Genomic DNA, 144,179 nt, shown 5'->3' with positions numbered 1-144,179 from the left:
TTCTCTAGTATGACGGCTGATAAGTCGACCTGTAGCAAGGATGCAGTAACACTATATGAGAAGCTTAAACTCTACTGTGCTGCATTAAGTTGACCACCAGGTAAATGTTTATTGGTACACAGCCAGTGTCAAGTTTCTATAATCACCGAGATGTGATGTTTAATGACTCAGAGCATGGAAAGATTTTTGTGTCTTTACTTTATAGATATTTTTCTCGGTTCACTTCACTGTCTGTTGTGACGAATGCTTATTATAGTTCAAGTTCTTTATTGTCATATGCACAGCGATTACAGTTAAGCAGTCGTTTGCAATGAAATTCTTACAACTCAGGCTCTCTTCAGCAGTGCTCTTACAGATATGTAAAAAAAAAAAAACTATAAATAAATAAATATCTATAAAGAAAAATCACATAAGTGGAACAAAATCAAATTCGATTCTAAGGCATAGTGCAGCAGCCCATATGTAAGAATATAATATAAAATATAAAATGAAATTACATAAAAAGGAATATAATTCCAATAATATAAGATGAGGATAGAATCCTCACAAGGATGACACTGACGAGATAATACCAGATAAAAATAAAAATAAAAAATAAAGGAGTCTCTAAGTAAGTAAATAGATTATATTCCAAAAACATTTTTCAAAGGACCAGTTTTATTTATTTCATACTACTTTTCTTGTTATCACATTTATTCCCCAGCTCTTTTTATTTCCACCTGTTATATTCAATTATTACTCTGTGTTGTTAAAAACTCTAAGTGGTCAATTACAGCATATTAAGGTCTTTTAATCTTGAATAGCAGTCGGCTGGTATGAATAACAGACCGTTGCTATAGTCATTTAATTTTGTTAAAATTTTGCATCAAATTGTTTATTTTTTTTAGTAAGCAGCTGTGTAATAAATGGGATTATTGCAAAGCAGAGTCTGCGTCACCATGTTGGTGTTTATTTCACAATAATGACCCGTTCACCGTACATTATCCCTTATATGAACGAGGTGTGGTTATCTCAGACACTCAGGCCAAACAAAGGCTCTGAGACCAGCGGCGACCAGTTAAACGATGGAGAGCAGTCAGTGAGGAGTTAAAAAGTAATGATGTGGAGGAAGAGGAGTGTTTTCTGATCTCTCACTGGTTGCATGAGCATCATGGATGCATATTAACTTATTTTGATGGTGAATCCTTAATGATGCTTACAGCGAATACCTCACTTAAAACCTAACCTTGACTTTTGAATGTGTTCAAATATGGTCTACGTTTTTAATAACACCTTGTTTCACATTATGAACAGTGAAACTTTGAGGAAAAGGATGCTTTTCTTGCTGCTTATTGGCCCAGAACTGCATCATCGTGAGTTGTATTTGGGGAGGTGGAGGTCCTGCCAAGTGCACAGGTGCATTAAGGAATCTCTCTGTGACACAAACACCTCAGAGATAAGGCTGAAAATCACTGGAGTCATCCTTTAGGCAAGACAGCTTGTATCAGTCAAGCTGGTCGGTGCCAAACTGGAGGTTCTGGTTGTAGGCTACTGAGCAGCAGTGAGTGTAACTTTGTGAGCTGGTGCAGGGCTGCTGCTGAAGGGGAAAAAAGAGCAAGCGTGTTCACTCAACCTTTTCTGGGTCAATAACACTAAAAAAGCCACCAGTCTCCCTCCTCTCATCTCAATCAAAGCTACTGCGTTAGTAATTTAGAGCGGGCGTAAAAGGAAAATAACTTGCCTCATTTAAATGCTAATTTGTCTTCAGCTGAAGATTCAGTACAATGGCAACAGGTTGGCAGAATATGGAATATATTGTATGAGGGCTCATAGATCAGACACAAAGACAGATTCCCAACCTCGTTTCCCTATAAAAATCTTTTATTTCTTCATGCATCTTTTGTGGCCCAGCAGCGCTGCATAAATACACAGGAAGCAGTGGTCCGCACTGCTGCTATGACTGAAAATCATTACAGATTCTTCTTTTTTCAATCACAGCTTCTCTGTCAGTGGTGACAGTAACCCACGGCTGCTGCATTCTGGCAGGTGATACATGTTGTTTTTAAGCGTGTTACCAAAGAGCAATGGCTTCTTTGCAAATGATATAAGGAGCATAATTATATGCACATCACATGTAGGTGGAAGACTATTGGAAAACAGCATTGATGAAAAGAGTCACACCTGTATTCTGACTATGAACCACAATTTGAATGGACAGAATTTCAATGAGCTGGATGCTCTGTTACCACATTCATAGCTTTATTACTTTGTGTCAAATTATTGATTTTTTGTAAGGAACCATTTAATAAACATTATAATGTCCAGTGAGTAGGTCATTATAGTAAATTAAACCCCTTCCCTGTCAGGTTTATTTCACAATAATGCTCTGCTCACTCTACCCTTACATGTACACTAATATATACAATTACCATGACCAGTGGTGGACAGTAACGAAGCACATTTACTTGAGTACTGTACATTTTTTGAGTATCTATATCAGCTGTTGCTGTTTTTTCTTTTCTAAAATGCAATTGGTCACATGCTGTGTTCCTCACAGAAAGAAACCAATCACAGTAGCTCCTCTCAAACGGGACTGATGTAAAAGCAGAAATACGTCCAGGCGCACTAACAAGCACAAGCAAGGTCTGCCTCTTTCCTTCAAACAAAAAGCGGTAATGGTGACGGCAGGAGAAAGACAAAATTAAATCTCCAGATATTATTGTAATTATTCATTATTCCAGGTAGCTTTTGAAGTTGGATTGTTTTTATCGGTGTGAAAAATACAGCATAATTCATGTATATAAACTGCCTCTGAAGCCCGAAAGAAATCTCAGTTATTTAACAGACTTGGAGAACTCCTTACACTGGGCTTCAATCTGCTTTTATGCAGTGATTTTAATACAGTTACATCAGAAAATGACAATACAGGAGAAGCTTATAGACATATGGTAAGTCACATGATCTGAACTGTGACATCATCACGGAACTTTAGAAAAAAAAAAAATCAGATCAGTAACATCAGTCAACATGTGCAAATGTGATTTTGTGGACCTCAGACCACACAAACTCTTGAGGACCCCCTGTGATTTCTGGCGCCCCCCTAAGGTGGGCCTGGACCCCAGGCTGACAACCAATGACTTACATCATCAGTGAGGTAAAGCCACAGGTTTTATGGCAGTCCTATCTGAATTATATTGGACCTGACCTCTCCTCCACAACAAGTGAATAATTTTAAGATGTGACTGAATGTTATTTATGACCTTGTATCTAAAATCCCTACATATTTAGGACTTTTAAAATTTAAAATTTTAGGCCTTTAAATCACAGCAACAGAGGAGGGGAAAAATACGTAGATCACAGGGGGGGCCTCAAGACTTTGTGTGGTCTGAGGTCCACAAAATCACATTTGCACATGTCGTCCAATGTGGAAAAGGTCCACCTAAAAAAGTCAATATCACTTTAAGTGTGCACTGTATTTAGAATATTTTGACAGCTTATTTTGTCATCAAAGAGCCTATTTAACAGCAGTTTTCTGACAGACAATTGTGGTTAAATAAGCTCAGCATTGGTCGCTCTAAACCAGCCAATCTCCAGCTGCGAAATCAATCATTATACCTTGCAAAACACAGGAGTTGCTGGTCTACCATTTCCTTGATGTGTCGGTTTGATTGCGCTATTGTGTCACTTCAGTAAATCCAAACTATCTTTTTAAAACACAGAACTCACACAATGATACTAACTGACTAACAGACTGATGCAGCGGTACTCCAGCAACTCTTGTGTTCTGTGAGATAAAATGACTGATTTATCCTATAGTTTGTCTTCTGAAAAGGCTGTCTGATGGCAAAATAAGGCAGTAAAAATATTTTAAATACACTGTTGTCTCAAACTGATTTTTTTTTACATACATACATTTGCAATATTTTAATGATTTGTTTCATTTAGCTCACAATTTTTTTTATATTTTTGAGCCTTTTGTATATATTATTGTCTCTGCAGTCTCATTTGGAATTACTCACTCTCTAACGCTGCCACTCTCCCACACGCTTCTTTTTAATTTCTCCCGTCTCTCCCTGTTTGCGCCGCTCTCTCACCGTCTATCTGAATCTTTAACCTCTTTCAATCTGTCTCTCTGCGTCATCCTCCGTCTCTGTCACTATTCCTCTCTCTGTGTCACTCTCCGTCTGTCTGTCTCACTCCATCTTTCTCATTCTCTCTGTCGCTCTAAAGCCACCCTCGCTCTGTCTCTTTGTGATTGAGCGAGTGGAGAAGTTAGTTGGATACCCTTCTACTGTCCTCCAAGGTTAACCACAGACAGACACACACAGACACACGCACTGACCTCCCTGTGTACATCCTTTCATTGGCTCTTACAGGTCTTCCACTCTCGCTGCTATTTGACATGCTTGGCTTAATGTATGGTGCACATCTATTATCTCTACCTTTTGTGGGTGAGTGTGGAGGTGTGTGTTTGCATGCATTCATGTGTGCGTGTGTGTGTTTGTGTGTGGCTGGCTCATTTAGATTGTGGACCGTATGAATTTCCATTATGCAGGGTTGACAAGGAAATGGCCCAGTTTTTAATTGGTGGGGATTCGCCTGCGACACAAGGTCATTGGCTGATAATATGTCAATTATCTGTCGCACAGCTGAGAGAGTGAGTTGAGACAGAGACAGAGAGAGGGAAAGGGAGACAGAAAAAACAGAGACAGAGAGAAGGAGGGAAGTAGAAAAAGAAGAAAAGGAGAGGAGAGCAGAGGATGGACATGGCCTCATTTGACTTGTCAGCCATCTATCCCAACCACACACACGCACACACACACACGAGGCAAAGTCACCTCCAGGCGCAACAGCAGGAACTCTTCAAAGCACGAGTCAACTCTCTTTCTTTTGCTCTATTTTTCCCTCTATCTTGTCCACATGCTCTCAGGTTAAGAGGCTATTTTAATATGCTGAAGAGATGCAGCATGATGTGAGTTTTAATTTCATCGTCCTTTAGTGCAATCTATATTAACCAAAACCATTAAATTTTAAAAAATACTGTTAAGCAGGGATGTCACAATTCTTGATTTTCAATTTTCAGTTGAACCTGTGGTGAAGTGGGTTTGTGATATTGCCACAGCCACAGAATGATTACATCACGGGCTTAGCTGAAGGCAAAATGACAGACTGGAAGGTACACTACACAAGGTAGTAGGTCACATAATCTGTGTTTTCCCCTGTGTTTTTTGTGCTTTCTCTTTTCTTCCTTGTGTTTCTAGTCCTCTCCCTGCCTCTCTCTCTGGCTCAATCCCAAAGTTGCCCCTATCCCCTCGCACTATCCACTCCCACTCCTTTTGCACATTCACACGAAGGTTTGCCATATTAAAGGCCGTCCCAAACCAATTGGGGTGGGGTGATAGTGGACTGTTAAACCCACAAATAGCGAGTCTGAATTAGTGCAGGCTTACGATGGTCCTCACAGGAAGTGCGCCTCATAAGAATGAAGGAAACAACATACAAATGTACTGTCTCAAATAAAATCATAGGATGTGTTGAAACAAATAAGAGGAGAATAGCACGTTGTCCCTAAGGTTGCTTGACTTCTATCAAACCCACAAATGCCTGTATGTGTGCATAGCCTACATAAAAATAAATAACAATACGTCAAATTTACCTCAAATCTCATTCTCATGATTGTAGATATTAAGTGTTCAGAGGGAAAAAGGAAAAGACAAACCAGCGAACACATCAGAGAATGACAAATGATAGCCACTTTAACAAAAAACGAATGCTGCGTGGGAGTAAGAAGTTGCCTTGATTAATTAATGAAGTTCATCTGTCACTTTGTAAACCCTGCTTTTAGAAAATATTAACAACTTAATTCTTTTGATTAATTTCTTGCACTGCACTTTGACTCTTATCTGTCTGATTCTATTCAAGCTTACTTTTAATTGAAGTCTTTTTTTAAAATTCCTATTCCTAAAGTTTGCTTTTACATTTAGTCCTTGAGTTTGAAATGTGCCATGCAAATAAAGCTGCCTTGTCTTGCCTAGGTCATGGTATCCAAGACAAGCATTTTCCTCTCTTCCCCTCCTGGTTCTCGGACTGTGCTTCATTCAACTGACCTGCTCCCTGCTGCACACCTGAGACCCATCCACCAATCATTGGTACAGTATAAAACACCACCTCTTCTTTCCAGTCCTCTCCAGATCATTGTTTCCCATAGTTGTAAAGTGATGCTTCAGGCCCTTGAACTTTGGCCATAAGTTCACTTTGTGTTCTTGTGTTTTTTCCTTGGAAATTAATCCTGTTTTTCCCTGTGCCTCAGGACCACAGCGAGCCAACCCGCCTGCCCGCCTCCCGGCTGCGCTGCCTTCCAGCCATTACCCCTCAGCCTTGCCTTGCTTCCCTGTCACCAGCCACAAGGACCCCCCACACACACACGCCCTCACCCCTACCCCTCCATCATCTATCCTCATCGTTTTGCAACAAAACCCTTTTCTTAATCACCACATTTTATCTACATTTATAGTAAAACTGCAACAAAAATATTGCCAGGAGTGAGGGGACATCTTTTATGAATTGAACTTAAGTACACTGTCAGAAACGATCTTAAGACTAAGTTCATGTACAAATCTAGGAACATAATCTTCATCACCTGATCTCTCATTCTTGATATATCATCATTAGTAGGCCAACTGACTTTCTACAACCATTTCTTTCTTCAAAAAAATGTAAAGGTGTCTTATTTTTTAGCTTTAGAGTAAACTGAGGTCATTTAACCATAGTTGGAAGCGAAACACGAATGCTGTACTTTCACAGTCAGAAATTAAAGAGGCGGAAAAAATCAGCTTCTATTTTCTGCATCTGATCTTTGGCGATGACTTTACCTCTGAAAACTTAATTGCAAGTTGTAGGTGTTTTTTTCAGACATAGGTATAACTCCACATTAAAAATGTGCATTAAAAACAGTAGATGGAAACTCACTTCACATTCTCCTCCGTAACCCTCTTTCTTTCCTTCTAACTCTTTGTTTTTGGATGCGGCTGCTCTTTCGCTCCACTGAGGCTTCACTCAGATGTGACTCCGACTCTTTCACAGACCGTTGGCCTCCATACTGAGTCTATGTGTGTATGTGTAAAACTTCGATTTCTTCTCTCTTCATCACCCTCTTCTCCTTTCTCACCCTCTGTGTCTCCTCTGAGTCTTTTTACTCTTTTACTCCTCACCTTGCCTCTCCACACCTCCTCACCTTACTTTTTTCTCCACCCTCCTCTTTGCCCTAATCCCCTCTCCCTGCTCTCTCAATCTTTTCATCTCGACATGTGTGTCAGTTTGGATGGGGTGGCTCTCGTCCCCGTGGTGACGCCGAGGTGGGTGGATCATGGAGGGGAGGCTCGATGGAGGGCCGAAGGGACAGATGCACCAAGTGAGAGATAGGGGAGGAGAGATGGAGAGACATCTGATGTTCTCTCGCTGGGGCAGCCATGAGTGTAGTTACAATCTGTAAACACACACACACACACACACACACACACACACACACACACACACACACACACACACACACACACACACACACACACACACACACACAGAGTTGGGAGATGAACACGGGGGAAATCTGTGCCCTCTCAAACAGAGAAAATTAACACAACAGGAAATTGGTTTCTGCTTTCTGTGCAAATGTGACAGTATATCCCCTGATAAATGATATATAAATGATATGTGTAATTTATTTAGCAACAAAGAGAGAGAGAGAGAAGTAAACAAACTTCAATTCTTAAAGAATAGTTTGACATTTTATTTGTTATGTTGACCATATTTCCAACCCCAAAACCAGGACCCTTGTGTACCATATGTTTGTGCATGCACACGTGTATGCGCTTACACGCACCAGAGGCGTTTTCATCAGAATGGGGGGCGATTATCTCAGTGCTTAGCACACCTACTAAGTGCATTGTAACTATAAAAAAAACTACTTTGTCTAACTCAAGTGAATGGTCCACCTTCCACGTGAGTTAGAACATTTTTAGATATATTTTTCATAGTTATAGTTAAAGTCCTTGGTGTGGACGGACTTTGTGTTTTTATGCACTCTTTTCTTGGTTGGTGATGTTCCCCAGTTCTTCCGGGCTGTGGGTAATAAGTGGACTACAACATTTCTTTCATTCTCATTATTTAATGTTCACCAAAATGGCAAGGCAGTATAAACGCATTGAATTACTATTCTAATTGTAGTGAAAGCTGGAACAGTTTGTAGTGAACGTTGAAAACAAAATGTGGTCTATCAACATATGTCTTGTAGTGAAGAGATCTTGTAATGAAATATGTCTATTTAAGCAACCTGATGACTGACATCATTTATTTTATGCACAAAAGCAGATTTTTCCTCTCATTTAGTGAGTGACGGAGGCTAATTTTGGACCCTGGTGGGACCTTTTTTGTGCTGAGTGAAGTAACTTCCTGGAGACTCTGTTGGTTGCCTCACAACTAATCAATCACCTAATCCTTTCTCATTAACTTAACGGAAGTATATAAGTTTTATTTATTCTAGTTAGTCTACTATTTTTCTTCAGAACACTTCAGAACTTTAGTTCTTCTAACTTAAAGTCTTTGTACTCGAAATGACGAGTTTTTAAAAGAAAATGTAAAAGGAAATCAAAGTTGTTTGTTGTTATTTGTTTGTGTGACTGAGGAGTCCTTGGTTAACTGTAATATCTTAAGCTTATTGAGCATGTTTTGTCAAGCACAGCTGAAGTGGTATCAAGTTTGTTTGACTAGAAAAGTTTGTTTGCTCATATGTCACACACACACTTGTGTCTCCTTTTCTTTTTCCACTCTTATAAGACTCTGACAGACTGTTCAGGAAACCTTACCAACCGAGAAATCAAACGCCATGGCAGCGAGTGGCCCCTGTGATCACCGTGGATATGGCGAGACAGCTGACCACTTTGTAGTGCCTGTTTGCACTACAGTTACCAGGTTTGTTTAGTACAGTACAGAAGAGGAACTGGAGGGAAAACGTGTGTGGGAATCATGGTGTTTTCTCGTGTGTGTGTAGAAAGAGAAAGAAAATGATCCGTGTGTGTGTGTGTGTGTGTCTTTATTGGACTGTCTGTTAGTGTGTGAGTGTGTTTGTGTTTTTTGTGTGTCCACATGTGTGACTGTCTACGGCTGAGTGTCTCCCCAGGCCTTTTTTCTGATAGACCACTACTGGGTGTTGTGGAGATGAAAGGGATGCTGGGAACTCATCTCACGCTATGAATCCTGGGTAAGTAGCGTGTGATGTGAGTACATCCTCATCACTCAGTGAAAGAAGGCTTTCATCCCTTATCCATTCCTTCTATCAATATCCTCTCTTTCTGGCTCCTCTCCTTGTCCTCGCCCCCATTTCTTTCTTCTCTCCTCGTCGTCTTCAGTTTCTTCTTTTTTCTATTGTTGTATTTTTTTCTTGTCTTTTCTTGTCCCTGCTCATTTCTTCTCCTCACATTCATACCTATTTCCTTCTCTCCTTTTTATTCAGCCCTGCCCACTCTTCTCTCATCTTCTTTGCCCTGTTTTGCTCTCCTCTCCACTAAATTCTTTTCCTTTTCTTCACTTTCCTTTCCTGACCTTCCCTTTCCTTCTTTACTCTGCACTTCTTTTTTCATTTCAACTTAATTCTTCAATTTTCCTCTCTCCTTCTTTTCCTTTCCTTTCCCATTTTCTCCTCTCCTCTCCTTCTTCCTGTTCCCAATTCAGTTTTTCCATTCCTTCCATCTGTCTTTTCTCATCTCCTTCCCCCTCTCATTTTGTTTCCTTTCCTCCTGCAAAATCCTTTCCTTTTCTTCTCTGTAGCTCTTTACTGTCCCTCTCCTTCTTATAATTCCTTCTTATCAATATATTTTTTTCACATCTTTCTCTTCCTTTCCTTGCCCTCTATTTCCTTGTCTCATCCTTTCCTTTCCTTTCTTAGGTTTACTTTTATCTATTTTGCCCTCCTTTTCCTTCTTGCTTTCCTTTCCTTTTCTTTCCTCTCGTCTCCTCTCCTGTGAACATAAAATGATCAAAGTGTCCATTCTGGCCATGACAGTTCAATTTTACGAGGGCACAAACACACACTTACACACATACACATATTCCTGCACATACTTTTCAAAGAGTGTACATGCAGTAAGTGAGCCTGTGTGTCGAGATGGCAGACTTTGTGTGCTTCTGCTTGAACAAGTCAAAGATAAGTCAAATTTCAAATTGTCGTCCTATGATTATTCTTAGAAAGGTTGATTCGACTTTGACCTTCTATAATCTCAAACTTTTAGATTTTATAGACAAAACCAGGATGAAAACTAAGTTGACAAAATAGCCATAAAGTTTCTGCCTTCATGCCCTTTCTCATCCTCTTCAAACAGTGGAAACCTCTGATACAGAAAACTGTCTATAAGTAGCAGCTCTCTGGTAACCAAGAAAACACAATATGGAAAAGTTTTAGTGGACGCAGTCATGACTTTTCATAGCCTAAAGTTGCCACAAATCATGTGATTATTCTCTGTCTAGTCGAGATTTAAAGGTGCAGTTTTTCAGTGTATACAAACGAACACCAAATTCACACAATAACACAAACAAGAGAGACATTAGAGTGACAATTGGTTTACATAATGGGGGTTTCCTCTTGGAAAAAGCTGTCTGATGACAAGGTAAAATAGTGAAAATATTCTGACTAGAGTGTAACCTTAAACTGATATCGAATTATTTAGGTAGACCTTTTTCAGGTGGCTAAAATGTTTTGCTGCTGACTGTGTTCACAGTAGTACATTGCTTAACCTCCTACACTGATTCTCCTGCTGCTTCTCCAGACAGAAGGCATGCTGACCTCCATCTGCTGTAGCTAATACACTGATTATTGGTAAGCACCTCAACAACCAAAAAAGCATTTTGGGAAACATTTTTAGAGTTATCAGTCAGCACAGGGCACAACTATGACCATATAAATTCTGTATCACTGGTAAGAATAAGTACATTTTATACAATATATATATCCAACAAACCTAGGCTATATCTTTCCAAATTTTTAGGTATTGAAGACAAAATAATTTTGGAATGATGAACCAAAAGCTTTAACATTTATCATTGTATACATTTAAAACAAGGAAAAAGGAAAGTTTTAATATTTCAAAGACTAAAATGCGTAGCTTAGTCAACAGCTCTGCAGCTGTACTTTAGCCTCCCCGGATACCAAATCCAATAAAGTAAAAAATAAAAAGTAAAATAAAATAAAATAAATAGATAAATAGTATATTGAATTGTTGCAGCTCCAGAAAGACTTTTTTTTTTTAGTTAAGAGTAAAGGTTGCAGAGTAAAGGTCCCTGCCCTAGACCTACTCGTACATGGTGCACAATAAAAAAAATGACGCATACAAATCTCGCGCGAGTTCCGAAAATCGAAGGTTGACTTCCAGGTGAAGTTGGCAACTGTTGATTGCCAAGTAATGAGCTAGCAAGACCGGATTTCTAGTGACAACAACTGTGACACGACAAATGGACAGGAGGACGATGGGATTACCGGTAAATGGACGCTAATGAAACCACAGAAAGCTAGCAACCGTAACAACCTGCGAGTTAGCGAGTTTTAATATCGATATTATTGATAGCAGCTGATAGCAGCTAGCTTGCTTAACGCTAACCGCTTAATACCGTACTTTTGTAAGTGCGTAGTTAGCAGCAACTGAAGATGAATTTATGGACTTTTGTTGACTACTCAAAGTGGCTTTTTGGGAGTACAGACTTTGGAGGCCGACCTACTCTGGAGCTGGACTCAAGCCCGGATAGAAAAAACACAGGACTGAATCAGACTACGCGGACTTCAGGGAGTTGGACACTTAACGGAAATATCGACGGAGTCCATGAAGGGTGCATTCATTGTCTTCTTCAGATACCGGTAGGTGAGACAAACACACCCCATTCTCTGCTCTTCTGTGGCTGTCCTTGTGTTAAAATGGCCCGTCGTGACTGACTGTGGGAGTGAATACAACGCTGCTACGCATTGTTGATTTGATTGTACTGCTTGTAATGGGCTTGTTTGCCTTTGTCACTGGGTGATGTCCACATAGAGACACTCAGCACCATGGACAGAGCCTGTCAGGCGTTTCAATAAATAATATGTGTTGTTTTGTAGGCTGTGCTGAGCAAACTCAGCGGGTTTTGTGCTTATGCTCTGAATGAGAGACCAAAGTCTTAAGGAATCGTATGGAGGGAAAGTTTTGAAGTTTTGAAAACAGCCTAAACATGATTTCACCAAAAATGCCTTTTAAGTTCCAAGTATTTTGTGAGCAAAAAGGGGTGAAGCAGAAAATTTGAAAGTTTATTACTAATAAAAGTATCATCGATAACACATAAACCAAAAAAGTCTTAAGAAATCCAAGTTCTTGTTAAAAAAAAGTTATTTAACTATACCCTGATACCACTTTATTACTTCCTAAAACAGTAATATTTATATTAGTATACTTTGATGTAATAATTTTTATGGAAACAATTCCAAATCTTCTGATTTCTTTTTCTTAAACATGAATATACTTATTTTTTATATACTATTTTTTTTCAACTTTTCAGTGACAGTAAACTGAATGTCTTTGGGTTGTAGACAAAAAAGACATTTGGGGATGTCATCTTGGGCTGTGCGAAATTCTATTTTACCAAAAGAACTAACTGATTAATTGCGGCCCTACTTAATTACAAGGCAACTTACATTGGCAGTAATCTTATCTATATAAAAGCTGGCACTAATTAACATAAAATTAAAACAGAATTATTGACTCATCACTTAAAATAGCACTTATAATACTTTCAAAATATTCATGACTGTCGAACTGATGCAAAAAATGTTGGCAGTGATGAACTTTTTTGCATTACTAAGATATTGCAGGAAAATGAATCCACTTGCACATGCACTGTACGGTACCCAAATCCATGTCTCATGTAAAGCACAATTTCTGGTTGATTGTGGACCTGAGACAAAAAGATATGCATAAATCTGCTTAACATTTTCATTATTTTCCTCTCTGGGATTTCTTGAGACGTTTGATTGTTATATATTACATATTTATGAGATGAGAACAGTTGAAAGAGTTTCTGTTGCAGTTTGTGTGGGGTCATGTAATATAATGCTTGTACTACTTGCAAACATAATCTGTGACTGTGTGTTGTGTGGTTCTGTTCCACTACTGGTTTGTAATTTATTCTTTGGCTTTTATCTCAGTATGAGTATGGTTTTAATAGTTTTATTATGTTATTGTCCTCTTTTCTTTTAAATGGGTCTTTGTGTCTTCATCGGATTGTTTTATGTTTTCTGCAGTTTTTGATCATGCAGCGCTTTGGTCAACTGTCATTTTTCAATGCGCTTTATAAACACATTTGAATTGGATATGAACTTTTAGCTATTCGAGAAAGTGAGAAGCGTTATAATGCAGTCCGGAAGTTTTTATGTTAAAAAGATCATGTTTATAGGTTACTTACCTAGATTTGTGCATTGTGTCATTTTGATTTGAAGATAAATCTGTAATCAATGTGGCATCCTACAGTTGTAAAAATATGCAGATTCCAGTATTATTATTTTATTGTCCTATTATGTTAATTTTCCACATTCATAGTTTAAACATACCATAATACCAGTGTCATAATAAGGCATGTTAAATCTTACATTTAATACACACATACACACAGCTTTTCCCTTCCACAAAGTGACTGGTCCTCCAACCTTCCCCCACCCCAAAAGTGAAGACACAGGGATAAGCAATAAATAAAAAGATCAATTAGTTAGTACATTAAACCAATTCCATATAACTCATCACAAGTCTTATCAAACGCAGCATACACATTTTTAAACAACAGAGAAAGTCCAACAGTAGGGGAAAAAGCATCATTGAGCACAACAAAATTCATAAATCACTAACAAACATTTACTATGTAGATAAAAAAAAATTGAATACATAGTAATTAAACAATCTATCTTGCCTTCTTTTTCAGGCTTTTGAGACAAAGTTGGCAGACTAATACACATCACAATTAAACAGCTATTCCAATTTTTGCTCATCTTTACAACAGAATATTTCAGGGTTATGTCAGCCATTTCATGGAACATTAACGGTATAAAAGTTGATTTATACTCATATTCAAATTACACTTCTTGCATTATAAATTATTATATTAAGAAAATCAGGGTTTTTCCACCCCAATTTTGTCCCTGATGATGTGAGGAAGGCTTTGAAACACAGCATTTAGTTTTTAATGTTGGGGAAGTTAAATTTAATTTACAGACAGTGTAACTGTGTAGTTAATAAACAGGTAAAGAAGTATTTGAAAAACCTAAAATTAATACAAATTTTAGACTTCATTTTCAGTGTGTAATCACAATCTTTTGGTGTAGGGGAGGACTTGTATATAGGATCTTCCTAAATCCAAAAAGTGTAGTAGTTGGGTCACATGTCACATGTAGGTACCTACTGGTTATGGAGGTGTGGACTACATGCTACATGCCTTTTTATTTCTTTAATATTTTATTTAGAAATGTGTCTTTTTATGTGACTTAAGATAGTTAAGGGGTACTTTTCCATAGTCAGTCGGTATGTTACCTACAGTAGATGGCAATCGTCACACCCCCAGTTTGAAGAAGCAGCAGTAGTGCTGGTTAGGGGTGAATTGATTTTAATCAATGTATTGAATCAATGCTCAACGATCCAGTATGATCGATGCAAATTGGAAATATCAAATGATGTCATCATCTTTAAGATATGCTTTTATTTTGAAGTTGCCATGACATGTCTCTGTCACTAATGTCTGGAAGAGTTCAGTCATAAATTTGTCTTAGTTAGTCGTTAGTAGTTTAGTTTTTATAAATATAACATAAATAAGTAACTATGTTACAACATTGTCTGATATTGATTGCAGGCCCCTGAATTGAATCAAATCGAAATCATAGCAAATATTGTAACGTTGTCAAAAGAATCAATATAATATGGAATATGAAACTGTTTTTTCTTTTTACACCTCTAGTAGTGGTGTAGGAAGCAAGGAAGCAAGCATCATACTCGTGTGGACAGAGTCAGCAGCCAAAAATAAATAAATAAGCCAAATATTGCTCTCTGCAAAGCAACTAGACTCCTTTGGCAGAAACAGTAATTTTACCCCACAGAACATGGGAGTTGCTGGTCTACTGCTGCTTCAGATGGTTAGATTATTTGGGTCATTGTGTGACTTTGGTGAATCTGAAGTAACCACTGAAAAGTGACACCATAACACAAACACAACACAAACGGTGATCATGGTGGCAGTAGACCCTTGGTCTTTGAGGCAGAATGATTGTTTTTGTCAAAGGAGTCTGGTGGGTTTGGAGAGAACAGTATTTGGCTTGTGTAGGTTGACTCATACAACTCATCAGCTCTTCATAAAACCCAAACTATACCATAATGACCTGTTTTACTTAGCCTCTGCCTAGTTTTTCTGACACCACGTCACTTCTAATTGGTTGTCAGAATAGTAGCAACAAGTAATTCTACTTGACAGGATCTACTTGACTGAACCTGGTATTCACTACTGCTTGTGTTAAACTCACATTAAATGCATCTATTGCGAAGTGACTTAGAAGTACCGGTGACAAGGAAGTATTTTCCTGCTAGTATTCTCAGTCAAATTAGTGCCAGTAAAATTTTAACTGCAAGAACATGATGCCTTCTTCTATTTTCTTTTTTCCTTTTTTGCCTGTTCGTGCTCCTTTCATCCTCCAAATACAAAACACGCTTGCAAATCCACATGTCTGCTTCTTACAGGTTGTTATACAGGCTTCATACATTTACTCAGTGTCCTTCGAATAGACATCTAAAACACTGTTTTTATTAATATGCATGACCAGTTACACTTCATCACTTTAAACTCAGCAAGCACACACACACACACACACACACACACACACACACACACACACACACACACACACACAAACACACAAACACACACACACACATACACTTTCTTAAGGAAATACAGCCTCTCCAGGTTGTTTTTCTTTCCTCATCGGTCTCTGCCTCCTCTGCACTCACTTGGCTGTCTTTCTCCATCTTTCTCCTACCCTGCCATCCTTGTCTTCCTCCTCTGTTCCTCTGCGTCACTCTCTCAATACTGGTATATGATGCAATGAAACAAAACGTGACAGTCAACTTTTCTCCCTTTCCTCTATTCCCCTCAGACCTGTCACTCCCTTCCCTCTCCTTCTTATTCTTTAATTTTCTTTATTTTGACTACCTTTCTTTCTTCCTCTCCTTTACCATTCGCTTTCTCAGTTGTCTGTCTCCCCCTCCTCCCTCTTTCCCCCTTCTTCCCCTCATCTCTCTTCTTCTTGCTGCCTCTCTTCTTGCTCCTCCCTTCCCTCTCCAGAGTCCTCTTCTTTCCGTCTGTTTCATTAACAAGATTTATCTTCTCTAGTAATTACAGTACACACACATGCACACACACGCACACACACACGCACACACACACACACGCACGCACACACACACACACACACACACACACACACACACACACACACACACACACACACACACATACACACACACACACACAGACACACACACACAGACACACACTGTGTGCCAGTCACACGTCCCGGGGCTGCAGTACCACTTTTTTGCCAGTCAGGGTCACTGTGGCACTGTGATGAAAAGGGCAAGGGGAAGGGGGGGAGGAATGACTGAGAGTGGAATGGAAGAGATGTGTGTGTGTGCGTGTGTGTGTGTGTGTTCAAAAGAAGGCTATTAACATGTGTATTTGTGTGTATAACTATGTTTCCATGATGCTGCTGGACTGCAAACTGGCACCTTGATGCAATCACACAAACATAATTTGAAATTAACACCATCCACACTGAATAAATGGCATGCTGCTGTATCCTCCTCCTTGATTTTCCAATTCATTTATGTTTGAATTCATAATACACACTCATACTGCATTAATGCCTTCCTGAAGGCCACACCTCTGTCTCTGCGAGTGTGTGTTTGTGTGCAGATAAAAACCATCAAGGTCCCTGATATTCTTGATGCGTGCAAGTACTTTAGATTTAGAAACAACAGGCTTTATGACTGCAAATATTTGCACAGTTAGATGAGCTAGATGAGGCGTTAATGGAGGCACTTCTCAAAAGTTCAACATTTATTTGTCTCTCAGTCTGTTAGTCCACAGGCCTACGATCTTGACGATATCATAATCCCTCTAAAGTAATGGGCCCTGCTGCTGACAGAGCCTGATTGATGCCGGTTTCCCCACCATGCAGAGCTAGGTAGCTGGTTGACATTGACAGAGTGACTGACAGAAAGGTTGACAGAGTGACAAAAGCAAGTCTGGCGTTCATCATTGCAACGTTTCTGACTGACACAAAGACTTGCTGAGAATCAGTGGATAATGTTTTTTTTAAGTCAAACTTTCTTCTTTTAGCAATGTCTTGTTTTATTATTTTAGTTTAAGTTTTCAAGTGTGTTTAAAGTGGATTTTAAAAAAACCCAGTTAATTAAGCAAAATGAGAAAGTAACCTTCCTGACCTCGTCTCCAAATTGCCTCTTCTCTTACTGTAAAACTAACTGAAACTTTTAGAACATAGAAAAAATATTGAGTGCACTGTGTTGTGGCAAAAAAGTGCTTTGCAGGGTAGTTTTGAATTTTATTTTTTCACTATTAGATTATGCATACTAAAAAAACAAAAAAACAAAAACAAAACTATGAGCTATTTTCAAATCAGCATCTGCACACTTCCTCCTGTGTGCATCACACAGTGGTAGACTGACAGATGGATCGTCCACACACACACTGTGATCACAGCAGAGTTGGGCACCTTTGGGTATGGAGATGTGGGCAACATGTTGTTGTATATAAATAACATGTCGCATTTCACTGTGGTTTTACAGAGTAACTCAGTCTGTGTCAATGAACTACACTGTTTATTTCAGTTTTTATCTGAAAGAGATTCATTCGTATCTACTTGTTTAAACAGTATTAAATGTACACTGTTTCATCGGTGCACTGGTAAAGAATTTTAATGTTTTATTAATAATTCACACGTTTGCAATGAGTTATTCAGTATTTAGACTCTAAATACAGTATTTATGCTTGTTTTGTTTGAAAATTTTCAATATTGATGCTAATACAAGTCTTGAGTTTTGGCTGCAAGACCAACACAGTAACCTTAACTTAGTTTGAGCATATCAACATGGTTTAAATAGAGCTGAAACGATTAGTTGATTAATCAGTTAGTTTTCAACTATGAATCTAATTTCCAACTATTTTGATATAATTGTTTTGAGTCATTTCTTATAAAGAAAGGTCCAATTTCAGCTCCTCAAAAGTGAATATTTTCTGGTTTCTTTAGTCCTGAATATTTTTGGGGTGTCTTTGGAGAAGAGCGATCCACATTTTGAATAATTTTCAGACATTTTATGGACCAAAAAATGAACTGATTAATTGAAAAAATTATTGTCAGATTAATCAGTCCAGAAAATAATCGTTAGTTGCAGCCCTAATTTGAACCTTTTTTTTTTTATTTAAAGATAAAGACAATTGAAACTGCTGAATGCATCAGTGTTACCAACCCATTCTCATCCCAGCTTCTCAAAAACCAATGTCTTTGTCACACCTGTCTGCACCTCATACTGATATACAAGGCTGTATGAGACACTTCCAGAAAGCCTTTGTAACATGTGTGTAACACTGTGAAATGGTTGCGGTTTAGGTAGGTTTAGGCACAAAAATACTTGGTGAGATAAAAGATCATGTTTTGGATAAAAAAAAGTAGATTTTGTCATGTATGTCACATGATGTAAGTGAATCAAGTTGCAAGACAACAATCACAACACAGTTATGTGATATTTTGATTTAACAGGGGACATGTACCCCAGTGTCCTGGGTAAAAGTCCTGTGTTAGATTCATCCAGAAGAGTACAAAAACAGTATGCTGTGCCATGCTGTGGCAGATAGGTACAACAGAACATTAGTATTTGCTGCTCTGGGGTCATATTCACAAACATTCTGAAAATTCTCTGAGAGCTCTTAACTTAGTCTAAAAACTTCTAGCAAGGACTCCTAGCTTGTGAGTGATTTACAAAAACTCTCAGTGCAACTCTGAGCAAATAGGGGACAAAAACTTTTTTTTCTTTTTTCTCACTGAGGAGATTTGGTGGAACCTCATTGCTAGGTATGACACATGCTTTTAAGGAATGTAATTGGTTGAGCTAACAACGGAAAACATTATTTTAAAGCCCCCTGTATTTGAGGCAGTGTGTCACTTTAGCATAGCGTTTTTTAGTATAGCTAGCTAACTTTCAAGCTTAACACAACTAAGTTACTGACATGTGGTGTGGAGATGAAGATCCTTTTCAATCCAGCATGGGAATGTATATGGGATGCTTGCCTGGCAGGAATGTGAGAGTTAATCTGTCTACTCCTGATATTGATAGTAGGAAGCAGGCGTGACTATGGTGCCCTCCACCGTCCCAAAAAAAGCCATTAATGTCATCATCCATCAGCCAAGTTTCACTGTGGCATCGTCACATGCCAGTTTGGTAGACATTGCCCAACCCTACTGGGAATGAGAACGGGCTGGTGTTACATAAAGAGGTTTATTGGTATAAAATGTACTAAAAGCAAGAAAAAATTCTTGATTTCATTCAGGTAATGTTTCAGGCTGCAGACCAGCACTCAGAAAGTAGTTAGGTTACACACACACACACACACACACACACACACACACACACACACACACACACACACACACACACACAGCATGAAGAGTAGACAGAATGAGTGAGACACACACACACAGCAAGACAGACAGTTACACATATTCATATTTGCACGGTGGAAAAGCAGTGATAATGACAAGCTCTAAAGAGGCGTGTAAATGTTATTTGAGTTTGCTTCGTCTGCGTTCTTATTTTTATGCGTGTGTGCCCGTATACGTGTGTTCATGTTTTTGTGTGTTTGTCAAGTGTTTGTGATTGTGAGTTTGTGAGCGTGCAATGATGTGTGTCGTGTACTCAAGCCAGGAGTGTATTGTTGTCACCTCAGGCCCTCTAACATCATTTATACGGTTTCCACACACATGCACACACACATGCACACACGCCTGCACGCACGCGCACACATACACACAGAGTCATGGCAGGTGTCTACCTCGTCTAGAGAGCAAAGCAAGAAATGTGCCTATGTGGATCTGTGCGCATGCACGCGTGTGTGTGTGGTTGTGCACAAGCACAGGTGTGTGTCGGTTGATAAAGTTTATCAGCTCAGGGCACGTTGCTGCTGGCAACCAGTGTTGTGAAGGGAAAAGGCCACGCAGACAAAGTGTGTTTATGTGTGTGTGTGTGAGCCAGCCTGTCTGTGTGTGTCTTTGGGGAGGAGAATGGCAAACATAAGCACTGCTGATGACCCTCTCCTCATCTCAGAAAGACACACACACACACACACACACACACACACACACACACACACACACACACACACACACACACACACACAGCTGATGATTTAAATCCATTTTGAAGAGGAAAAGCTATCAGCATATTTATAAGTTGATATTTCAAAAACACCAATGACTGCAGTGCCCGAAACATTACTTTTTTGTAAGTGAAGGCATTGAAATAGATCTCCATGAAGAGGCTGAGCTCCCACACAACAACATGATACACACTGATACACACTGCTCCCAGATTCCTGTCTGAGCCACATCTTCAGAATGTCAGCAAACCAAATCCAAACATCTTGTTTTGTAACTCTGTGGCTGTCTGTCCTGTGACAAAACTGTAAAAAATACATATAACACTCATTCAGATAGTCCCCTGTTGACAGGCAACTGTCAGCCAGGTGACAAAAAGCATAAGTCACTTGAAATATTGCTTACTGCAAGCTTCAGTCCTAATCAGTACCTCGCTTTAAATCCTAATCAGCCCTATTTAAGGGTACAGTTGGTAACTTCTATAAAAATAACTTTCTGAAGCTGTCATGACATCCTGATAGTAGTACATGAGACAAATAAGAAAACAAAAACAACCAATCAGAGCCAGCTTCCAATCCAAAACATCTGTATTTTACAACCATAGTGTCATGTCCTGATTGACTGATTGATTGTTGAGTCTCATTCCCAGGTTGTCGAATACTGACCGGTTTGCAGTTGAGACCATGGATGTAAGGACACAGAGCAGAGGAGTGGAAGGAGAGAGAGTGAAAGCACAACAGCAACACTGAGCTGAACTGAAATGAGTGCACATAAGTTAGGTAAATAACAGAAATGAAACATTTTGTTTCTTTTGGGGGCACAGGGGGTCCCATTGGGTGATGTTTTGGTTTGGAAGCCGGCTCGCTCAGGTGCCGTGGGTTCTTGCAAATGCTATTAGCAACACTAGGTGGATCCAGAGGAATCTGATTTTTTTCACATATTTTCCGTCTCATGTTCTGCTGTCAGGATATAGTATGAGTTTCAGCAAATATGAGGAGTTACTAACTGTTGCTTTAACCTGCTGCTTTTCAAATAACTTGAAACTAAGCTTTTACACGGATGCTATAGTAAATTGTTTCACAATTAGCATTTCCAAATAACATATGACTCCACCACTTGACTTGTTAGTTTGGGTTCAATAGCCTGGATGAATAGAGACATCCGGCCATGGCCGAAATCTTTGCTTGTAAAACTTGTGGAGAATGTGAGTGTGCAACACTCTTTGCCCTCCCAACTCCTACTGAAGTGCCTCTGGACCAGGCACACACTTGACCTCCAAGCACTCCAGTTGTTCAGTGGCTAAAGGAGCATGACTATACTGTGCAGCCCCAGCTGAGAGTCACAGCAAACCTCTGAAAGGGCTCAAGTGACTGAGAAAAATAATAGGTTTTGTCACCATAGCTTGGTATTTATACATATATACATTATGTACATATTGTCTAGTGCATATTTTACCAGTCTAGTTAAATATTCATATCCTTTCTCTGCCCAATCAAACCAGTATCAGGAAATTTCTATGCTAAAATTTACTCTGGTTGTGATTGAAATTTCACATTAAAATTTCACATTTCTACTTCAGTACATCTCAGATGCTCATTTTGTATTTTCTGCTCTACATGTGTTTGATGGCTTTAGTTGTTATTTTCAGATTACAGTTTTTTATACCCTTCCTGCCACACACAGCAGATGTTTCCTTATGGCTTTCAAGTGACTGTTTCCAATAATGATCTGTCCCTTTATAACAACAGTCCAAACTTATCAGACTTTGTTTGGTACTTATCACTAACCCAGCAGTGCTTCTGTATGTATCGAGTTCTCATTGTCAACTTGGTCATATTTTTTTTGCAAAGATGCAAAGAATGTGCTTTTGCATTTCAACTGGTATGTTGCTGGACTGACCATCATGTTATTTCTGACGTAAACAAGCCTGCCTGTCTGTCCTCACGTGGTGATCAAAGTCTCGGAGATCTGAGCAGACATAGTAATGTTGCAGTGTCTGGAAAAATATTTAAATGAAATAACTTTTGGACAAAATGGGCAACTGGATGGATTTACAGGCCATCAGGCAGTCCTTATTATTGGACCTTGGCAGACCTGTAAGTCCTCTAAATGATTTACACTAATTGTTGCTTGATTTGTTGTAGTAACTTTATTGTGTACATGTAAGTGAACAATTTCAACAATTGTCAGCAATTTGTTTGTTTGCTATATGGTAGTAATAAATAGAGATGCCCCAATACTTACCTCATTAAAGACAGCAGTTATTGGCCCTGCTGCAACTTTTCCACATTAATACAGTGTTATTGTCACTGTTATTATATTGAGTTTTTAGTGCCACAAAATCTCTGGCCTTAGGTTACCTTAAATATAAATGAGTTCTATACAGTACGGTTTACAGATTTAAATTTGGAAAAAAGAAAACTGTGATATCACATCAGTATCAGCAGATACCCTGAGCCGAGGTATCAGGAGATAAAAAATTGGACTGGAGTATCTCTAATAGTAAACTGAATATCTTTGGTTTTGCACTGTTGGTCAGCCAAAATAGGCAATATGAAAAAATGCCTCGTCATAGGCATTTTAATGGGCATTTTTCCAGACCATTCTTTTCAATATGTGTACAATAATACAACTTTAGACTTGGAATAACATAACGTGCATACGCCAAAGTCACATTTTGCGTGTAGGTTATACACTAATAATCCTTCTTATTAAAACAATGTTAGATGAAGTTACGTTGTACAAAGAGCAAGAAAGTCAGTGTTTGGCAGAGGTGGGGAGGTTTGGATTGGTCAAACAACACAGGACTTTGACCCAGGAAGCGGGGATTTGTGTCCCATGTGAAACCAAAAATCAATGTTATTTAAAGCTGCTAGAAGGAACTTTCATATAGTCTGTATGTTGGAGGTGCCTGTGGACAAAAGTGGTAGTGTTTCCACCAGAGCATGAGAGCGGAGCGGGAGGAACCAGGATGCGCGAGCGAGAGATCTGCTACGTTTAGTCACATTCACCAGTGCAAAGTTATCTTAAATAAATTATGGATTTCACTTTGTTTGAACATTGTTGGAAATATTTAGCATAACAGAAAATATATAAAATATGTTTAGCATTTTTAGAAATTTTAATACAGAAATCTTACATCTTCTAGTTTTGAGAAAATAATCAATAAATAGATAAATTACGCTAATCTTAAAAAATTACTGCCTTCCTCTTATTTAATTTCTCTCAACTTTCAATCAACTCTTTGTAAACCTCTCCCTTCTCGCCTGCTTTCTTCAAATAACATCTGGAGCTGCACGTCTGCTCTGGTGACACAGTACCTGACAGTTGTATCCCTGGAGTCTCCTGATGAGTGATGGTACATAAGAGCACTATTAGTTTTGCAATACATAGCAATAGGTGGAAAAGAAAATGGCATGTACGGATGCCCCAAGTGGATAAATTAAAGGTAAATGAAGTATGTTAATTCAATGAGCCTATGTGATCCCTTGGATGTTATTAGAGCATATTATGGATGTTGAATGTCTAGTAGGGAAGAGATTCATCAATCTGGTGCTAAAAAGTATTGCATTCAGGACGCTATTAGGCAGCCAACTATGAAGCGTCACGTGTCTGAGCATCCTTGAACGCATCAAGTAGGGCAGTTGATAAACAGTCTCTGCTCACAGCTGCAGTACCATGCAATGATAATGTAACTTTGATATAAAATAAGGCTGATTAAATGTCGCTGTGATGGATTACCCATCTTAAGTTTCAAGTATCTGCAGATTCATCTGCATAGCAGCATGCAGAAATGAATGTTTTGTGTTTTAGTCAGTCAAAGACAGGCAAAATCAGTAAATTGAAACAGACACACTGTCCTCAGAAAGTCTGAGGGCTTGAATGTGGCTCACAATGTTTATCACATGTGATCCAGTCTGTATGTCTCCACTGTCTCAGCATAGTGGACACAACTTTACAATAGTCCCCCACATTAGTATGTGCACTAGATGGCACTGTTGCCATATCTCACCTCACACACGTAGACACACATACATACACAATCAGGCACAGATTGGCAAACACAACGCTACCTAAGGCTCAAGAGATGGAGAGACACTTTCTGTCTGTCTCTCTCTTTGACACACATACATACGCTCTCTTTCTCCATTGGCTGTTTTCTCTCCTTTCTCTCTCTCTCTCTCTCTCTCTCTCTCTCTCTCTCTCTCTCTCTCTCTCTCTCTCTCTCACACACACACACTTACATTACCTCTGCCTATTCATCCACTGTAATGTATCGTTATTACTAAAACAGACACCCCATAATACTACAGTGAAACCCATTGTTACAGCAGCCAAGTGGTGGAAAATCAAAAAGATTTACAGTGGGCATGCAGTATTGTGTGATTCATCAAATTACAAAAATGGTGTAGCATGTAATCATAAGCTGCTGCTGCAGTAGAGACAGACAGGCTGCCTCACATTCATACACTTGCATCAGTTACATTCGCTAACACATACAAGCTACATGTTACTGCAGTCATCTACTGTCAGCTCCACTGGAATAGTTTTTTTTTGTTGTTTTTGTGAAGTGCTTTGCTGAAGAGCACTTCAGGAGAGTGCATTAGCCCTCATTCATACTCCGACAGTTCATTTTGTCTTTGTGTGTTTAAAGTGTCGTCTGCCTGGTCACCAAATCTCTTCTTTTGAGGAGGTTGTCGCCCAAAAAGAGACAAAATCCAATATGAACATGTTTGTGTGAATTTCTAGTCATCTAGTCATCTTCACTGTGTCATAGAAGACACTTCATCCAGTGATCATCTCGACTTGGTTATCAAAACAGAAATACACACAGAGGGAACATACAGATGCAAGCGAGAGACTGTCCTCACCAGAAAAATGACAGTTTGTTCGAACGCTTTAAATGACCAGTGTTTACTGTCAAGAGAGCTTTTGTGGATGAGCCACTAATGACTGTCCTCTCTCAGACGCTAAGGCGTTTGTAGTGATCTTGTTGTAGCATCTCAAAACCTGGTAGAGAAGAGGTTGGGGTGGGTCGAAGGGAGTGTCATATTGAAGACTATGGTTTGCATCCTGTCTCCTTCCAACTGCCAATATGTGGTGCCCAGGGTTGTGCCAGATTACTTTCAAATGTAGACGGTTACGGAATACAAATTACGTGGAATTTTTTGTAATTTAATATAATCCATTGGATTATAAAAAAGGTTATCTAATTTTAATATTTAAAACCTATTTTTTTTGTCTGTTTCCATTTTTATAAGTTGCAATATTTTCAATTATTGATTTTTAAGTAAATTAAGTAATTATTATTTTTTTCTCTTTTAACATTTTAAAACATATTAAATGCAAATAAGGGTTCTTTTTTTCTCCCACCAGGTCTGCCACAAAGTGGAGCAGCAGCATGAGATATCAAGCATTGGTTATCAAAAAAGTCTCATAATTTTTAAAATTGCCATATGTTAAAGATATAATGAAAAATGTAGTGTTATGTTATCCTTGATGGTGCAACTGTAATCATTTGGACATCAGTGGAATCAGTTTTGTGATTTAACTATTAGGGCTTGTTGTATGTACAGTTATACCTAATAGATGTGTATTCTTTGGTTTAGGCCCTGAAAGAATTAAATTAAAATGAAAATTAGTTCAAAACATTTAGATAATTTATGAATAATGATCAAGCAAATATGTCAGTCAGTTGCTTGTTTCAGCTTCTAAAATGTGAGGATTTACTCCTTTTTTCTAATTCATGTCATTACAAGTTTTGGGGTTGTAACTGGACAAGACAAGCAACTTGAAGTTGCAGTTTTTTACAGCTGTGCGTGATTTTTTAAACTAATCAATTACACAATTAACCACCAATCAATCAGTAGAAATAGAATATGTTATGTTATGTTATGTTATGTTATGTTATGTTATGTTATGTTATGTTATGTTTGAAATGCCTCACATGGTTCAGTCAGTTTCCAGTTTATTGGGTGCATCTAACTAAAAATAATACCCTCATTTTATCAATAAGGTCAGACCTAATGTTAGAAACACCTCTCAATTTAATGTTTTAAGTTTAACAGTACAAACTCCAGCTAACCGAAATAAAGTGATAAAGTTGAATTGAAATATTTTGAAAAGAAATGGAACATTACAACCTTCATGAAGGTAGAATATATGTCATGGGTGTTGTATTAGTTTTAGCTTGGTGTACCTTCTAAACTGGAAACTGAGTGAGTGTAACTGGAGAGGACTTTCCAATGACACTGAGTTTTAAGTTAAGTAGAACATTTAATCATGATTTGCAGATGAGTCATTATTTATCATCAAAATTTAAAGTTTGACCTCAGTTCATCATCAGTGGGGCAGTAAGCAGTGCCAGTCACATATCTCTGAAACACAGCAGCAAAACAAATGTGTTCTTTTGTGGAGCTGACAGTTAAAACACTATAATGCTTGCCAGGAAACGTAATATTGCACCAGGTCAATAAAAGCAAACGAGTACACCACAAACTCATGAACACACTCAACCAAACTTTCCAAATTGACCAGGAAACAGTTTGCTCTGCATTAGGGTGTTCAGAGTGAAGTGGGAGGTGAGGACAGTCTGACTGACTGCTCGCTTAGCAGGACACAAAATGGCTGCGAAGTTTGGGCACAGACGCAGAGCTGTGACAGTTCAGCCATCAGATCTGATTTAACAAAAGTTGCCGGTTGTCTCCTCACACCGACAGTAGCCGATAGTGCTGGTGCTGACAGTGCTCCCTCAGGAAGCGTACTAACTGTCATACACCCTGTACAGTCCTGCTTAAAGGACAGGTATTAAAACCAGCTGGCTCTAAACAAAATGTTTTGACAGATTTGACTCTTGGGCTCAAGTTGTGTCTGTTCAAGGTTAAGTTCCACAGAAGTACACAACACCAATGGCAGAAGAGCATTTACTCAAGTACTAAACTTTAAACACACTTTTGAAATACTTTTAGTAGGTCAATGCTTTGACTCTGCTACACTGGAGTTACTTACATTGGACTTTTTACTCCACTACATTTATTTTAGAGCCTCCACTACTAGTTCCTTTTGCAGATTAAGAATGGTATGACGGTATGACGGTATGATGCATTGTTCTATGTTAAAGGAACAATATGTAGCATGAGTACTGCAGTCCAAATAGTGCGTTGGAGCCATAGGAAAGAAGAGAGCAAGATTGTAATTTAACAATCACAAGCAAGGATGAGTCCTGCGCTGTCAGCTGATCAACTGTTTATTGTAAAGCTATGCCCATTATCCTGAAAACAAGAGCCCACTGCTCTGAAAATACACACTATGTTTGAGTTTAGCAGTTGCCTGTCTTACTGCCCGCCAGATCTCATAAACATATTGCTCAATTTAACTGTTTTAAACATCTGCTCCTTCTAAAAGGATTATTTATGATTTCTTACGACTCATAGACAGACACTTATTTGACGAACATTCAGTATAAATATGAACTACTAACTTGAAATGGGCAAATTTAACCAATTATTTCAGCCTGCAATAAAATTTTTAAAGGAGAACACTGCATTGTTGTCAGAGAAGCGAGTATTTCTGTATTTGTGTGTACTTGTATGTTATATGTATGTATCGCTTTTTCCATGCACTTTTTCACCAATAAAAAAAAAAAAGAGCGAGTATTTCAACTTAACATGTTTCTTTAATCTCTCATGACATATCATGGTCATTTTATGATTTATTACAGTAAATATATTACAGATGTCTCCTTTAAATTAACCAGCAAAATATATATTAATTCACAGGTTTTCCCAGCAAAGTGTTTTGCATGGTGGTATCCTGACACATCTCGCTTTGTGATCAGTTTAGGTAATAGATGACAACTTAACAACAACCCGTTAAATAAGTCATTAAATATGTTGTGTGAAATAGAGGCTGACATTTTTTCAGGAATCATGTGGGACATGAGTTTCCTGTGGGATCCCAGCAGGATGGGAGTCAGTTTCACTATTCATCACAGGACTGGAATGGGACAGGAAAAAAATGTGAACATGAGAGGTTAGGACAGGAATCATAATAACAATAGGTCAGTTTATTAAATATAAATATGCACTTCTCACGTGAAGAGCCACATTTATTTTATTTTTTTTATTGCTAATTGTTATGTTGTATTATAAAATTCTTTTTCATTCTCTCCTGTGTGCTCTGGTTGGTGTTTGCAGTCACCTGACCAGTGCATGATGTGTGTGGACTGGTTTGACAGGAGTGGGATGGAACGGGAGTCATTCTTCTGTGATTGGGCTGGGACAGGAACTTTTTTTTTTTTACTCTGTCATGGGAATGGGATGCAACAGTATTTTTGTGGGCATGGTGTCAGCCTCCACTGTGAAATGGCACTTTTCTCCTTTTCCCTACTTGTTACAAATTAAAGGTATCAACTATATATAATATTAGTGAACTTGTTTTTTGTTATAGGCGAGGTGGCCACCCTCCACTATAAAACACTGCAGGAAACCCTGAATTCATATTAGAGCCACCTGAACCAGGTACAACATTTCATAGTCCTTACAAAGTAATGATTTAGTAATAATAATCTGGTAATCCAATAATATAATAATAATTATATAACACTGGCTGTTTCCTGATGAATACTTTTATTTTGGTACTTTAAGTAAACCTCTGTACTTTTTATGTTGTGTTTTGATATTTTTTCTCAAGTCAACAGATCTGAAATCCCTGAAAACCTTCAAAAAACTTTCTTCTTCAGTTTTCAATATGTCAACAATACCAGTCACTGAACCTGCTGTTTGGCCATCTGCAAAACTGCAAGTCAGGGATTCTTCAGCTTTTCAAGCTGAGATCCAAATCAATAGTCTCTCCTCCTCCTCTTCAGGAGCCAGACTACTTTCCTCCCTTGTACACCTTGTACTGCTGCCCAGTGCAAAACCTTACTCACTATATAACCAAGGCCTAAAAACAGGACATTTGTCATGCTCTCTGTACAGAGCATTTCAATGTCACCTCCTGCACAGAGATCAAACTGTTAACCTGGAGTTTAAATGACCTTGAATCATCAGAGAAATATAACATAAAAGGTGTGTTACTTCCCGCAGAGACTCTGGAAGAGTCAGACAAGGTGGGTTGCCAGTATTTAACATTTAATCACTATATGAAAAAAAACTATGTAAGCTTATAAACTCAGCTGCTGTATTTCACTTCATTCAGAATTTAGCTCAGATGATTGAGAAGATTTTTGGGTTGCTCTAGTACTGCTGAGTAAAGTTATTTCAGCTCCCATAATGTGCACTAACCTGCTGCGGGGATATAGCATGCTCCATTTACACATACACATTCAGATAAAGATGAAATACTATCTATTTTTATGTGGTTAAAGGTCTCTCCCTCAGAGAGACGTATGGTAGAAAGGTGGGGAGCAGATGGTGGAAAGACAGGGAGGAGGAAAGGAGAAGGAAAAGGGAGGAAGACAGTGTGTGTTTCAGCATGTCAACACGTAGATATTTCCTCCACAGCACTCTGTCTCTCTTCATATCTCAACCGAGTGTCAGGGGAGTGGGCGGCAGGGCCTGTCTGGAGAGACCACACACACGTTTAGCCTTCAGAAAACTAGCCCTGGCAGCACTGGTTGGTATCATGAATGGGGAAGTTAACACATACATGGAGTTGTGTACAAAATCTGTTGTGCGAAGTCATGTAATTCAGATTTAATGGCAACTGAGATCACATACTTCCTAGATAAAGTAACGTAGGAAGTGGGGCTAAAACCAACCTATTTTCTACTTCTCTCACCTCATAGTAAAAGGTTGTGTAATAAACAGAAACGGCCATAAGTCATTTCCACTTCATCAGCCAGCGAAGTCTAGGAACTGGATTTCCTTCTCGGCACAGACATAATACCCTAAACATCAACTTGTACGCATCATGTGCAGCCTTGCAGAGCTGCTAGCATGGCTGGAGACATGTAGTTCTGCCTAAGTATATTTTACAAAACTCTTCTAGATACTGTCAGTATGCCTAAATTGCATTCAAAACATTGTTAACCTAGCAGCAGGTTTGTGTATTGCTTTTCTTTTCTTTCTTTTGTTTTTAAATAAAATAGCCATCTATGGTAGAACAATGCTTAAACATAATTTTCTAAATCTCTTAAGTGGTACTCTTTTGTGAAACAAACAAAAAAATGTTTTGCTGTCAAAGTGCTTGAATCAATAGACAAAGCAGTAAAAAAACTTAATTTCTGAGGGTAATGAAAATTATTTGATTGAGGAGGAAAAGGGCTGTTCAGGCCACATAACTTATATGGGTGCATAGACTTGAATGCAAACTGCTGTATTGCTGGGGAAACCCATAAACTACCTCCACTGATAATTTGATTCATACTTTCTGATATCTCCCAAATGCAATGAGTTATAGAGTCGGTAACATCTCACAGTTGCACGGTACCGTCCTGCCCTTCAGAGAGACAACCTATTTATCACGCTTGGACAGATTTCAGCCATTGTAGCAAGATAAAAACTGATCATTCAGATTGAGAAAACAGGATTGTTGAGAGCTTTAAGATTCCAAAGGTGACATTAATTAGCATCATAAGGGGAATGTAAACAATATTAAAATATAATTAAAGGGTAACAAATGTAGACTTCTACTAATAACTTTTTACTGCATTTAACTGCTATACTTGAAAATGTGTGGAAAATAGCCTGCAAATCACTTCTGTAATCTCCCAAAAATAATAACTGACATCACTGCTTTATTAAGCTCATAATTGTTGTTTTTATGTTCCCAAACATATATTAGATCACTTCATATAACAGCCACTATGCTGATGTAATGCTTAGCGTTGATTAGAGTTTATTTTAAAATAATTCTGTGAATGACTGAAAGGCTGTAATGCTCACATAATTTGACATCGCCTCAGTGGGTTTCACGAACACAGAAGCTGATGATTCCTTTATTTTGTTGTCACTGGTTTATTGGTGTTAATTGTGACAATGGATTCAGATGACATGCATAATTTGTGGCAATCTTTTAGAAAGAAATAAACAAGGAAAACATATCAGTGTAGACCTGAGAGTGATATTGAATGCAGGAGAAAAAAATGTTTCCATGAACCATAATTAAGAAATCTGTTACACAAAGGAGACATTCAAACGACAAATATGTCTCTGTATGTCATTTACAACAGAACAGAAATGATGAAGAGTAAAGGAAAGTTGGCAGACTGGAGGCCACCAGGAGTATCTACATACAAACTCTGTAGGAAGAAAATATGTTTTAACATGCAGCTCTTTCACAAAATTTTCAACCTCTTCCATCATTTTCTACAGCCTTACTGCTTAAAGTTTAAATGGTTTAAATAAGCAATTGTTTCTAATTAGCTCACTGTGCTAAAGTGGATTTGAAATGATGTTAATCTAAAATTCTTAATCATCAAAATGCTATTTTCCTGCCTGATGACAATCTTATATAAACTCAAGAGGTTGACGGAGCAACATGTTAAATATAGCCACCTGTTGAAGGTAGATTCAAACCGATACGAGGAAACATCACCAGAATAACCATGAACAGCTACTCACTATACTCTCTGGTGTTATTCTCTTTGGCGGTACCTAGCCTTCTAGCTGCTGTTAGCTCAGTTATCTGTGCAGCTAAAGGCCCTGTTATGACTCAAGTCTAGACCTGTAGCTTGGAGCACCAGTGGAGTATTTATGTTTTAGCCGTGGGAACTGATCTGAGTTGAGCAGCCTTTCAGTAAACACAATCGGACCAGGACCAACACAGCCTCCGAGACTGACAGATGCCAGCTTGACAACAGGGAAAACAGTATGAGCTGATTTACAAAGGCTCTGATCAGGAGCCTGGCTTCAGGAGTGATGAAGACGGCAGGTGGGGAGAAGCGATGTGAAGCGGAGAAGAGGTAGAAGGAGCCTGTGCATCAGAGAGGCAACAGGGAGCCGCAATAGTTTTACATCTAACGGGAGGATTGATTAATTATTTCAACCAAAGCAGTGTTGGTAATTGTTGAACATTTGGCAAACAAACCAAGACTTTTTGTTTTGTTTCTGTCAACAGTGTGTTTTACGAACATGCTAATTTTGGTTTGGTTAAAAAAAAAAATGTTTATTATGAATAGAGTGACTTTATTTTTTATTATTTATTGGAGGTAAAAAGGTTGTGAAAATTACAGTGTTGCCACTCGCATGCATCTCCCAGCTGAAACTACAAGAGGATTGGACCACCGCCGTGTGAGGGAGGGAAGGGAGGGGAGGGAAGGGAGAACGCTAGTGCAGTAACCTACGTCACTGCTTTTTGTAACAGCTGAGTGGGAGTTTCCACTTGAAAACCTAGAAAAGAAAGAAGATGGAGTTGCCCTTTAAGTGGTGTCTCCTGCAGTCATTGCAACCATTTACATGTCTGGCATGTACTAAGCTAAAAGATTCTGTGCTCTGATAAACCTAAAACTGAACTCACACTCTTCTGAAGAGTGCTACATGTGGCAGATAGCAGACGCAGGCTATGAACCATGTAACAACATCTCCACCTTGAGGCACTTGTGGTAGCATCCTGCTTTGGGCGGTTTTCAGTGTCAGTAAATGACAGAAAGATGAAACAATGAATGGAGCCAAGTGGAGCCAAATCCTTCAGAAAAAAACCTGCCTAAGATTGCCAAACATCTTGGATCAGGGCGATAATGTTTTTTCCAAGATGACAGTGGTCCTCAGCATTGAACCAAATTAAATTTGGAGTGAGTTCAGAACAAAATTAAGAAAGTCCTTGAGTGGCCCAGCCAAGTAGAGACTTGAAACTGATTTTAACATTTGTGGAATGACTTGATGATAATTGTTCAGGTGCTCCCCATCAGATATAAAGGCATATAACACAAATCTGGAAAGCGGAAGAAAAAGAAATAACCCAAACTCAGATGTCCCAAGCTGATACAGACATTTCCGAGAAAACTACGGCTTGAGTTGCCTGTACAAGAAAGGGCTGTGTATTGGCAAGAATCTGGCAATATGATATATATCACGATACAGGGCTTATTGCGATATATTGCAGTGCCGTAAGCGATTTTAATTTTAGGAAAACTGTCTTGGCATAAAGAACACACAACTATAAAATAAAATCTGAGTTTAAATTGTTTACTTTTTAAAACCACTGCCACAAATCTTTGCATGTACCATAATATTATGATATAGTATTTCTAAGTTGTATCAATATTTTCTTTCACCCCTACTACATAGTACTCATTGTGGAAGGTGTATCCTAATTTTACATTACACGGCCCTATATTTCATTTTCATTACAGGCACATTTAAAGATTTGACAAAAAATAAATAATTTGAATGTAAGATACAACACCACATAATGCCAAGTGAATACAAACCACAGTAAACTGTGGAAAGAGCTGAGTCTAATCTAAATACCTAAATTAGCAACACATCCACATAACTAACTAACAGAAAAAGTTGATTGTCAGTTACTCCCAAAATACCATATTAGTGGTGGAGAGCAACGACAATAACAGGCTTCCCAGACCTTAACTATGTTATGTAAGTCACGTGACATAACTCACATGATATTACACACATGGTTTATGTTATAAAACGATCACAGTTTCTTTTCAGTTTTCATCAGCCTTAATCTAACTTTACAAGACATTATTGTACATGCTAATAGGTTTAAAGATGTTTTACAAACATGGCTGATGGTGCTCCGTGACGATATCCAGGTAAAAATTGTGAGGGGTCTGTTGTCTTTTTATCTGCCAACTATATAACCAATAATGAACGACATTTCCATCGCATGACTTGTTTACATTTTCTGGACTGTTTTGAATTATGCCTTTGTAAATGCAAACCGGACCAAATTGAAACAATCCTAGCACTGGTTCAACAGAAACCTGTAGAGGGTATGAAACCTTCCAGAAAACATAATTCATACATGGTGGCCTCTAGAATAAGATAGTAATTTACCAAACAATCTGTGACTGATCAAAAGCAACAGGCAGAGGTCAGAGAGAGAGAGAGTAGCCAGGCTGATATGAACTTGACACTTTGAACCTACTGCTTTTCTCCTGTTGGGTTGGGTTAGCGAGAGAAGTCTTCAGCCATGTCTTAATAGATTGTCTGGTGTCCTGTAGTGACATTTAAATGGATTTCCATAAACCTAGCACATCAAAATATGAGAAAGGCTACATTTATCAATAAGCTATCCATCTGCAACAGCTCATCCCAGGAGACACAGTCTCACTGAGCTGCTGTGGGCGATGAATAAGAAGTGTGGATCACTCCGTCGTTTAGCAACAACATTCAGCAAAGCAAAGTATGCATCATAGATGACTTCGCATTTGGGTTCATTCATTCTCAGTTACTACAGCACTTAACTGTGTTGATTCTGGTTCAGTTGCAGTTAGTATGCCACTGATATCTGCAGTAATATTTCTAGTGTTGGTGTGGGAAGCCCTTTTTAACTTCAACATGTTGTGCAGCACTAAACTGTGTCTTCTAGGGCTGCAGATTTAATCACAATACTACAAAATTGCATCATGGCCAAGTAAAATATCCAAACTGCAGAACCCTACAATCTTTTGAAAAAGGAAAATGTGTGACAAAACAGCATTATAATAAAGTGCTGTGGTGCTGCAGAGATGCCCTGGCCAAACACATCTTGTTCTCCAGATGAAAAAAAAAACATGTTTGTTTGTTTTTTTTTCAGTGAAAGTGAAAATTCTGATGTAAAAATGATAATTCCCACTAATCATATCACCTATCACAATCACAGTTTCAGTCAAAATAATCCCAATATGACTTTTACCATGTCATACAGCCTTAATCCGACTATTATAATCAATTAAATTATCTATTTGGCTTGTAGCTTGTTGTTTATTCTCAAGTGTGCCTATGACCAATAAACATGGGGGTTACATTTTTGTAGTATTTAGGATATATATTTATGATGAGTGTGGGAACATTGACTGTATATAACAATTTATATACCAAATGATGTGATTCAAGCAGATTTTAAGCCTTGAGTTTGTTCTTGGACACAAAAGACTGTGACTGTGAATAGTAGACTTATGGCCAATGTTACCTAATGTTCGTTGTAATAGCAGTAAAATGTATGCTTTGGATAAAATGTGTGTTTAGTTGCAATTAGAGATGCACCAAATATCAATATCGGCCAATACCTTGTTGACTCCAATTGGCAAATGAGATGGCATCCACTGATGGCAGTGGCCGGTGTTTATCTGTTGTGCCACATCAATTTTGTGCTCACTAAATGTTATGTTGGTTATTTGTGGTCAGACATAGACAACAGTAGTTATTATACCCAGCTGCTCTCTGAGGGAAGAAGCCACTAGCTGGACAGAACTCTGCTATGACATAAGAAGACAAGAGATGTCATGTGTCAAGGAAAAAATAACAACAAAAACAAAATAAAGACACAAAAAAACATGGGCATCAGCTATCATCCAAACTGTTATTTTAAGCATTGGTACTGGGCCAGAATTTCACATTTGTATCTCTATTTAGGATTATCAACATGTTCATGCACAATCAGCATCTGATTTTGATATTGCAGCCCTGCAAATTAAAAAACATTGCAGATCAACTCCTTGTAATTATTGTTATCAGACTTAACTTTTTCTCTTTCATTCACCTCAGGACACTCCAGTCAAGTGACTGTACTTTGCACCTTCTTGAAATTTGATTTAAAAATTGTTTATAGATGAGATAGCCAGATGGGGTTGTTTATTTTCTGGCTAATCCAGCAAATCAAATATCTGTAATTTATCATATTAATGTAAAAATCATATAAAAATCCAATATTGCCATAAAGCAGTCTCGCTCATTGATTTGCAGAATTGTCCACAATAGACTGACAGAGATAGCTACCACGGTATTAAATGGAGAAAATCTCTGACCGTAGACAAATTTATATTCTCACCATACTGTATGTGTTCTCACATCGCCCACTCTAATGCACACAAAACCCTTGTGTGTAGGGGTATCAGTATGAGCTTGTTTGGAAGCAAATAAATCCTGCTTTCCTTTAGACAAAATAAAACCATTTTACGATCTGCAATATGTATGTAAATTACCACTATATTTTGTATTTGCATATTCCTCCTCTACTGTGAATCTTTTTAAATGTTTCCAGACACAGAGTAATGTTCATGCTCACCATTGTAACCTTTTTAAAAATGACTTGACTGACTGTGAGTAGTGACACACCAGTGGCATCCCAGAAGGCAACAAACGCCAAACAGCAGGAAGCAGATGACAGAGAGTGCAGCAGGTCAGCTCCAGCTGCTCGGTGAAACTTGTTGAAGTGTCACAGGAAGTCTATTTTCCACTCCAGGTACTGTAGCTGATTGGACTGTGGACTTGGACCTACCTGTGACCAATTAACAATCAGTGCACAGCCTGTTTGACCTGCTACTCTCCCAGAGGCCTGGACATCAACCGGAGATGGACTGGCCGCTACGTACATATCTTTATCCTCGACACTGTTGGTTCATAGGTCATTTGCCTTTAATGACAGTGAACGTGCAACCTTCCATAACCATCTCACTTCAGTAGAAAGCTCACTCTCTCCATCTCTCTAATACTTAACCTGATAAAGACTTGGGCTCAGTCATCTCTTTGCTTTGTCTCTATTTTGTAAAGGTTGTACATCTTTTGAGTCTGCAGTTGACTGAGGAATACCCCTAGGCCAAAAATTTCATTTCAGTTATACTTTCTTCCTCCCACTGCCCCAGAGACTTATCACTAAAGCCTACTCTTTGCTCAAATGTCAAACTGCTTGTCTTGGCTTCTTATTACACAGTGACAACAGCCTCGTTCACTCTTGGGTTGACACATTTTGTGGAAAATGTGGGCAAAGTGAGATGGCAGCGGAGGCAGAGATGGCACAGCTAGTCGAGGTTCATACTCAAGCTCAGCGGCTCAACCATTTACTTTGATGCAATAAACGTATTTAATCACATGTTTTAGATGGTCTTTAATTTGACAGAGATGTATTATCAAATTTGGCTGCATATTTAAGTCCCAGATCTTAATGACAAATAGGTGGTGGGTGGAAATGTTCCTAATGATTAATTCCCTGTCAATTAAACAGGAATTTCATTTAGAGTCCAACATGGCAAAATGATGTCATATTGGTTTGCAGAGTGTGGCTTATGTTAGCAGTGCTAGCACCAACAGCCTACTCTCTTGCAAGTTAACAATCACATGCCTGTGCTGAATGTGGTTACGCAATGTTTCAGTCAAGCAATTATATGCCAGTTCTGTCTGCTGTTGTTCTCCAACTTACAAACAACAGATTTTCTTTTTCCAGATCAAAATACTGCCAAATCGAGCTAGTTTAGGTGTCATCTTCATTCCACTGTCTACATCACAGGTTTACATTCAGGTATTAGTGCCTGGCCTGGCTAGTGTGTGAGGCTGCGTGATGTCTTGAGCACAGTTCAGAACAAAGATTTATGTTGTGATGAGTTGACATGAGACAATGTTTGTGAAAGGAAGTTTTAAGTTCAATGTTCTTATTTATTAAAAATTAACAAATTCAAATTCACAAATTAAACAACTTGAAGGTTCATTATTATCTTGTTTCTGTTCTTTTGGATGCATCTCATGGCCTTCATCAGCTATTTTCTAACCAATAGAACCAATTGGCCACAGATTGTACAGTATATGTTGCAAATTAATTGTGCGTGTCTCATATTATAGTGAAATCATAATGCCAGTTAAGTTTTTATTTGCACCTTCAGATTTTCCCTTGGGGTCCACCTGCTTTAATATTTAAGAAAGAGCCAGATTTTGAGCATGGGTGTTTATTATTGACCCTTGGAAGAAACACATGTTCAAGAGAGTCAAAGCTAAAAGGTCCCCTTACCAGTATTCAGACCTTTCAGCTGCATCTCATGGTCTTTATTCAGCCTGGTTTTGCTGAAGAACGGGAGCCATGGTTTTTATTTGTGCCATTAAATAGGCCTAATACTTTGTTCCATAAAGTCTGTGCCAACAGTGAAATTTTACTGGACTATCACTCTTTTCAGCAGTATTTTTTTTATTGTAATTTACAGATGTCTTTAAATCATCATTTATTGAAGTTAAAAGCTGATATCTATCACATTTAAAGCTTGGGTACCAAGAAAATCTCACAAAAAGAACGAGAACAGAGTATTTACAGTGATGGAGTGATTTGATTGGTAAATATTGGTGCCCTGAAGTTACAGAATAATTAAAGAATGGGACACCAAGTAGTCGCTCGTTCGAAGCAGTCCTGAATTCGATAGAAAATGTAGGAATGTCACAGTTGCTTAGCACCTTCAGTTTTCAGCTACCTCCTTTATTGTTTATCCACCCTGGGTACTTTTCCAGACCATCCAAATTTTCTGTCCTGCAGTAACTTGGATTTTCATAAAGCAAAGTTTACAAAACTTGAGGCTAAACTGGTGTCTCATTCTAACACCTTCTGCCCATTTCTTCAACCTCTCCCTCTGTCTCTTTCTGGCCCCTTTTTTCCCTGCTATCTCTATTCCACCCTTTTTTTCCACCTCCTCCTCCTCCTCTCTCCTCCCCCCCACCAGGTTCTTGGCAGTGCTTGGCAGTCGCCCACCTTGTCTAACTAGCAGGTTGATGTGTGTCTGTACAGTGTGTATTTTCTGTGCCTCTGTTCACTGTGTGTGTGTGTGCACAAGATTGCCTGAGTGTGTGTTTCTCTAATATGTGTGTGTGTGTCTTGCAGTAGTCTAGACGTGGTTTCCTCTCCTGTGTTTGTCTTTCTCCTCAGGCCAGCTGATCTGTTCAGCCAGGAATGTTACTGCTACTGCTGCCATACTGTCAACACACACTCTCTGTTCCTCTGCAGCTCCACGCTTTTCTCTCCCCCTTTATCTCTCCACTCATTTTATTTTTCTCTTTCTTTATCTACACACATATCTGCCAGATATTTATTTGCCTGAGTCTCTCGCCTTCCTCTCAGTTTTCATCTTTCTTCGTCTGTTCTTCTTTCTTGCTTGCTTTCTAAAGAACACAGATGCACAATTTAGCTTTTTTTGTCTCTTATAAAATGCTTATAATGCCAAATTTTTGATCACCCTCACTTCTACATCCCCCTTTTTTCTTCTCCTTATTGTCTAGCTCCTGTTTTTCTCTTGTCCTCCTTCCCTTCCTCCTGTCTTACTTCTCTCCCTGCAGACAAAGTTGTCTTTCACTGGATTTCTGCTGCAAAAACACCAGCACACCTCACAGTGTATGTGTTATGTAGTTTGAGCATGTGTGTATAGGTGCATTCATACAAATATTAATATTTCTTTATGTCCTTGTATGTATGTTTTTATGTGTGTTTTTTGATCGCTGGTGTAAAAGCAGCCACTGTTAGATTAATTGTCTGTGTGTGTGAGTGTGTGTTTATGCGTATGTGAGTCCATGGCACTACCAGCCAGACTGGCATCAGAGTGGCACACCTCAAAGACCAGAGACAGACAGAATTAGAAACTTGCACACACATACGCATACACCAGATAAATTGGAATACTGGTGACGTGTTTTACTATTTATTTTCTTTATTTATTCAACTTTTAAACGTATAATGCATATTCATACTGTGTAGCCAACTTTTGAGGAAAGTATGACTGTGAGTCTGTCTCTGTGCGTCATATGCATGTAATGAAGCATACGCGTGTATAACATATACAGACCAAGATGAAAACATTCAAAAGAGTTATTTGTAATCCATATGTGATGTTATTTAGTTTGGTTTAGGTTATTTGTACATGTTAAAATCCCACAAATCACAAGGAGAAAACAGTTACCATCATCTGAATAATATACAACAAATTCAGAGTGTTAAAAATATACATGTTATGACATAAAATATTGATTTACATAATTTATACAAGGGAAGGCTAATTTTTGCATTTTTACTGAAAAGATACTGTTAAGATTGTAATGGTGTGATATCTGCTGTGGTCTGTACCAAACAAACATGTTTTATTTAATCTGAAGAACAAGTTTTGTAGGCCAGGGCATCTATGCAACAATTTCTGCACAATACAGATTATGGTGCCTTGCATTGGTACCACTCGCTTGAGCTGACTGAAATAGTTGTCCTGTGGTGTGGACGTTACAGACGCATCACCAGATGTGCCTAATTACAAGGCAACATTACAGCAGCACTCGCTCTATATGGCTCTGACTGCAGGTGATGTGACATTAGTTTACTGTGAACTGCGGTAAACATGACTTAAATGCCAAGCTCAACATTCTTAAATATGGATGTATTTCACTTAAAAGGGTTCCAGCAGTGGGTGGGATGTCAACAAATGTTTAAAAACAATTGCATGATAAGGTGGGAAGCATCTGCTGACACACAGGATATACTTGGATGCAGGGGAATGCACCGTGCACAAATGCCATGTGACCACATGACAAGCTCATCAGCTGGCAGTGTGGGTGTCCTTGGCCTCGGCAATGAGGAGCACAGATATAAAACACAAGATGCAACATGTCATAATGACTAAGCCGTTACTGAATGTCATTACTTGTTACTTTGTTCTTACTAAAATACAAATCATACTCAACCCTATTTTTTGATGATTAGTTTGTGGTTTATTGATGGCATAGAACAAATTTGTAAAATCTCAACAAATGATTCACTGAGACATTTTGTAATTACGTTTGTCTTTTGTGGAGTTAAATGAGAAAAAATAGGACAAGATCATGTCTGTTTGGAAGCTGTATTTACAGCCAGGAGCTGACTAGCTACGTTTAGCATAAAGACTGAATGTTATAAATTAACATGTTATATATCATGGTTGTTTAATCTGGTGAAAAGTGAAAGTGAAAAAAGCAAGTTTTGGTTCTGAGGAAGGTTATATCAAGGACTATTTCTTGGATGCAGTGACCTCCTGAGAGGTTGCCTGGCCAAGAAACAGTCTTGTCTTTATAATAAGCTAAGATAATTGGCTGCTGGCACCAGCTTAGTATTGAACAGACAGATATGAGAGTGATATTGATATTCTCATTTAACTTTTGGCAAGAAACCTAATTAGCATTTTTCTTAAAATGTTAAAGTATTCCTTATATCACTGGCTCATAAATGAGAAATGATTATGTAATATTACCCAGTGTTACTCTGTTACTCTGTTTTCTTTTATTTTGGACATATCCTCTAAAGTTTTTTTTTTTTCACCTGCCTGAGGCAAAACATTGGAGGTCCCAAGAAATTTCATACAGGTGTCTAGATCAGTTGCTACTGCAGGACATGGTCTCCTACTGACTTCCCACCCATTAAGTATTAGGTTTGTTATAACTTGGGATCGAACCAGAAGTGCTGGTAATGAGAAATGACTGTGCCACCTGTGCACCCCGCTCACCCTCTGGTGGTTGTTGTCCAACTTAAAAACAACAACAACAAAAAACTGCCACACCGGTGAGCTGACCTGTCGTTTTTTCATCTGCACTCAGTTTGTCATTGTTTCTGTTTGTCTCACATGTCTAGCGCTGTTTGTTTTCTCACGTGTAACTCTACGTTATTTCTCATGTGCTGATGAGGAAAGCAACAAGGACTGGCTGTTCGCATTTCACTGGAGCACTTAAGGATATGATAGGCCGTTTGTAAGGCAGGGAGGGTGCACACGTGGGGCTTGTTTGTTAAATGACTGGCTGTTTGTGTGTTATTTGTTGCACGTTACATTATTAAGGGCTATGACAGTGCGGCAGTGTAGTTGTTTTGTTTTTCATGATGATTTGCATTCATTGTATTTGAACATTTTCCTAAACTACTTTCTTGTTGCTATTGATGATGCATCTAGCTAATAGCTAATCGCTCTCATTTTATCGCCCAGGCCTAGTTGAAACTATAACATGTTTTCACCTTTCCTCGCTCCCTCTTTTAATTCCTTGTTTCCTTCACTTTCTGTTTTGTGTACCCTCCCCTTCCTCTCTCCTTTGTGCTCCTCACTTCCTTCCTCGCTCTCCTTCACCCTGACTCTCTCCGTTCTTCCCTTTCCCTGCTTTAGGCCTTCAGGTTGTAAAAATTAATCTTCATAAAAGGAAAAAAAGTTTCTTCTTTCATCTCCCTTGGTCCTCCTTCACACACACACACACACACACACACACACACACACACACACACACACACACACACACACACATACGCACACTTTCTCTCACTTTTAAATTAAACTGATAAAATTCTCTTTCTAGTTGGCCTTGACAACGACCTGCGCTCTCTGGCACACACACACACACACACACACCTACACACACAAACACACACACACACACACACACACACACACACACACACACACACACACACCTTGGCACTGGCCACACATCTCACATAAATAAGCAATGGGGAAGGGAATATAAAGAGAAGTGAGGCGGAGGAGGAAAACAGAGGAAAAAAAAGGAAAAAAGATGAATTAAAAAGAAAAGTCCCAGAGTTCCTCACTTGTTCTCTTGCTGTGCTGGAACAATATGAAGGAATTAAAGCACTAATAAGAAGTTCAAGCAGCCGTCACAGCCGTCACCCATCATCACCAGAGACGCAAAAAGGGGCTCTAGATGACACTCAAATAGTTTTGCACGGACACACACACACAAGCACACACTCTCTGCTTCTTCTCTGGGTCTCTAACCATCTGGTTAACTTATCAGCCTGTCTCTCTTGCGGTTGCCGTGGCAACCAAAGCAAACAGCGACTGGGGGCTGCCACACAGCACAATGCCTCTCTGTCTTTCTCTCCTTCTTCCTTCACTCCCTGTGTAGTCCCTTAATCCCTCCATCCCTCGTTCCCTCGGCCCGTCACTCCCTCTCTGCATCATTTCTTCTCCCTCTCCCCTCGCTCCTTTCCTTCATCACCTCATCCCTCGTCTTCACTCTCCCGGCTCATTTTCTCTGCTTTCCTCTCTATCGTCTCTTACAGCCTAGATTCCTCCTTCGTTCTTTCTTGCTTTGCTAACTTTATTGAGTCTCTGTCGTTCCTGTTTTCTCTATTCTTTCTTTCCTTGTCTTGCGTTTTTGTGTTTCTTTTCCTCCCAACGGCAACTCAGCCAATCAGGCTACTAAATTGAATTTCTGTTTCTGCTTTCTACATGAAATGGAGAAAGAGTTATAGTTTTCACAAAGAGAGGGAAACAGTAGGAATATGTGCAGTATTTGTGTGTCTATTGGCTGTGTGTGTTTAAGGGCAAAGATCTAGGTAGAGAGAAAGTGTGTGTTTAAAGTTGGACATTGTTAAGCACTGCTGTGTTGTCTTCACACCTAGTGCGTTTTTAGTGTTAAATTCACTTGACATTTGTTGGTTTTTAATCCAGAACAAATTATGAAGTGTCTAAAAGTTACAATTTCATAACTCCAGAAATATTACTGGGATAATGTAATGGTGTTTAAGTCATGAAGACATATGTCCTCTTGTTCGTCAGCTCCAGGTTCCTCGCTTCTCACACACACATATAACGTTTTTACAGGTTTCTCAGTGACTATTTTTACATAGTGACTTTACCTTTCTGATTTACTGGACTGTAAACATGTGATTTGAAACTGAAATGCATATTTACCTCCAAGTCATTTTTATTTGATATGGTATCTGTTCTCCTCTTGTTGCACAGGCACAAAGATTTGTTAAGGTAATTTCTGAAAATGCGAGTCACAAGTGTGTGTATCGAGGTGTGTGCTCAAATGTGAAGTTTCTTTTTTGTTTTGTTCAATAAAAGATGATGCATCTTCTTTTTAAATAAGATAATAATTGAGGATGTAATGGGTCACTGATCAGTGCTTTGTTATGTGACAAACAAGAAAGTGCTTTCTAAAGTATAGCCTAGTCCTGTATTAGCTCTGCAATACTGCAGCTATTCTGAGCAACCAGCTGTTTCCTCCAAGAGTTTTCTCATGTTGCACATTTAATGCAGCTGTAAAATGTTACTAGTATGGTAGCATTATAGGAACACATGATTTGCAGCAGGCAATGTTTGGCGTGTGCTTCAGTGTCATGAAGCTTATGAAAGCTATGGCAATTTTATCACCTCAAAACAAATCCAAAGACTAAGAGCTTTTTTTTTTTTTACAGAAAAAGGAATAACAAGATACATTTTTATACACAGCTAATTCTAATCAGTATTTTAGTGGTGTTAGTGAGTGCTGTATGGTGTGACATTAAGACAAATCAAAGATAAGAGAGAGAAGGAGGAGGAACAGCTGATCTTAAATGCATTCTGGTTGCACTGGCCAGGTGCACCCACCTGCATAAACATAACATGACACGTCAGTTTTGTCGGTATTATTGTCCGGTCAAGACCGGTCTGCAAACTAATAGGTTACATGTCAACAGGGGAGCAAGCCATTTTGCAGGATAAAAAAAAAAACACCATGACATTTATTTCTCAACCGATTTCAATGACTGGTGTTATATTCAAGCGTTTACAATCTGCATGGAGTACAACAAACTTACCTACATGTATGTAGGTCCCTGTACACAGGGATGTAATGATGCATTCAGCTTATGATTTGATACAATTTCCGATACTGGCTTCATGATATTATTTTTTTAACAGAATGAGCTTGCAGGCAAATTATGACTGAAAAATATTCCTGTAATTATTTCTCAGACAAAAAAACACAATATGTCTGAGGTAGGGTGTAGCTGCAAAACGCAAACTATGTAATGAATGTGTATTTAAAATATATATATTTAAATATATAAAAACTACAACATATATTTTCTCTTATCTTTAACAAATTCATGAGAATTTCTTTTCATTTATTTTTTATCTGAGGTAGAGTAAACTGTGCAAAACAACCTATATGTCGTCTTCTTAAAAGTGCAACTGAAATGATATTTTATCTTAAATAACAAAAAATAAATAAAAGTTGGATTTTTAAAACAAATCCCACATCAATATAACTAAATGAATAATACAAATAAATGAAATCTCTTCAAATAAACAAACTAAGTCTTGCATGTGTTCCTAGTTTGCAAATCTGCTTGTCAGTGTGGATTGTCCTTTTAACAGTTTCTTTTGCTCAGGCGGTGTTGACTTGAATTTCTCACTATGCTGCCAGGTGACATGCTGCATCATGTTGGTTGTGCTATCTGTGTAGGTCATTGCCATCTTGCAGTATTTGCACGCAGCCTGAGTCTTGTCTGTGATCTTCTCACCCTCTTAATTTTTGAACACAGGGGGCCCTATCTTACGCTGATCTAAAGCTCAAGTGGAAAGTGTGAGGCGCAATGGATTTAATTTATTCAAGGTGTGTCCAAATCCACTTTTGCTGTCTTATGCCAGGGGTGCAGGGGTATCCTGCCCTGTCCTTCCCCTTGCACCACCAGCACACAGCAGGATACACCTATCAGATGTGCCCAAGTGCCCTCATTAATTCACCGGCGAGTTTAGCCCGAACATGCAGTAAGCCGACCAGAAAGTCAGCTCTCATCACCTTTAAGAAGCAGGTGCGCCAGGAGTGCGAGCGATGGCAGCATGATGGCAGATTTACCAGGAGGAAACAAAGAGAAAAGATTTTCAAAGCAAGGAGACAGATCTCCTGGTTCGAGGAGTGAAAGCACAAGAGCACGCAATATATCATCCTCATCTCCTCCTCCCATCCTCACTCCTCCGTCCCACTAACACTACTGTGGGTGTAGAAAACAGAATTTGAAAGTGTTTCTGAAGTTTGAAGTGTGTAAAATCATGCAATGTATATCTGACCAGCTCTGTCAGAAGCAAATATAGCTCCGGGTTGGGCCAGTCTTACCCACTCGATTTTCAACTGTGTCGCGATGCATCGTTACATCCCTAAACATTACACATTGAGATTGGGTAAGAAATTTTTTAGGGGTTTCTTATCCTGAAAAACTGCAGCTCCCTCATTTAGGCTACATGTATTTGTTCACAGGTCAGTCTTCCCCAGTCCATTGTGGCGGCAACGTTGACGTTACCCAGCAAAAAGCCAAAATGGTCAAAGAGGCATCTACATATGTCTATGGGTACACCCAACACATACAGCAGCCCAGGGCTAGACACACATCATGACAGTCCATGGCAAAGCCACAGGGCCGTCACTAATATTATGGATTCCATAATGGTTGGTTTTGTTTTCAATGGCAGGTTGAAGAAAACTTTAATATATTATATACTGTGTTGTATTATAAGGATTTTCATGCATTTATTAGACAGCAGAGAGCTGATAGAGCATGAGGAGAAAGTGTGGTGGGAAATAAAATGCAGCAAAGTTCCTCAGCTGGATTAAAACTGGGTATGTTGTATTTATACTGTCAGCACCTTAAACCCTGTAAGCCAACAGGGCGCCTAGATCGAGGCAGCTTGCTAAAGTAAGGTCAGGCCCTCAGAAAAACAGTGAAGAGGGAACAATAATAGCATGGATTTGCTTGTGTACATGCCTTTTTGACACTTTAAAGTGAACAAATGACTAGTTTAAACAGTTTAATGATATTCTCCTGTCACCATTGGATCAAGGTTGAAAATTATCTGACTGGACTGGATGATCAGCCTACTGTCTTCCCTACCTTCTCTGATTATCTTGTACACAAATTGCTGATTAGACCTTTTTGATTATTAGAATCTGAAGTGATTATTATGCAATCTGTAATTACAGTTACATGGTCACAGTAATGAACTGCTTATATGGGCAGAGTCAGCCCTATAGACAAATGCTGTTAAAATCATTTGCTTATATTAATCAAGTAGTCCGTTTACAGCAGTGATGTTGATAGGTACGTGTCCTGCGTCTCTGACACATTAAATACGAAAGGAAGAAGTAACATGCACCCAATTCTTTCTCTGATATCCCTGTTGAAATCATAGAAATAAAGATACGACCCAGAGTGTTTTGTGTTTTGCTGTCAGTCAGTTGCCTCTCTCCTCTACTGCTTCACCACTGCACACCAGTAGAAGTCACTTTAAATAGATTTTCTAGAAGTTTCTTTATCACCCCTGTATTAAAAGTGATGTCTGCACTGCTGCTGTTTACACCGTTCATCATCTAATGGTGTTATTTTGCCGTTTTGTACTTTCTATTCGGCCACATATGAGTCAGAAATGGCTAAAAATAATGTTAAAGACTGTCTGTAATCCATTTCAGTCACCAGACTTTGGCCCATACTGATGAAAAATACCCTGCCAGTGATCATCTTAACTGCATATGACTCCAGTGATGAAATAACTTCATGTCACAACCAATTTAAGTGTTAAGTCAAAATACTGATTTTTTAGTTCAGTGAAGGATTGACAGTGAGTCAGTTACAGTGACAGTGACAGTCAGTTATTAAATTAACATGCATCAAAAGTCCTTTTAATCTGAGGTCCAGTACTCTCTGATCAGGCATCTGACATGGAGTCTATTGAGTGGGGTGGAAATGTTAATCATACTGTTATCATTATTCTAATGTGCTTTATGCGTCTGTTTTTCAGGATAATGATTGAATAAACTATTGACATATTAAGGAGACAAGTTTTTATATGTATTTTTGGTAAAATAACTGTTATATAGATGAATAAAAAACAATAAAATAAAAATAATTGTTAGATTAATCAAAATATTAATCAATTAATCAACCAAATAATCAATAGATTAATTGTTTAAAAAACCATTGTTAGTTGCAGCCCTGCATAAATGTCCACCAGAGGATAATCTGCATGAGATATAAAGAAAAAGAAAAACAAAAGTGGTTCTAAAAATCATCCCATGATGATGATCAATATGAGGTAGACAGACATTATCACTTTAAAAGGTTTCCAAAGTATTAAATGAAACTCTCTAAGACACAAATATGGCAAACATTTCCTCAGACACCATATAAGAAAGATAACTGACTAAAAGGCCGATGTGATGAATGTCTCAGTGAATCAGAGTGTGTCACATTTGGTGCTGCTGTATATGATTGGTGGAAAGTGTCAAGGTCTTTAAATGTACCATATTTGTTAAGCGTTTTGTCTGATTTTGTAAGTGTGTGCATGATTGTGGCTGCACTGCAACACTGTGTTTTGCATATTTCCAAATGCATATGGGTGTGTTTCTCCACTGCCCTTGCCTAAGGCAGTGTACGTGCGTGTGTGTGTGCGCGCAAATGTGTGTGCAAGTGATGGATGTGTTAGGTGAGCAGGTTAATCTCTTGCTAATGTAGATGAATTGTCCACAGCCCATGTTACACAAAAAATGCAAACACACACCCACATGCACGGATGAATGATCTCAATCGCAAAAAGCATTAGATACACATCCGCTCACACACACTTTACATAGATAAATTGACACTATGCCATGAAAAGAGCATGAAGCAGTGCAGGGTGAAGGGTACTGGACAGGCAGCAGGGGAATGCGGTATTTGCATAGGGTTATTATTTTTTTTTTTTTTGTTAAGAATGAATGTCAACTGTATTTTTATTTATTTTTCTCTCTGTTTATACTCTGTCTGCCTCTCTGTTTGAATCTATCTGTCATTGCCTCTTTGTGTTACTCTTTGATACAGAAATTACAGAGTACACAAACAAACACACACATGCGGTGATTCATTGCCACTAGTTTCTTCTGTAAAAGTGCATCCGCTCTGGGGTCTGGAGACCGTCAGTGGTGTGTGTGTGTGTGTGTGTGTGTGTGTGTGTGTGTGTGTGTGTGTGTGTGTGTGTGTGTGTGTGTGTCAGTGTGTCATGGGCCACAGGAGTAAGACTTAATTTGGACGTGGAGCTGAGACCTCCAGCTCCTCTGGGTTTGACACGCAGACAGATAGACAACAGTCGGACTTTGAAGTCGAAGCTCGACCACGCTAAGTTGCTACCGAACAGGCATCACGCCACCTGTTGATTCTCCCAGAGAAAACCTTGTCAACGCTCCCGGCAGCACGGTTGTTGATGCCAGGAGCCACTGGCCTTGAGCCAATCACTGCAGGCAAGCCGACGACCCTCACGTTACTCATCTTTCTGTGTTCGCTGAGCAACAGTTAGTCATCTTTAGAGGCTGATTGAAATTCACACTGTGTCACAGTAAATAGCATTAAATTGAAAGGAATTAGATGGGGAAAAGTTGTTTTATGGGGAACAAAGCCTGAATTGATGCTGCTCGTCTTAAAATTGATTTTGATGAGGTCATTGAAGTTTACTCACTGTTAAATTTCTCCTATATTAGGGACTATAGTGATTGACAGGAATGTTTTGAGCTTAAAAGACATGGTGGACTGGTAGCTCAGTTGGTTGTGTATTTGCCTGATGAACTGAAGCTGTGAGTCCTCTGTGACAGTCGTGAGTTTGACTCCCGCCCGCAGCCCCCCACTCTCTCCCCCTTTCCTGTTCTCACTTCAGCTGTACTAAACGAATAAAGGCATTAAAAAGCCCCTAAAAATGTTTGTATATATCTGTTTTCTTTTTTACTTATTTAGGGCTGCACAATCTGGTTAAATTGTGATATGATTCACACTTAATGTGAATGATACATTTTGCATCATAATTTTCATTTTCACATAAAAAAAAAACTATTAAAGTCATGATGATGTGACATTTGTTGGGGTCTGCACCAAATAAACATGTTTTGTTTTCATCTGGAGAACAAGATTTGTTGGCCAGAGTATCTCTGCAGCACCACAATACTTCATAATTATGCTGTTTTGTCACTAATTTTTTCTTTATTAAAAAAAATGCAGCTTCTGCTATTTGGATATTGCACGTGGCTGTATTACTATTTAATATTTTTTAACTAAATAACTAATAGCTAAAGAATTTAATAATTTAGCTGAAACTATTTAATTTAGATTTAACTCATTTTGGAGCTGAAAGTATTAGTCAACCAACAGGAATTAATCTGCAGCTGTTCTGATGATTGATTCAATTAATCTCAGCACGAAACTGCCAAACCTAGTAACAGCTCCTCATTTGCAAGGAAGTTCTGCTCTTCTTTGTCTTATGTGAGTGTAAATTTAATGTTTTTGGGTATTTGCCTTTTGCCTGGACAAAACAAGTACTTTGAATATATATTATTAGGGCTGTCATAGTTAAATATTTTAATTGATTGACAGCACTAATATATATATATACATATATTTACATATCACATTAAACACCAAACAATTAAGTACGGTAATTTTTTGAGAAAATAATCATCTGATATATCCATGTACTCTGTAATGTTCATGTAATGTAGCTACGTCATTTGTGTTGTATTTATAGACGTCTTTTTAATTTTAACTTGACTCAGGATTACAGTTTAATGTTTTTGAGCTTCCCTTTTCACTCCAGTTTATTAAAACATTTAGTTTCATGCCAAATTTTGCTCTTAGTGTCTTAGTGCACCATGTTGTCAGCAAGTACATAATCTAATTTCACACATCCTACTCTTAAATCACAGCAGGGCCAAATGGGGGCTGCAAATACTGGCTTCAGTTTCCCTGTGGAAGTCAATGATGGAAGTTTTGGGGTAAATCTGTCTGAAATTTCACCTTCCTTACCCATCCAAATATTAGTGGATGATGATGATTGAGCGTTTTACTCAGTACTGATTCAAACACCTTTTCCCTTTCTTCATGCCATTCTCTAATTTCTTTCTTATTTCGAACAAGCCTGGAATGAGGGAGGTTTTGATAAGGAATAAGCTGCCTGTCCTTGAATATACAGTGTGGGACTGATGAATTCTGCCCTCAATAGGTGGACAAATTTTGATAGCACTCAGTACACAAATGCACATCCTGACTCAGCCTCTTATGTCTCTTTGCCCTATAGAATGAAAGTACGTTCTTGACTTCTTATCAGCCTGGTATTACACCCTGTGTGTGACTGTAATCTAATCCTTTGCAAAGTAATATTAAAACACCACAAAGACAACTTTGGTCATTGCGTCACTCTTTGTTTTTGAATTTTCCACCTCACATCAGAATGCAAAAGTTGAGGTGAATGTGTTTTTGAAGTAATGAGCTTATGAAATATTGAAGGCAATGCTTGAAATTCTACTGTCCTGAAAGATTTTAGGAAATAAAGTTGACAAATACAAGACAGCTATTTACTTTTTATCACTCATTGGTGTCTAGACACAAGAACACACACCCTCCAAAGAACTGTAGAGACAGAAGGAGATAGAGAAGTAATATAGCATCAAGGTTTCTATAGATTTTACATATTCATCCTTCATCAGCCATTCTTCATTTTTTACTTTCATTCTCCCTCTTGTCCCCTCTTCTTCTCTGTTTTTTATTTCCCGCTCCATTTGTCTCTTTTTTTTGAGTTGCTCTTTCCTACAGATTGTCGGAGGTCCTCGGGCCATCTCTGAGTGTTTATGCATACTTTTATTGTGCATTAAATTGCTATCATCCAATATTTAAATGTTGAAATGGTTAGATGAAGAATGCATTGCTGAAAACGGAGAACAGTAAAAATGTTGCAGCTGTGGGTAAGGGCATTACACAGTCAAGGAAAAAAGAGATAAGTTGATTAGGTTTCAAAATCTGGTATGGATTTGGATTCTTCTACAATGGCTGCCCCTAATAGTCAGCTAAACCATTAGCTGTGAGAAGAGTCTTAGTTGACAAAGTTTTCATTTATGTGTCAATTGCAGAAAAAAAAACTCCATTTTGGAGCTACATATTGTCACAAGGGCCGGGACAAGAAGTATCAGGGTCATTGTTGCAACACAGACCTTTTCTCTAGTAACATGGGAGTCACTTACCAGTGCACTGCTGTTAACTTTTTACCCGGACTGGGACACATCCTCTGAGACTGATGGAGGCCAGTTTGATGACAGGGAATTCAGTATGGAGGTGATTTACAGCAGTTCTGACCAGGACTCTCACTCCAGGAATGTCAAAAGACACAACAGCTTCAGGCGATGACAGGAGAGGTGTCAAGTGGGAAAGGAGCGAGTTTGTTAAGTTAATTTGTAGGTGTACATCATTCGTTGACATATACGATGTTGGTACATCTGCCAGTATTTGTTTTTTGTGAAGTTGGAAGTTATTTATTGCTGTGTTTTGACCAAAAAGACGTGTTTGAGATTATACTGTTCAAATTGTCATGAACAGGTCGCTTGCTTTTAAAATCAGTAATTTTAATCAGTAAACCACAAGAAAAGAGAAAACAGACAAAACAGAACAACTGTTTCAAAGTTGGACCATTGCATGGCACTCTTCTCTCTTCTGTGGAATTCATGCCAGGAGTCTATTAAACCTCCATCATATTCAGAAAAATGCTCAAGTCTTAATGAGAGAGCAGAAACACCATTACTAAGTCCTACCCTCCACTGTTTCCTTCAGGATAGATTTTAAAATTCTTCTCTGACTGATCAGTGTATCCACAGAAATGTACAGACTACCTGAAATAACAGCTCTCCCTAAAACTCACAAACTCCACAAACTCACATCTGATGACTTTTTGACCTTTTCCACCTCCAGCACTGAGCTCCGTACTAAAGCAGATTGTACCTACAGCTCAGTTGCCCCCGGGGCTTGAAACACACATCTCCACTTTTTTTTTCCCAAACATTGGATTATTTTAGAAAACACCTCAAATACTTTTTTCTTCACTGTTTCTGTAAGGTTATGAGCTCTCAACACATACTAATTCTTTTTTCCTGAAGAAAAATGACTCAAACTGATTAATCAATTATCAGAATTGTTGGTGATTAATTTAATAAGTGATTTATCGTCAATTAATCATTATAGCCCTAGCATATTTTGCTGTTAATTTCCATGTTGGGTTTTTATCATTTTACTCCATGACTGAAAAACAGTCTAATAGATTTAGATAATTTATCTCCATGTTTCTAACCATTTTATCTGTTTTTCATTTTCTTTATCTTCTAGTGTACTTGAATACTGACTCTTAAAGATCACATCCACATCCACAAACCAGAAGGAGATACTCATAACATCATAAACAGTCAGATCAGGGGGCCAAAAAAATGATTAAATATTTTTAATTAATTCATAACTGTACTGCCAGTTCATTGCATGGAGCTACTGTAACATCACCCACAGGTTTGAAGCCCCAAGTTTGGCATTATGGCCGTCGCCATCTTGGCGAACAGTCTGAGCGATGTGTATCCTGTTTGAAAAAACACTTGCCCTGGTTCTATTTTAACAGTTTTGCACAATTGCTTGGTAAAAATTGATGCTGACATCCTTGACTTTTCTGTTTTCTGTAGGACAAGATTTGGAAGGAAAAAGGGAGCTGCTGGGAGTTAGAAGTAAGCAAACTGTCTCTCAACTATTTAGATACAAGGCTGCCTTAAGTAGTTATGAATAAATAACTTAGACATTTAACTTACTTGTCTGTAGAGGAAGAAATCACAAGCGGTGCCACTGTGACATTGCTTGTAGTGTATCTGGACAATTCTGCACACTCCATCTCCGTAAATTCACCCATTCACTGTATGTTCGGAAGCAAGTAAAGCATACCCTGCTTTATTGTCTATTTTACTCTGAGGGTGACCATAATTTACTTTAAGAACATCATGTTGTAATTAAGATAACTCAAAGCAATTAGGAAGATGTTTACTGACGTAATAAATCGAGTGAGATAGACTTCCATACAATCAGACTTTCTTTTTTGCAACCAGTCACATCACCCCCTAATGGTCATTAGAAAGAAAGCAGGTTTAAGGCACTTCTGCATTGTCTTCCTGGAAGCAACCTCCATTTCTCAGTTTATGGTTCAGTGTAACTGTTCAGGGAGATTAGACAGTTAGCTACACTGTAAAAATCCAACTGCTTGTTGTTAAGGTTTTCATTTCAGTCATACAGGCAACGCTGCATCATTATGGTGGAGTGTCATAGTTGTCTGTACTTTACTGGAAAATGTAGCACCATATCTGCTGTATGCAAGCATGTATTTCTTATGCTTTCTTATTCCCTCCCCTACCTTGCTTTGTTTGTTTCTCACCCTCCTTCCCTGTGGCTCTCTTTCTGCAAATAATTCATAAAATAAGCTATGGAGCTGAATTTTATTATCTGATTCAAAGTTTTCAACAACTTTTTTACCCTGTTCTCTTTCTCCAACTGTCTTCTCATTTAATTTCCATTTCAAATTCTGCCTCTTATTCCAGAGACCCCCTTGACACACACATACTTAAAAAAAAGCATTTTTAATGCCTTGCTGTCCATATGGGTACAGTCTCTAACATTAATTCCCCAGCTTTTAACCTTAACAATAACCATCCCTTATCTTTACCGAACCCTCATTGTAACCCTAACCCCTAATCTAAAAGGAGGTGCAGCATTTTATCTTGTGAACATGGAGCAAAACATGCACACAACTCATGCAGACACACACATAGACAACCCAAGGCCAGAAAGTAGTAAATTCTGGGTCAAAGCAGCAAGGTGACAGAGCAGTAGATAAATTCACGGGATGTCTGCTCAAAACTTGAATGACCTACACACACACACACACACACACACACACACACACACCATTGCAACTGTACATCCTGTAAATAATGTGTGTATGTAAAACCCTGTTTACTGTAGGTATATGCACTTTCACACACACTGCATTAATACACACACAGAGAGCTACAGAATAAATACTCACATGTTTGGGAGGTTGTGCATAATAGAAAACGCTGCGGTGGGGAAAATAAATCAGCAGAATAACAGAACTTGTACTAAAATTTCGTCTTGAGCTACGAGCCTTTACTCTTCATGTATTTACTGCCACGCTGTAAGTAACTCCCTGACGCCCTGATTGTTAGTCCAAGGTGAGTGTCGCTCACTGAGAACTCAAGGCCGGAACTGTACAGGCCACCTGAAGTGAACTCATGTCTCAGATCATCATTTTTGTTCATAGTTATTGCTGTGTTTCTGGATTTACTGCCGGAACTCATCATTTTGGCCGCCCAGCTCCAGCAGGTTCAGTCAGCAATCTCCTTTTGATGCGTGGAGGACAGCAACACTTATCTGCATGGAACAGGCATTTCACTCCAAGAAGCAGACGCTTCAGAAAGAAAGGGGTTTTTGATTGGTGTAGCTGCACTGTTACCTTAATTATCTAAACACTGGGCATCGTTGGAGACAATGGACCTCATGCATTAATGTTTTCTTATTTTTCTCTTATATTTGTTCTTAAACAAAGCAGTAAGAGGAAAAGAAGAAAATCCTGTGTGGGTTCATGAAACGTGCACTGAAAGCCAAGTCTGTTCTTGCCCACCTGAGTTTGTTGATGAATAGCTTTTGATCTTAAATTGGATGTGCGTGCTAGAAAATTTGTAATTAGCGTGTAAAAACATCCCAATAAATCTATATAAGAGCAGCAGACTTAAGTGCCATGTGCAAACCACAAAACAACAAGCCACTGATATTTGACAGGTAAAACTCTGAAAGGAAAGGAAATGCTACTGAAGGACAGGTCTTTGAGGTCTTGTCCTCAAACCACCCCCGCCCCTCACCCATATTAAAACCACCCACATTATTAGATCTTTGTACAGGCATCCCTGTACAGGTAGGTGTAGGTATTGGAATTTGGTAAAGAATAACAAGGCATTTATTGATGGCTGATAGCAATTTGGCCGTTGCCATAGAAGTATTGAAGTTCAATACCCACCCTTAGGCCACAGACATGGAGATGGTGCCTTGATGTGCACATGGGTACAGTGAATTTCTGAAAATCTGGTCTGCTGAGTTGCAGTAAATGGAAACTGGATGTACTGCATTGTTAACTGGAGGAGGACATTACTTGTCAATGGTGTCCACAGCTCTCTGTATACGCGTCTATTTGGAGGAATCCAGCTTCAATACAGGTTAAACAGTGGACTGAGATGTGTCAGACCTATCATCAGCCTCTCTCTGGAAGGCCAGGAATTTGTTGGTGGTGAGTACAGATGAGGTGGATTAGACGGTTTTGTCCCTGATCTAAGTTGACGCTTCAGAGCAGCACACGGGTTCGAAGAATCTGTCTCAATAACCTAATCATCTTTAATTGTGAACATTAAAATGATCAAATCAATTTTCTAATGTGTTTTCATACAGTAAAATGCTTTTTCTTCATCATAATTATCATTTCACAGCTCAAACTGTGAGTTGGCTTTTGTGCGTGCTGGCTTACATATGGTCTGGGGCACTCTTATATTTTGATCCAAACTATAAACAGATCAAATCTGTTGGTATTAACGATTCATGCATGAGGCGAGAAGAATTTTGATTGCAGACTACAAATATTTACAGTACAACTTTCCATAATAAATCAAATGCTTATTTCATTTCTACTTTCATAAATGTTTGAAAAAAACAGAAAACAAAACAATGATCTATTGATTGCTCTTGTTTGCCAGTGAGGATGTGCAGTGTAGAGACGTGGTCAATTGCACAACTGGGCAGGTTTTTACCCAAGACGTGCTCATTAAGGATGTTGATCAGTTTGTTGTTTGTATTGCTGCTTAATAACTTCCCCAGACTGCCGCTCGCACATCTACCTCAGTAATTACTCAGGTTCAATTGTCTCCACTCCTATAAAATGGGGATATAAACCCTTGACGCCAGATGTCAAGAAAAAATAAACAGCTTAACCAAATGCTAGGTTGAATAACGTGAGTGTAGCAGCATGCAAATCCATTTAGCTGTTCACAAGCATCTCATTAAAGCTTTCAGAAGCACTCGCTCGCTCTGGTTTCAGCACATAAATCCTCATGGCCAGAGCTAGACGTGATATTGGAAAGTCAAGCAGGTTCTGATTGTTTCAAATTCTTATTTGCTTTTATTTAATTGAAAAGGAGATTGGGGTCATTTAAATGACAATACTGGTGTAATACATAATAGAGATTTGTATGTTCTTCTTAGGATTTAGCCTCTATATCCAAGATGCAGGTTTTCTTGATTATAAGATGACCTTATAGGTTAGATAGATTAATTTTCTATGTTATTACCAGGAGAGGACTCATATATATTGTTTATAATCATATACCATCTGTTTTGGCTCAAGAATAATAGAACGTGAATCTCCAATCTCCATCTCCAGTCATCTAGTGTCCTTCCAGCTTGGTAAACAGTATGTTGAATTTGAATGATCCGGATGCTGATGATGTTGTTGCTTTGTTGTCTGAAGTAGCAGGAGGCATGCTGCAGATTCAGGTAATGGGGTTAATAAAGGGCATGATTAATAAATGGCTCTTCAGAGTTTCAGGCTGATCCACTGGATGGAAAAAAAACCCCTCTCAGAATACATTTACAGTAAATACAACTAATGATACATTTTGAATGAAGCGTAAATGCTGGCCAGATTGTCACCAGCAAGGATTTTTACAGTCAAGAAAATGTGACTCTCCTATACTACCCAGAAGTCATAGGGCTAGGAGATTTAAAATTATTAGTTGTTACTGGGTAGAAACACGCAGGCTATAATTGAATATTTATTGCAAAATCAACTTAATTAAATTACATTTTAAATAAAAATTAAAAAATATATGAAATTAATGCATTGATTTTAATATTAGTTAATTGCTATATTCTTCTCTTACACTCGCACACACACACTTCACGGCAGTGTAGTGCTGCACTGTTCACCTCTCCATCATCTGCTCTGCCTGTCTGTATCCCTTTTTTATTTCTCTGATTCACTGCATCTCACTAACACTGCTCCCTCTCTGTAGCCGTTCTCTAGTTCACTTTAGCAGGGAAGGGGCTTAATTTATTTAGTGTAATAAATACATGATAATAACTTGATAAATTGAAAATATACCAAGAAAGACAATATTCATAGACGTATTTTCTTTTCCTTTGGAATCAAGTCATTCATTATAATGATACAACACACAATCACACACCTTCTGAATTTAAGTTTCTCTCTCTTAGCAAACATTGCCTTCTTAACTCATTGTGAAGCACACGTCATTCAAACTGGACAACACAAACAAAATAACTTATTCTCTGCTCATATCATGTTCACATAACTTGGAATTCATACAGACATCTACATCTACATCTACCTTGTTTTCCTGGCTCACAATGAGAGGATGTTGGTGCAGTTTCTTTAGCTTCAATCTTTTTTACTGGGGAAAAAAATATTCTAACATTAGAGCCAGTCAATGTAACGAGTATTTCCAGGTGTTGGTCCTTCCTCTGCTGTGTTCATTACCTCCACTGCGAGAGTTATAATAGAAGAGCTAGAATTAGTGAGGGCTTAACAAAAAATCTCCAGATGCCCAGGCCAGGAGATGCCCATGGCTGTCAGCAGTGAATATTGTGTGTAAAACAAATGTGCGCAGTAAAAGTTTGCAGATATGTTTAATAATTATTCCTTGTTATGTTGATTCAAAGTGTGATACAGGCAGCATTACATATTCTAGTATTGAACACATTTTTATGATTGAATTGATTGAATATGTGAAAACATCAGAGACCATGAGATAAGAGACCTGGCTTAGAGTAATAAAGTAGTCTTCTACTCCGTACTGAGTATCAAGTTTGAACTTTTTAAACTCGATACCCAGTATCTGTTGAATTACTGTCCTTGCAATTTAGTCTACTAAAGTCTGGTCTTCTCTGTCTCATTAGCTGCTTTAACTTACCATCATATTTAATTTTATTACTATTCAAGGTATAAAGTCTTCTCAAATTACAGTCGTGTTTGAATGCAAAACAAAGATGGAATGGAAACAGAATTGATGCTGAATACTCATGAGTTAGATGATGATAGAAGGGGAAGGAACATGGCAGAGAAAATGTGAAAGAAACAGCGTGAGTCTATGTGTTTTTCGTTTTAAACTATCAACTCCACATTTTCTTGAGATTGGGACAGCATTTGACTTTGATACCGGGACTGCTTTGAAGGAAATTGAAATGTTTTTTTGTGCCACGTAATGTCAGCTCACATGTGCAGCTGAAAGCTTGCCTCCGAGAGAATGAATTCATTTGGTTTAGTTTATCTGTGCATCAGAGTAGGCAGTCAGGAAAGATTGTCCCACACAAAGCAGCCAACGCATAATACAAGTTATTCAATTAACCTTTCCACGCTCAGTGTCTCCTCTTCTTTAGTATTCCCCAACCCCTCTTTTTTTTCTCTTTGGTAATCCTGTAATTATCAAACTAAACTGGAGATGAAACACCTGAAAACATTTCTAATGAGGGAGTGAACATCACAAAAATAAGAAACAAGAGAATAAAATAATGAAATCAAAGAGAGATTGGAGGAAGAGAAAAAGGTAAAAAATGTGGAAAAATATATTAATGGCAGACATGGGGAGTGGATGAGATGGCACAGAAAAGTATGCAATGTTCCTCTTTGTCGTTTTAGTACTTTTTTGAAAGTGAGCGGAGTTACAGTGAAGTTGTGATGGAGAAAACGAGAGAGAGACAGAGAAGAGAAAAAAATCTGCAAAATTCCTTAAGCAAACCATGAACAGTCAGGTTTCATATCTCCAGAATAAAACCGCTTTGTCTGCTATGGTCATGAATTACTAACGACTTTTTGAATAATTGATAACTGAGAAAAATCAATTTCTTTTAATCAATTGAGAACAATCACATTTACAGTCACCATTTTACTCAACTGCACCGTTTGTCAGTGTATTGTCCATCTCCATTTCTCTATTCTTCGTCATTTTGTTACTTCTGTTCTCTGTTGCCCTTATTCTTTCTCTATTTAATCTGTCAGCTTGATTTAATTTAGTTGTGTTCAATTCATCTCAACATTTTTTCTTGGGCTGAGGGTCGAAAAATACAGTATATATGTAAAGCAAAACAGCAGGATCAGTGGTGTTAAAATGATGTGAAAATCTATTACTATTAACTTTTATAACCACATTAAAAGGTGAATAGTGCTTCTGCTTGGTTTGTCTGATGGGAGGAAATCCTGATGCTTCTGGACGTATTTACTGTTTTTTTTTTTTGCTTTAGTTTCCACAACGTCTCGACAAATTATCTTCATTCCTCAAACTGGCCACACTTGTTGATATTTTAGCAGCCGTGTTTCCTGAAATTCTTGTTTTCAGTACCCATGGAGGCAGTTTCCTTTGAACGGGGATTGATCTTGTTTTTGTACACTCTGCAGATGCACTGATACTGGTTTGTGTTGTTTGTCTGTGCTCATTCCATTGAGTCTTACTGAGTTGATTGCTAGGATACCTCTAAGAACACCATAGCATTAACTGCACATCCCAAAACTCATTATTTCTGTATTTGTAACCATTCTAGAACCACCTGTTAATAGCTTAATAAAAATTAAGTAATGGATATCTCATAGTAGGGCTGCCTCCTGAAAGTTGTATATTCGAATCATTACTGTCAGTCAGTGTACGTTACAATAACAGGATAAAACAGATAGAAGCTTACAAAAATACACAGGGAAACATTTCAAAGAGAAATTATAAATAAGGGGATTAGCTGGCACACATCAAAAAAATCCTTGTCATCACATGCGCTGGCGGTTACCTGACGAAACAAAGTGAAATGAGTGGCTGGCAAACAAGTTTCAGCTCTTGTTTTTCAGCAGTGTCGTTGTTCACAGAGCACAGCGACAGCAAAGCAAGTTATAAACTTTACAAACTGACTTGTTATCTGCTACTGAAAGCTCAGATAATTATATGTGTCTGACGATATCATGGAAAGGATCGCTACAGAGAGAGAGACCTTTTTAAAGAGTACACTACATTATGTTAAACCAGAAACAGTTGTTTTACTGCTCTCACTGTACTCACCAGAAATGACAGAAACAAAATAAAATTCTTGGTTCGTCTTTCCATAGTTCCAACAATCATCAGCTTTTGTTTGGTTGAAATATTTAATATAAATATTTATTTTATAAAAAAAACAAACAAATCATCTAACATTCATATTGGATGACCAAATTTGATTGGACTGAAAAAAAGCCTGTGCATGGTATGGACACTTAAAAAAAAAAAAAAAAAAAAGTGATGGAAAAACATGTAAAATCACTTTACACTTCACACCTAAATAAAAGCAAATATTTCAGTTATTTTGTTTTTGAGACAGATCTGCTAATCTTTTTCCTCTTATGATATCAGCATGTCACTGGTTGTTTGCTTGTCATCGGTCAAATTTGATAAAGTGTTCTGCCACAGGCTTTTTTCACAGAAGATATTTTGACATGTAGGAAAAGCACAGGTGTATATAATAAAATGAATGATGGCTGAATTCCAATTATGTGCTCCAGTTTCAGGCCCCTGGTATTGTTTATGCTGGCTCACTGTCACAATCATGGCTTCCTGGGACACTCAAACAGAACAGAGCCATCGTTAATGTTATTAGCACTGTAACACCTGCGCTTTTCCTGCTATGACAAGTTAAAGTGTCTGCTGTGGAAAGGGCCTGTTGAGATGGGAATTGCTGTTTTTGTCCTGGAATTGAAGCACAGCATATAAAACAACTTGCCTACATCTTCAAACAGCAAAAGTCACATTTTCTCTCTCCCCCCCCCCCCATCCATTAAAATGATGATGTATTCTCTTTGTTCCCTCAAAGTCTGATTCAGTAGACACGTCAACAGCAGTCTCTTTCTTCTCTGTCTAGCTACTACCCTGAAATAAAAGACGGTTTTGCATTTTTTTTTCTACCATTGGCAGATCAAATGTATCCATAAGAGTAGCCATGTTTTCCTTAACAGAAACAAAGACGTCAAATAAAAAACTAGTCTGGCACATACCAAGGACATTGATAAGTTATTCCAAAGCCACGTCTGAATTTTTGAGTACAAATACCCCAGTTATATACCTCTGACAATGGTTCACAACTTTTTTTCTCTAAGGGATCCTGACATATTTTATGGTGATTTCATATTAAATTCAATGCATAACAATAACACTATAAAACAAGTGATAAACTGTACAATTAACCAATATTGTAGCACAATAACTGCAGGACTTTTGTGTAAAACGAGCGATTTTGTTGAATTTGGAGTAGATTATTTCCTCAACATTGTAAAGTGAAATTAACAAGGGAGGACGAGTCCTACTCTCAAAATGATCAGCTGTTTATGACCCTCAATTGTCTGTCAATGTAAAGTTAAACCCATTATCCTGAAAACGAAAAGCCCACTGCTCTGAAACACACCTTGGACTTTGACACAAGCAGCTGCCTTTCTTACTGCCTGCCAGAATCAATTAGTATGTTGCTCAATTTAACTTTTATAAACTTCTAATTGTCTGTAGATGTGAATGTGAGCGTGAATGGTTGTCTGTCTCTATGTGTCAGCTTTGAGATGAACTGGTACCCTGTCTAGGGTGTAGCCTGCCTCTCACCCACTGTCAGCTATGATAGGATCCATCCCCCTTGTAACCCTTCAAAGATAAACGGTTACAGACAATGAATGAATGTTTTCTTGATCTCTGATGACATGTTGTTGTAATTTTAGGATCTATTGCACTAAATATATTACAGATTTCTCCTTTAATCGGCTTCTGTTTTTTTGACACAGTTGGTGTTTTCTTCTCCCCGACAGTTGGCCATTGTTCTATTATCTCTTTAGTTTTTGTTACCACATACCTGCATACTGTGAGGGAGGCTGTTTAGCAGAAAGTGAAGGCTTTGTGAATAAAGCTTAGAGATTTTTGAAGATTCTTAGATAATAATCTGAACATCAAACATTTTTTGTTGTCAGAAAGGAATGAAATGCTGAGATATTGGTCTAGATTTAAAAAAATAAGAGTTGTCTTACTAGCCTTAAAATCAAGAGGACCCTTTGAAGCTTTGGTGACCCCCAGGTTGTGAACCAGCACTCTATGACAGCCTCTGACATCAGCTTCAAACTGTCTCCTTGAAATGTCTCTCCATCCTTCTTGTGTATTTATCTGGGGTATAACAATACTATCACCTGGAGTTACTTTGTTATCCACGATTGAGCTTAATGTCGTTGTAGAGCCAACAGGTGTGAGCCAGAAAAATGTGCCCGTATCCCCGGAAAATCACACTGGGTGCTGCCACTGTGACCACAAATTCAGCTTCCTTTTCACCACCATTGAAGCAGCTTAAGGATTTGTCTCGCTGCTCGGGGGATTTATGTCCTGATGGCATAATAAAATAAAGATAGCCTTGTTCTGCCGTTTCCAAGCTTTAAGAGAGACTTGCTTATGTTCACAACTCTTGAATGAGCTGTAAGGTCACTGGAGAGTGGATAACATCATGTGATACTGCACGTATCCTTTCAATGAAATTCATCATTTCTCTTCTTGTCTCCATGGGCTGACAGATGTCAAAGGTCAGGGTAGCTCACCTGTGGCTGAGAGGAAAACCTTGGTGGATGTTGACATATCAGTGAGTTGGATTACATTGGATTTCTCATCTTGATTCCTCTGCTACATGTTGCAGAATGACAGGGATCATTAAATCCACCCTTACTTTCCAGCACCGACTGAACCAGCGCCTCAGGGAGTCTTCCTGACCTGGGGCTTGTTCCCCAAAGGGATTTACTGCATGTACGGCTTCAGTGGAACACCAAAGGAGGAAAATTCTCACAGTTCCATGTTGTCCAGATGTAGTACATTTGTTTTATTTGACTGGATAAAGAAAATATCTCCATGGAGATTTTGCCCATCTATCATAGATTCCACTAAATATTGAGGTTGTCAAAACTCTTCATAATTTGTTTCAGATGTTAGAGTGTATTGAAAAGCCATTTATCACAACAGGATGGACTCTACTGACTTTTTTAAATTCTGTATTAAGCAGTGTTTTTAAATGGGAAAATCTTTTTGGATTTATGTTGCCTTCAAATTGGGTCTTCTAGGGCTGCGCAACATATCAATATTATATCAATATATGAGACTAGATTGTTGTTATATTGTGATAAAGGAGTGTTGTCTTTTCCTGGTTTTAAATGCTGCCTTGCTTTAAAATTATGTAATTTTCTGAACTTACCAGACTGTTCCACCTGTTCTTTTATGAGTAGGGATGTGCATGATTAGTGTGCATGATATTGTTGCAACAATGTAATGTATTTTATCAAAAATAATGTGATATTTGACTTTATACATATGACTCAGCCCTACTTCATAAGATCATTATATGTTTGCACTATTTGAGAATTTACAGTGTTTATGAAAAGAGTCCATATGAGCACCCTGAAAGCTAAATAAAAGGGCATCAACCTTTTATTTTGCTAGCTTGCTAAATTATTAGCCAATCATGTCTGACAGTCATCAACAACAGAGCCCTCTACCATTGTAACTTGGTTTGTCCCCGCCAAGTTACCTTAAAGCCGGAGTTTTGTTCTCGTTTTGAATTGAGGGAGAGAAAATTAAAATAAGTTTCCATATCCTGTTAATTATTTTATTAATAAACCTTTTGAGTTTGGCAAATCCAAGATGCTTTCTTTTCTGAACGATTTTCTTCCATTAATGCCTTTGTTATTTGTGCTTAGCTTAGCTTCTTCTGCTCAGTAGGATGACATGATGTTTCACTGTTGATATTGTTTTATGCCAATTTGGTAAACCAACCATATTAACCACATGAATGCCAACCATACTGTGCACATGCTTCCCATATTTTAACCACAAGCTCACAAGTCCCATTTGAAGAAAGCAAAAGCATAAAGGAACTGCACAGCAACACGGGAATTTTTATTTATTCTGATCAGACCTGACTGGACTGAGTTTTTGTCAGGGGTAAAAACTGACGAAATTTAAGTGTGCTGGGAATAACAGTAAACTCAGTAATCCACCAATAAGAATGATTAAGATGTAACTTGTCCCTCGTCACTCAGTGTATACACAGACAGTCTGTAGTCACACCAGACCTCAGCCCTCAGTTCACTTCAGTGAGGAATGGGTTGACTTCTCTCACCTTGTTCAGTCTGAATGACCTGCACTGACCTTTCATTTAGGAAATACTGATTATTTATATCCCAGTTTATTTAATTGAAGCAAAAGGGAAGCAAATAATTGACTTGGTGTTTGATAAGCTCTGTAATTTTCCACAAGCTATCATAAAAGCTATTGTAAGCCATGTTAGCTCTAAGTTATTGTCTGTGTCGCTGCATGCATGACGTGGCAATCGTTTGGTAAAGATTTATTTACATGTTAGTCACATCCACCCTCTTTACCTTCTGATGTAGATGAAGTTTTCCTGGATATTATAGAAACTAGCTAGCGACAGCAGGAAATGTTACATTTTTTAAGTTTAATGTATTTTGAAAAGCAAGCGCACAAACTATTTGAAGATTTATGAGCTTTGATCGGTATTTTTATTAGTTCTCAGGTATTTTCTAAGTTCAAATGTTGCAATGACTTGGGCTCTGATCTGAACAAGCCACATACCTTCAGTCAACCACATCAACCAAAATGTGTGTAACTAACAATTCAGTGAGTTGGACAGTCTGTTGTAATGCATCTTTTGGGCCGAGCGGTAACAGGAAAGTTGTCTCAGATTAGGACAATAAAATAGAAGTCTATATGCGGTAAAAAGAAGCAACAAGATGTACATCCATATGCATTTTTGTTGTTGTCTGGGTACAGTAGCTGTGTTGTCTCTGATGGCCTCAATAACACAGTAACTGACAGAAGTGATGAACACTGATGAAGCTAATTGATGAAGAAAGAGCTTCCCTGTGGTGAAATGACAAAGAGCAGCATCACTCACCTGTCAGCTGCACCTGATAATTACCCGTTGGTGTATATACAGTGTATGAGTAATATACAACACTGTGTGTGAATTTATATTAGGGAGGACGTCTCCTTTAATGTCCCCATATACGCTGTAAATGGCTGTGGGTGTTTTAACTGTCCCCAACCTCAGCCTCCCGGCCAGTGAGACTCCCCTCAGACAACAGACCTGTGACCGGTAACGACCTGCTTTATGCACCGTACTGGCCATCACACACACACATACACACACACACACACACACACACACACACACACACACACACACACACACACACACACACACACACACATTTATTCTCTATGTTTCAGCTGACTGTGTGTGTGTTTGTGTGTGTTTTAGTGACAGAGAGTTGTGTGGGAGCAGTTAATTTGGTATGTTGAGGGAATGTGTGTATAAATATCTTGCTACCTTGGACAGGGTGATGCAGTTAGACACAAATTATAGTTATGGCTGTTTGTGTGTGTCTCTGTGTGTGTGTCGGACAGTATGAGTCAGTTATAGACAGTATTTATAGTTATAGGACGAGGTGAACAGAGGACACAAAAACACACAAACAAAGTTAACTATACATTAAACTATCTTCACACAGTGCACACTGTCTCTCTCTCTCTCTGTCTCTCTCTCTCACACACACACACACACACACACACACACACACAGACAAACAACAGAATATTTCACAGTTGACAGTAAGCTATCTATTGTTGCCACGTAGTGCTAATCAATACTGTCTCTATTGGACACATACATCATTGGCAATGAGCTGTACTGACTGTGTGTTTGTCTGTGTGTGTGTGTGTGTGTGTGTGTGTGTGTGTGTGTGTGTGTGTGTGTGTGTGTGTGTGTGTGTGTGTGTGTGCGCGTGTGTCTGTGTGCATGTGTCGTTGTAATGGAGGTGTAGATCAATGACAATAGGCTGTGTGTATCTGTGTGTTTGAGCGATCCTGTGAATGTTAGTTTAGTTCATTTCTCTGTATGTAATATCTTTTTGATTACAGACCTCATTAGAGCTGGAACTAATGCATTATTTTCATTATTGATCAATCACTCGATTTAATTTACTCGCTTAATCTATTAATTATTTCGTCTGTAAAAGTTCGGGAAATAGTAAAAAATGTAGATCACAAGTTCCAAGAGCCCAAAGTGATATTTTCACACAATTGTAGACAAATAAAACCATTAAATATTACAATTTCAGTAGCTGGAAGAAGTGAATTTTGTGATGTCTCTATATGACCTACACAAGCAAACAAGACCATCCATGAGAAGATTAGCTGTTTCTATGTAGTCTTAGTGTCTGCCAATGAGTCAGATTCTCCATGAAATGAGATGAATCTGTATTTATATGTACATTAGCCAGTTAAAAAGAAGCAGGATGAGATTTTTATTTAGATTATTTTTGATGTTTTGATGTTTTTGATATTTTGTGGTGGGCCCTCCACACAATATGAAAAATTAATAATATTATTAATAATTCTTATAAACATTATTAATTATATTATTATTATTATTATTATTATTATTATTATTATTATTATTATTATTATTATTATCTTATTCTCATCCTCCCTTTCCAAGATTGTAAAAACTATGGTGGCCGCGAAACTTGCGAAAAATGCCAAAAGTCCCTACAAGTGTTTGGGTTTTCTGTTTTGGGCTGCGGTAGAAACATGTAGGTTCAAAATGTTGGACTCCATGGATGAAGGCCTGTGTACGCTGTAGATATAAAAGGCTCATTCTGAGGTTACAAAAACACAATGATTCTTATTTTCAGGTGATTATACACTAATAAAAACATAATTGTGAGGACTTTGTGCTCTTTTTTCCTTCCTGACATATTCTGCCAATATATCCCCCTAAATCTTACACAGTGGACCTTTAATGCAAAGATGTGGGTGAAAACCAGAAAAAAATTACCATCACAAAAAATATCATTTATTTATTTGTCAACTTTGAGAGACTTCAGCTGTGTAGCTGGTCCTAGCAGTGAAGTTTGTGGTGGTCTGTGTTTCTTTATGTGAACAATTGATGACAGAGCCAGAGCACAAACATTTCACTGTACTGGTATGTGTGACAATAAACTTGAACTTGAACTGATCTGCAGTATCATCATTTGCAGTTTTTCTTCTCGGTTTTTCTCAATTTCTGTTACTTAAGTCATATTCTTCTGAGCATCCTCTTGTGGCATGAAACACAATACTTTTTGGGTTGGTTGATTCTGTGTTAAACTTGAAAATTCAGATTTGTTTTTGTTAAAAAACCAAAAAAAAAACATCTTAAAAGATTAAAAATGTCCCTGATGTGTTTGTGTTGACAGAATTGATCTGTGAAATTAGGTTGTGTCATTATTTGTGTGTCTGTCTGCTGCACTGAAAGCTAGATAAACAATGAAAAACACAGTTTGTTTATGTGCATATTTGTGGCTGATATGGGTTTTCATGCATGTTTTCATGTGTGTGCACATGCATTGTTAGACATAAATTATTTTCTATTAGCTGCAAAATAAATCACCGACTTAGGTCTGCTCAGCAGAAAATCTCTTTTTATTTGTCTATGTGATTTGCATCACAGGCTGGGCAGTCAGAGCAGATAAAACTCATATTTGTGTACATTTAGAATTATTGGCATTTAGCTTCCCATGTTATGCAGCTTGACTATGAAGGAGCATAGCAGAAGAATAAGCTTCAATTCCTAAATCATCATTAGCAACAACCAACAGGCCATGCCTCAGCGGCCTGAAAATCCTCTTGTGACCCTCAAATGGTCCTCAGTAAGATGAGCTAGGAATGAAAAAACAGAATAAGCAGAGAGATGGAGGGTACTTTCACCTCCGAGAGAGTTATTTGTCTCAGAAACAACAGGCCCATTCGTTCTTTTTACCATTTGCAGGACCATTTCGCCAAGCAAGAAGAACAACAACAATGAATAGCGCCATTCTTCACAGATGCAAAAGCAGATAAATAAAATATACGGTAATGCAATACCTTACAAGACGCTCCAGCGTGGAAAGTGGGCTGGCAGCCAGACAGTTGCCGCTCCTGGACCGGTGGAGGGGAGGGAATGAGAAATGCTCCAATATCCCTCAATGGTTATAGTCAAAGGTTCCCATCCAGTGTGGTGTTGCCATGTAGCGGTATTTACTTTTTCTTTGTGACCGTTTTAAAGATAAATTTAAGAAGGGGGAGGTCCCTGTTGTCCTATCATGCACCAAGGTTGACTTTGAAAACCCTTTGCGCTGCTGTTTATTGCTCCCGTGTCTCTTGACAACACACCTACAAGAATGTGAACACCATAGCATAATATCTGCACAGTCTTACTAAAACTAGAGAGTTGATCTGGGTTTACATCCATACAGATACATTTTAATACAATGCTAGAATGCTGTTGTTGTGTCGGTAGCTCATTTTGGGCCTCATGCAAGAACATTTTTGTATTTTTATCCTCAACTTCAACAAAGTTGTTGTAAATTGCTCATTTCAACCTGATGAATGCCACCTGTTCACAAAAAGATGCATTCTTATATGATTAGATCATTTACATAATCTGTTCTGCTCTGTTTGTGGGCAGCTTTCATTCACAAAATTCAAGTTCCGCTGTCAGAAAATCAGCAGATCAAAACACATCATATTTAGCAGTGGGAGTGGTGCGGACTGTCAGGAGCCTTTCAAGGGGACAGGACAGTCACAGAGACAGGAGAGAAAAAATAAGTGGGTGATGTTACACTGTCAGATGCAAAGACGTTCCCCTGAACAGACTGAGACAGCTGTCTGAGTGACAGTTTATTATATTATATATTATAATTGAATATATAATACAATAGTATATTGAACTGTATAACTGGATTCAACGTTATTGTTTTTGTTTCACTTTTATTAGTGGTTATCAAAAAACAACAGACTGAAGTTAATTGTCAAATTTAATTTCAGGCTGCAACATCTATGAAATGTCAGATAAGAGTGAAAAATATCCATCCCAGTTCTTCAAAGTTGAAGGTGATGTCTTTTAAATGTCTCGTTTTGTCAGTCAGTAACCAAAGATAATCAGTTTAATGTGACAATAAACGGAGAAACTTGAAGGTATCCTTAACTAGCAAAATAAAATTTAAAATGACAAAAATACCCTGCAACTGCAACAGATCAATATATCATATTGCCGATATGTCTGTCTGGTCTGGATCACTTGTGAATTTTCTTCATATCAAGAGAAAATTCTATACAATACAAAAATTGGTAAATGCCACAAATTTTCTTCATTCACTTGTACATACCACAAGAATAACTCTGTTTATGTAGGAGTGGTTCCTGCATGGGCCCATTCTTTCTAATGTGTAGTGAGTGATTCAGTCAACCATGTCACTCAGGAAAACCCTTCACGCCACGTTCTGCAATGTTAAAACACATTTGTGTTAAAGGGAAACTGTTCGGTTTTACCACAAATCTTAAAAAAAAAAAAAAAAAGATGCTTTGAGCTGCATGTGGTAAACAGTGTCAGGCTGTAAAATGGAAAAAAGGGCAGAGGTGGAGTCTAGTGGAATGTGGATTACATGAGTAATATTTCCAAATCTATCTGTCTCGCCATAACAACCTTATATATATCCGGTCTGCTCGCCTCCACAACAGGAATAATAAATTCAATATTCCAGCCAGACGCACAAACCTGCCATTATTCACTATACCTGCCTGTGTGTGTGTGTGTGTGTGTATGTGTGCACTTGAGAGAGAAATGGAGAGGCATTTTGAGAGAATAGATGTGTGTGTATGTAGGTTTGCACATATATGTCTGTGTGTGTGTGTGCCTCACTCTCACTGCTGTTTCTGATTGTAATACATGAGGGCTTGCTGTATTCGAACCACATGTGTTACATGCCTGCTGCTCTAGTTTTACATTAATAAAATGTGTGTCTGTGTGTGAGCGCACAATCCTGCTCCTGCTACGGAGTGTTATAGTAATAAAATCATCACACAACCTCATTGTTTCTGACATTTAACCAGAAACTCTGAAAAAGGAGACAAGAGGAGAACACATCTTGAGGAAAACATCCCCCTGTGGTTCAGGGTTTCAAGACATAGCGATTATTCTCCATGCGATGGTAGCTTTTATTTTCATACTAATTTCCAAGCATCACCCTGTGAATCAGATAGTTCTGTCTACAGACGCTGCACAGGGAACTTGCCTTCAGCAGGGACGGGACGTTGGGAATTGTGGCAGTATATTCTTGAGTCATGAGCTGATTTGTAGCAGTTAAACCTCTGAATTTTATTGTGGATGGTACAAGACTGCATTGTCAAAAGTGCTCATATACAGATGGTAGAACTGGACACAGAGGAGAAGTTACCAGATTTCATCTCCTATAAGGGAGCAGTAAATAGATGAAAACATTAGTTGGCCACAGTTTTCCAAATATCAATCTGGGAATTGAAATAACTGTCTTCCTGACACTGAGGTAAGAGGAAAGAGTCCACCCTAAAACAATTTAAAAATATTAAAATAAAGAATTGAGTAATTTATTTTGCATCTGGGTCCATGTTCTTGTTGGGTGCTGCTTTACCTAATCATTGTAGCTTATTGACCGAATAAGTTTTTTTTAAAGTATTTATTGTCAAGTTCAAATTAAACAGATGAAATAACAACAGTGAAAAGTAATGTGCAGTGAAAAAATTAAAATAACTTGTGTATTATCTCTTCCTAAGTAAGAAGAATATTTATGTCAAATATTTATGTAAGTTACAATTACAGTAAATAAAGGAATAATAAAAAGGCAAAGTCTTTGTTGGACTTACAACTGCTGAGAAATGAAAAAAACAGCTCCATAGTTCAGCTTATCTTACTGAAAATATTTCTTGCAATTTGTGAGGTTGCATGACATCAAAATCTGTTTATGCTGCACATTCTGTCTACATTCCATGATTTTATACATGTTATACATAGTTTTTAAGGTTTATTTCTTTGTGGAGATGTTTTTTTAATTAAATAAATTACAATTAAAGGGACCTGGCAGTGTAAACATTTAGACCAAAATGTGGGGGGATTATGGCGATATGTTAAAACTTTCCAACCAGCCACAGTCAGCCCAACAACTGCAGATTACTTTTAGCGGGGACTATGAGTTTTCTACATATGCTACATATGTTTGCTGTGTCCAATAAATAAACAAAATACAGTCACAGAATCTGACACCTGTTGTCCTTATTGAACAGGAAAAACACTGTAAAAAAAAACTGTACACCTTCAGATTCCGAGTTTCCCTTAAATCGACATAAAATGAACTTGTTAACTGATTGTAAAACACACTTCATTCAAACTTGAAAGGAACAAAATAACCTTAAAACTCAACATTAACTCTCGTGTTGTTGATATAAATGCTTAATTAACCAAGTGAAACATGAAAACATTCTGTCTCATCCTGCACCAACTCTAATGGTCTGCCTCCGATGAACTGTGTATAGATCTAGATTGTTGTAGGTGCATTGTTATGTGAATTTCCAAGTTTTGGAGATATCGTTCATAGAGATGTATGCCTTCTCTCAAATATAATGGGACTAATTGGCATTGGCCAAAAAATTATATTTGAATAATTCAACATCAGTGTCTCTTTCCAGAAAGCATAACCAGGTTACTCCTGTAAGAACTACTTTCTTTCTTGTAGAATCAACTGCAGACTAAGTAGTTCCTGTAGATTCTACCCCTGAAAGAAAATAGTTCCTACGGTTACTCAAGATAATCCACTGTGACTACTCACAGTGGATTATCTTGAGTAACCGGGTAATGATTTCTGGAAAGAGACATTGCTGTTGAGTTTTTCAAATGTATTTTTTTTTTATGCATCACAAGTGCCATCTAATTCCATTAGAGAAATGACAGACATTTCTACTGCTAATGTAAGTAAGTAAAATATAATTAACTAAAAATGTAAATGAAAAAGTAAAATGTGTTATTTGGAGGTTTATCTCTGATATTTCTTTTTTTTTTTTTTTTTCTGGTGATTAATTTTTGGAGGGTTAGGGGTTGTGCTGCTGAAATCTGAACTCGTGACCAGTTTCCCACAGCTCATGAGTATTTATAAAATCCTGGCTCTGGTCCTGTCCTCTAAAATGAAAATCAGATAACTGGTTGAGTATAAATCAATAGCTGAATTAGTGAAAATGCAACATTAAAATGATCAGGAAGATTTCTCTCTCTGCACAGTATCTTGTATATAAAAGTACATATTTGAAAACAGTGCAAGGAGTTGAAAATGCAGTCACATCCTGCTGAGATATTTTCCAGTGCAGCTAAGTGAGTTTTAATGGCACAGTGTTTTTCAGCTGGCTAAAACATCAGTCATAACTGTCAGATTTCTTTGTGTTTCCAGCAGTCAGAGCAAGAACTTGTGTTTAGACTTTCATATTGACAGTCAACAATCATAAAGAGTGAAGTCCACTGAAGAACAGGAACTGGGTGTGATTTTTTTTTTCCTCTCATGGCTGATATATTATACTTGCAGCTCCAAGGCACATTTTGACTAAAGAGTGTGACTCACTTTTTCTTGATAGGAACAAATCCTGCTTTCACTCCTGCTCTCTCCACCTACACACAGCCAACTGAAAGCAACAAGTTCATTTCTGATCTGAAGGGATTGGTTAGAGTCATTCTGGGAAATGTGGGAAAGCATTAACTGGAGTAGCAGACAGGTTGAGAGGGAGCGGGGACACCGAATGAGTAAATTGCAACACTTAATCACAAAATAACTGCAGGAATGCACCGAGCATCCGCAGATTGATGATATCAAAGAGAGAAAGAGTACCTGAGGGTGGAATTTTCCTTTAATCGTGTCGACGACATCCAGTGACTCACAGCCCTGACACGGTGACAGCGGGTAATACAAGGGGACTGCTGTCCAGTTGTGTGTGTTATGTATCTGTGTGTGGGAGGCCGGCGGTGGCGGTGGCAGCACGCACTGGAAACAAACTGTACCACTACAAAATCAACAAGCTGTGACCAAGCTGCAGCAAAAGAGTTGCGGTTGGTGGCAATATTAACGATGCCGGTGAAAGACACAAACTGTACTGAAATGAGTTATTTCCATTTTCACTTCGCAAATCTTTCATGTGAACCAGCAGAAAAGTTTGGAGAGTTACCCTCCATGTATAATCCATTACAGATTACTGATTGCCTGCTTAAAACGGTAATCAGTCACAAAATTCAGAGGAGAACTTTGAATTTATTTTCCATTACATTGCCTCCACAGCCTATATACCTTTCCTCTGAGACAACAGTTATTCTAATCTCTACGTTTTAATTTGAATAGCACCATGATATTGTACAGATGAAGACTATATGCTGATTTCTGTTTGTTCTTGTGGACTCAGCACTGTTTCTCATGCAGATCTGATGCTACATTGAGCATTGTTTCAATGCTGCTTGATCACTGTTTGCTGGTGGCTGTTTGGTGCATAAATGCTGTTATACAAGTGATTATTAAGTCTGAAATAGCACTGCGTTAAAACAGGACTTACTAAAAACTTATTTTGCCTGCTGAGTGTTGTGTGCCTGATGTTCCCCACAGATTTTCAAATTAATTCTTAAACTGACCATCATTGTGTTATACAGGAAAATATGACTAAATCAGGGATGTAATGGTAGATATAGGAGGTAGGTAGTGGAGGTAGGTAAACTGTAGTTTCCCCTGGTTTCCCCTCATTGATTGATGCAGTTGATTTGAAAATAGATGCGGAGACTCTTCTACTATGCCCCTGACCTAAATAGTGCTAAAGCATATTGGCATATTGACAACAAAACAATACTAAGATGTGGGGTCTGTATTCTGATATCAGTATAGCTTCTTGCCCAAATAAGGCTCACAAACATCAAATAAGATGATCTCATATGTGTATGTGTGAATTATTCACGTTTGTTTGCCAAATTTTCTAAGGTTTAGAAATAAAAACTAGCCTACACTGATGAAATATGGTCAACGCATTCTCATACCTACCCCACAGAACAGGTCAATTGCCAATGACTTCCAAAATAACATACATGACCAGTGGAAAGTACTGGCAGTACAGGACGTACTGGACCTTAACTACGTCACATAAGCCACATGATGTAACCCATGTGACATTAAACACATGGTTAATGGCTGCAGTATGGTTAGGTTTAGGGCCAAAAGCTACTTGATTAGGTTTATGAAAAGGTTGTGGTTTGGGTTAACATAAATATGTTACATATGTGATGTAATGGGAATGACATGAAAGAAGTCACAGACATGGCAAAGCTTAAGTAACCTAAAACTTTAGATAACTCAGTGTTGACTTTTGATTTCACACAGGACTAGAACCTCAGTTTCCTGGATGAAATTCATGTGTTTCCTGTGTTTGTTGAGCCATCCATCCACCCCACTTCCCCGATCTTTGCACTTCTCCTGTCATAATTACTATGGCCACTAGAGGTCGCTGCTTAACAATAAATGCGAATACAGATTATAATAAGTGGTTTGCACTGACGACCTGCATGCCTGTTTTCCTGGTGAGGACGTTCTGAATATGGTCTGGCAGGTCCAGTACATTGCCGAGTTTGACGGATTATTACACACAAAACGCTGCACATTGGTTTATAATACTCTGTACTCTTAGTTAAGACAACAGCAGTCATCAGTCATCAGCAACAGTTATCCGCTGTTGCAGCACTTGCAAAGTAAATGTGTTGCAGAATGTAGCATGTCCCCATTAAGGCAAAATTTTAGCCAGGTTCAACTTTTTCCTCAGATGACCATCTGTGTTTGTTGAGCTGTCTTGGCACAATTCAGTAGTTTCATCAGAATCACTGACGAGGCTGCATTTTTTGACCCAGTGCTGTTGTTGTTTTAAAAATGGCCTTTAGGTGTCAGTATGATTCATTGAAAGTGCTTGTCAGATTATTCAACGGTGTCTGAAACACCTTGGTAATGGAAGAACTGTATCTGCAAGCATGCATGCGGCAAATGACTATGTGTCTTTCTTGTCTCGTCACATTTTCCATCTTTTTTTTTTTGTGTACACAAATGAATGCGACATCACAAATGCCTTTAAGGAATGAATGTCCAAAATTGTGCCCCCTGTGAACGATTATCACGTCTTGTGCCTGTCCATGCAGATTTTTTGCCATGGCTTCAAGTGTGCCCATTTACTGTAGGGAAATTTGAAAAACTTTACCTTTAAACTTGGTTTGACAGCACTTTGTACAAAAGATTATACCCTGGTCTTGAGTGTAGTGGTGTCCACAGATTACTTCCTACGATAACATTATGACTTAAAAAGCTATTACTCCAACTATTCTCCACAACACTGTCTTGATCTTGATGCTACATTGTTCACTCTTTTGCAGCTGTGGCTGCTCGGTGCACACATGCCACAATGTAATCCAGCACAAAATTAACAACAAGAGACATCAGGTCATGGTCAATCTAAACTTCCCTTTGGGTTTTTCTCCTTCAACACCACGTCTGGTGTTATCTTTGACATCAGAGGTATTTTACAGGACATTAGTGCTTCTGTGCTGTTTCAATTAGTAATTTGTTTGTGCATATCATCAAATGTTACCCCTGATACCTGCTGGGTTCTGCAGAAGACTGTGTTTTCATTAAGAGGACGTATGAGAACAGGAATACGTTTTTTATTGAATACCTGATAGCATTCCCTTCTAGATTCCTTCATATAAAGGCCTGTTTGCTGCTGTATTTGTGTATGTCATAGCTTTAAAAGCTTCGGTCAGAAATGTTAATACATTTCATTACTATAAACCTTTTATTATCCTCGACAAAAGCAGTTGTTATTACTACAAAGCTTTCAGTGTCTGCAGCTTAGAGCAACTAATGGCTTTACCGTGTGTGTGTGCAGTGTATATGCATGTGTGTGCGTGCGTTCTACATGAGTAATATTGTAGTATAGATGAATTATTGGCACCCATCCATGACTATGCACTGCAGAGCCACAAGGGTCTTTAATATGTGTGTGTGTGTGTGTGTGTAAACCCATAGCTTTTATATACTGGCTGGCAGACAAAAACAACAACCCTGAAGGTAAAGGAGACAAATCTAATCACACAACACAAGGGGAAAGCAATCACACACACAGAGAGCGCACACACACACACACACACACACACACACACACACACACACACACACACAGAGAGAGAGAGAGAGTACACAGGCACTCTTTCTTCTTTCCAGTATTTTACACATACATGCATACTCGCAGACCTGGATATATGACAAGTGTGGAAAGTCTGGGAACTGGCTAGTTTTTCAAGAAAGTGTCTGTTCGGTGGACCGTTACTATAGTTCAGCAGGGTTTGGCCACAGCTCCTGTCCCTTTCCTTTAAAAAATGCACCAAGATAAATAAACACGCCTATGTATTTCAGTCATGTATTAAAATATATTTATAGTTCAGGCCAAAACATCTTGGTTAAATATAATGAAAAACAACATGTTTATAATGCACCCCAACTCTGGTCAGTGCGTTTAGTTTTGCAGCCGAGAAAAGAAACTTTGTAAGTGTAACAATAATCTGTATATGTAATTTATCTTTGAAACGGGCTGCACAATAGTGAAAGGATTTACTTTTGAATTCATGGGGCCTTGAGACATGACAAACAAACAAACTCTGTGTAAAGACTGCCAGGCAATTTTGACATGAAAGAAGAGCCACAACAAATAAACAGACAGACAAAAAAGAAAAATGCAACAACTCACAAAGAGACGAGAGAAAAACAGTTCAAGACAGCATAACAGTGTAATACTATACATCTGAACTCCTGGACTGATTTAAGAAATCAACAATTGAAGTTACCTTTCATCAATGACTGATGTGTCAGACAAATAAATTAAAACCACATGTAGTAGTATATATGTTAAAGGAGAAATCGCTAATAAATTTACTGTAATAAACTGTAAAATGAGCATGACATGTCGTCAGAGATTAAGGAAACATGCGAAGTTAAAATACTGGCTTCTGTGACAACAAGAAAGAAGAAACCATTATTAGTCTTTTAAAGGAGTAGGTGTTTATAATGGCTAAATTGAGTCATGGGCTTCTGTTTTCATGATAACAGGCTTAGCTTTCAGTGTAGGACTTGTTGTTGCTTGTTATTGTCAAATTACAATGTTGCGTTCCTGCAGTGTTTGTGCCTTCTGCCTGAGCTTCCTTGAGTCTGGGGAGGAGGGGTTCGGAGAAACAACTTGTTTCAACCATAGACTGGATATTAAATAGGGATTCACCCAAAGACTCAAACTCACTATCTGGACTGCTGTACTTTTTTTTGTACTTTTTTGCACACGCACAATTGTTAGATATTGCTTCTTTATTGCTGACTAGCCTGAAGTTTAAAAGAGAAAGCTGCTATGCCTTGTTTGCGTCTTTCTGTATTTCCCTTTATCTCTGATCAGAGATTTTTGATCATTACAAGCCACTGATGGGGACCAGCTTGCATGAATATGATGATAAGCACAACATGACGTCTCACACAGAATCACGCAATTAGAAAACGAAAACCGCACACACAAATACACAACTGCAACAAGGGTGACAGAAAGGAACTTGGCTTTTCCACACACCATTTTGGTTTAACAGAGGACAGAAAGAAAAATAAAGAGAATATAAAATAGCATAAATATAACACATCAAGTAAAGTGATAATAATGATGTAGGGGACAAAAAGAGGGAAAAAAAAGAGTGAGTGGGCTGGAGAGGAAAAACAAGAGAGGGCAGGATGGTGCATTTAAGAGACATAATTGCCTAAAACAAAAACAAAAATACAGTGATGGGTCAAAAGATAAAAGAGTAGGTGAAAGTGCACATGAGGAGAAGTGCTATGGGTGAGAGAAAAACTCAGAAAGTCGAAGAAGGAGAATGACAGAGAATCATAGTTTCCATTTTCCAGTGCGTCACATGAAAACAGTCTATTCATTAGAGCATCAAAACTAACACGCGATGTTATGACCACTTCAAAGAGCGGGATGAATATAAACAGAAATATACAGAGAGAGAAGAGGGAGAGGAAAAACAAAGATGGTCTCTGTCTCTGCTGCCAACTCAAAGCAGTAGCGTGGATGTACAGTATGCGTATATGACTATGCTCATGTGTATATTTGTAAACACAGAGTACGTGCGTTGGCAAGCACATTTTCAGGGTCGAGGAGGCCACCGCAGCCACTCCACATACATATTCACCATAATAACAAATAGTTTATCGTCTTTGAGGCTCTCCTTTATGGTGCTGCTTTTCAAAAATAGTATAAAAGAGGATGAGATCTGCTCTCTGGTGTGACGCATGTGGATGTCTGAAATCTTTTAAAAATTATAGTTGAATATCTTCTTTCATTTTTGTGTCTGTATTCAGGAAGAGTTCAACCTATTTTAAAAAATTAATGCTTTCAAGGCAGTTGTAGCCCATTCTGATAATCTGACCTTGAGTCAGTCAGGTCAGTGTCTTTGTAGACAAATGACCATATATTCTCTGAAACACCTTTAGCATAGGATCTCCATAGTAAGGCGTATGTATTTTAGATCCGCAACTAATGATTATTTTCTTAGTCAATTAATCTGTTGATTATTTTCTCGATTAATTGATAAATAGTTGTTTGGTCTATACAATGACAGAAAAAGGTCAAAAATGTTGATCGGTGTTTCCAAAAATGTAGGATGACATCCTAAAATGTCTTAATTTGCCCAGAACCCAAAGATATTCAGTTTAATGTCATAGAGGACAGATTTTTCTTGCTTTTAATATGAGTAGAAACATTTTAGATAATGTAAGTACACAACCAAACAAAATATATCTTGTATTTTTAGACATTTTTATGCAAAAATGTTGCATATCCTGCCTTTAACACTTGAGACCAACATGTGTTCTAAGCAGCACATTTTGAAAGTATTTACCTGGTGGACAAATTATGTAATGGTGTCACTTTTTCTTAATTACCTCATTATTTACCCATCGACTTATATGCCATTACCAATTCCTTCTCAGATTGTTTTATTTCAAGGATGTTTGCAAGCCTGAAGAGAAAAAGTATGCAGCATTTCACAATACAAAATTAGAGAAAAGTTGGAAAAAGAGCTCACATTTTGTGTAACAGAAATGCTTCCTCCATCTTTCTTATCCCTTTGGGCGGCCCTGACCTCGACTGTTAGCTAACCACTGCTCCAGGCTCCCAGAAAACAGTCTCACTATGTTATCATTTATTCACTCAAGTTCATAAGCTAAACTGACATGCACATTTTAGATGTCTAATATTTACCCAGGGCCCAGGGGTCTGTACAAAAGCCAGTGGTCTTGCCTTCAGTCCTGCCCGGACTGAGAACCCTGTGGTCAGAGGTCCAGGGGCAATTTTCCCATTGATCTGGTCAGTAATCCTTGCTGAAAGGTATAAAAGTCCAAGTGAATGTGTGCATGGGGTTTGAATTGCTCTTTGTCAAACATGCCAAGTTCCCTTCTCTTTTTTTTTTTCAAGCTTTCTCCTCTTCGATTGTTTTCTATCTTTTTCTGTCCTTCTCTTTCTCTCTCCCTCTCCCTCTGGCACCATCCTGCCCCACCAACATGTGATTAACCCCAAGAATGGAAAAACTGCTCCTGTCCACTTTGTGTAAAATTACATGGCCTTGGGATATTTTGAAGTGCAGATTGTCCAAACGGACATTTCCATGTAAACGAGGATGTATGAACAGAGTCCAGGGAAACAGGCTGCATTTATCAGCTCAGTTTCAACCAAGCGCTCGCAGCCATGGACTAATTTAACAGTTGTTAAAAAAACACGCTGGGATTTTGTGAGATTGGCCCACCGATGAACTCGTCTGCTCAGTGATGAGAATACAGACGTCAAAATTGTCCTCAATGGTAATAACTTTACAAACTGCAACGTAGTTTATGCCTGTCTCACAATGGTATCAGATGCTTTGGCAAGAACACAAAACAATTTCCATAAAAGGGGCCTGCACACTGCGTTGCTCCCAACTCGGTGTGTGGGCTCCTGTTTCTAGAATAATAATTTCATCAACAGCATGCTGAGTGACAGTAGCTGACGAGAATCACTTTGAATTTGATCAAATGAGCTAATTGATCCTTTTGAATTACATAACTGTCAGTTTTCTATAGATTTTTTAACAGAAAAAAAACAAACCCTGAAATAACACAACCGAACTATATTTCATTCCACATGGTGAATGTCTACTGACATAAATGTTTCTGTCACTGAGACTGTAGAACTTTGAGTTAAACTTTTACTTTACTGGCTACCTTACTGCAAACTTTAAATATAAACTGATGTGCAACTAGTTGCCTATTTATACGTCCAGCAGATACAGAGCAACATTTGCATTTATTTAGGGTTGTGCTTCTGGCCACCTTGTGAATTAGTAATCACCTTTTAAAGACTCAGTTTTGTTCTCCACAAACTCCAGAGAGAGATATCTGGGACTTAAATAGCTAAGTGCTGTGCTGGTGTGGGGCAGGGAGTGTGTAGTGACTTTATCAGAGCATTTTTCTCAAAACAGCTGGTTCAAGCAGACAAAAACAGTAAAGTTGTGTGCCAGAGTGACCAAAACAATGACCTGAAAGGCACGAAGGGTCAGTAGAGGTTGGTTCATCACTGTGAGCCCCGCTCTCATGTAACACACATGTCCCTTTTTCATACACATGTCCTAGCTTGGCTTGACTTGGTTTGATTCAGTGTGTCAACCCAGTATGAGGGATTTGCATCTCCATTACAAGAGTGCTACCCACTTGAAAATGTGTCTTTTAACAGATGACGTGCTTGTCTTGAATTGAGCAGCTTTAAAATGGTAGATAAACACAGTCTATTAATTCTTCAATAAAATTATAATTTTGTTGTTGGAAAGCTTATATAATCAAACAGCAAAATCAATAAATGTTGGGTTTTCATCAGCAGTAATTTAACTCCTACACAACAGGTCATTTTGGGTTGGCCTCAGCCGTCAGTCAGCCGTCAGGCGGGTCGTGTGCACTTTGGCTCTGCTCCAGAAATGGTCCATCTTGAGTGTAATGTGGCACAGCTTGGCAAATCAAAATGCAAATCAAGGCAGCATAGTTTGATTCGCGGGCAGAAATGACAACGGAAAAGCCTTAACAGTCAGTTGATCTGTTATTAATATGAAAAATATTGGTTAGCTTGCATGCACCTTTGCATGCAGGCCGCAGTTTTGCCCAGAAATGATCTCACTGGCATCTATGCAAAGATTCTTTCTTGCAACTTTTCTACTCTAAGCTGCTTACCTTCAATTCCAAGACAACTGCATAATTTTGCAGTATTTAGCTGTAGTGCCCGTGACACCACAAACTGTAAAATGTTTTTGTCTGTACCTGCCGTTTGAAGCTTGGTGATGTAATGATGACTTGCAGGTTGCAGCAACACAGCTGATCTGATAGCTTCCTCCATTTTTGATTCTCCAGTTCTCTAAATTGCCAAATCAGGAATGTCAGAGTGGTTTACATCTGGTCAGCAGTGCATATTTTAGTGTCAGACTTGAAATTTATTCAAGCATCACATTCATTTAGCTAATGCATGAGAAAATTCAGATATCATGATTATTCTAGGAGTACCCAGATTAATCATCCGCTGACTGTTATTGGCCAATTCTTAGCAAAAAATGCAATCAGGAGATCAGGGGTAAAATTGGGAGTAAAATTGTGTAGCACCTGTCCAGGCACATGCTTTGCTCAATATCAAACTGACCTAAAATAATCTGTATCAGCCATGTGTCGGCCCATGTGTCTCAGAAAATTGACAATCTATGCAAAAAAGAAGAAAAAAAAAAAAATGATTGGGCATCCCAAGATGACTCCCCAAAAATAAACACTGTAAGTAAACAATGCTGATGTGGCTGAATCCTTATAATGTATTCAGTAATAAAAACTCATTAGCACATTACAGTCCTAACAAATGAAAGTCCAAATATAGCAGAAAATACAGTTTACACCAGTGAAGATAAATGTCAAGATGCACTCTTTTCAGAATCCCCAGAGATTAGATTGGATGGCACACACTGTATATAACAGTTAAAGTACACAAACACTAATACAGACATTCCATTGCCTCTCACTTTCTTTCTCACACACACACAGAAAGGCATACTGTGACACACACAAACACACACATGCGGATGCCCACTGTAACCAGAAAAGGGCCAATCAAACAAACAAAGGGAAAAAACGCAAATCCAGTTAAGCTGAAATTAAACATTTTATCATGCTTTAAGCACATTTCACTCCAGCAATCACATAAACATATAAATATATTCAGAAATATTTTCCCTCTGTGAAACATTGTAACGATTATCGGATTATCGTTTCATCTTTTGTTTTGGTGGATCTGGACTCCCGATTTAAAATTCTAAACAGATCGGATAAAAGGATGCTTTGAAGTCTGATGACTGTTTCACTTTGGTTCTCCTCTTCTTCCCCTCTTCTTTTTCTCCTTGTTTCTGTCTCTTTTGTCTTTTTGCCTTTTTATCTCTCTCTGTGTCGGTCCGTGCGTCTGGAGTTGAGGTAAGCTTTGTTTTTGGTCCAGACGTCTCCCCAACAAGCTACTGATGCTTCCTGTACACAGCTGGCATCCAGAAAAGTGTTTGTTTCTTAAATATCGATCTCTTACAAGACGTTCCCTCTTCAGTTTTCTTCTCCTGGCGGGTCAGAAGTCAAGATGGACACTTCAGTGATAAAGATTTCATTATTCTTCTCTCTTCAATTCCCTTCTTTCCTCACTTTTCTTCCTCTGCATGCTTCTCTGCCTTCCTTGTTTTCCTCTCACATATGTTGCGGTAGTAACACTAATTGACCATTCTTAAACATCCCATAACCTAATCCTCGTTTCTATGACGACATAATTCAATTCCACAGTCCGATTACTTAACAAATTCCTCTAAGAGTGAGGTAGATACACACATAAACATACACACACACATGCACGAACACACACACACACACACACACACACACACACATCTGCTTAGTCACTTTTCCAGTTGGCATGCTTCTTCAATTGAAGTAAATAATAAGGAACACCAACGTAGAATCTGTGTGTGTGTGTGTGTGTGTGTGTGTGTGTGTGTGTGTGTGTGTGTGTGTGTGTGTGTGTGTACATTACATGCGCAAGGAACACCAGCGTTGATGGTTGATAGAGAAATGATGGAACTATTAAATTCATTAAAAGACAGATTCAGCAGTCATGCTTTACTGCGACGCAGATACAAACACACGTATTGCGAGTAGCCACACACTCTCTCTCTCTCTCTCTCACACACACACACACACACACACACACACACACACACTGTTCTTGTTTTTGTTAAGGATTCCAGGGAAGGAATAGGTTTGTATTTTCATCCATATGTAAAGTCTTTTACTTCTGAAATGGCCCGAGAGAATCATTAGTCTTTAATTTTATGTGTGAAGAGAGATATAGTGTATGGTGGATGGAAAAGTGACGCATCGATGTGTGCGGTCCCAGACTACTCTTGGCGTTATTCACGATGACATACAGGATATACTGTGGGTCTCTGATCACTGTTGAGTAAAAAACAGCAATAGTTGTTGTTCATTAAAATCACTCTGGAAGTGATCCTTATCATATTGTTTGCTGTTACATGCATTTTTTCATCATGATTGAAAGATTTTCTGTTGGAAGTACATTTTCTCATATAGTATGAGTACAATACTGTATTATACATGGCATATGTTCGTACAGTAGTGTATCCTTATGGCATCTGTTGCATTAATTTAAGTGTGTGTCCTGTCTAGATATTTTCCAAATAATATGAAAGATTGAGACAGAAAAATCATCATGAAAATAGTGCCAAGTGTGGAAGAGATGGATACGGCTGTAGAGTTTGTTGTAAAAACATTAAGTTAGTCAGCATGTCAACTGAAAAATTATATTGCCAGGTTGGATACCTCACTCACCACTGAATGGCTAACTAACATGAACATGTTGTCAGACTAAAAAAAAAAAATATGAAAATAAAATGGAAAATTTGTTTGCCAGTCAGCAGTCACAGGTGATTTAACTTCGCCAGCAGAGTATAAAATACTCACATTGAGAGCACAACATAAATCATGGCAGTAACATACTGAGCTAAGAGGATTAATTGCGCTGTCAAACCAGAGGCCTCACTGTTTTCGACTGCGGTGACACCTTCTAATCCTACAAACAACTCCTCTTTATTACATCTCTTCTGTACTGGTTACCATAACAGCTTTGTTTACCGAGGAAGACATAACTTCCTGTGTTTTCTTTTCAACTCTCATTGAAGATACCCATTCAATTGAACTGCAGCAAAACAGAAGCTCAAAGATTAGCCCCCTGAAGAGAGGCTTGAATCCATTTTCTCTAATTCAGCTTTAAAAGTTCAGGCCCTGAAGTAGCAGTAAAGGCAGACTTTAGTAATGATTCATGTAGTAGTAATGATTCATTTTTATCCTCCCCAACACACAAGCATTATGCTTAGCCCTGATAAATCCCCCAGCACAAACACAGACACACAAACGCAAATAGTTTATTCACAACAGAAACAGATTACAGGAAAGCATAATTAATGGAGCTCTTTACCGCACCTTTAAATACACATGCTAACACACACACATGAACAAACACACAGATATTAGTCCATGGTGTTTGCTCTCTCTATGAGCACAGTGCCTGTCGCTGGTTATCATTCACGTCTACATTTCCCGTCTGTAATTTGAACGAGGGCGTGCTGCTGGAAGCCTGCTTGGAGCCCACTGACCTGAAACTTGCTAAATGACAGACAGAGTCTGGAGCTGGTGAACATAATGACACAGAGACGTGAGATAAGCCGGCCCCGTTAAGAAGAATATCTGAATGCTAATCAGCTTCAGTGGTTCCTTTATTTACCCAGGGGGTATTTGCTGAGGGTCCAAACTCGTCATAAGGGATGCTTTGCTTCACATTCATACAGCTCAGTAACTTCTGCTCTGTAAAAACACATTACCCAGCTGCTCCACCAGAGGAGCTGTGGGTTCATTAAACTGCTCAAGGGCACTTAAATGGTAGAGCCTTAAACTTAAACCTGCAGTAATCAGTAATTGGATGAGGGGTCACTCTAAGTCCTTAACTCACCCCAACTGGCGCTCTATGGGGCATTTAAGCCTCTTGTAACATATTGTTTTGTTTTCACACCAGGTGTATGGTTCAGTCTCAGCTTCTCTCATTGGCCCATGTGGGCACTCATTGCTTTGATAAACCTGCTGTACTCTAACTGCCCAGCATTAAGCTGCGAACAGACAGTATATGCTGCTTTAGTGCCCGATTTCATGATTACATTAGTGTTAGCTGGAGGTGAAACAAAGGAAAAAGTGGAGGCAGACATAGATCACCTCAGAGTAGTCTGCCACGTAACCTACTGAAAATGTAATCTTGCTCTGTTATTGGGGGCCACAATTGAAAGACAAAGACAACAATGGTTAAATATGATCAAATGGAAGCTGTGAGATGTGTGTGAGCCACAATAAAATAAACTAAATGAACTCACAGAATGTCAAGAAAGGAAATACTCTGACAGTTGTCTTCTGAATTCAAGTTTGTTGAACTAAAACAAGCTTTGGCTTGTTAACTCTATAATATACACTTCTTTTAAAATCGACAGATAGAGAAAAACAAATAAAACTCACCAAAACTTAAACCCCTTATGGTTTGGTCAAAATAAATCCTCAATTTACCACGTTAGATGTGAAAATAGTTTGGCAAATCTGGCAAAGTCCCTTAAGTTAGCAAGCTCCATTGCTGCAGTGATGTCTCTCTACAGTATGAGCGCAAATGAATGCATGCCATCTTAAGAAATGTTTATTATTATTAGTATCATTGTCATTTTTATTATTATTATTACTATTATTTTATTCATTTTTGTAATATATATGACAGACTTAATCAATCTCGATAACATCAGCCCATTGATCAGCAATTGGTGATATTTCGCCCCCTGGCAGGCGCAAAAGGTGATTACTCTCAGTGACTACAAGCGATCCCACTTCAAACACAGTCTTTTGACCCATCGTTCATATGAAAATATTGATTGGTGTAGCTTTAAGGTTTTCACTTGTAAAATTTCAAAATTTCCGGCACATGCAAAACATCTAAAATAGCTCCTTGCTGTGTCCTGCTCTACCTTCACCGCTGTCAAATGTAGACAAATCACAGCTTGGAAATGTACAGTAGTTGCTATAGTAACACTGTGTATTATTTCTCAGCTATTAATACTAAATATCATGTTATATAAAGTTCTGTCAGCTGACAGCAACACATTTTTTTTTTTTTAAAGAATGAATTACTCATTCATTCGTCCTCATGCCCAGACTCTCCCATCCTCTGTGGGGTTTTGACTCACTGACCTTTCACATCCCTCATTAACGTAACAAGTAAACACCAGTTCCATAGCTCTAATATGACCGAGAGGCTTGCTAATGTCCCTTACTAGGACTAATATGCAAATTATCTCATAATCACACTTCACACAGTTTGACGGCTGGTAGGTTTTGTAGAATCTCTGTAGAACGTTGGAGGTCTAATTAATTCTGTACTCAAACCTCATTACCATATTTTTGGAACAAAAGTGATTTGCATATTTTCCAGGCACCTAGCCCGAGTCCTGATGATGAGGGTTATAAGAAAGATGCAGGCTTGCATATTTGTTTACAATCATAAAACACACACATATTCATATCCACACACTCTCTATCTATCTATCTATCTATCTATCTATCTATCTATCTATCTATCTATCTATCTATCTATCTATCTATCTATCTATCCATCTATCCATCTATCTATCCATCTATCCGGCTGGCTGGCTGTGTCTTGCTGTCTTTCTCACTGTTTTGGTGTCTGTCTGTGTGTATGTATGCATTAGTGATTTTCTGATCAGATTTTGTCTTGACTCATGTATATTCATGATCAATCAGAACTGAGTGCAGTTAAGCATAGCCTATCAGATTTTGCCCCGACACTCCTGGATTTACATATTTTAATTGCTGCCGCAACGACTGTATTACTGACGCATCACCTGCCTTGTGCACACACACACACACACACACACACACACACACACACACACACACACAGACACACACACACAGGTAGTGTGACAGAGAGTAGCTTCTCAGTTAAATTTAGATGTTCAGGATCTGTTGAATTCAGTCTCTAATCCTCTCTATCTCTTCTTTTCTGTCTCTCTATTTCACTTTTGCTCGTAATATCAGTAATTATTCTGGCTACTTCCCAGTAGTCTGCCTGGAATTGAATTTAGCTATCTGTGTGTTTGTGTGTGTGTGTGTGTGTGCGTGTGTGTGTGTGTGTGTTCTGGTGTGTGTCTCTCTCTCCCTGTGTAATTGCTTGTTAAACCATTTCTAAAGCAGGTGCAGTTTGTCTGAATGACTTCTCTGTTTTCTAGGTAGCTAACTACTTTAACCTGCCAACTTTTTCGTGTGTTTTTGTGTGCGTGTATGTGTGTGGGAGTGTGTATAATGAGGGTGACGTCAGTCATCATGTCTGACAGCTCCCTTCCTGAAAACACACCTAAGAAAACACCCGCTGCCATGCACATATGTGCCGGCACACACACGGTCCCTTACAAACGCATTAGTAGATTTTTCATAGGCACAGATGTGTACAAGCAAACATGCAAACACTCTCTTCTGAAAACACAACACACACCTCATGCTGCTGACAGATGAAATCCTGACTTCTCCAAAAAGTCAACATTTCAGTCGTCAACCTTTTTTCTGATTGATAGCCCTGTTTGTGAAACTACACTTCGTAGAGAATTCAGTTATGAAATGGTGCAGGAGTGCTACAACACAGAAACAAAATAAATGTACAAAACACAACAATAACAACAGATAAAGTAAGACAAGGATTGAATGCTATGAAATAGTACAGTAGCAATGTTAACTATGTGTATTTGACAGATGTTTTTTCTATTTTTCACTTTCTTTTTCCTCTTACACATCTTTACACACCAGGGGCCTCATCTGTAAAACTGTGTGTAGGATTCACGTAAAAAGATGACATATGGATGAAACACAAACGGTATTTATGCTCAAAAATATTATGATTTATGAAACAAAGTGCCCACAGTTGCCTATAAATTGTCAGTTAAATGAATTAATATTCATTCATGCTGACTGCATGACAACGTTCATTTGAAATGCAGAGAGAGAGGCTGACAAAAGAAATTTCACACAGTGTGAAGGTTGAGACAATAAAAAAATGCTGTTTGGTGAACACAGTGTGGACATTTAATGTCAAAAACGTGCTAGAGTGGCAACATGTGGCCGCTGTGAGTGCTGCTGCCTCACAAGGTCGGATCCTGTACGTAATATAAAGGAAGTGGTCTGACATGACAGTGCAGCCAACCGGCAGAGTGTTTGTGCCACAGGCAAGGAAAGAGGAAACATCACCGGTTAAACAGGTGTTTGTTTATTTATTGAATGGTGTTTATCTGTTTTTGTTCATGAGCCATTCATAAACAGTATAATATGTGTCGGGTAGATTTATATGGCAGTGGTATCAGTTCCACAGTGATTCTCGTGCTTCATCCTTCTGTCATTGGAGTCGTAGTTTCTCATTTTAATGTAAATTTTAATGTGTCGGTCGGAGTTACTGTGGAGGACAGCACATTCTCATTCCAAGTTTGGTCCAAACACCTGTGTATTTAGACCAAAATCTGAATGGTAGTATTCCACATGTATACAAATCCAAACATTCAGAATGACACAAAAACCTCAAAAAAGTTATGTTAAAAAAAAAAAAATGTTGCCATTTGAACCTTAACAGATCTGTGTTGCACCCAGTAGACCAGTAGACAAAAGGGATTATGCACAGTAATATCTGGTCACTGCCCAGTGCAACCACAGTCTGAACTGTTGGCCACTGTGCAGCTCCACTGGAGCATTTGGACCTTTCATGCCATGCTCACAGACAGCTAAATGGTTGGTAATAAGGTAGAGGCACCGTACTGAGCAGATATATCCCACTGCTCAAACTGATTCTCTTCTGGCCAAAAGGCTGCCTCTCTTTTTATGCTTGTAGACATTGCACAATTCCAGTAACATAATATATAATATAATGACAAATCATCAAATGAAGATACTTAAGTCTTCCCCATTTATTTTGTGCCTTTAATGACTGCTAAATGGTACACTTTAGTACTTTGGCTAATGAGGATATCACCAAAAGGTTTAGTTATCTCTCCATGCTACTGTGCTAATTAAACTGTAGTGTGCCACCAGGTCCACTTACAGGTGAAATCTGCTGCTTTATATCACCAAATAGCCTGGCAGGATAGAGGATGCCTTTGAAAGGGAGCCAGAACTTTCAAATATTCTCTCAGTGGTGGATAGTTTTAAGAATGCATGCAAAAACAAAGGCAAAAACTTGCAGGTGCAGATGTCAAAGCTAGAATACACAATGTAAAGACGGCCTTTTTACAGCTCAAGAACATCTAGCACTGCAGGGAGATACAACAATGAGCAAAAATAAAAATCTAGCCCAACCGATATGGCTGAAAAGTCTAACCACTATAGTGAAGTTTTATATGGGTCATTATTGATAATTGTTGATCATGTAGGTCGTGATTGATGCCATGTTGTGTATTGCACAGGAAGGACACAGCTAAGGTGATAAAATAAGTTTGTTGTATTGGTGTGGGTCAGTATGGTATTCCTGTACTTGAGACACAACGCTGTTCTGCTAGTTGTCCATCCATCCATCCATCCACCCATTTCTGCCATTTCTGGGTCAGGTTGCAGTGGCAGCAGCCTGGATCATGATGTCCCTCATCCTGGCAATGTTTTCCAGCTCCTCCACCTCCACTGGCTCCTTTTGACGCGAAAGAGCAGCGGTTCTGCTCTGTGCTCCCTCCGGATAACTGAGAACCCCTCACCCTCCAACTTAAAAAAAACAACAAAAAACTGCCACAGTAGTGAGTGGACCCATTCTTTTAAGGCTTTTATCTGTTTACAAGATCAGCAATAATGATCTGTGGACAAGGACACGACAGCTACCAGCAGCAGACAAAATTGGAAGAAAATGGAGTTGGATCGGGCACTCACTGCAAAAGCCTGTGTCAAACATCTCATGTCAACAAGCTCTTTAACATGAAAGAACAAAAGAGGTTGAATACATGGCAATGGGATCTCCGGGCCGACATTAAGAGTCTGTGATACACTCAGTACAAGATAGAAGAATGAAGAAGAATGCTACAATCCAGAACTCTGGAGGTGGACATGCTCTCCCCCAATAGGAGTGTCAGGCATAAGTGACTAAACGAGCAAAAAAACAAAACACACATGTAGGCTGACATCGGTGACAGAGAGGGAAGACATATCATCATGTTTGCAAAAGAAAGCACTGGGGTTTATGGGAAACATGGATAGAGACTATGCCAGTTGTTTTAATGGTATCTTTTTCTTCATTAATAAATTGGTAATTGAATTCTGAAAATAGACCATTTGTTATCACTTCATCATGATATTTGTATGTAGTCTTGTCATAATCAGCATATCAATTCTTGACTTATGGCCAAAAATGTGTTCAGTGAGGTCACCATGACCTTGTCCTTTGATCTTTGATCACCAAAATATAATCAGTGCATCCTTGAATCCAAGTGGTCATTTGTACCAGATTTGAAGAAAGTTTTCATGGTATTCTTAAGATAATGTGTTCACAACAACGGGATGACCTGAAAGCTTGATGCCTTTGGAGATAAAATCATAAAGGCATTAAGTAATAAAACAGGTTCTTAAGTTTTTGTTTTGTTTTTTTTTTAACTTTTAAACTGATAGGACCAGTAGCATTCAAGATCAGCTGTGGTCAAGCTCCAGGTCCTTTAATCACACACACAGGGAAGTGATCACATGATCCTCTCCTGGTGATAATAAATTGGTCACTGCATCCTGAAATGACACAATGATGTTTTAGAAGGTATATACATGTTTAAAAAGAATAATTTGACATTTTTTGGGAAACATGCCTATTCACTGTCTTGGTGAGAGTTAGATGAGAATATTGATACTTGCATGTCTAAACCAATTTTGGAGGTGTTGGTATGTAGTTTCTGTGACTACTGGGAAGAGCAGGCTAGCTTTTTTACGCCCATTCAAATCTTTATGATAAGCTAGCTAGCTAAGCTAGCTGGCCGCTAGCCCCAGCTAGCAGAGCAAACAAATTTACCATTCAGACTTAAGAGTGGTACAGTAATAATCTTCTCTTCCTCTTGGTACAAAAGCAAATAAGCTTATTTCCCAAAACAGTGAACCCAAATATAGACATTTTTGACAGAGATTTGCTGTTTCAACAAAAACATACAAACTGTTAAAAAAAACTACTTTTCTGTGGAAAGAAAAGAAGAAAGAAAAAGACAGATAGACGGACAGACACACAGAGACACAGACAAATGCAGTGAAAGCATAATAGGTACAAGAGCTGAGGAGAGTCAGAACAAAAAAAAAAAAAACCTCGGTGCAGGGGTTCCCTGCGTTCCAGCCTGTCTCATTGTAAATTCCCTCATTTAAAAAATGGTGAAATTCATTTCTCACACAGATGGGAACAGGCAAGGCTGATTTCATTAAAATACCCCATCTGTTGGAGGGAGAGAGGGGGAGAGAAAAAAAGACAAACAAGGGTGAACCAAACAAAACAGTTCTCCTGTCCTGGAATAATTTGTTTCCCCTCCAATGATGTATGTGGTGTGTGTGAGTGTGAGTGTGTGTATGTGTGAGTGTGGTAGTGATGGGAGCTGAATTTGAACAGACAGGCTGCCATTGCTAGAAGAGCCAGCCAGCGCGAGAAAGAGAGAAACATAGAAATATGTGTAGGATACGAGTGTGAGATGGTGAGCAAGAGAGATATGAAAGAGGGAAAATCTGCAGCGCGATCGTGGGAGAAAGAGTGAAAGAAAGACAGATAGAGAATCATAACTTTCCATGATTGTAAGAGGGAAGTGAAAAAGGCCAGACAAGAATGCAGATATCGGATGATTCTGTAAATCCTCTGATTTAACTAAAAAAAAACTCGTTTTTTTTCTCAGCTCTGTAACCAGTTGGTTAAAAGACAGCGTGGTAATGGGAGTGGTCTATTGCAAAAAGGTGCATAACTTCCAAATGTACTCACAGACTGGCATAAGATTTTGTGGAAAGGCTGGTCTTGGGCCAAAAGACAGATGATAAACTGTTCACACCAACTGGCAAAAGGGGGTGTGGCAGGCTCTTGTGGGAGGTATCATTACACTCAGCAGATTTCCATTTTCATCAGTGACTTATTTTCTGCCCCTACACTTTACGTGTTTTGTAGACACTGGTCTCACCAGAGGGTTCCCCCACCTGCCCCCTGTAGATCAGCGTTTTCCAATCCTGGTCCTGAGGCCCACTGCCCTGAATGTTTTAGATGTTTCCCTGCTCCAACACACCTGATTCAAATAAACATGTTGTTATCAGGCTTCTGCAGAGGCTTGTTGACGAGCTGATCATTTGAATGAGGTGGTGTAAACATGCAGGGCAGTGGACCCCCAAGGACCAGGACTGGGTAACGCTGATGCTGTACACATAATCTAGTCGGACCAGTCTTAAATTCAGAATGCCCCCTGCAGTGGTTGGGTGGGGTAAATTGAACCCAAAATCTGCCCAATTATCCTGTAGTTGAGGGCCAGCTTTAGGTAAGTGATCATAATGCAAGTTAACACAGGTCAACAGTGATTTTTATTTTTATGGGACAAAAGCGGTCTCCTGGGCAAAAGTCTGGGTGTGTTTGGGCCATCTGTCGATCCTCACTTTGTTGCCCACTTGTAGTACATCGACTTATTCAGCAAGTAAAGGTCTCCACCTAAATGTAAATGTGAGTAAGTAATAAGTTTACTTGCTCCATGAAAGACAGCAGTACTTCCTGCATTGGCATTGAACACTTAAAGACTGAGGTATGGATTTGTCCAATGTGGAGATAATTCCCAGAATGTTTGGCTGTTTGCTTAGACTAGTGAGTGTTTTTCTTTCCTGAAAACTGAGCTCATCAAAAACACTGCAGACAGAATAAGTCTGAAAACAACAACAGAGCCTTGGGTCTTGTCATCACCATAAGACAACCAGCGGCAACTCCAGGAAGTCACTGTGCCCATTCAAGAATTAGTCCACCGCTGAACCCACATCTAAAACTGTTAAAACAAACAGGATGAACTACTATTCTCAAGCTCATTCATCTTTGTTGATTAGTCTGAAAACAGGAAAAGAAAAATATGAAAAAATATGAAAGTAAGATAAACTAAATCTTCAGTTTGCCTGCACTGAAAAAGATGATCGTGGAGAGCAGGAGGAGAAGGAGCAGAGGTTAAACCAGCTGTGACTCAGCAGAATTACCAACCTGGCTGTCCCACTCCTTACCAGATGTTGGCTGTGATGCACAATTTTGTTGTTTGCTGATCGAAAAAGGATAAAGAAGAGGAGATGTTGCTGTTTTTACGATGCATTTCAGATGAGGATCTTTAGGAAAATGACCTGAGGCCGTGAGTGTAAACAGTTTTTTCAAAATTAGGTGGCTTAGTGTGGGCAAATTCTGAGAGAGACATGAAATTTAATAGGCAGAGATGGATGGAGGAAGATGAGAAGGCATGAGAAGAGCAGGCACTGTATTTTACATTTGTTTTCAGATTCTTGAATTTTATTGAAGCCTAATCTCTCTTGTCAGTGGGTGGGTGTGTGTGAGTGTAGTGCAGGGTGTTCTGACAGCGTGTGTGTGTACACGGGTGAGGATGTGATTGATGTTTGAGTGGGAGTGTAGGGTGAGTTAAGATTGCTGTATAATTCATTGTTTCCTTTTTTTTATTGCATTTGACCACCAGAATTTCCCTAAAGAGGTAATAAAGTTTATCCTCAGAAAAGGCATAAACTGACAAAGAGGTCTAATGAGTGGAGGAAGATGAAGAGATGCAGACAGAGGCGCGTTATTAACGGCCTCTGATTCTGAACCTTTGGCCTGCAACAGGCAGCCGTGCTGCACCTCTGAACGTGGGAATCTGGTAGCGTGCTCTGGGTGTAAAAGTTCAACAAAAGCTGCAAGTTACATCTTTTCCACAGCTTCGGGGTGATGCGGTATGGCCTTATTTGCTTTTTCAACCCAGAGGAAGAGTTGTCGTCCCATTTCATGCTTGTTTACACTGACAGCAATTCAAGTAAACTGTGTTCTCCAGGATAAAATTTATATATACCCTAGCTGCCACAAAGAAGGCAGGGTGTTGTCTTTGAATGCCCTAAACATGCCACTTGAGAATGTACATATTTGGGATGAATGATTAAATGACACTGTGCTGATGTATCCATGTGTTGCATCGGGTTTTTTAACTTATTTATTACTCTTTGTAATTTGTTTGAGCTGTGTATTTATTTATGTGGTTTTTTTGTAATTAGGGCGAATCTACAGCGTGATGAGGCCTGAGACATGCTTCCCCACGGGGACAATAAAATACAGCAGATTTATAATTACGAATCAGAAGCAGTTACATGGAAAAATAACCACATGCCTTATTCTGATGGGTACAGTACATTGTGAATTATGGGAGGAGTGTCAACTGTATGTCACAAGAATAAACAAATACAGGGAGAAATCAAATGCAATATGTACCGCTGTGCAGAATGTTTTAATTTATATGTGTTGCTGGTTTCATGACTATGATATAGTGCAGACGGTGACCCATATGATGGTCTTATTTAGGGATGTAAAACATGACCTAAACACATAATCATTAACATCATCTGTTACATATACACATACAAATATTCTTGTTTTCATTTGGGTTGTCATTTAATTTAATGGTTGTCATCTTTGAATGACAGCCTGACACTCTTAGTGACTAGCTGGTGAACATGGTGGATCATTTATCAGTTAAAGAGTCAGATGTTTCCCTCAGGAGTTGGTGGAGACCAAACACAGAGCTAAAAGAGAGAAATTTCCCTCCTGTTTAGTCAAAATGAAAGGTAATGTTACCCCACAACTTCTGGGTGTGTAAACAAGCAACATATTTGTTTTCAGACCCTTAAAGATTAAAAGATTTGTGTAACTACACCATTTTCTTGTGAACTGCTACTTGGGACTTTTGTCATTTTAACTCGAGGGTCTTGCTAGCTGAGATTTAATCATATCACAATCCAAACATAATGGTCCATCATTCAGTAAACATACTCTTCTGACACCTCTGTGTTATTTAACCGCCATTAATATATCAGGTAACGCCACTTTACGAAGGTTCACCAGTGTTAATATCTCATCCAAAAAGCTTTTACATCTTGCTGTGTTGGTGACTCACATTTCAGTAGATAACAGGCCCTGATCCCACTGATTCTTTTTCAATAAAATCAACTCAGTCTCCCTAACTCTTCTCTGGCAGACATGATATAGAACAACCAAACATAACCTTTGGATGATAGAATGAACTTCCAAAACCTGAGAGGGACTTCTAATCGCATTTCGCAAACACTCTCAAACACTTCACCAACAGCTCAGAAGGCAAAAGATAAAAGCAAAAGAAAAACAGCCTCCTGTTTCACCTAAACCATTTGCCCTCGTTTATGGTAGTACTTTTTTTCCCCCCTTGGCCCTTCATTAAAGGCTAATTTATTTGAGTTTGTAAAAGTTTGGAAGTGACATTTCTGCCCGGGAGATCTCAACCCATAACCCACGCACTTCAGTGGAAATTAGAAGATTTTTTTCATCCCTGCAGAAATTTTTTTATGCATCACAACCTAACATAAAACCCCTAAAAATAAGAGACCCAGTTTACAAAAATTAATTTATTGAAGTTTTCATGAGCACAAATAGGCAGTAGAAGCTGGTTTACAGCATTAGTACCGTAAATGTGTGTATGTATATCCTGATATGCTGACATCATCCCACTAAGGAGACTCAGCAATAATGCCAAAACACAAAACACACTTTCTTTCACTTTCTGTAACACACACACACACATACATAGACTAGAAGCCAGCCGCACAGACTCAGTGATAATGCACACTGGGCATTTATCTTTACAGTGAATTATGGTACACTGCGGTCTCATTGACTCTGTGCACAAATCTGTGAGTGTGTGTCGCTACGTAAGTGTGTATATGCACCAGTGTTGAATTATGGCCCACGCTTATGTGGTGTGTGCTTGTGTGTGTGTGTGTCTGTGTGTGTGCATGAGCGTGTGTTGAATTGAATTATGGCGTTGCGCTATCTCATTGACTTCAACTGAGTCCCATTCATCACAACTTAACCATGGAAATAGACTTTATGGACAAAATGCTGTTTTAGCAGTGTGTGTGAGGCTGTGTGCATATGCAGGTCTTTGTGTGTGACCATTGAAATACCCCTAATGAACATTACAGCATGGGTGTGTGTCAGACAGAGAGAGAAAGGATCAGTGTGTGCAGAGTTAATGTATGTGTGTGAGATATAAAAATGTGTTATGGCTGTTTTGATTTATTTCGGATTCATTCTACCTGCATCAAGAAATGATTTTTCCAGCAGTGATGCAATTACAGGTCCAAATCTGAAAGTGAACACATGGACACACACACACACACACACACACACACACACACACACACACACACGCACACAGACTTCTGTAACTATATTCATGGGGACCCGTCATTGACATAATGTATTCCCTAGCTGTTTACCTTTACCCTACCTATAACAACTAAGTGTTTAACTCTAACCTAAACCTAAGTCTAACCCTAAAACCAAGACTTAAATGGACAGCTCACCTATCCACCTAGATTTTTTTGGGCGACTTGCAGAGTTTTGGAGTTTTTTCGGCCATAGAGGTGCCTGACTTCTCTCCAATATAATGGGACTAAATGACACAAAAAATATATTTGAAAAAATCAAAACCAGATTCTCATGACCTGGTCACTCGAGATAATCCACAGAACTCTCTCTAGCAGAAGCTCTTTCTAGCAGAAAAGAAACAAGTTCCAGGAGATTCTACTGCAGAAAGAAGAAAGTGGAGTGCCATTTAGTCCCGTTATATTGGAGAGAGGGCAGACATCTCTGCGGCCAGATATAACAGATGTATCTCCAAAATCTAGATGGACAAATATCACGACAGGCTGTAGGGGAAAAATATGTATTTTTGATTTGGGGCTGAACTTTTCCTTTAAGTCTCAAACAGGCCTATAAAGTCACTGAAATCTCTTATCCAAATCGTGTTTGAATTAGGTGGGTTTATGCTTGGACATTGATTATGAAAATTATGCAATTAATTACAAAAAAAAAAACAATCATAAAAAAATCCACATCAGTTGTCCCACTCATCTGCTTCTGCTTAATCTGCCCCTTTGAGTCTGAACCAACTCAACGGGATACTGAAACTGGGTGGTGCAGTATAAGCTTTCACAAAAGCAACATTAAAATACAGTTACTGGCAACTGACCTACTACACTCGTTGTTTAGTTGGCTTCAAATGAGGCTTATCATTCACACAGTTTCTCTTGATTGTCCCTCAGTGTTACAAATTAACTGTGCAGCATGGTAACACCAAGTTAAACAGGTTAACTTACAACATAAAACACAAAATTTACAGCTTTCAAGTTTGAACTTGGGTCACAAACAGTGTGTATCGATCCATCCTTAAACTTCAACTGTAACTCGTCTTCCTGTTGCTTTGAAGCATTGATTCATTAATTTAACACACACTGAAGTGTAAACAAGAGGGGCCTAGTCTCATGAAAAAAAGAAAAACGTGACCACTGTGTTTCTTTCTATCCTTCACAGTTTGCAGCGTTTCAGAATTGCGTTTAATGCAACAGGCCTAATATCTCCAGACTCCTTTGAGGAAAAAAAAACAGTAATTTTACCTCAGAAGAATATGGAAACAGCTGGTATGTTGCTGCCTTGATCTGCAGCAAGTAAAATTAGATTGAACTAAAGTATTAACACCACAGTAACACAACCAGACCAACTAATAGTCCAACAACTCCTGTATTCTTCAAGTTTAAAGTAACTGGAACCAACGTCTATGCTCTTCAAATTCACCAGACTTCTTTGACAAAAACAGTTTCCCATCTGAAAAGGCTGGCATCAAGTGGTGAAATTATTCTAAATATAGCATTCACTTATACTGATATTGATTTTTTTAGGTGGCTAAAATACATTTTGCTGCTGCCCCGGTTGCCAGCAGTGTATTGATGGAGCTGTCAATCAAATGTGATCTGTCACACACAGCTTTGAGTAATGGTCACAGCAGGTTTCCCAACAGTTATGATGGTTTATTTTCACTTAGATCCTTGTAGATTTTTAATGAAGCACTCAGCTGTGAAATCGTAGATGCTTTTTTACTGTCTAAAGCCAAATCTCCAGAACTTGTGGGTTCCAGCATTCCAGTTGTCTTAAAGCTGAACCCCACAAGTGAAGTGACCTCCTTTTATAGTTAAACAACCCTACACACACGCACAAACACACACAGCACAAGAAAGTTAGCTCCTGTCAGGTAGCGAACACACAGAAGAAGGATTTATGAGGCTGTTTGCATGTGTGCATTTGTATGCATGTACACAGGTGCACATACACTCCTTCACATTCATACAGTACGTACAATCCATCCACACTGACCTTTTGCTATAATAACATAGTTGCTATTTCTGTATGGGTGTGTGTGTGTAAAGGTCAGCGCAAAGTAAAAGTAAATGTGAGGCTTACACACAGGCCGACAGCAGGATTCATGTTCCCTGTAACAGGCTTACAATTTTTATACTTTTCTGGGCCAGAGCTGAAAGTTTAGTGTCCTGCAAAGAATTTAACAACAGCAATAATTTCTGCAGCCCCTAAATAATATCCTCGTGTGTGTTACGAGAGATGACGGGGGCATAGCATGAGCAGCAGACGAGCTCACTCAAGAAACCCAGATCTTTTTTGCCCTGAGCAGGGACACGTCAGCTGATGTTTACCATGGGTGCCTTGCTCGTCTTTTTAGTGGTGTGGAAACCCAGCAGAATGGGTTTGAACTACACAAATACTGCGTTTTTATTTTGACACACACACACTTTGTGGTACTGAGTTTACCTCCACCGTGACAGCTCAATAACAGCAGTTGTCTCTTAGGTTTATGGCTTGCAGTGCAATCACACCTGCACTCTTTCTATGTCTCTGTCTCTGTTACTACTTTTAAAACATCGAGCCGTCCCTCTCTCATAGAAACATCAAGCAAAGCCTCCTCTCTTCTCCCTGTCTTCTGTGGTATTATATCTTGTAAACTCCCGCATTCCCACTGCTCCTGCCAGCCGCATGATTGCCACTGAGGAGTTTTTATTTGTCCTGTTGAAGCTTAAGTGTCGGTCGATGCCCCTACATCTCCATCCAATCTCTTTTTCCCCCGTGTTTATCATGGCGGTTAAAACTTTTCATCCCTCTCTTTTAATCTCTGAATCTCTCCTCTGGAGGGCTCAGGATTACTTCTTGGATGTGACAGCAGTTTCAGGAGTAAACGCTGGAAAAAAAAGTTGAAGGAGAAAGATCATAATCTTTCCAAACGTGATCCATGAAAATAGTGGATCAAAACATGTACTTATTACTTTTGTAGAGCTGTTATGATACTAATTGCAACACAATCTTTTACATAAATTCACTGAAAATGGTAACTGTGTAAAAAAGTTCCAGTATGTGAACACTATGATGATGATACTAATAACGAGTACTGCGATTCAACAATAAGGATTGTCCACGCAAGTAAAATGTCATGTTGGGCTGATGAATCTAGTGACTCACACATAAATGGTAAAAAAAAAAAAAAAAAAAAAAAAGCTATTAAGTATTTTGATAATTGATTAATGGTTAAAGTAATTTTTCATGCAAAAATGGCAAAAAATGCTTTTTTCAGCCTCTCAAATATGGAGATTTCCTGCTTTTCTCCATTTATTAATATTAAGTTGAATATCTTTATCTTTTAGACTGACAAAACAAGACATTTTAAGACATCACCTTGGACTGAAAAACTGAGATGGAAATTTTTCATTCCTTTCCGACACTGTATAGACATTGTAGCCCTGGATAAAACATGACAGTTAACTTGGGTCTTGGTTGTTATTTGATAAATGCTTATAAATAAAACCGTTTGTGTGGGGGCAAGTAGATTTCTGACCCATTTGCCCCTCGAAAATTAACATTGAAACCTGATTATGTTTTGTGATACTGTATTGATTCTCAAAAACATTATTGTGATATCATGATAGATATAAAGGGGTGTGGCAGTGGTTCATTTTGTGTTGTTCAACCCCCTGGTCGCTAGACAGTGTTGTTATCTATCTTCATTCCTCTAATTGCATAAAAAAGTAAATATAATAAGTTGGTGTGACAGTTTTCCTAAAATTACATAAAAAATAGCAGTATATCAATGGTATTGCCAGATTCTTGCCAATACACAGTCCTAAAGATGATCTAAAATGTCTCAGTTTGACATGCAGTGTTGTGATGTGATTTGATGATGTGTGCAGTCTATATCTGATAAAATAAAGCTGTAGAGACAGAAAGCAGAACATCATCAGATAAAATACACTGATTAGTCAGGTTAATTAAAAGTGTGAAACATGTCAGAACAATCAGGAGACGAGCTGTCTATAAGGCTTCCAATCATCCAGTCACTGTTTTCTTCCATTTCCTTAAAAACAACTCGTTTTTAAAGACGACACAAATGAGGAGACAGACAAAAACAACCAAAGCGCACATGCTGTACAGCAGTGACAGACAGCCATCAAGAAGGTTTCAACATAGCGATACTACATACAGCTTTTCCTGCTTTTGTCAATTTCAAGAGCAGCCTTGTTTGTCCACACTGTCCACTACAGTCTTAACACAGCCAGCATATATGGACCATGCCCTAAAGGGATAGTTCAAATTATTTGAAGTTGGGTTGTATGAGGTATTTGTTGATACTTAGTGTCCAACTTAAAGTAGAGTCCGGCTGACACCCCTGCCAGTCTGGAGAAACAGAGAAGAGTTCCAGCAAGGAAGCTAATGTACTCTGTCCCTTTAAGTTAAGGCACATCAAAGGCTACAACTGTGGTGATCTTGTTTAATAATGCTGGCTGTACTGTTGCTTTTCAACAAAATATTTTGGACAAAGTGTTATGAATCCACTGTCACAAAACTGATACTCATAAAAAATCCATTTTGTGGCATTAAATTGCCACCAAATGTCGCCAAAGCGCACTTTACCACAAGTATTATACATGAACGTGGAAATAAATTTGTCATTGTTTTGTAATTATCAGCTCAGCTTTTTGGATTTTGAAATTCAGGTGGCCCAAAATGTGACACTTGGTGCCACAAGGTGATTTTTTTTTCTTAGCATTTTCAAAACGTACATTTGGGTCCATGTGACACTTTGTAGCCGAAGAAGCTGAACACACATACATTGAAAAGAATAGAGCACATGCACACACACACACACACACACACACACACACACACACACACACACACACGCACACACAGACAAATGATGGTGAATGCTCTTCTGACCATGTACTCCAAAATATGCTGAGCCAATGAACTGAGCTAACCACTGTTTATAATTATAGATTTACCGCTCTCTCTCTCTCTCTGTGTGTGTGTGTGTGTGTGTGTGTGTGTGTGTGTGTGTGTGTGTGTGTGTGTGTGTTGGGATGCTGACTTTTGTCTGGCTTTTTCTTCTGACTTCATCTGACCTCAATTTACCTGCCGCTTGCCTCTAAATGCAGCGCCACCTTACACACACACACCCACACACACTGAGACAAAGATACACACTTTTTTGACCTGCTTTGCGTACACACACACACACACACACACACACACACACACACACACACATCCTCTGTCCCAGTCTCCCTTACACACACATTTCTTTATATGAATAATACATTACTCTATAAGAGCTGTCCTAAAGTCTAGAGAGAATCAGAGACCAGAGTGAGCGAGGAGTGCGTGTGTTTGTGTGTGTGAGAGAGAATGTTTATGTGTGTGTGTGTGTTACTTAGTTTATTAGATGACTGGCTCTGACTTTCTGCCCAAAGTTACTGTCCAGTGCTGCATTTATCTCAGACTGTCTCCCTCCATGTCTCCCTGCATGTCTCTCTACGTGTCTCTGAAGGCCGTCAGGTTGCATATGCCAACTGATGACACTCTGATCAGTGTGTGTGTGTGTGTGTGTGTGTGTGTGTGTGTGTGTGTGCACGTGTGTGTGTGTGGGTGTGAGTGTGAGTGTGTGTCTCTGTGTGTGTGCTTTAACCTCTGTGCCAGCTTAAAGTGGGTCCTCCGTTTAGGGTGGTGATGGCCCGATTTGTCTTCCACTTGTCAACTTCAGCTTCCCTAGAGACGAGATACAGAGACAGAGAGAAGGAGAGAAGAGTAGGGATAGAATAAGGGTTTTTGAGGAAGAGGATGAGTTTGTAACATTGAAACTTTGTCTGCCACAGCACATTTCTCTGTTTGTAAATTCAAGATGTTAACAGATATCCTGTTTATTTACTTGAGCTGTCAGCGTCTCGCACAGTCTGGCGTAGAAACATCAGAGAGGTGGAGTATCAGTATTGTAATATTATACACTAATATCAAGGTGAATTACTTTTGTAGCCAAGATAGGGGGCATTCTACTCCATGTTAAATGAAACACGATAGAGAGCAATTGTTGGAAAATAAAACAAAAAATGGTGGTGAATATATAAAGAGTATGTTTATCCATAATGTTTTGTAAGGATTGATTTCACAGTACATAGACAACTGGCAGTGCGAGCCAAGGACAGCAGCCTGAGTGAAATGCATCTGGTTAGTATTTGAGAACCAGACAATAGTGTTCTTTGCTGACTCAGTACAGTACAGTTGTATTGTAAGATATCATGTATTCAATTCAAGTTTTAGCTCCCTATCTACAAACTATGTGTCCTTCATAGTAGGGATGGATTTATGCCACTTTTTCATGACTGATACTGATACTGGAACTTCAAGTATCTGCAGATACAGATTCCATGGCATCCATTATTATGTTTGTCATAAAATAATTTAAATAAATTTTCAAGAAAAAAAATTTTATGGTACACTTTAGAGTGTGTTACCTTAAAGCAACACCATACCATAATGGTAATGGGTTAAAGAGAGAGAATTATATATTATTATATATGATATATATATATATTTATTACAGTTGTCATAGGAAGAAAATTAAATTGCCTCACCAATTTCAAATTTATGCCATTTTAAATTGAAAAACAGGTTTGTTTGTCTGAGTTAGAATTAGACAAAATTGTACCATTCCTATTTGAATGAATGCATTAAAAAGTGAAAGCATATTTATATCAATAATCTGTGAAACCAAACAATCATTAGGCGACTCAAAATTGGATAATGACTTACATTTCAATGTTTGATCATTAGTGCTAACTTTTTATTTAAACCTTTTCACACAGAAACCTTTTAGCAGCATTTTTGATTAGTGAGCGCCATTCAGAAATTCATAATAAATTTAAATAAATGCATAAATTGCACTCTGCTGTTTTGCTTTTTTCTCTTTTGGGCTTCAAATAACTCCACACAGCTGACATGATGACAGCGCTGCTGACAGGTCTCACTCACATCCAGCTACTGTTCATGTGACACATGCTGCTCATCTGTGTTACTCGCGACACATCTGTTTTTATGGCATGTCGCTCAAGGCATTTAAGTCATAGTTTTGCCCCACCCATCCACCCCTTGCTGATTTTGACCAGCATCGGACTGATAGCAAACTGCTGCATCCCTGCTCTACTTATGTTAACATTATTTTTAAGATTAATCCCTTGAGAAGCAAAACAACATAGATATACTCATGTATACACAAACATGAGATGTCTCTGGGCAACCCACTCCTACATATACTACATACATGAGTTTGCATTAATTTACATGCATCTACACAATAAATTCCAAAACTTAAATACATACACATAGAAACTAGAGCAGGTTGTTTGAAGATGAGTAAAAAGAGATATCTCAAAGACATGAAAGGAATTAATCTAAGTGAACTGGGCAGGTTGTTAGAATCAGATGGAGCTTTAAAGTTAAAGGCATGTCACCCAATTTCTTTAGAAATTCTGGGAAGGAAAAAGAAATGATACTCTACTGCGACTGACCATTTTAATGTGCATGAAAGAATTTTTTTTTTCTGTCTCAGGCAGTCATTAATTCTGGTTTGTTGTAAAAATCAAATAGCAGCCTCTTAAACTCTTGGAAAATACCACTACAACAATAGTTTGCAAAATAGTCCTCGGCAAGTGTCAATTATCTGTAGTAAATGGGCTAAACACCAAATAGATGCTCCTTTAAAGAAACTCAAGAAAAAAGCTAAAGAACATGTCCAAAAAAAGTGGCTAAAAAGTAGGGCAACTATTACTCAAAGTGTAATGGTTCAACTGTCTGGTATAAAGTAATAGCAGAGACTGTCCATATATCACTCTGCTACCAAACTGCTTCTGCTGCCAAGTTCTGTCACCATCTGCTTCTGCTACCAAATGCCAGGGGAATTTAATCTTTGTCTCACTTCTGCTCAGCCTTTGAAGCCTGCTGTTGTTTAGGATCTGTGTGTGTGTGTGTGTGTGTGTGTGTGTGTGTGTGTGTGTGTGTGTGTGTGTGTGTGTGTGTGTGTGTGTGTGTGTATGTGTGTTTGTTTGTGTGTGTGGTTGAGAGCGAGACTAATTGTGTTTCTATTGTTTAGGTGTCAACAACTCATGGTGGGCTACTTGTTTGCATATTGTTAATTTCCCCCTCTCACTGTGTATGGCGGCGCATCTCTGCATGTTCCTACCTGATTTGCGTCTGTGTCCGTGTGTCTGTGTGTGTGTGTGTGTGTGTGTGTGTGTGTGTATGTGTGTGTGTCCTGCCAAGTTGAGAGGTCCCTGCACACTGACACTCGGTTTGACAGACCTGCTGACACGCTAGCATTTAGCTGTGCGCGTGCATGTGTGTGTGTGTGTGTGGTATGAGTGACAAGGTGTGACACACTAGCATTTGTCTCGTAAATGCCAGAACAGAGAACTGACACCAAAGGGCAGAGAGACGGCCAAACAGAGGGAGAGAAACGTCAGCACAGAGTGCAAGAAATTTGGGGAAACAGAGAGAGATGAATGAAAATGGGTTCGCCATGTTCTCACATTTAATTGGTTGCTCACCGGCGTATCTGATATTTTTAAAACCCAGAGAAACCTGCACACCGCTAATCTGCCTTTAAACTATGACAGTCTCACACCTGCCAAGGTGCTTGTCTGGCAAGGGCACCCTTTCATTTGAGATGTCACAAATCCTTTTTCACTTCACAGTGCAGACACACTGCAACAAATCTCCATCTTAACAGGTCTGTTATTCAGTCCTACAGTTGAAGTCTTATTTTGTAACACAGGTGACAAATTGTGCCTGTGAGATGCCTGTGTGACGAGATCATTTCAACATTTTTCCAGTACATGTGTTTATCAGGTTTCTTGAAGTGATAGCTGCTGCACACAGAGGCCCTGATGTTGTTGTTCTCAGCACCAAAGGAGCTGTCCGAGGTACTCGCCTGACCTGCCGTAATGGTTACTGCAAGTGGCAACTTCCAGCCAGTGACTAATAAATTTAATCAGCTGTTGGTCAGTTTCTCTTGGTTGAGTCTTGAATGCTGTGCATTGTCTTACGCTTGGATCGGAGTACATATCAGCCTGATAATGACCATCCTTGGGCCACAATTATTGTACTAAACTAATCTTGGCTGTGGGTGTGACATCAGGCTCTGCACACTACATATATGCTGTCTTCATCGCTGGGTGACAAATGCTTAAAGGGTCATTTTCTATTTCTTTCCTCTTTAAAATTATTTTTGGGGTCCTATATATGCCTTTATTTGACAGGAAAGCTTTAGTGAAACAGGAAGGGAGGGGTGAGACATGCAACAAAGAACCACAGGCTGGAACTGAACCCACAGCAGATGCAGAGGACTCAGTACATGTGGCGCACACTCTACCAACTGAGCTACCAGCAGACCCATGGTCATTTTCATCAATAAAATGTTATCTGTACATTTTAAGCAGGAAAACTACACAAGATAATGGGCCCAAACCTGCAGACTGAGGTTGAGCAAAAAGAGTTCAAAGTTATTTAATAATAAAAAGTAAATAAAACAGGCTTACATGGATAAGGGGTAGTCCAAAACACATGTAACTAAGTCTGTCAAAATCCAACACGATGGAAGTCCAAAACACAGAAAGAGCTGTGATTCTCATCACTAAGGATAATGACAAACTGTCAGCTAAGGAGGGGACAGACAGAAGACTAATTACAGAGAGTATTATCAGGGACAGGTGAAAACATTCAGTGATCAAAAAGGAGGGAGAAAAACAAAGACAGGAAATGAGACCAGTAACAAGAGGGAAGGTAAGAACTTCAAAATAAGGCAAGAAACAACCAAAAACCCCAAAACATGTCATGAAACCATGTTTGCAGATGTAAACGTGTTGTTGTTGCTGTCAGGTGCAGCAGTGAAGCTGATCCCTGGTACCTCACGTCAAATCATGATAGATAGATGATTGTCCAGGTCCAGTGTATAGCCTGCCATGGTTCGAGGCAAGAATTTCTGACTCTGCTGTCATCTAATTTGACACAGTGATCATCTCAGTAGACAGAAATATTGTGTTGTCTGATTCTAGCATTTGTCTGCATCTCCATATTGTGTTCTTTGTACCGTTGAGAGGTGAAGCTATGATAGGCTGGCTTTGTTGATCATGCAGAAAAACCAAAGCAATGTTTTAGACAAAGTGAGGAGCTTTAATGCTTTAAGGCTTGATGAATTGGGTTAATCACTATGTACAGTATATTTCTGAGCAAAATTGGCATTTATGTTTGTCAGGTGATCATAGTCAACGTTACAGGACCTGCACACCCACACAGGTGTTTCAAATTATCGAGGCTGACTTGGCCTTTACTAAGGCTGAAGTGACTAATCAGTAAGCGACACCTGTGTAAAGGTTTTGAGTGACTTTAGGCGTTAATGTTGTTTCTTATGGTTTCTGTCACTAAAGGCCATCCACACCAAGAATGATAACTATAATTGTAACTATTACTCTGTCTCACTGATTTTTACAGTAGCCAGGGTTACAAACTTTTACTTGAATTTTTGCCATGGCTTTTAACTTCCCCCTGCCACTCTAACCGCACCATTTAGGGTGGCTCAGCCAGGTAGAATGAAGGATCAGTATGAAGTTTAGGGCATTTCTCCAGCTATCACTGCTAGCCAGAAAACTGCTGCTACAATCTGAGAAGCCCCCATCGTTTCACATGTGGGTTGAAGGAATTAGGAAATGTGTCACATCTAGAGAAAATTAGACTCACTATGTCAAACAGAGAGAGACTCTTTCAGAAAACTGGCAACCTGTTGTTAGTCTGATTGAAAATTTAAAATGAAAGTGAAACTTTTATGAGTTAACATCAGTTCAGTACATCAGTGAGGACCAAACAGACTAAGACCCCATCAGCACCAAAGATTTCGCAGTATGTCTCAGGTGAAATTACTTTTTTTTTTGTGTAATTTGCAGCCTAATATTACGTTATATAAGATTTTAATAAGGTGTAGCCTAGACCCTGTAAATTCAGGTGGATTTTGATTAACTGTCTTTCTATTGTTCATCTAATCACTCTGAAAGAAATCCCAATGAGTTTCTGAGGACTCCGCCGTTCTCATGAGTTACAATGATTTTAAAATTATATATTTATAATTATTGTTATAGTTATTGTTCTCAGTACAGGATCAAATGATGAAGAATTGTACTTCACAGTGCAAATTGTAACTTTGATGATCCATAGCTTCTTCATCAGCTGATTAGAGTGCTACACACATACAGTTTTTAGATTAAATCTTGTACCAAAACGTAACAAAGTCATGTTGGGTCAGGGTCAAATGAGAGCACTGATTTTACAGCTGCCATCAGAAATGGGCTGTAATACTGTAAATGGTGCAGCAGGCTGTCTGGCTCATATTTGTTTAATAGTCTGTTCCACTGGTTCAAGGATACCATATCAGATAAATATATAATGCACAATGCTGCTGGTTGACAATTTGCATGGGAACTCTTTGAAATGGTGCCCACATCAGTGGGGTGCCAAGTCTCATGTTATCAAAATGAGCTTTCACCAACCTGCAAACAATCAAAATATTCCAGTTGCTTTACAGTGCCCTGGGAATTCATGGTTAACTTGATTTGGGAAAAAAATATGATGCAGTTATTTGTATAAATCTGCAGTCAAGCGCTGGAGTTTTTGTGCTTGTACATGTTCTGGCTACTTTACTGGAGGTTTAATTGATTTGTTTTCACAGAAATGCAGCGGGGTCGAAAAACTAAAACATGGAGAATAATGAAAACACATTGATTTTAAACCGAGACAGTCCATCACACTGTAGTTTTCTGAGAGAGATCACTGAATGTAGAGCTGTGGATTGACAGATCTCTCCAAAGTTTTGTTCCCTCTTTGAAATCTAAACAAGTTCAAGAGCCTTTTGAACCTTTCTGTTTCTGCTCTGTCAATAAAGCGTGTTTGTGTTGAACTGACTTGGCCAGTGCAGAAGTCATTTAAGGAAGAGTCTCTCAGATCTCGGCCTCGGAGCCGAGATGAGTGAATGTCTGCCTGCCTCAGACTCATTAAAACATATTAATTCTCATGTCATGTGGGGACCCAAACGGAGTAAATGCAGTCTCTCACCCTGGGACCCAGTCTCATTAAAATATAATAGCACTTGTGTCATGTAGGGACTCAGCAGATGCTTCCCATGACCCATATTAAGCTCAGATTATAAGAAAGAAATAATGTTTCTACCTGTGAAGGAAATGTGTTTGTTCAGTTCAACAAGAAACAAATCTGATTGTGTTTGTAATATTGGGTTATTTTATATGGTGATTTATGCATAATCAGCTGTTATATAAATATGAAATCTATGTGGACAGAATAATAATCACTCTGAGACTTCAGCAAACACATTTTAAAGTATGAAGCATCAAACGCTGGTTATAGTTAAGAGGTAATTGTACTGTTAATTGTGGTTTGTGTGTGTCTATCTTTGTTAAAGGGTGTGTATGTCTCTGATATTTTTCTCTCACTCTCTTGCTCTGCCATACTGTTTTATAGTTGGCTGTTAAACCATCAAATACCAAATGGCTAAAGGCTGTTTATAATGACTTTAGCAGGTACAACACAGAGTGCTTGGTCTCTTCTGTTAGGGATAAAAAGAATCTATAAAAATGCTCTGGGGCTCATGGAGTGAAATGTTTAGTTTCAGCAGCAACAATATTTTATTTGTCTTTCCATAGTAGCACAGCAATGCTAGTTGAAAATGTTTAAGGCTCTTTTTGGACCATAAAGAGTCTAAATCTCACTTTTAACACCATATGTGCCAGAATTTAATCACTGTTAGATTGGCCAAGCAGTCATTTTGACCTTTGATTCCAAACTCTATTATCTCTCATGATAAATGTTTCTTCAAATAAAATAACACCAAAATCTAGATTTTGTAATATTTGTTCATGTATTTTTCAAGATGCATGCCATCATGTAATGTTTGCTTATATTCACAGAAGTAATTTTCTGTAGAATAACCATCAGTGGTCCGATTCAAATTTTAGATGAATCTAGAATTACTCAAGAGAGATGTATTTTATTGCATCATGAATATGTTCTTTTAACATTAGATTTAATTAATTTGTAATATGTAAGGGCCCTTTGTTTCAATATTGGAGAGATTTAACACAAAAATTCATTGAGTTGTAGGTGCTGAGACAAAAATTGTTACGATCGTCCCTGGTCTCTCCTACATTATTTTTAATTGAGTTCAGTTCGGTTATTTGTATTTTAATGTCGGGAAACTGGAAATCGAGACCACTTGTGAAGTTTTATTGACAGCAACAGTGATAATTGTTAAGCAGCCAAGATGCTCCAACTGTGCAAAAACTAACAATTTAACGGTGGCAATTTCTGGGTCGATATGACCGCCTGTGGCCAAAATAGGTAAAAATCATCACATGCCTTTTCTGTTAGAGATACAGACACTTTCAGGGAAAGTCAGGTAAGCAGCATTGTATTTTTTAATTCAACAAAGTCATTGCTGCACAGTCACTGCACATATAAAAGAATCAAAATGCCGCCTGCTGATACACTAGCGCTGAGCAAGGTTAAGGTTAGGGTTAGGGTCTAGTGTGAATAATTCCTAAAACACTTTCTCTCTTGTAATTTTAACAACTTCAAAAGAGAAAAGTTTTATCCCTTCATTTTAACTGAAACTAGATACCTAAGACAGGATGTAATAATGTATATTTTCATTGTCTTCTCAATGACATTTGTTGGGAAGCTGAAGTCAGTATCAAATCTTTATACGATGCATATGAATGTGTGTTTGTGTGTGTGTGTGTGTGTGTGTGCGCGCGTGTGTATATGTGCACACAATATGCACACACATTCCCAAACAAATAGCCTGTATGTGTTTTTAATGTTTGGGTTTCATTTTCTGGCAAATATATTTTGAAGGAATGTTATTAATTGAATAGGATTCAAAACATCATCAAAAAGCCTGTTTTCCCCGTTTTCTGTGTTTGCGTATTGTGTTTTCATCCCATTGTTGGGACAAAAGTGTGTATGTGTGTGTGTGTGTATGTATGAATGAATGTCATTGTTTTAGGGAAACATGGGACAAAAATGACAAATGGTTTTTTAAACTCACACTGACACACTATAGAAATGCGTTGCGTGCTTTTATGTGTCTAGAGAGCAAAACTGCGAATGAGTGAGAGCATGAGTGTGTACTGCATGTGTGATTTTTCCTGTTTGTGTGTGACTGCACAGCTATCGTATGTTACTTTCTTCAAGGGTAATGCTTAACCCCCCCCCACCCCCCACCCCCCAACCCTTGTCTTAAAGGGACAGCTCACTCCAAAATCAAAACTACATATTTTTCCTCTGGCCTGTAGTGCTGTTTATCCATCTGTACTGTTTTGGTGTGAGTTGCAGAGTTTGGGTTATATTGTCCGTAGAGATGTCTGCCTTCTCTCTAATATAATGGAACTAGATGCTCAAAATGCAAAAAAAAAAAAAAATGTCTCTTTCCTGAAATCATGACCCAGTTGCTCAAAAATAATTCACAGACCATCTTGTGAGCAGTTTCATGTAGGATCTACTTTCTTTCTGCAGTTGAATCTACTGGAATGTCTTTTTCTCTAAGAGATAGAAAGTAGCTCCACAGGGCTAGTGTCATTTAGTTCCATTATATCAGAGAGGAAGCAGACATGTCTTCAATAGATAACTCCAAAAATCTGAAACTGACACCAAAACAATTCAGATGGATAAATGGCCTCAAATGCCAGAGGAAAAAATATGTCTGATTTTGGGGTGAAATGTCCCTTGAAGTTATCTTAGGCTCAGGAAACTTAAATGTACTGAAAACCACTTTGACCAGTGTTGGAATCAACTTTTATGGGAACATTTTCTTCCTGGCTCTGAAAATGTCAGGTATGTGCAAAAAAGCCAATTTGATGATTATTCTTCCTTCAAGAAGCAATGTTAAATTATGAGCACTTAGAGGAGTGATCATCAGCGTGTTCCTCTTATTTCCTTGACAGAACCTGAACTTTTCCCTTCAATTAGTAGTACCTACACACATGTAAGAACTATTAAAGTTATTCCTTAGAGAATGGCTGCCTTTGCCATTGAAAAAGCTCATCATTTTAATTTTTTCTGACTTTATCAGAAAACTTTTTCAAAGAAACAGTTTAAAGTGATTTTCACCCTGATATGTTGTCCACAGGCATCGAAAAGATGTTTACTTCTGCAAGAGAATGCCGCAATTTAGCATAAACAAGATCCTCTTGTGGTGAGGACTGCTCAGATTTTGTTTCCAGTTATGGGAAATAAATGCCTGCGAGTAATAAAAGCACAAAACAAACAACAGATTTTTCATGAAAATATGATTTTCACCAAGATGATTATATGACTCAATTAATGAAGTCAGATTTTGTCCATTTTTAAATGTTGACAACCATCAATACATTTCCAGGATGTCTTATCCTGAAAAAAACAAATAAATGACAACAACAAAAGGAAAGCAAATTAGTTTCAGTCTGAGCTTATGTTTATTCTGAAATATAGCCTGTAATAGAGCTGCCCCCTGAAAGTCGAAGATTCAACTCATCAATCGAAAATCTGTCAATCAACTGAGATTCTTCAAGTTGAGCAGTTGTTTGTTATTGTTTTTATTCTTTGATAGTCAGTGTGTGTTACAGTAAAACAGAAGCTTATGACATATAAAGGGGATAACATTTCAGTGATGAAGAGAAATCATGAATATATTTTTATATTAGCTAGCACACATTAAAAGAAAAGATAATGAGAGAAGGTGAAACGAGTGGTTGGTAAATAAGTTTCAGCTCTTGTTTTTTAGCTGCATTGTTGTACACGGAGCAACACAACAGCATGGAAGGTTGTCAGCTTAGGAAACTACCTGTTATGGAAGCGGGAAAGGGTGAGAGAAACAGTGTACAGGTGATAAACTGTCAGCCACCTCACCGCAGCACACCTTGGAGCGCGCAGGGCAGGTGACGCTTGTTCGTTTGCTTGTGCTGGTTTTTGCCATTGACAGGCTCAGATTGTTGTTTTCACAAATGTCCGAAACCATCATGGAAAGGATCGCTACAGTGAAAGACCTTTTTTAAAGAGTAAGGTATATTTTGTTTAACTAGAAACAGCTGTTTTATTGCTCTTGCTGAAGTAGCCATACTCCCTTTGCAAAACTTGATTTTAACATCATCGTCAGCTTCATTCAAACAAACAAAATCAAACTCACCAAAAATGTTTTGGCTTGTCTCCCCACTGTTCCAACAATCACCAACTCTGCTTTGGTAAAAAAAATAAACCCTTATTTATTTATTTATTTATTTATTTATTTATTTATTTATTAAGCAGCTGGAGCATGGGAAGAGAAGCAGATTTTATATCTGAACTATAGGAGGACACACTGTTTGACTTTTCTCAGACTGTGTGGAAATCTGATGTTTTTGCTGGGATAGGACCAAGTAGCAATGCATTATGGGGAACAGTCCCTCAATCTTTTCTGATTCTAATATTATATATTATATAATATATAATATATATAATATTTTTTTTAATGCAACGTGAATGTTTTACCGCCTGTATTTCTGTGTTTGTGTACACGAAATTGTGTATTTGTGTACATCTGTAAAAAGTGAGTTTGCATTAAGACTGAGTTATGCAGTGTGTCAGTTTGTGACAAATGTTTCATACAGCTGAATCCCTCAAACTTCATTTTTCATAAGAGGCCTGAGAGCCACAAGCCACACAAACAAGACGAATATGAGGAATGAGAAGAAGAAGAAGAGGAAGAAGAGAGGAAAAATCCTTATCTTCAAACACTGTGGCTTCCACTCCTTGGAGATTCTTGTGGCGCCTGTGCGCATGTGTGTGTGTGTGTGTGTGTGTAAGTGCGTGAGCTTGTGTGTATAATTTCCATGTCAGACAACGAAGGCATTTTGTATGTGTGTGTCATCATGTTGGTGTCTTCTTGTGTGTGTGTGTGTGCGTGTTTTCTGATGTGGTTTTGTTCAACAGAAAAACAAGCCTTTAAGTTTTACAGAGAAAATCCTCAAATCCCCAAATGGATTGATAATTACAAACAGGACAAGACTGATATGTGTGTATGTGTGTGTCACTGGGCTGTAGCTGAACATGTTTTATGAGTTTTGAAGGAAAAATAATTACAAATTCCTTGCCACAGCTCAAAGAGCGGGACAGAGGCAAAGACAGAGATACAGATAGTGTGAGATTTACATCGTGAGATGAGCAGAAACAATAGAACCAGAGAGAGAAGCACAGAGATGGAACAGACAGAGAATGGCAGAGAAACAAAGACTCAAAGATAGTTTTCATAGAAAGAGAAAAGCATAAAATTCCTGTCATATGAATAATATTAGATAACTGTGTGCTGCAAGATGCCAGGCCAGGATGGTTTTATTTAGTTCCATTACAAACAAACTTTCTCCACAGTACCAAAAGCTCCTGCCTTGACAATTAAGGCAATTCTTAAGTGCTTTCACTGTTAATATGAGCCAAAAAGCAATTATGTGTACAACCTTTTCTTTTTAGTGTGTGACATAATCTGTTTCCTTCCTCAATTTTCTATACTGTTTTGATTCAATTGTGCGAAACTGCGCCGCATTCAAAACAGCTTAGGAAATATTGTTGATTTTTGACAGTCGTGCCAAGAAAGTATCTTTGATGTGAAAATTAAGACACTGCCAGAGAGAGACAGCAGGAGCAGAGAAAAAGAGAGGGAGAAACCAGAGGAGAGGACGACAGAGAGAAAGAGAGAGTGAGACAGAGAAAAGGGGAGAGGGGCAAGACAGAGAGGATTGTTTAAATGAGACATTTTGATGAATGAGCAGAGTTTTGGGCCAGTGGCAGTACAACTAAGCCAGAAAATTATAGACTTCTAAACAACTTCACACATAGAGAGAGAGAGACCTTGAATTCAGCAGAATACAAAAGGACAGGAGAGAAGAGAACAGAGCAGAGTACAGTATAGAAGAGCAGAGTATAAAATAGAGATGCACCGATACCAGTTTTCTTGGGTCTGACCTGTAGATTCCGATTTTGGTTGATTTTGATTTTCAGCCTTTCTAAAACTATAACTGATAGCATTCAACATTTTTTCAAGTTTTCTTGGAAAAATTAAGTGGATGCTACTAATAAAACACTAACTATTAAATAGTTTTTACATTTTTTCCATTAAATTCTGCTGATTACAGCCAGGGCTTATTATTTATAAGATATTAAGATTATGTACAAGAGATCCTGTGAGATTCTGCAGAATCACAATTTTATGTGATCTTCTGTGGAAGCAGATGCAAACAAACTGGAGACTGAAGCAGTGCATCCGTTTGCTGTAGTAAAACTTTACAGTGAGAAATACAGAAGGAGAACTTAAACGAGTCTGGGTTAGAAAATCTTTGAGGAGACACATCAACACAGATTGTTTATTCTTCAGTCAGAACAGGAGTCAAGATTTTAACTGCCTGTCTATAAACAGCAGTCTGCTGCTGGCTAACATTAGCATGAAGAACTAGAAAGGTTACCCCCGTTTGGTGTTTCACCTGCTCTGTCTCGTTGAAGACTATCTGTCCTCTCTTCATCTTGTTCTTGGAATCCATTGCTAGCATCGACTTCATGCAAGCGTGTGTCTGAGTGTGTGCTGCTGTGATCAGTGCTGTTTTGGGTGTGATGTTACGGTCAGTGTGTCTGCTGCGGGCATGACGTGACCATCGTGCAGACCATGTGTGTGAATTTGATTGGTACAGAATCAGATATGTGACACTGACCGGCCAGTCACGCAGAAAACCGGCTGGTTCTGGTGTCTGACCAGTTGATTGGTGCATCCCTAGTATTAAAGAATATTACTGAATAAAACAGAACTCAATATGATAGATGTTTAACCATGCTGACAGACCTGTCTGGCCCAGCAGTGCTTTATTTTGCATTGTCACTGTCAGCATGTTGACAGTGCTGCCATGCTGATGCTTAGAGGCTTTAATGTTGATCATGATCACCATGTTATCATTTGTGAATTAGCACTAAACACAAAATGATCAACAGGCGGATTGGTGCGGCATCAGCAGTAATACGGGAATTGTCCCGGACAGTTGTGACAAGGAGGGAGTTAGGTGGGAGGGCAAAGCTTTCAGTTTCAGTAGATCAACGTTCCAACCCTCAGCAGTGGTCATAAGCTTTGGATGGTGCCCATAAGAGTGAGATTATGGATATAAATGGCTCAAATGATATGATAGAGTGGCTGGGCTCAGCATGAGACATAGAGTGAGGAAGTTGGAGTAGAACTGATACTCCTTCACGTCAAAACAAGTCAGCTAAAATTAAGTCTGAATTTAAAAAATTAAATTTGGTCAAATTTTTACATTCATACATAAAATTGCATGTTGCTACACATTTTTGTGAAAAGCTCCGCATTTATCATGAATGCTTTCTAATGAATAGTGAGGTGACTGTAAAAAAAATGCATTTTACATCTGACAAATATTCCAACACTGCAATGGAGTTTTTTTTTATAATGAAAAAGAAAAATCTGTGTTACAAACAAATCTGAAATACTGTGTATACAATATAATGTAGGATGACTACAATATGTAGATAGAATAGTGCATGTATTTGATGGTGTTTTATATCTACATGTGTGTTTGGGCATCTGTGTGTGTTTGATATTAATGAACTGGAGGATATTCAGTGTAGTACACAGCCATCACAGTCATCACTTTCTGCCTTTCTACCACTGGAGGCAGCAATGGCTCACACACTGACACTCCTCCTCCTCTTTTTTTCTCTCTCTCTCTCTCTCACACACACATACACACACAGTCATGAACACACACAAAACCATCCATCAAGTGTGTGAAAGATCCTTAAGGCCTTAACATTACTCTTGTTTGGTGTGATAGAGTGCTTGACAACTCTGTCTCTTTCTCTATTTCATTCCCTCGTTCTTTCTCTGTCTTTCTCTCCTTTATTCTCTTGTTCACCGCCTCTTGGTCTCTTAATCTTGCTTCCTCACGTACGTTCACCCTAAATCTCTGTGGTCCCCCAGCCTTACTCACTCCATGCCTCTCTATTGGTCTCTCTCTTTCACTGCCTTGCCCACTCTCTCCTCCCTTTTTCTTTTAATCCTCACTTCACACACACACACACACACACACACACACACACATGCACACAGACATCACATTCACGCTGGAAGGTTGTAGTTATCAATCATGGTGATTATGATCTGTATTGTCGCCGTAGCATCAATGAGGGTTTTGAGAAACGATGACATCATACATCTATACATCACTGCTAATATGGTCTTCATTTGGTGTTCTTGAAGTGGGCAGAGAGGGAGACAGAGACAGACAGAGAGAGAGACAAAAGCTCCATTCGGACGGGATTAGTTTCCCGAACGACGTCTGAGATATAATTACTAACAAAGGGTCCACGCTGCTTTCATGTAGCCATTCAGATGTGATTAAATTCACTGAGGTTTCCGACCAATATTAACAGAAAACGTGTTACATTTAAGTGGAATTTTGAATGAAACTGAGATCCAACTGAGGCTTCTTGTGGAGACAGTCGCTGTCCATCAATCGTGATTTTTTTTTTTTTTTTTCATTTTCATCTTGTAATGGGCTCCTAGCAGGCAGTGCAACTAGTTGGCAAACATCAGGATACACATACAAAGCTGAGATAAAATAGAAAAATGCCTTTTTAGCCCTCTTACATCACACCGCTGGCCATATTGGGCGCCTGTTTGAAGGAGCAATATGTAAGAGTTGCACATCCAAAAATGAGCCCTGCAGTCCAAATAGTGAGTTGGAGGCATTGACTGTAGGTCGAAATCCCATTTAATATATGATCTATGGTTGAAGCGACTTGTTTCCCCCTGCTCCCTCCTTCCCAGACTGGAGGAAGTTCAGGCAGGCTGTGGGAACACTGCAAGAGTGCAAGACAAGTGCATCATCAGAATTTGACAATAATAAGTGCAACAGTCCTACACTGTTAGTTAATTACATGATTAACAGTTGATTTTAAAAAAGAATACCAAACATAATCAACTTCCAACCTCTCAAATTTGAGGTTTTGCTCCTTTAATTTCATCTCAGGTGACATTACATTGAGTATGTTATCTACAAAACAAGAAGATCATCTTTCTTTTATCATCTTGGGCTTTGTGAAATTGTTTTCACAATTTTATTAACTGATTATTTGTGAAAATATTCAGCAGATTAATCTATATTGAAAATAGTCATTTGCAGCCCTAAAACCCATTGAAAATAGAGCTTGAGGCATTAGATAGTGGTGAAGGTTAAAATATAGGTTTAAAGCAATAATTTTTTATTGAACCCACAGAGGGGACATTCAGATAAAAAAGTATAAAAGTTTACAAAGTAAGTAAAGATAAGTAAAAACTACTTAAGTATTATACATACATATTATATAACATGATGTGATATAATAGTGCAGCATGATAAAATAGCAGGCTGGGATGTGAAGTGTTATGTAAAGTTCAGCAACATTGCACAAAGAATGATATATAATACAGTACAGGTATAGTGGAGTATAATTGTACAATAGTGCCATATTATATAGTCAGTATCTATCATAGTGTCTTTAATCAGAAATATCTGATAAATTTTCTGTTATTTATTATGTTCTATCAATGTGTCAGTCCTGATGGGACTAAATGTAATACAGGAGATTAAAAAAAGTGTCACAGGAGGCAATTTGTCTCATTTTTACCAAGACAGAGCATGAAAAACCCCAGACGTTTCAGGTTAATTTCACTGGATGCATCTGTGATTAATAAAATTTCCAAATCTTCCACTAAAAGAATAAATTCATTTTCTCAAAATAGGACAGAATAAGTTAGAAAGAAAGTAAGACATGTCAGCATGGTTTGAATATGCAAACAGTTGTTTGTTGGTTTTATTAAAATGTTTATAAATTCTCTGTTTCGGGATTATCGAGAGACCTGTGCTAGAAAAGTTATCGATTTTTAAAGAGAAGAGAGAAACTTAGATGGAGATAGTAAAATAAGAACGAGATAAAAACAAAGAGATGGGTCAAGTCAAAAATGAGAGAAAAGGAGACAAAACCGAAAGCGAGACAGTGTGAAATAATCAAACAAAAGTTAAGGAGGAAAGCAGGAGAAGGAGAGACAGACAGACAGAGGAGGAAGTGTGGGAAGAACGCGAGAGAAAGACAAGAAAAATTGAGTCCTCTGTTAAGTCATGATGGATGCTGCAGCAGTGCAACCTGGGATTGATTTGGGGATGGCTGTCTGTCAACAAGCCAACCAGAGAGAGGAAATAGGTAGCTGTGCGGTGAAGATTGATTACCATGGTAACGGCCGGTAGTAATGATCAGTAAGTGTTTGGGTACAGTAGCCGAGCTGCTCTCACCCGACATCAGGAAATACAGAATTATCTGCCTGAGCTCACGCTTTGAATTGTCTCAGAAGTTTGAGGTCTTTTCCTCTCTGACTGGGGAGTTCATTTTCAGAACAATTCACAGGCATTTTGGGAGAAATAAAATGTTACGACCATCATTCAATATGTCTTAAATTTAGAGGGTCCAGTCTGTAAAAGTGTCATCATTTTGGCGGCCAAGGGTTTTAACTTACTGTACTTATTAGCCTTTAAAAATGCCAATTTTTGTATCTATTTCCTGCTGTTGATGCTTTTAAAAAGTTATCTTTTTTATCATTTGTCATCTTCGACTCATTTAATGGTACGATTACCAGTTTCCATGCTGCCTTTGTTCCTTCCGTTGTATAAAAGTGCTTTGAGTTGAAATGCAGAAGTCAGAATTCATAAAAAAGTCTACTTAAATTTCAGCCTGCACTTTTTTTTTAAAGATCCTACTCACTGGACGCTGACCTTGAAGTAGTTCAGTGGTTTTTTTGATCCTGCTCCTCAGGACTCGGGGGCCCTGCTGGTTTTCATTCGAGTCAATGAATGTAGAAATGAGTCACACGTGGGACAGCAGGTGAATGGAGTAAACCAGGTGGTTTGATAGAAACTCAGCAGTGCTGTGGACCTGGAAGACCAGGACTGAAGAGACATGAATTAATTCATAAAAACTGTGTTTTGTTACTTTGATCTGTTTCCCTCTTACGCTCTGACAGGACCTGCAGAGCTGAGCCTGACTGATGTCTGCTCACAGATTTAGAGCTGCAATGATCAGTCGATTACTTCAGGGTGGCTACAGGTCCGTAAAAAGTCTTAAAATGTGACAAGTAAAAAATTAATAATACAGTCCAACTGCCAGTTGTCTGTCAATATAAAGTTAAGCCTCTGAAAACACAGTTTGAATTAAGTGGCTGCCTGTCTCACTCCCTGCCAGACTCCATTAACATTTTGCTAAATTTAATTGTTATAAACATCTACTCTTTCTTAAAGTATACTGATGATTTCTTACAACTCGTAAACAGACACTCACTCATTTGTTGAACATTTGGCCTTAATTTTAACTCTGATGAACGTGAAATTGCGAACTAAAATAGTTGTCCTGGCCCAGAATAGAAATTTTAAAGTTGTCAGAGAAGCAAGTAATTCAATTTTGCATGTTTCCGGTGGCCAGGTGTTTCCTCGCTCTCTCTCCAACCTTGCCGTTTATATCTTCAGCTGTCTATCCATTAAAGGCATAAAAAGACCCAAATATATATATATATATAAGATTTTTGCATGTTTCCTTAATCTCCAATGGTATATTAAGGTCATGTTATGACAAATTACAGTAAATATATTACAGATTTCGCCTTTAAATATGAGTTTATTGAATGCTGTGAGCATGGTCTAAAATTCTCTCAAAGCCCAAAATGCCTGTACGTTTAATCTTTGGCAAAATCAACAAAAGCTGTCAAAAGTTGGCTGATCATCAGTTCAGTCTGCAAGAGGAAATTTACTGGATTCATTATGACAACAGACTGTCTCAGTCTAATTGAGACAGGATGCCATCTACCTATTTATTTAAAATACAATAATGTATTTGGACAAATATTTCCTTTGCCTGACTTGTCACTTTGATGAAGATGAGTACGCCTTTATTTTCACATTTGATGTTTAGTTTTGTTGCAAAATTTGTCTTAAAATTAATTATGTGGTGGATTTAACTATTATAAGTCATGAGTTGGTGAAAAATAAAACTAACTGCCAACTATTTTGATAATCAATTAATTATTTCAGTCATTTTTCAAGCAAAAATGCTGGTTTCAGCTTCTTGAATTTAAGGATATATTGCTTGTCTATGTGATTTTTCAGAGTAAATAAAGTGTCTTTTGGTTTTGGACTGTTGGTTGGAAAAAAGAAGCAATTTGAGGATGTCACTTTGGGCTTTGAGAAATTCCGATGAGCATTTTTTACATTTTGTTACTTCATAGACTAAACAGTTAATTGTGAAAATAATCTGCAGCCTGGTGATTGCAAATAGATCGTCTTCTACTTTTGAGTGTAGTGTCTCTCTTATGTTTATCCCGACATATTATTTATACAAAGAAATACGATTTAAAACAACTCCAGTCAAAGACGCAACAAACAAAGACGAACAGTGAGTTTGTGTGTGCTTCAGTTTAGGAAATGGGATTTATTCAGATCGAAGCTTTTGAAGGACCTTTGACCTGAGAACAATGTTAAAAAATGAATGAACATTTTTTCAGCAAACATACTGGGGTCCTGTTTATATTTTGATGTGATCAAATGGGAGCGAGTCGAGTTTGTCTCTACTCTGTATCCATTTGTGTGTTTGTATTTTGCTGGAAGCCCACTGCAGCCCTGAGTTACATCTTGTGTAGTGAAAGAGAATTGAAACCATTTAAATTGGAGACAGAATATTGACAATATGTAAACCGCACAGAGGAAAACATCTTTTTACAGGAATGGAGAGCATTAAAAAAGTCAAAATGGATCGACCACACTAGCCTCTCTGTTCTTCTTCTTCCTTGCTGCATTTTGTAAATTAGCTTTTTTACTGCATTTCTTCCTGTCTTTAAATCTCTGTATTTGTATCTTTCTTTTTTCTATCTCTTTCTCAGATGCCGTTTTAAATCTTTTTCTATCTCTGTGTCTCTCTTTTATGTGTGATGTTATCTGAACCTACATCAGACTCTCCTCTCTTTATTTACAGCATTTATGTTAATGAATATAGATTTTCTGCTGGCGATGAGATTTCCCTGCTAACTTTTCTGGCTGTTTCAGCACAAAAAAATAATTCCTTGGGGTTTGGGGTGACATTCCAGATGAAAGTGAGTTGTAAATGGGAGGTTGCATAAACATACGCAACTGACAATTTTAGCACTAGAAAGTATTAAGTAGACAAGTATGCATGAGAGTATAAAGAAGCACTGTGAGAAATAGCAGCAGTACATAAAAAACGAGCAGTGTGCTTTGTAAAATAAATAAAAATTATGATTCAAAGTACAACAAATGAGAGGAAAATTAAGGTAACACTTAACAATAAGGGTACAAATCATATATGCAAGTAATTCTTAACTAATGCATGATTTATAATGATCAAATACATGAATTCATGCAGGATGTATCATGAAATCATGTTGCTCACCACTAACAAATGATCAAATTGGGTTATTATGACTTTTTGTGATTAATTCACACTGAATGGATCATCAGTTAAGGGATGTTAATTCACACTTACTTCATACATTACTTGATATGCAATCAAATTAGCTGGATTTCAGTTACATAGAAATTCATTTATGTAACCGTATTTTTGTTTATTCTATCACCCCGATTCCAAAGAAGTTGTGTGACTGTGTAAAATGGAAATAAAAACAGAATGCTTCGAATTCAGAATGAGTGTGTACTTTCAAAAAACATTAAAGATTAAAAGTCTGAACATTAAACATTTTGTCTTTCTGCTGTATTTAAATAAATATAGCTTGCAAAGGAATTGCAAATCATCGCATTCTGTGTTTATTTACATTTTATAATGCATTCCAACTTTTTTGGAATCTGGGTCGTATTAATGTTTGCCTCTGATGAGCAGCTGGATTAAGAACAAAGCTTAATATTTCTATGAGAACAGGTACTGTTCTGTTTTCAGAGAACTGAGCAAATGCATTAGTCTGAAATAAACTTTATCTTACTGGAATCTGTGGCCGAGTTTCATGAGCAGGATCACATCTGGACCACGCCTCTTCCAGCATAAGTACCCACCTAACCCTTTCCTCCTCTTTTGCCCTGTTTCTCTTCCTGTTTCTTCCTTTCCTTCCTCCTCTCCGTAGGGTCTTGAGGGGCAACGTCCTGCCCCCCGGTGGATTACCTAGAAGCAAATCAATGTCTTACACTGCATAACCTTCACAATAAAATTGTCAAAACATATCTTCTTGATGGTGCAGTCCTTTCTCGTGACACATCAAACAACTAATCACATAAAGTCATAGTGACTGGATCAGTCGTTTGTGGTGAGCAATAGGAATAATAGTCAAGTGTTACTTTAGGGCTGACAATAATTATTATTTTAATTGTCGGTTAATTTGTGGGCCATTTTCTCAATTAATCAATTAATTGTGTGGTTCATAAAATGTCAGAAAACAATGAAAAATGTTGAGCAGTGTTTCCCTAAACCCATGATGATGTCCTCAAAGTCTTCTTCTGTCCACAACCCCAAAATATTCAGTTTACTGCCAAAGAGGAGTAAAGAAACAAGAAAATACTCAAATTTGAGAAGTTGAAATCAGAGAATTTTTCCTCTTCTTTTTGTAAAGAATGGCTCAAAACAATTAATGGATTATCCAAATAATTGGCGATTTACTTCATAGTTGACAGTAGATTAATGGACTAATTTTTGCAGCTCTACATTACTGAAGTATCTGATTTGTACTCTTGTAAAGTGTTACCAGAATAGTAAAATGAAGTTCATTTTTTATGCATAAGAATAACTAAGAATATAAAGTGCATACATTAACAAACTTCCCTAAATTGTCCATATTTTCAACTGTGATCATCAACAAGGTCAAAGGTCATCGACACAACAGCAGCAGGCCATCGATAAAAAGCTGAGAAACAGATAGATGAAGGTGGTGCGGGGAGGAGAAATATTTCCCCTGGATTTCGCACACACTGACGGGAATCATGTGTCTAGGAATAAAAAATAACTCTGTGTGTGTGTGTGTGTGTGTGTGTGCATGTGTGCACATTTAAGAAAAGCGAGCTGGCATGCTACCTTGTCTCCTGCACTGACCCGCCCATCAAGGAGCGCACTGTGGAAAATCCATCTGGATCGTGCATACACACACCTAATGACGTCACAGGCACACGCACACATTTTCACTCTGTGCAGAACCGTTTTATTTTTGTTTCTAAATTGGAAGTAAAAGTTACACAGACTAAACTCACTGAACCGGGAGGGAGGCGGGGAGGGAGGGGAGGGAGGAGAAGAAAAGGAGTAGGAAGATGAGAAAATGAGACAGGAAGACAAAGATAAAAGAGGAGAAGGAAGAGAAGTACGGAGACGTAGAAGAAAGACAGATGACAGGAGTCGAAGAAGACAGAAAATTTTGTGAGCCTCACTTTAGCACATGCACACACACCTAATCAGTCTGTATATGACCACCCCCTATCCCTTTTCCCCTCATACATAAATATCAAAATATGTTATGCAGGTACAACTAATCCCCTATGTATGCGTGTGTGTGTGTGTGTGTGTGTGTGTGTGTGTGTGTGTGTGTGTGTGTGAGACTGGACTGTGGGGTGTGTCTGTGTGTATGGTGGGGGGTGGGGGTGGGGGGAGATCTGGCACGGCATGGTAGTCATTTCCCTTCTAGACTCAACATCACACAGATACACACTCGCACACACACACGGCGAGCGTTGGAATATCATTACGGTAAGAGCTGCAGTGAGCAGGCCCCTGACACAAGCGGCCCTTTGTTCGATTGCAGACACACACATACACACACGCGGCAGACCCAGACTCAGGCCTTCCATATCGCCAATATAATTACAGCTATTACATCTGACTCAAATATAACTTTACATCTCCCTCTCTCTGTCTGCGTCGTACTCCATCTTCCCTCTTTTTTCCTCCGTCTCCTTCTTACTCTGGAGTACCCATGTTGGAGCCATGTATAACCATTTGTGTGTGTGTGTGTGTGTGTGTGTGTGTGTGTGTGTGTGTGTGTGTGTGTGTGTGGTGGCATAATGCTATATAAACATTACCTCAACTAACGAGCGGTAACTGGTCTGGCCCAAATCTTGTGTGTGTGTGTGTGTGTGTATGTGTGTGTGCGTGGTTTAACTTAATGACCTGTACAGTCAGTTTTTTGTTCAGAGGGCTTTTACTGTGAAAAGAGGGGAAAAAAATCTCCATCTCTCTCTGTCCGTTTTTCTTTCTCTCCTCAGTCGTGCATTGAAGGAGGGATGGTCAGTGGATGAAAGATGGGTGGATAAAAAAAAGAAATGAAGGACGGATGGATGGATTGACAGTAGATTTTCCACCTGAAAACTCTCATAAAACACAACATGTACTTTGTATTTCTTACTTTTTAAGTCCTTGTTTTTCTCATTAACTTTGCATTAGAGCTGAAACAATTAGTTTATTTTTGAAATCAAAGATGTCCCCTTGTCTCAGGGACAATAAAAAAAATAGCACCTGGGACACAGAACTACAGTGTGTGGGACAATTTTGTGACAGTATAGAGAAACTTAGCATTAATCATTACATTTATGTGTAATATCAGAACCTCCAGGAAGTTGACATGTTGACATGCAACAAGTAATGCAAATGGAAAAAAATTCTGTGATTTTTAGCCAATCACTACAACTATTGTGACCAGACATTGAAGTTTCTTAAAACTTCTACCAACCAGTCCCCAACACAAACGTCATGCATGTGTTTCTCAACGAACTGACTGAATTTACTAAATAAAATATATTTTTAGCTTTTATTTTGTCATGGGTACTGAAAAGAGCACGTTTGTCATTGTTATTCACATTCATCAATGCTTCGTGCACATTATAATATTTTATCCGTTTGAGGTTCAAAAAGATTTTACTATTACATTTACAAATAAAGTAAATGTAAAAGTAAAGTATTTAGTTTTGTATTTAATTTTGTAGTTTTGTGGTGTGTGGTTTTATTCTTACCAGAACAAGGTTCCTTTTAATAAACTATTTAATTTTTTTTTTTCCAATTTCCATTTGCTCCCTCAATTTCTTTGCAAAAAAGGCCTAAATGCCTAAAGATCGCAACATGTATCACAGTTTATGAAGAAAAGCTGCAGTGATATCAGGCATTTTAGGTTGCAGCAAACCTAGAAACAGCCTGTAAAATCCTGGAGGGGCTGTTTAATTGTTCAGTGTTAAAATTAGAAAAATGTAAGGTGGCACCGACATGAACGCTACATCAAACATGCACTGACACACTGTCATGCTGTGATTCCAGTTTTTTTTTATTTATATAGTGCAGGAAACAACTAGCAGATGAGTAGACCCCTGACACAATGGTGGACCAGACGGAGTCAATAAAGTAATGTGAGTTACTAAAAAAAATATTTAAGTGTATTTATTTAGGAGGATGATGAGAAAGTAGAATTCGAGACATTTGTGGGACACTGAGGAGAAGTTAATTTGTGTCCCTGCCATCAACAGAAATTTCATGTGCCACATTTTTGATAATCAATTATTTAAGTCTGTGATTCCCAACCTGTGGGTCAGGGAGCTACAAGGGGCTGCAAGATACACAGACACAAGATTAGGAATAGAAAAAATCTGCTACACCAAATTTTGTTTTTGTGTTTGTTTTTTAAGACTTTCTTCTGATTTGATCTTTTTTCTTGTGAATTTCTTCTTCCCTTTTTACAATTATCTAAAGATCTTGAAATTTTAAAGAAAAGGGAACTCACGTATAGTTTAAAAAGAAAAAATAGAATTTTAAAATTGCCGTTCTGGTGGAATTGAAATTACATAAAAAATGCAATTTTTAGGACATTTTTGTTTCAGTTTTCAAGGATCTTGGTGATTTTTATATTTTATAACTTTGGTGTTAATTAATCCTGGTCAGGGCTCTAAAACTCTAAATGGAGGACTGCTTTTAAGTTTGTCTGGGTAATGCAAAAATTATAAAAGGTCTTTTTTTCAAGAGAGACAAAAACAGTTTCAGTCTGACAGCCACACAGAAGAAACAGCAACTATAAAGTCAGACAGCAACAAATAGAATTATTAAAAGCAATTACAAGAGTCATGAAAAACGTCATATAGTGACGCTTTAAATTTCCCAAGGGAATAAAATAATCAGGCTAAAATTTCCATTTTAAAGCCTGTGCCACACTGTCCGTTTTGAAGCCAGCATGACACCATTAACCACCATTAGTCAGCGGCACAAACGGTCGACCCACGGCCCCCTGCTGCAGAACTGACCAGCAGAGAGAAGGAAGGTTTCAGCCAGTACACCTTGCAGGGTGGTGAGTGCGTTTGTTTTCAGTACAGGGCAACCTGTGGGTCAAACATAACACGTTCAGAGTTCAGTCCACACTGTCACAAGGACCAGTTAAAGCAGATTTAAAGGGCTGAAAAAGACTGAAAACTGTAGCACATGCTGCACAAAGAGGACTGAGACCAGCAGCAGCAGCAGCAGCAGCTGCAGCCGGGTGTCCCCGCCTCCCTGCTCGTACTTAAAAAGAAACGTATGTCTTGGCTGTAACCCTCCTAAATCCTTGATATTTAAACATCTCCCAGGCCTTTTCAAAAGCCATTTAGGCATCAAAAGAAAGGGAAGGGATTAAACTGTAGCAGCCTAACAAGCCCAAAGACAAGACTTCACTCATTTTCATTCTTCTGAGACAGTTTGCCAACTAGTAGCCACGACATCTGATGGTTTCTCCCAGACCACCACACATATGTATGTTGTTACGTCAAATGTTATTGGCCTGTTGTCTGCAACATGATCGACAGTTAAAGTTATTCTGTAATCTCCCTCTCTCTTTCCCTCTCCATGGTTTTCATGGCTACAACTGAGGCCAGTGAGTTTCTACTGCTCTGCAAACACACGTGATGGCAAACTGACTCTCTGTGTGTGTGTGTGTGTGTGTGCTTGTGTGTTTGTTTGTGACAAATTAGTGGCTTGAGAGTCCTTTTTGTAGGAGACGGTGTGGGTGGTGGATGATAATGGAAAACAGTCATCTGTCATCTTATAGGATGCACCCACATACAAAATGACACAAATATAAATTTATGTACAGTATTGACATTTGCTAATAGAAAGAGCCAAGTCTTCAATTATTAATTTCATGGTAGCAGATTGTAAATTGAGTCATGAATAAAGACTTGATTTGGCCCTTGTCCATCCTTTTTTAAAACAACAATTTATGAAAGCATGTGCAGAGGTAGTTTGCATGCAAATACAAAGATAGTACACAAAGTGTTTGCAGTTTTTACACCTCAGAGCATCTTTAACCCCCCTACTTACTATGCAGACATATCCCCTTAAAGAGGGGCTGTGAACAAGCAAAGTACTCACACATTACAGACAGGACCAAAGCATATCTTTTAAACACAGTTTTAATTGTGGGAAACCCTCTACTGTAATATAAGTGGAGTTTTAATGAAAAAGTAAAAAAATTGATATTGCAGGTAATTTCTGCTTGCACAGTATTTTGATGAATTATTGCAATCTTATAACATTTCCGTCCTCAACAAACGGTTGACGTTTTTGCCACATCTTTACATGATTTGTTAATTTTATTAATGCAGAGATTCCCAAACTTTTTTCATGTCAAGTACTCGCACAATAGATGCACATTTGGCCATGGACTAAGACTGCATGATATGGTAAAACAATCACATTGCAATTATTTTCACAGATGTAGTGATTCTGTTATGATTCACAGTTAGTAGTAATGGTAATTTTTGCATCATAATTTTCATTTTCACTTGAAACAAAAAAAAAAGTTAAATCATGATGATGTGAAATTTTTGGAGGTCTGCACCAAAGAAACATGTTTTCTTACATCTAGAGAACAGGACAGGGCATCTCTGCAGCACTACAGTACTTCATTATAATGATGTTTTAGTCATGTATTTTGCTGAAACAATTGCAGCTTCTGCAATTTGGATATTGCACTTGGCCATACTTTGATTTCGATAATATTTTGATTAATTGTGCAGCCCAACCACAGACCCTCAATTTGAGAGGGTTTTGGATTAAGGAATCCCCTCGCAGTCATAAGTTTAGGTTTGAAGATAATAAAGTCAAACTAACTAAATTCCAATCAATCAAACCTGCCAACAATAGTTTTTCCCTTGTTCCAACTCCCAAAATCTCTAATAAAAGTTTAAATAATCTGTTCCTGCTTTTGCTTGAGAACCCTCTACAACCCACTCAAGGACCCCTGTTGGTCTCAGGACCACAGTTTGAAAACCACTATATCAATGCATATATAATATAATCTCCGAAGAGCTGAAAAACAATTTAGCTCCATTCAGTATTGAGTCCTTGTGCTGAAACTTTATCTCATTAGATAAATGTGTTTGTTTGTTCACCATCACTGTTTATGTTGTGTGATTTTGTACTCTGGATAATCTTCTTATTGAAGTCCCGTTAATTGTCTCCAGAGTGCTTCGGCTTTTGTTGCTTAAAGCAATATATTTGAACAAATGACACACATGCACACACACACACGCGCGCGCACACACACACACACACACACACACACACACACACACTCCAATTCAATATTGTAAAGTGACAACTGTGATAAATTATTTTTATAAGGAGCAGGTGTGTGTGTCTGTGTGTGTGTGCATGTGTGTAGGCAGTTCAGGGCTTGTTTCTGAATCTAAATTTGCAATATGCTATGTGTAACTATGGATACTATTATGAAGATTATTATATTAACACAAGATGAATCATTTTTTCTCACATCTGTATCTCCTGTTTCTATTTTTTCTTCTTCTTGCTAAACTTTTTCTTGTCTCCTCCTCCTCCACCACACACACCTACAGAAAAAAAAGGAGGTGGTTTAGTTCTTTGTGTTTTACCAGCCGGACCTTTGCATCATTGTGCCACTCAGTTTACTTCCAACTTCAGACTGTTTGTTGTTCCACAGAGCAGCAGATTAACAATGGCAAGGCTCAAAGATGATGTGTAATTTTTCATAAACAACAAGTCAAAAGCATTAATGTCTCTGCACGGCACTCTGCTGATTTCTCTCCTTCTCTCCCTCTTCTTCTCATCTTTTTCCACTCATTTCTGTCTGTTGCTCTACTTTTTATTGCATCAACATCCATGATCCATTCAGGTATAAATTTTAACCAAACAAATTTCTCATCGGGCTCTTGATGCTGGAAAAGGTCCCACCCCCCACCTTATTATAACTTTAACAAAAGGATCTGCTACAACAAAACACCTTGCAGTGATTCAAACATATTTGCTAAAATGCATACACACACAATCTGCACTGATGCATGTGTAAGAGACAGCTTTGATTTAAAATGCCAATTGTGCTTAGAATCTCTTCCCCTCCTCTTTTCCTTTTGTAAAACAAGATTTCCTGCTTTACTTATTTTGTTTGACTCTTTAATTTAACTCTTTTCCTTTAATCTTTTAATGTGTCCACTTCTGAATTTACTTTTTTTCTTCTTGTTGTTTTTTAATCTGAAACAGGCTCTTTCCAGAATCCTTTCTGTCAGTCTCTATTATATCATTTGTCCAGGGTGGGTTTTGATATGAGCATAAACAGGACTCACACAGAGCTTTCAGTAACACTCATAGCCCAGTAAAACACTGATCATACAGCCTGACAAACCTAAATCAGCTATAAAGATACAGTTTGTGACTGTTTTACCATAAGCTGGGTGTTTTTCCCTCACCTTTTTTTTGGGCAAAAACATCCAGCTTGTTGATGTTTAAAATTCTGAGCTCTTATTAGATCTGATTTAATTGCCGCATGACTAGCCAGTGTGTACTTTAAAACTCACAAAATTAGAAAAATGAGTGGGAAATTAGAGTGAATTGCTTAAGCATAACTTGTAAAGACACCCACAGACAGAGTTTCTCAGCAGGAGTCCAACACACGGTCTGCATAATCAGAGAGCCACACAGCTGGAGGCCCGTGGGCAGAAACCAAATCTGCCTGCCTCAATTTTTGTGTTGGCAAATTGGAATAAGATTGTCCAACTGGTCAAGCACCCTAATATAAACATGTATTTGAAGGAGAATCAAGTATAATAAGGAGAACCACTGAGACTTATAAATCACTTCATGTATGTAATTATGTCCTCTGTGCTTTTTCCACACATCACTATTTTTCACACAGTTTACCAAACAAAAATGGCTCTTATAATATGTGGCTCTCCAACCTATAAAAAATTATTTTAAGTTGATTAATGTAAATGCATTTATTGGATTGTTGTTGTTGTTGTTTTTTTTAAGATTATTTTTTGGGCTTTTTGCCTTTGATCACAGTGACAGCTGAAGACATGACAGGAAAGGGGGATGAAGAGAGTTGAATGAATGTGATTCTGAAGGGAAATAAACAAACAAGAGTTTGGTGATGCTATCATGCTGACCTTTACTTCACTGATTGATAAAAATTGTGGGGCATGAACTTTTTTCTGGCTTTTGAAAGGGGATCAGGCCAGAAAAAGATTTAGAACCACTGATTTAGGCTCTGCACAAATGAACTCTTTCCAAGATTTATTAATACGGCCTACAATGACTTGGGTTGCGATAGTTTGTCATTTTTAAAAAGTGAGTCCTCAGAAGAAAAGTTTGGGAAATACTGGTTTCCACTACTCTTTTCATTGAGAGGTACTGATTATCAGTTTCACCTTAATATTCACTGCATCATTTAATATGAAAACATGTAGGCTCATATAAATGCCTAATACTTATATGAGTTTCATGAGTCTTGTTTTAATCAATAAATGGCAAAGCAACATATGTGGCGCTGTATTACTGTATGTGCATAAAATACCACATTGTGCACTAACACACGTGTACTTTCACTAACAAGGCAAGTCATACAACCAGCCAACAGTACAACATGTCCTCATACCTCAATTTGTCAATGACTCAAAACGACCTGTATGATTGATGGAGAGCAACAGGCTGATACTCTGCAGACCTTCATCGTCACATTGCTGACGCCATGAAACAGCTGCAGTTTGGTTAGGTTTAGATAATGAAACTACTTGGTTAGGTTCTGGAAAATATCATGGTTTGGCTTAAAATAAGTATGTTAGTTATGTAAGTAAGATAAAATAAGTCAACATTGGCTTTTGGTTTCTCATTAGACACAAGTGAGTGTGTTTGTCCGATCCCTTCTACCTATGTGGACTTTGTTGCTCTTTAAATTACTTGACCTCCTCTTTTCTTCCCATCATAATTTCTAAAGCTACTGGAGATCACTGCCTAACAACAAAAGTTAATATTGGTTGTAATTAGTTGTTTGCACAGATGTTCTATACAGTCATTTTTGTGGTGAGACAATCTGGACAGTATTTGTAGCAAACAAGCTACGTGTACCAGCCATGTACCAAAGCAGTCTAATGGAGGCTGCCTGCCTTCAGAAACTGGATCATTTGTTTACTTCTACCTGTCAACCGGTGAACATGGTGTGACTTCTGGGTTTGTGACCAAAACTGTTAGTAGCACTCCTGTATTTTCAGACATGTTATTAGTATATCCAAGTGTTTTGGGGTCTGTCCAAGTAAGCTAAGCACAGACAAAGACTTAATTTGTTTAAAAAAGAAGTCGATAATTTATTCGCTAAATGAATAAAGTAATTAACTTGAGGAAAAGCTGGGTGCTGAAATGCATAAAAGACTTTGTAAACAATTTAACAAAAACTAAACACAGTGCTATTTGTAGAGCCTCTGAACATTTTAAAATATTTCTTTGCAGTAAAAGCAATAGCATCAGGATTTTTATAGAGCATCTGCGAATGTGTGTGTGGTTACAGCTCCCTGTTTTTTTGCTTTTATAACCTTACGATTGAGGAAGTCTAAACACTAGTGATATTTGCTTTGCAAGACCTATGAAATTTAACAGATTTGTACGTTTTCATTGGATTTGAGGCTTTTCCTGAAGTTAGTGTGTTGACACCAGCAACAAACTATTGCAGGCCCTTCTGAGATGTGTGGAAAAATATCATTTTGCAAAACATCTGAATGAAGTCCTTGAGGAACTAATTTGCAGTCAGCTGAACAAAGATATATGATAATGTTTGTTTACTGTGTGTGTTGGCGTGTGCACATTTGTGAGTGTGTCTCTCTGCAGGGAGCACTGTTTAACACACACACCATCTGGACTTCTTCAAACACTGCATCAATCTAAGTTCCTCAACATCAGTGTGTGTGTGTGTGTGTGTGTGTGTGTAGTATACACATACTGTATTTTTGTGTCTGTATGCATTTACTTGCTTGAATTTGTGCATAAACGTGTTCCTATTCGCTTGCCTGCACCTTCATATTGGTGTGTGGCCCCCCTGGTAGCCAACTAAACTGTTTGTTGTTGACAAAAGTCTTCATTTGTTAGTCACAAAAAAGGGGAAAAAAAAGAAAAGAAAAATACTTTAAACTCCCTTTAGGTTCTTTGCCTTGCTTTTTGGTCCTGGGACACGGGCCTTTTCCCATGTGTTACTGAAGTCACCAGGGTTTTGTCCCCCAAAATATGCAACATCTAGTTGGCTGTTGGCTTGAACTAATGACTGTTGGTCAACCAGGAAAATGTTTAGTCGGTGGCAGCCTTTTAATACTTTAGGGTTTTTAAGCATACATGTGTGAGCTATCCTAAACCATCCTAAACTTGAGGCAACTCAAAACAAGGGCAACTTTTTGTTCATATTTGTAAAATTATGCAAATGTATCAAATCAGCCACAAACCTACCTTTTTGGTCTCATATAAGTCTTTAACATTATCTAGGGTTGTTCCAATAACAATATTATTGGTATAGTAACGGCCTCTGATACAATGCAGGATTAGGTTTCTGCGAGTACACAACAATCTGATATCACATTATTTATCAACCCTTACACCAGCAGTGTCCTGTAGGCCATTTTTTTTTAACCTGAACCAGACAATACAACCATGATAGCAATCATATCACATCCCTAAAGGGTTAGTTGTATATAGGATTTGGATTATATCAGATATTATATACATTATTATATTAGATAATGGAGAGTAAAAAAAAAAAATTCTGGCTGCAGTGATCCGTAAAATGTTCTTATCAAACACAAAGATATGGAATGGAGGCAGGATATTTCGATTCAATTATAAACTTTACCATCCAAAATGACATCAGGTCACAGAAACAGTAAACTTTCAATATTTTAATGAATATAAACAAACTATACACTTTAAAAAAAACACAAAAAGAACAAAATAAAAAAGATCAAATATACATAAAATGCTGTCTACAAAACTAAATGTAAAAAACCATTGATATTATATTCTCTCATAAGAAAGTTTTCATATAGGACAACAGATATGCCAATACTAGTCTAGACAAAAATGGCCAGGCAAGTATTGGTCGATAATTTTCATCTAACTAAATAATCTCATACCTCTAACATTATCAGTGATAACACGAACATAATCCTACAAGCTGAGTGTGCTGGCTGATTATTTGTTTGGTTCTTTCTAGCCTGATTCCAGACCTCTGAATTGCTGCCCACATCTTAGATTTCCCTTCAGTTATCCAAAAGGAAATTAGTCTGATTATCAGTCTAGTTCATTTGTGACTGTGGTGAAAAAAAAATAATAACCCGACAGTGTTTTCTGTGTTCACCACTTTGTGCCTGGTAGGACCACAGACAGACAGGCGCATGATGCTTTTCTTAACTGATAAAGTGTGAGCTCACTTAAGACATGATTTACTGTAATTTACTCTAGATCTACTTTAGATTAGATTGTAGACTGAGGGTTATGTGGTCATTGTCTCCAGCTGTTGCCCACATCAACAGTCTGCAGCAATTAATATGTATTAGTGTTCTTTCCATTTGCACTAATTACATCTTTTAACCTACTTCCTAACCTAACATTACCTCATTGTTGTTGCTGCAAGGCTCTCTGACGTTATTGATAATGTACATTATGCCACTCTCACTTGCACGGCCACAGCAGGTAATCAAATCTTCCATTTCCATTTTCCCATTGCATTTCTACTTATTATTGCAGAGCTACACCCATTACACCCTTCACATCCATCCATTCGGTTGTCAGAGGGAGAATGTTTGCCCAGTGATTCACTCCCTCTTACTGGAGAGCCAGGTATTATTAAATACGGAGCCGGGCCAGTGAAAAGTTCATTTTATTCAAACAGTCAGTTAGTTAGCCAATCAATAAGTTAGTCACCCAGTCAATCAACACGGCTGTAATCCAGCTGGTCAGTCATCCAATTATGCATGTGGTCAGTGTGCCAACCAGTCAATCAGTCATCCAGCCAAGTGGTCAGTCACTCAGCCAGAGGAACAACCAGCCAAATAGTTTGCCAGCAAGCCAAATAGTAAATTACCCATTCAGCCCACCAGCCAAATACAAACAGCCAACGAGTCGGACGGACAGACCGAGAGAGAGACAGACAGAAGTGTAATTAGTGATAAGTGATTAGGATGTTCCAGTAATTTAGGATGAACAACTGCATTCTGCAATTAGGGGTTTCTGTTTCTCCACTCCCCCTTATTCAATACTTTTTGCTCTCCAGTTACAGTTGTGTGTGTGTAGCCAGACACACGGCATGCACACACACACACACACACACACACACACACACACACACACACACACACACGCACACATACATCACAAACACAAACATTAGGATTCTGCTCTTTGCTGCACTTAGAGAAACTTCCATTGAGAATCCATTAGTGGTCTAAAAGCACTCAGACTAATTATGAATATAAATTCACTGATGTTCTCAGATGCAGCGTTCAGATACGCAAAAAAAAAGTTGTTTTGATAAAACAAAATATTTCACTTTCTGAGTTAATGCAACATTTATTTATTTATGCTACATGCATTCTTAACAATACTGTATATGACTGTGGGTTTACATCGCAATACATAAAAGAGCAACTGCGTGTTAGACGTCTCCTGTAAGTGTTTATGAAGCCATCAGAGTTCTTAGGTTAAAAGCTGAGGTGCTGTGATCAAATAGTGAAGGTTTTCAAGTTGTTGCATTCCTCTATTCTTAATTAACAGAGCTACTGAACACCTCATTTCTTTGCCTTGTAGTTTAAGATGTGAATGAACATTATACTGAAAGTTTGTCGTCTTTTTTGAACCATCCAAAATAGTTTTTTAAAAGATTTTTAAAAACAAAGGTAGTTGTAGTCCTAGAGGACCACTGTGTAGGATTTAGTGCGTCTAGTGTTGACATTGCATTCTCTCAGTCCCTGTCTAAGCTTGTAGAAGAAGCCATGATCACTGCAAAACTCTTAACAAAAGTGAAAGCTGTACCTAGAGCCTAGAGGTTGGGTACTGGAAGTCTGTGCTAATTTAGCACTTGTTCCTATAAATATAGATTTATAGATTATGGTGCCTGATTCCAGCCACACGCCTGAGCTACCGATTTAAATAGTTATCCTCTGGTAAGGTGATCTATCATCAAACCACTAGTTAATCGTCACCACATCACTCTCTCTACATGGCTCTGTCCGCAGCCTTCCATTAGCTAGTAGCTACTGTAAACATGGTTTAAATGCTGAGCAAATGATCTGAAGTGGGGCTGTATTTCTCTTGAAATGATTCCAGCAGCAGACAAGATGTGCAACTAATGTTTAAAAACAGTTGCGTGTAAAGGGGGGAGGCATCTGGTGATACAAGGGGCCACACATGACAGCAGAGAGATGCACCGCACTAGATGTGTCTGATGACAACCCTGATGATGATGATGACAGCAGCCTCTGCTCAGGTTAGCATATATGATCATATTTCAAGAGAATGAGAACTGATGTTTTAAGCTGAAGTATGTAGAATATGAATACCAATTCAAAATTTATTTAGCTGTCATTATTACAAGTGTTAAAATTGTGCATTTCAGTTAGGTTTTGCTTATATGTGGATTTGTTATGTCAATTTAAATGTTCTGTATAATCAAGTAAACTTTCAACTGTTAACAATTAAAATATTGTTCAACTTCAAATTCAGATTTAGCAATCACAAAAGATGTTTTTTAATGTCATCAACTGTCATTTTGTGCTTCTTTTAAAGACAAGTATTGGTTCACGCACCATTTAGGCACCAGAACTGTTGTAAAAGTTTTAGCACCAGAATCGGAAAAACCTCCTAATAATATAATAATATAATATAATATTTTCAAGCAGTTTTACAATAAAAACCAGGGGTGGAGGTAACTAATTACAAATACTCAAATTACTGTAATTAAGTAGTTTTTTGGGGTACTTTTATGAGTAGATTTTCAACTATGTACTTTTACTCGTACTTAAGTATGCATTACAAGATGTAATCTACTTAGTTATTTTTAAAATCATAATTGAGTACAGAGTACAACAAACTAACACTGACTGATGCTACACTGACTTGTAATGGAGTGAATGGTGCTTCCTTCCTTCCTCTCTGTGTCTCTGTGCTGGTTCTTCCACTACATATATTTTGTGGCTGGGTTTGGACAAGCGTTAGGCTTTATGGCACTGAGTCACACACCACCAACTGGGCTATGTCACTGATTTTGGTGGAGGTGGATCATATTTTTTGAGGAAAACATTTTTGATTTACAGAGTTTCCCAATGGACAGTGATGTCAACTACTGCTAAATGTAGCTGTTGTTAGCTAGTTAGCTTGTGGAGAGTGGCACTGATGTCATGCCAGTCCAGAACCAGAGCCAGTTGGCAACATAACAAGGCTCAGAAGTGGAGGCAAAGAGACCAAAGAGGACGCTGACTGAAGAAGCAAAAGTAAAGATTAGACTGGCTTATAGCTGTTTTTGAGAGTTTTTATAAAATAAAAGGAGCTCAGCTCTTCTTCCGGTTGGACTAGTAAGTAAAATTAGCTGGCTGCTTGTGTTGTTGCACTTGCTTGATGTTTGACAGTGTTAGCAAAGTTGTCAGCTCATTAGTTTAAGTAATGTAGTCATACAAATGCATGTGTCCATATTTACGACTGCCATGTAGTGAATTGCACTGTGAAACTAGGGGCACCAAATCACAAAAATACCAGATATTACATAAATTACAATGCAGTTTTTTAAAATACAGTTTAATTCTCACTGGTTTTACAGGGGCATTTACCAAATAGTTGATGTAGAAACATTCTCCACATTTTAATATGTCTTTGTGAGGAGGTTAGCATTTAGCAGTATATACAGTGTATTCACAAGGCAAGCTGTTGATTAGTACCAAGAACATTAATAACTGCTGCATTTATTTGACTTAATTGTGATTTGATATTCGCTGATATAAATCAATGAACCACCTACAGTATATAATGAGAGGTAATATTCAGGAATTTTTACCCCCAGGTCTTCTACAAATTTTAAGTCTCACCCTTCCCCTGGCTTTTTTCTCATTTTCTCTCTCTTCTCCCTCCTCATGTCTCTACTCTGCAATCATGCTTCTCTGTGAACCTCTTAACCCTCCAGAGAAAGGAGGGGAAAGGCTGGAATATTGGGTTTCTGCTGCTAATGGGACACGTTCAAAAAGGGCCACTGGAAAATGGCTTTTTTTTTTCATTTTTATTGGTGCATTGTGGAAGTCTTCAATTTCCTTTTCTCCTCACGTCTACATTATTTTTTTAATCAGGAGTGCAATCTGTGACCCCACAGAGGAGGTATTGTGTGGAGATTCTGACTTCATGATTCACACTTTCAAGAAAAGACATTTAATGAACAACTAATTATCTGAACAACAAGTAGGTGTCGATAATTTTGGCATAAAGAGGCAGAAGTTCTGAGCTATAAATTAAATGAAATTACTTTTCCTGCTCAGCTGCCATAAAATATTATGAATGACAGTAACTTGTATTTAAGCAAATCACTGTGGGCACTGGCAAGAACAGAAACGATCCATTTCACAACTGAAAATACTCATCACCTACAGTTCATCTTTCATTATCTCTAAAACGTACAGCAGCCACTTTATAAAAACCTTTGTGCTTTATCGTCTGTCCTCTTTCATTCAAATGGTCTATTGCTAATTTAGGAGCAGAGCATTTCAGCTGCCTTGTAATGTAACCATAAGAGCTGATCTCTGGATTGAGTCATGATTTTGCGAGGAGACATTCAGCTCATTTATTGAAACAGTCTCAGCCCAGAAACAGTTCTGGTCTGAGGAATGTTGCCATATTTACCAACCATCCACACAGTGGTGAGGACAAACGTCCTTTTTTGTCTAGACATGATAGTCTAAAGACTTTGTGTGGTCAGAGGAAATCAAAACTGAGTCAGCAGAGGCAGCACATTTGTGCCACACGTAGTTGTAATGGGATTGAAGTGTTCCTTCATGAAACAAGTTAATAATTATTGTTCACAGCCGGAAATACGCGAGACAAGAGGACAAGTGACTAAAGCCCTGAAGCAAATTCGACCCCAAACTCATGGTCTGATCTTTGAACCAGGAACCCACAAAGCTTTTATACCCACTCTTTCTTTCTCTAAGTAACTATATTATGGCAATAACACGATAATGTTGTTATGTTACAGAATGAATAAAGTCATTTTTACTCAGACATCCTCTGTGTCTGCTGATAAACAGCACAGATCCATTATCAGTGCTTTACACTGACACACACAGACAGACAAACATTCATTTAATAGAGAAAATCTGATATGATAACTATAGCTGTCAGAGGAATCCAGAGCACCTGTGTAAAGGAATTACAGATGACGGCAGGGGTTTTTGTGTTTATATATTTGTGTGTATCCATCCCAGCCTTGTATTTGTCTTTTGTTGACAGCGATAGTATATATTTAGTGTCTACAAGAAAATCCTCTTGTGCAACCCTATCTCCTACAAAATACGTTTTTATACCGCGACTTCTTGGCGACTGGATTACCTTCGATGAAAAAGTTTCATAGATGTTGTACAGAGATGGTCGGGGTGGATGGCTGGGCATTCAGTTGAGGTTTTCTTTGAAAAAGTCAGCAACTGGCTGCTTTTTGTAACGCTTTTATCCAAAATGCTTTGCAGGTTTGCCTGCTCATGTACATGCTCAGGAGCTACCACTTAGGGTGCTCCCTACTGGGAGCAAGTTGGGATCTCATGTCTTGCCCAAGGACACTTTGACATGTGGACAGGAGGAGTTGGTGACCGAGCCGGCAACCCTGTGATTAGCAGATGACCTGCTCTACCCTATGAGTCACAGCCACATCACATCTTGTGCTTCGAGTCACCAACTATGTTTTAATTTTCCACTATTATTCAGAATATGACAATTTTCTAAATTTGATACAGGTCATGTAAACAGCATATTCTATTTGGATGTTCTGAATTTGGGTTTTTAACCCCCAACAGTTTGCAAAGCTGTGGTAAAGATTTATGCACAAAAGGAAATCCCACATATCTGGAAGTAGAAATACTTTGTTTGTTTCTCCTTCTTTTAAACATTATGAAAGACCTGGATATCAACAAGAAGAAGTTGGTTGAACATATGTGTCAGGGAGGCTGCGTGTCGTACGGTTGAACAAGTCCGCCACCAGCAGAAAACTTTTTAAAAGGAAAAAAACTATTTGATCCAAGAGGCAAAATGGCCCGAGCGGCTCCAGCCGTTCCATTTCTCCATAATTGGAGTACAGCTGCATGTAAACGGAAATATTCGTGAACCAATTCCACTTGCATTAGCCATGTAAACAGCTTAGTAGGGATATTGTGTTTTTTGTAAAAGGGCAAAAATCAGAATATTTTGTGCATGCAAACGTAGTCACTGTTGACTTGTCAATATTCGCCCTTAGTGGTGATCACCAGACTCTGCAGTTGTGTGCATGTGCACGCAGATTACTGACCGTTTTAGCATTTTTCAGCTTCAGTAGTTTTGGTTTCTGTTTTCATTCAATTTCACAGCTCTCATCAGGGATGTTTCCAGCAGGCAGCTTTTGGCTAAATGAATAAATAAATAAATAAATAAAAATCAGAACACCCAATGTACTCTACATGCCCAGCAGACAGGCAATGTAAACGACTATAACTGCTCAACTTAATGGATCCTCTCCAATCAGAGTTGATGGTAAATGTGGTCAAATGAAGCAATAAATTCATCAGTCCATGCTATGTTGGCTGAAAAAGAGTTCTTCTGCTGCAAAGTCTGTTGTTCTTCATGCGTTCAGTGTTGTCACAGTGATGTCATTGATGTTAAGGAAGAACAACAGGCTGTTTCAGCTTGGACTTCTAGTCTCCACCTCTGGGTAGTCAGGGGTCATGCTAGATGAGTATTTTTGCTGCTAAACGCTATGTTTTGGTGAACAAAGTAATAGCTATAGGCTAGCATATTGACAGCAACATGGACATGGGAGTCACAAGCATGCCCGCAATGTATCCTGGTACATGTGGGCACTGCTGCACAGCTCCATGCAGCAGGAAAACTTGCTTCACTTGACAACATTTATCGTCGACACTGATTAGACATCCGCATGAAAAATGCAGAATTTTCCCTTTAAGCAGTTGCGAGCACATATAGAGGGTCGAGCTCACCTTCATCACAGTGTGTTGCTTGCAGAATCACATTTGTGCACACAGAGCAAAAATTCTCCCTTGCGAGGATGCTTTTCCACTTGCAGGTACTGTTTTGTTTGCACATATTGCATGCACACGCCTGGTTTTTATGTGTGTTGATTTTGAGTTGCTGTAGAAAAGTTTCATTTCCCTTATTTAACAGTCGTCTGCTTCATTTTTGGTGCAGCCAACACAACATCTCCTTCTTCTCAGGAAAAAAAGAAAAAGCAGCATTTGGATGACAATTTGGTTCTCGATTACCAAGGCAACAGTGGATGCTTTCAGGCTTTGAAGCATTTAGGTTATCCCTATCGTGTGTGTATGTGTCTGTGCAATAATATATACTCTGTGTGTGCCTATAATAATGTATGCCTTCATACCTATGTGTGTGTCTTTGTACCTGTAGGTCAATGAGAGGCCAAAAGAGTCAATGTATAAACTAAAATATCATGTGTGACCATCTATTCTCCACATAAATCCTTGTTATCTTCACCATAGATTTTTATTAGAATTCTTATTTAAGGGAGAAGGAACAGAACAGCAATCATTATTCTCCAGAGAGAAGCGAGAGAAAGAGAAGGAAACAGAAAGGGGAAAGGAGAATTGAAAATGCACAGTCATAATTGGGCTATAAAGAATATTGTTAGCAGTAAATGAGCCACATAATGTGATGACTCAGCAGTTCTTGGAGCCTATCATGAGCCAGCAGTTCTGTGATGGCAGTCCACGTCACTCATGGATAGACACAGGACTAAAGGTCAGAGCAGAACCAACGCTCAGGTTTTGTTACTTGAAAAGCAAAGTTTGTCCAGGTTGCACTCTCAGTTCTGTGTTTCTGCTCTTTTCTGAAGCTGAGAAATGTTAATGGAAAACATGCAGCTTCTTGCATAACATCACTTCAAAACATCAGGCGACCACTATCATATCTAGTCATGGTGGGAGGCAAGAGCAGTTATAATCCCTAAGAAACAGCTTTGTTATACTGAATGTATGAACTCACAACTGAGTTTAAAGAGTTTATTTATGATCATCTGAAAATAAGTTTTAATAGAGTGCAGGAGAAATAAATTGTTGGAGATTGTTGTTCAGATTCTGCCTAGTCACCAGATATCTAGAAGATACTCTTTATTTCTTTTTTTTTTCTCTTTATTTTGGTTGAGCAAAAGCAGAAGTTCAATGTGAAATGCATCATTCGCTTCAAAAAGCTTGTGCAAAAAAAAAAGGAAAAAACTTCTGGAGATCTGGTGTGTGGTGACATCTGAACTTCATCACTGAGTTTGTTTATCCCAAGTCGGTGTCCCAAGTTTTATCCCAACATCACTATCTTCTTTGGGGCAAGGCTGGTGGCAACCAAGCATTTCTTCTTATTTCAATTCAATTTGAAAGATGAGCCTTTTTTTCTTTTTCTTCTGGTGGCACATGGTTTCATAGAAAACTTTCCAGTTTGGTCTGACTTGCTCTGAAGTGCTGTATGGATCCAGTAGTCTGTTTTTAAATAGACAAGTGCAAGGCCTGCTCGTAAGGGGTGGACTTTTCAAGCAGGAAACAGCTATTTGGAACCAGGCCATTTAGCTTTTTGAGACCAGGCTTTTTAGTATTTGGGACCAGGTTATATCTGGGAACAGAAGGCTTAATTCTGAAGTACGGGTCCCCTTTCAGTATACTATTCAGTGTGCCCTTTTGACAGTAGTAATGTGCTACTGATAAATGTGTTCTATAGCTCTCAGGATCTCACACTTGATGCTGCATTTCTATGGATCCTCAGAAATACACCTGCCAAGTGTGAAGCTGATCAGATTCAAGGTTTCTTTTTCTTCACACCCATAGAGATACAAAGTAAAACATGCAGTGAAATGAAGGGAGGGCTCTGTTATTGTGCAGGAAACATCAAGGGAACAACAATATGAG

The sequence above is a fragment of the Lutjanus erythropterus genome, chromosome 16 (assembly GCF_056507025.1).
Source record: "Lutjanus erythropterus isolate fLutEry1 chromosome 16, fLutEry1.hap2, whole genome shotgun sequence".
Classification (NCBI taxonomy): Eukaryota; Metazoa; Chordata; class Actinopteri; order Lutjaniformes; family Lutjanidae; genus Lutjanus; species Lutjanus erythropterus.
The sequence above is the reverse complement of the archived record's forward strand: the minus strand, read 5'-3'. Positions refer to the sequence as shown.